The following is a 144,179-nucleotide window of genomic DNA, read 5'->3' on the forward strand; positions in this document are numbered from 1 at the left end:
AGCAACCTCTACAAGACGTGCCGGATCATCGACACGGATGCCATCATCTCACATGAGAGCACCATCTACCAGGTACATGGTACCTAATCTTGCAACTCGGCCAAAGTTGTCTGCCTGATACGCTGCAGGAAAGGATGTCCCGAGGCATGGTACATTGGGGAAACCATGCAGACGCTACGACAACGGATGAATGAACACCGCTCGACAATCACCAGGCAAGACTCTTCTCTTCCTGTGGGGGAGCACTTCAGCGGTCACGGGCATTCAGCCTCTGATCTTCGGGTAAGCGTTCTCCAAGGCGGCCTTCACGACACACGACAGTGCAGAGTCACTGAGCAAAAACTGATCGCCAAGTTCCGTACACATGAGGACAGCCTAAACCGGGATCTTGGGTTCATGTCACACTATCGGTAACCCCCACAGCTTGCCTCCTGGACTTGCAGAATCTCACTGGCTGTCCTGTCTGGAGACAATACACATCTCTTTAACCTGTGCTTAATGCTCCCTCCACTCACATTGTCTGTATCTTTAAGACCTGATTAGCTGTAAAGATTCGCATTCTAATCAGTATTCTGTAGCTTGATTTTTTGTCTCTGTATGCCCTGTTTGAGAGCAGATATCCACTCCATCTGATGAAGAAGCAGCGCTCCGAAAGCTTATGGCATTTGCTACCAAATAAACCTGTTGGACTTTAACCTGGTGTTGTTAAAACTCTTACTGTATTTACCCCAGTCCAACGCCGGCATCTCCACATCATTACAGCAGCTGTACAGGGTTTTAATGAGACCACACCTGGAGTATTCTACGCAGTTTTGGTCTCCTTACCAAAGAAAGGATGTACTTGTTACCAATAGAGCACGTGAAGGCTCACCAGCCCAATTTCTGGAATGGCAAGATTGTCAGAAGAGGAGGGATTGGGTTGACTGGATCTATATTCACTGGAGTTTAGAAGAATGAAATGTATAAAATTCTGACAGGACTGGACAGACAGGATGCAGTGATGATGTTTCGCCAGCTGGAAGGTCTGGAACAAGGGGTCCCAGTCTCAGGATACAGACTAAGATAAGGAGATTTCTTCACTCAAGAAGGTGTGAACCTGTGGGATTCTCTATCACAGAAAGCTGGAGAATATATTTTAAAATAAAATAGATCGATTTTTAAACATTAAAGACATCAAGAATATGGGGAGAAAGCAAAAGTATGGCATTGAGATAGAGGATCAGCCATGATCATGTTGAACGGTGGAGCAGGCTCAAGGAGCTGAATGACCTACTCCTGCCTCTACTTTCTGTTCCTATCAAGTAATTTTTTAAAAAAGGGCGGTATGGACAAGTTGGGCTGAAGGGCCTGTTTCCATGCTGTAAACCTCTATGACTCTAATAATTACTGAATTGTGATCAATTTTATTTTTGATATTATTAATCTGACTGTAGAAATCCTTGGACAAGTTATAACTTGGTGACTGAGGTGTAACAGGAATTTTAACTGTGTTATGTTATAATTACTCCTGCTCAACTTCTCACACCTTGAACACCTAATGTAATATTTATGGAATGATAAATGTTTGCATTCAACATTAAATGAGTCCATATATTTATAAGTTAATATAATTGTAATCGGTTTATGATACTTCAGCTTTACTCTCGATAAAGTTTTAAAACGTGAACGATTTCTTCCCAGCTGCCATCAGACTTTTGAATGGACCTATCTCGCTATGACTGTAACACTACATTCTGCACTCTCTCCTTTCCTTCTCTATGTACAGTATGCTTTGTCTGTATAGCATGCAATACTTTTCACTATACTAATACGTGCAACAATAATAAATCAAATCAAAAAAAAGTTAAAACAAGATGTTAATTCCTGATTTGCTGTGTGTGAAAATGCTGCAATGTGATTGGTTGTTTGGTCTGCCTTAGTAGATCACTGTTGCTGGAGATCAGAGCTCCCTGTAATTGGCACTACACTAAAATTAGCATTTGAAAAAGTGAAGGGCATTGGATTTTGTAGATAGCCGTCTTCGCGACCACTAGTGAACAGTATATCACTGTCCCTAACCACGAATCCGGCGAAGAAAACTGGCTGTAGGAACTGTGACATTCATTCCATGACTGCAGTCACTCTTTAACAAACAGTTCCGTATCTTACAGCGCAGTTGTTGTTTCCAAATGCAGGGCACGACCTTTAAGTTCCAATTTGCAAAGAGCAGCACTTTAAAAGCGCTTATCAGTGTGGCTCACCTTATCTTAAACATATGATCTCGGCTTCCTGAGTGTAACTTGCCGAGCCCTTCTTAAACATTTTTAAGTTTTAAAGTTTATTTATTAGTGTCACAAGTAGGCTTACATTAACACTGCAATAAAGTTATTGTGAATATATATAGTTTGTTTGCAGAGGTTGAAAACATTCACTCGTAATCTAATGCAGTTTTAATCTGGTAACTGGTGATTAAGTCGCCGTCTCATAAATTTCAACAGTGCGTGCGAAGCACGTAGCTTAAAAAAAATAGTAGCAAGCAGATCTTTCTCCAGCACTGAAATCAAACATAGCCCTGCTTCACCTAGTCCATCCTGAGGCCACACTGTTTACCAGCAGAGCGCCTGACTGGCTGACAAACATTCTGGCCAAGTCAGCAGAAGGGTTTCGCAAGCTGGCCACTTTCGCGGAACGCCCGTCCTCGACACACCGCGCTAGTTAATCATAAACCGCCCCCCCCCCCCGCCAGCTGTTAGACTTTCGACTGTAGAAATTGATCGAGAAACCTTCAATGTCTCCAAACAAACAACATCGCCTTTCTTAGCCACCGCTGCCAGCCGTGATCCAAAAACCATGAAGCTTGCTCTCCTCTTAAAGGTACACTCTCTTTTATTTTCCCCAGAATTTATGTTTTGCAGTCCTGAAATAAGGAGAAGGAAAGCCTTACAGTTGTTTATCCGGAAAATATATGATTTTTAAAAAAATTTCGTTTGCGTCAATTTAAATTTAGAAAAGAGTAGCAATCCAGTGGTTCGAATTCAGAGGCGGGATTGCAAAGGAGAGTCTGAAGAATGGGATAGAGTGATTGCTATTAAACCATTTAAATGATCTTGTAAAAGTTTTGACTGTCCTTTAATTGTCTGAATAAAATTCGACCGGCTTTCTCGCGTCTCCAATAAAATGATAAGTGAATAGCGCTTTAAAGGGGATCTGCTAACATGAGAGACAAAAAGATTCAGCAGCTTGGTCAATGTCAAAAAGGAAATGTAAAGGACTCCAGCCCTGATTGTTATTTGCTGACCTGATGACAACTCCTGATTTTATGTTGTCGTTTCGATTTGATAGATTTCTTCTCAGATGGGGAACAAAATTGTTTAAACAAATCATTATGTTCCATAAAATATGCTGCAGGCGAATGAAAGTTATTTCTAAACAAACCCGTTTCCTCTCAGATTGTCCCTGTCGCAGTTGTATATCCACCATGTAACCCTCGTGAACATAACTGTTAGCTGCAGCCTGAGTATTTTGCATTGCCCCCGCAACATAAATCGTTTTAACTTTGATTTGAACACAGCAATTACCCACCCCGCTCCAAGTGTCGGTCTGAAAGCATTTGGGGAATGGCTTACATATCAACAGTGTGTGAAAACAACAGGATAACTTTAAAGGGAACTCTCCCGTTGTTTATAGACTGGTAAATGCAAAAAGGTAACTGTTTATGGACCTTATCAGAATTAGTCACAGGAGGACTAACTAGAATAAAATAAAACAGAAAATGTTGGAAAAACTCAACAGGTCCGGCAGCATTCATGGAGAGAAAAAGCGACTGAACTGGAGACCTTCAGTGAATCCCGATGCTTGGCCTAAAAAAAAAGTGACTGTGGAACAGAATATGTACTAGAGTCATTGACAACTCACTGGAGTTTCTTTACACAGCACCTATAGTTGTGTCAGGTGCAAACATAAAATCTGAAACCTCAAGTGAAAAGAAAAATTATACTTCGATGATGGAATAAAAATGCTCTGCTTAAAACACCAATGATATTTTTAGTGCATCATGTTATGCAGTAACTGAGGAAGGAAATAAGGTTATGGGTGTTCCATTTCGGTTTCAGATTTGTCATGCACTAATTTGATTGCAGAAACATGGCAAACAATCCCGAGTTTTATATAGTTTTGAGAAGTAAAAATGATCCTTGTTCTTATTTGTAAGATGCATGTTCTCAGAGCTTGGTGCAGTCTTAAAATAGGAGCAAGGAAGTTTTTGTTTTCTATAATCTGATCCCTTCTCAAGGAGAATCACAGTTTTTATTGCTGTTGAAACGCCCATTATTTGAAATTCAAAACTTGCACAGTATTATCTGAAATGAAAATAAATCAGCAAATTCTTCTAAGTAGAACACTGGATGTCAAGGGATATCAAGGATTTGATAAAGATAAAAAGGGTGTATACGGGAGGTGTAGAACACTTAAAATGGGGGAGGCCCTTCAGGAGTATAGAGAATGTAGGGGGTGCTTAAAAAAATTAGGAGGGCAATGAAGGGCCACAAAATAGCATTAGCAGATAAGATTAAGGAAAATCCCAAGGCATTTTATAAGTATGTTAAGAGCAAGAGGATGACCATGGAAAGTGGGGTCCATTTGAGACCAAAGGGTCAGCCTCTGTGTGGAGACAGAGGATGTGGGTGAGGTTTTAAATGAATATTTTTCATCTGTATTCACTAAGGAGAAATACATTGCAGTTGGAGATTTCAGTTGGGACAGTGAAGTTCCAGAGCACATTAAGATTAATAAGGATGAGATATTTGATGTTTTATCAGGCAAAAAGGTATGTAATTCCCCAGAACCTGATAAGATGTATCCCAGGCTGCTATAAGCAAGGGGGGAGATTGCAAGGGCCCTGACAGCGTGGTTTACATGGACTTCAGTAAGGCTTTTGACAAGGTCCTACATGGAAGGCTGGTTCAAATGGTTAGAGCACATGGGATCCAAGTCAAGTTGCCAAATTGGATCCAAAAATTGGCTTCTTAATAGGAGGCAAAGGGTGATGGCCAGGGCTGCTTTTATGACCAGCAGTGTACCACAGGGATCGGTGCTGGGACACTTGCTGTTTGTTATATACATTAATGACTTGGATGTGAATGCAGAAAGTATAATTAGTAAGTTTGTAGATGATACAATTGTTGTTGTTGATAGTGAGGATAGTCTTAGGCTACAGACTGATATTGACCAGCTGGTAAATTGGGTAAAGCAATAGTGGATGAAATTTAATCCTGATAAGTGTGAGGTTATGCATTTTGGGAGTATTGAGGAACAAAGAGACCTTGGTGTACAGGATCCCTCAAGGTGGCAGCACAGGTACATTGGGTGGTGAAGAAGGCATACAGAATGCATGCCTTCATTAGCTGGGGCATAGAATATAGGAGCAGTGAGGTCTTGGTACAACTTTATAAAACAATGGTTAGGTCACAGATGGAGTATTGTGTGCAGTTCTGGCCATCACATTCTCGGAACAACGTGATTGCACTGGAGAGGGTGCAGAGAAGATTCACTGGGATGGAAAGTTTCAACTATGTGCAGAGACTGGATAGGCTGGGTTTGTTTTCCCTCGAGCAGAGGAAGCTGAGGGGGGATCTGATTAGAGATATACAAAATTGTGAAAGGAATAGATCCATAAGAATCTTTTCCCCATGGCAGAGATGTCTAAGACCAGAGGGCATAGATTTAAGGTGAGGAGTAAGTGGTTTAGAGGGGATCTGAGGAAAGGTTTTTCACCCAGAAGGTGGTGGGAATATGGAATGCACTGCCTGAGAGGATGGTGGAGGCAGGTACTCTTGCAACATTTAAGAAGCACCTGGATGAGTACTTAAATCATCAAGGCATGGTAGGCTATAGTCCAAGTGTTGATAAATGGGATTAGTATAAATTGGTATTAGATGGTTGGCACAGACATGGTGGGCTGAAGGGCCTGTTTTTGTGCTGTATCACTCTATGACTAGAATCTTTATTTCTTGTTATTGGTATTTCTGAATCTCTAATTTGCTTCTCTTTCTGAGTGTGAAATTTCAAATATGTTGTACAGACAGGATCCAAAACCTGACCATTTATAACTTTCTGCTTTGGCAATACAGTTTGTGTTCCATCTAAAGGTGTGTGAATTGAGAAAACATATGGAACAGAATCACTGGAAAAACCTCCTGCTCAGTGACATTTAAACAGCACAAAGCAGTGACCAGAATCTTATGGGGCAGGATGGCAGAGGGGGCAGGGGGAAGGGATGTGTAAAATTAGATTCTGTGGCAACTATGTTATTCCCAACGCCTATCCACCCCGTTGTTATTTTACCAGAGGGCCGGGGGGGAGGTGGCGGGGGGGGGGGGGGGGGGGGGGGGTGGATGGCCTGCTTACCTGTGAGCCAAATGAAGCCCTTAACACACCAAGTAATTGCCACTTAAGGGCCTCCTGCCAACACTGGGCTTTTGCTTATAGCAGAGGACCCAAGCACCAAGGGCCAAATTTAGTGGCCCCAGTGGTAGGCCCGTCCAATGCCTGGAGAGCTGGTGACATCACTGCATGGCCATTCCAGAAACACCTTCACCCAGAACTGATTTAATGCCGATCAGGCATTTATCTCATTGGCAATGGGGTCCCCAGGGGCTTTCAGGGTGGTTACCCTGCCATTTAACTGGCTGGCAGCTCTCTACAGCAGGGACTTCCCAATGGGGGCAGAAATCACACCTCATACCAATGGCTGATAAGTGGCTGCCAAGTGGACGCAGGCTCACTCCTGACATTTATGTAGAGTGGGGATGTGGGCGACCCTGCCCCCACGGTAAAATCTGGCCCGATATTGCATTGCTAGGTGACATTACGTTTTCTCAATGTACTTTTAAAGACTACATTGTTGATGGCGAATGGAAGAAGATACGTTTATTTATAACAAAAGGGTTGTTATGTCATGTAATGTATGCAATGTTATCGGTACCACTGATTTTAGAAGACCTCAAATCTTTTTTATTCCATTGTATTTGACATTCTCTCTCTGATGATGTGGGGATTGAAATATGTTGCATTTATTAATTTTTCTATGAACATTCTAAATCAGTGGTCTTGACTGTTCTTATTTTCATCAATGAGTGGCCGTTATTTTATAAATATATTCTTCACCCATGCATTCAAATTCTTTGCCAACTTAGAAGCTGAGGATAGTTTGCAGGATGCTCCAGGTTAGGGGCTGGTACCTTGCAGAACTAAGTAGAGGGAGGAACTCCGAGGGTTAGCAACGCTGAAGTGAATAGCACTGAGATTTGGCAGCAATAAGGTGGAGTCTCCTGGATTTTCACAGCAGTGTATGGTAGAATGTAGGTTTTGGTTCCCTGGTGAACTGTCAGTTTTGAAAGGAGGTAAAACCTATGGGTCAGATTTCAGTTATGAGTACATTATCTCTTTCCCTAGATAATCAGAGAAGAAACCAACCATTTCCAAAATCGTAAAACGTACTGTGTATTCACAGTAATCAAATTCTTTATATATAAGCGGTGATAGTTAATTTGGGTATACTTTTTCAGTATTATATTAAAATATTTTTGATCCTGAGCTACCTTTTATCATAAAAGACATTTGGATAGGTACATGGGTAGGATAGGTTTAGAGGGATATGGGCCAAATGCAGGCAAATGGGACTAGGTTAGTTTAGGAAACATGGTCGGCATGGACGAGTTGGGCCAAAGGGCCTGTTTCTATGCTGCATATCTCTATGACTCTGTTACATCGGATTTCATGCTCTCTCTAAAATCTCTTCAAAAATTCAATAAGGTTAGTCAAGCAAGATTTTCCCTCTTGAAATCTGCACTGATTATTCATCACTATATTTTTCACCTCTAGATGTTCTTCTATTGTTTTCTTTAGCAAAGATTCCATTATTTTTTCTATCACTGATGTTAAGCTGATGGTTAATATTTCCCTGGACATGTTCTGCCCCCTTCATAAATATAGTAATTACACTAGTTTTCTCTTAGTCCTCTGACACTACAGTTTTTTCTAATGAATTATTAAATATGAGTGGTAATGTGTTTGCTACCTTTTTCCCAGATTTCTTTAAAATATGTAGGTACAATCCATTAGTACCAGGGGTTTGTTTTCTTCAAGTTTATTTTAATTGTTCAATATACCATTTTTAAAAACTTTAAATGTACTTATCTCATGACTCAAGATCAAAGCTACCTGTTCTATCACCCTGGTAAATACTGAAGTGAAATAATTATTTAATATTTCTGCCATCTCTCTATTGTTACCTGTGATATTATCCATCCTATCCCTTACTGGTCATCACATTGATGGGTTGATGGCTGTAAAATATTTTACCTTTTATTTTATGTGTTGGTCACACTCTCCCTTTTCTGGACCTTTTCCCCTGGGGTGTGGCTATTTTCTGGATTCAATTGTCCAGAAACTTCTCCCCCTGTTTTGTATGTCGGAGTCACTCCAGCTTAATGACTTGGAGCTAGAGGGATTTGAGATGGAAACGTCTCCTGTAGATATGTTTGCTCGAGGCAGCGTCACTGTCCATAAACTCCCACGTTCTGCAATCCAGATACACAACCTGTTCTGCCATATCTTAGACTTAATCCCATTTATTTATTTAATTAATCTATTTATTCAACAAATACTTGTCATTATATGAAGTAATTTAACTAGTAAAACTTGCCTGGTTGAAACCACTCCGAGTTTATAGAAGAAAAAAAGAAACTCACCAACCAATCAGCCACCTACTAACCTAATGAATGCCTTTGGACTACCAGTCCAAGATCTCACTGTATTTTGCTCCCTCTCTTGGAACAGCATCTCTTCCCTCATTGCACCAAATTTCCCAAGTTACGTAAGTACTCTGTCACAGCAGTACTACGTCAAGCTGGACTTTATGCTACGCAATTTGTACATAAGTAGTACCTCCTGTAATTTTATCATCTGGAATACCTGAGTCAGGCCTTGCTGACTAGGGAACCAATCCTAATCCAGCAGGCAATTTGTTTATCACTATGACTAAGACTGAAAGAAACTATGGGTGGGATCATCCAGTCTTGCCTGCAGCTGGGATCATCCAGTCCTGTTAAAAATTAATGGATTTTTGGATAGGCGGCTAATCTTCTGCAGCAGGTCCCACCATGATAGAGCCAGAAAATCCTGGCCTACATGTTCATGTTAAAGTTAAATTAAATGCTAAATGTAAACTTGACCAGATTTTAGAAATAAATCTATTCTTATTAATTCCCTTAGACATCAAATTCCCTAACTTAAGTAAGTACTCTGCCACAGCAGTACTCTGTCAAGCTGGACTTCATGTTATAGAGTCCAGCACGCAAACCAACCTCCCATCCATTGACTCTGTCTACACTTCCTGCTGCCTCAGCAAAGCAGCCAGCATCATTAAGGACCCCACGCACCCCGGACATTCTCTCTTCCACTTTCTTCCTTCAGGAAAAAGATACAAAAGTCTGAGGTCACGTACCAACCGACTCAAGAACAGCTTCCTCTCTGCTGCTGTCAGACTTTTGAATGGATTTACCTTGCATTAAGTTGATCTTTCTCTACACCCTAGCTATGACTGTAACACTACATTCTGCAGTCTCGTTTCCTTCTCTATGAACGGTATGTTTTGTCTGTATAGCGTGCAAGAAACAATACTTTTCACTGTATGTTAATACATGTGGCAATAATAAATCAAATCAAAATACTTACACAAGATATGCTTTAAAATCTCTTGAAGACTAATATTTATTGCAGAGAACAAAAGCCAACAGGCTAACCTCTATCTTAGCAAATCATGTAGATGTGATGACGGAAGAAGGCAAATATATTTTGAACTATTTGTATTTGTTACTTGTCATGAAAGCTGAGGTAGTTTTAGATTAGACGTATTTGTATTGTTAAATATTAGAAATAAGAGATTTAAGTAAGTTTAATTTAGTGGTTTTGCATAGGAAAGGGTGAAACTCTAGCTAGATTCATGTCAGACAAAGGTGTTTGCATGTGTGGGTGGTTATTTAGTACAAACTGTGCTTCTATAGTGCTTAGAGAGGATTACAGCGTAAAAGGTAAACAAGCTTGGAGAAGTAAAACAATAGCTTTTGTTATTGTGTTTTAACTGAATTCATGGCAGTTGGTTAGAGGAAACTAGATAGGGAACATCTCTCACAGCTTTGCTAGAAGAAAAACCATTCCATGGAGTAATGGTTAAGAAAACAAGTGCAGAAATCTATAGGGTAGTTAGTTAAGGAAACTGGAGAAATAAAGAGACATTTCCAACAAAGGCGAGAACAGGATATTTTCAGCGAAGACAGACAGCTGAAAAAAAATTGGTTAGTCAGAGGCCTGAAAGATATCTGAAGTTGTTCTCAGGTTTGTGATATCTTACAACAGTTTGTGATATGTTATTTTAAATAATTGTGGAAATCGGTGGGTGGATCTCAGAGTTTGTATGAAAGATTTAAAACAAAGGAAGCCTGAAAAGAGAGTTCGAAAATCTGGAGCTGGATTCCTTATTTTTAAAAAATGAAGTGGAAGCTTGGTCGAAAGGATGATGGAAAAGCAGGAGCTGGATTCTTAATGAAAACAGCTGATGGAAGGCATTGTTTGAAAGATGATTTTACAGTGCATCTTTTTGGGAGTGTGGTTTGGAAGCACTGACAATCATCTGGGGGATAGTGAGAAGAAATCTACAGAGGATCAGTTGAGTAGCATTGGCCATCTGGTTTCAGAGTGGGATGTTATCTTTGAAAACTATACATTTGTGAAGCTAAGGGGAGAGAGAGTAAAGGAGCGTTGTAAGATAATCAAATTTTTCACGTTTAATAAATGTTTTCTCCTCTTAATAAAAAACTAATTAGCAGTCCTGTGACTCTGTTCCTCCACATTTTCTTAAAAAAAGTAAAACGTTACGTTCTTCTGAGCCAGGTTTCCATTCTGGGATCTTCCCATCCAGTAGTAACACCAACTGGGATTGTAATGTACTGCTGCGCTCATCCTTCATAATTTCCCTGTTTGTAAAATTCATTAACACCGGTATGACCTATTTGCTTTTTCATTTGACCGTGTGGAAAGATTTTGAAGTAATCTGTGAGCACGTGCCAAACGTTAACTTCTCACTTCTCTTCACGGATGCTGTTTAACCTTCTGAGTGTGTCCAGCATATTCTGTTTTCGTTTCAGATTTCCACCTGATGCAAAATTTTGCTTTTTGTTCTCAAAACAGTTACCTTGACTGATGGACCATAAGATGTAGGAGCGGAAGTAGGCCATTCGGCCCATTGTGTTTGCTGCACCATTCAATGAGATCATGGCTGATCATACACAATCCTCGACTCCACTTTCATGCCTTAATAACTCGTTTCACTCACACTTAACGTGTTAATTTCCTAGGGTTAAAATTAACGATAGAAGGAAGATATGACCTCATTTTCAGAAAAACACTTGCTGAAGTTTACACTTTGGAATGTTGCAACATAAACTTTCTTAGCAATTACCATGCCAAGTTGAACATGGGTCAAGGATGTAATTCTGCTACAAAAACTTTGACCTCTTTTCTACCACCATATGGTTTAGTGCTTTTATGTGATAGATTTTTAATAACATGATTCCTAACATTAAATCTTATGTTTGTAAAACTGAAGATTGTTGAAATAATTTGGCAACAGTTTGTGGTGAGAAGTCTCTTTGTAGGCATAACATTCAAAGACCTAAGCCCCATATGCTGTAAAAGCTAGTATAATTCAAAGAGGCATGGATGTGTTGTGAGCCAGGTTTGAAACTGAATCATAGAATTTTACAATACAGAGGGAGCCCATTGTCCAAGATCCATCAAACAACTATCCACTTAATCCTTTCCCTACCTTTTTCTCACATCTTTCTATACTTAACCTTTTCTAATATTTATCCATGCCCCTTTGAAAAGACAATATAGATTTTATAGGGTGTTTTTCAAAACCACAACTGTTCAGGAAAATGAGGGAATGTCTATAGGTGGGTTCTTGGACTCAAAGTTACAGACCTTGAGAAACAGTTGGTTACATTCACCTTTATATAGGAGGAGAGGGTTTCTATAGTACACATCGCATGAGAAGCATCCTACAGCTAAAGAAGGATAGAGACATGTGAAGAAAGTGGCCAGCTATCTGGGGCAATTGTGGAGTGGGAGAGGTATTGCAAGATTCTGGGGAGCCTCAAGTTGTCTGAAAGGTGTAAGGTATCTTAGCCATGAACAAAAATGGTGATTCGGGAGAGGGAATCCACAATCAACACCAGGATATCGTGAAGAAGGATAAAAAACTTTTTCTGCAGCTGAAATGAGCAAGAATGGTCTGGTTTTTTCTGGGTATAGGTGTCAGGGTCATAATGGATTGGTCGATGATTCTGGACAAGGACCAGCTTCAAGTCTTAATTTATATTCGAATAGGGAAGAGGAGGGTGAAGGCCTTTTAAAGGAATTTTGAGAAGTTTGATATTACATTAAAAAACAACATTTACAATTCTCAGGCTTAATCTGGTGCACATTAGATCTGTTTGGGAGGAGGAGATTATACACTGCAGCTCTTGACGTAAAGGGTAAGTTTCAGTTTTGTATGGTATCGGATGAGTTTAGGTAGAGGGGAAATTCAACAGATCCAATTGGCTTTATCTAAACCAAACTGCAAACGAGGATGTAACTAGTAGGGTAGATAAAGGGGAGTCAGTAGATGTAGTATACCTGGATTTCCAAAAGGCATTGTATAACGCGCCACACAGAAGGTTAACGAGCAAAATAAGGACTCATGGATTTGGAGGTAATATTTTAGCATGGATAGAGGATCGGTTAATGGATAGAAAGCAGAGTGGACATAAACGGGGCTTTTTCCAAGTTGACAGGCAGTGAGTAGTGGAGAGCTGCAAGTATCAGTGCTGAAACCATAGCTGTTTACAAATGATAGTAATGACGTGGATGAAGAGACATAGAGTAATGTATCAAAGTCTACTGATGATAGAAAGCTAGGTGGGAAGAAAGTAAGCTGTGGGGAGGACACAGGCTGCAGAGACATAGAAAGGTTAAGAGTGTGGGCATCAAGATGGTAGATATAGTATAATGTTAGAAAGTGTGAAGTTATTCACTTTGAATAAGAATATTCAAAGTGAAAAAATATTCGTAAGAATAGAAATGCAGAATATTTTTTAAAAGGTACGAAATTTCTCGGTGTTGATGTTCAAAGAGACTTTGATGAATTCATACAAAGAATGCAAGAAGTTAGCACACAAGTGCAGCAAGCAATTAGGGAGGCAAATGGCATGTTGGCCTTTAATGCAAGAGGATTGGTGTACACAAATAAAGATTTTGGTTTGATTATTCCGGAGTACTGTGTAATTTTGGTCTTCACCTTTAAGAAAAGGATATACTGGCATTGAAAGTGGTACAGCATTTGGTCCCTCGGATGAGGGGGTTATCCTGTGGTGAGAGACTGAGTAAATTGAGATTGCATTCTCTGGATATTTTCTCTGGCGATCTGATTGAAAATTACAAAATCTGAAGGGGTTTGATAGAGTGGACGCTGAGAGATTGTTTCCATTGGTTGAGGAATTAAAAACCCGGGGGCACAGTCTCCGGGTAAGACTGAAATCATTTAGGACTAGTCTAGTATAAAAGTTGGAGTGTTATGGTAAGGTTATATAAGGCATTGGTGAGGCCGAATTTGGAGTATTGTGTACAGTTTTGGTCACCTAGTTACAGGAAGGATGTAAATAAGATTGAAAGAGTGCAGAGAAGGTTCACAAGGATGTTGCCGGGACTTGAGAAGCTGAGTTACAGAGAGAGATTGAATAGGTTGGGACTTTATTCCCTGGAGCGTAGAAGATTGAGGGGAGATTTGATAGAGGTGTATAAGATTTTGATGGGTATAGATAGAGTGAATGCAAGCAGGCTTTTTCCGCTGAGGCTAGGGGAGAAAAAAACCAGAGGGCACGGGTTAAGAAAGGAGAAAAGTTTAAAGGGAATATTAGGGGGGGCTTCTTCACGCAGAGTGTGGTGGGAGTGTGGAATGAGCTGCCGGATAAAGTGGTAAATGCGGGGTCACTTTTAACATTTAAGAAAAACTTGGACGGGTTCATGGATGAGAGGGGTGTGGAGGGATATGGTCCAAGTGCAGGTCAGTGGGACTAGGCATAAAATGGTTCGGCACAGACAAGAAGGCCAAAAGGCCTGTTTCTGAGCTGTAATTTTCTATGGTTCTATGGACTGAGATGCAGAGAAAGTACTTCACCCATGGAGTCATGGATGCTCCATCGGTGAATACATTTAAGGCTGGGATAGACAGATTTTTGGTTTCTCAGGGAATTAAGGGATTATGGAGGACTGGTGGAAAAATGGAGTTGAAGCCCAAGATCAGCTGTGATCGCAGTGAATGGAGGAGCAGGCTCGATGGGCCTTATGGTCTATTCCTGCTTCTATTTCTTGTGTTCTTGTACGTGCATGTGAATGTGCAAAGCACTTGATATAATGTTGCGATGCACTAATTAGAGTAGACGGATATGATGATGTACCCTTGGCAAAAACATGGCTTCAGATTAGGACCCTTTGGGCCTGATTTTACCATCAAGTTGCACCTGTTTTTGTACACGAAACCTTGGTAAAGTCGGGCATGAGGCGAGTAACGTCATCCGCGCCCACCTCCATGCCTGTCCCCCCTTTACCAAGGCCTGAAAATGGCTGCGATCGGGATGGGCATGACGGCCATTTAAATGCATTTGCATGCATTTAACTTGACTTAATGGGCTGCATGCCCAACCTTGCCGGCACTTCTCCCTTTACCACCGCATTCGCCCATCCAGAATCAGCGCGAAACAGACATGGTTCACAAAAGTCCGATTTGGGCACTCGAGTTAGTGAAGAGATAAGTGCCGAGAGTCCGACGGCTCTCTGCTTGAGATCGGTGGGGGGGGGGGGGGGGGGGCGGGGTACGCTGCCACTCTGCCTGAGATCAGTGAGGGTGAAGGAGGGTCCGCTGCCACTGTGCCTGTGATCAGTGAGGGGGAAGGGGGTGTCCGCTGCCACTCTGCCTGAGATCAGTGAGGCAGAAGTGGGGGGGAGAGGAGCCGTGATCGGTCTGAGTGGTGGAGGGGGTGAGGGCATAAGAGGGTCTGTAATGTTGGGGGGGTGGGGCAATGTCTGTGGGGGCCAGGGGGAGGCATTATCTGACTTGGGAGCGATGTGGCAGGGAGCTGCATTCTATCTTTTTGCACATGTGCAGTTGGAGGCGCTGATCGGAGCTGCAGGGTTTTGGGCACGTTAAGCCCCACCCACAGGCTTCTGCAGCGTGATTCGGAATTGCTGATATTTTTGCAGGCAGAGTGTGTATGGGGGTGCCAGAGAACAGGTCTAAAAGTCAGATCTGAAACACTCCCAGTTTCAAGTCTGTCCAGCACTTAGAATCAAGATGATAAAATAGGGCCCTTTATATCTAAATAGGGTATAGACTCTCGAGCTGAATTACAATGCCTTCAAAATTGCAGCACTCTCTTAGTAAAGCACTAAAGTATTAGTTCAGATTTGTGCTTATGCAACTCAAATTCACCATCCCTTTCCCAATCAGGTACAATCAACTGAGTCAAAATTTTGAACATGTTCCAAATGGAAAAGGAGTGAGTCCATTAAAGTCAGGGAGTTTCATAGATAAACAGAAATTTGACATTATAAAGGAGCCATATATAAATGTCAGGCCAATTATACCAAAGAAAAGTATAAACATTATTAAGGTGAATAAAAAGAAGTATGAAAGGAAATTGGCAGTCAATATAAGTAGATGTGGAAACAGTATGTACAAAGACAAAGTAAAAGGATGTTTGAAGAATAGATGACCCCAATGTGAGAAGAAATGAAGCACATTATGCTTAGCGTTGATGAGAGATGTGGAGTAGGATTTTATGGCCTCGTTCAACCCAAGACTGGAAAATTCCACCCGAGGTCAACGGGCCTTCCCATTGTCTGCCCCTCGCCCGCTCTGATTCCCATGGCGGGCAGGGCGGTAGGATTCTGGCGATCGAGTGAGTATTTTGCATTGGTTTTTTGAGGTGATATTAAAATAAGACTCTAGGGATGTCTGAGGAGATTGTGGAATTTCCAATACTGGAGATGATAATTCAAAGTGGCACTAAATTAACACTGTTAGTGAAATTAAGAATAGAAAGGTTACCATGCCAGATTGTGATCATCCTGGAATTCTGAGGGAGGTTGAGGAGGAGAATTTTTAAAATTTGCTGATGTGCTGTAACCATTACTGGCAAGACCAATATTTGTATAACATCCCTAACAGCTGTCAAGAAGGCGGTGGTGAGCCACCCCTTTGAACCACAGCAGACCACATGCTATAAGGACACCCACTATGCTATGAGGAAGAGAATTCCAGGAATTTGACCCAGTGAAGGAATGGCGATAAAGTTCCAAGGCGGGTTGATGAGTGGCTTGGAGGGAAACGTTTCAGGTGGTGGTGATCAAATGCATCTGATGCCCTTTATTCTTTTAAGTGGCAGAGGTCATGGATTTGGAAGGTGCTGTTGAAGGAGGCTTGGTGAGCTGCTTCAGTGCACATTGCTGCCATTGTATTCCAGTGCTGGACGAAGTGAATGATGGATGTGGTGCCGATCAATTGTGTTTTGACCTGGAATTCAATCAGAAAGCTGTTCTCTGCTCTCCCATAAAACCATGTATATCTTTGGAAGTACCCAGTGTACTCAGTTTGTCATGTTTACTAGAAGAGGAATCCACATCTTTCATATACAGCAGGTAGTGCCATTGCAAATCAATCTGCTTCTTGTTTGGATGGGTGACTCTAAGCAATTGCCTTGGAATTTTGATTATTTATTCAATCACATTGGATGATTGCTAGAAAGTGGAAGAAATATGTGATACCAAAGAGGGAGAAAAAGATGTCTTAGGAATAGCAGCTGCTGGATATTAAATAACATAAACCAAAAGAGAAAATGCTGGAAAATCGCAACAGATCTGGCAGCATCTGTGAGGGGAGAAAAGAGCTGATGTTTCGATTGCAGATGACCCTTTGTCAAAGCTAAAAGGCATAGAAAATGGGAGATATTTATACTGTAGGGTGAGGGAATGAAAGATGAGTCGTAGCCACAGAAAAGAAGGGGAAAGGCTGCTAATGGCAGTCTATAAAGAGAATAGAAGGTGTGAATGGCCAAACGGCAGAGAAGCTGAAATTGGAGGGTAAGCTGTGACAGATCAAGATGTGTTAAACACACAATCCTGCTCCCATGCCCACATATCTGTCCATGGCCTGCTGCAATGTTCCAGTGATGCTCAATGCAAACTGGAGGAACAGCATCTCATCTTCCGACTAGGCATGCTACAGCCTTCCAGTCTCAACATCGAATTCAACAATTTCAGATGATTTGCTCTACCCCATCTTGACCCCTTTGTTTTCATTTTATTTAATTTTTAAGCAGCTCACCAAGCCTCCTTCAACAGCACCTTCCTTTTACCTTTTATTTCTTTATTGTCTTTCTTTATTTTTCTTGCCCTCCGACTCTTGCCCCCCTATTTTATCCCCCTTTCCTTACTTTTTCTCCCTCTTTGCTCCCCCCTCCCCCCTTTTCTCAATTTTTCCTCTCTCCCACCCATCTCCCCCCACACCTTCATCTGTCATAGCTTACCCTCTGATTTCAGCTTCTCTGCCATTTGACCATTCACACTCTCTATTCTCGTTATAGACAGCCATTAGCAGCCGTTGCCCTTGTTTCTGTGGCAATGACTCATCAAGAATTTGGTTTGATTATTCCGGAGTACTGTGTAATTTTGGTCTCCACATTTTAAAAAGGGATATACTGGCATTGAAAGTGGTACAGCAATTGGTCCCTCGGATAAGGGGATTGTCCTGTGATGAGAGACTGAGTAAATTGAGTTTACATTCTCTGGATATTTTCTCTGGCGATCTGATTGAAAATTACAAAATTTGAAGGGGCTTGATAGGGTGGATGCTGAGAGATTGTTTCCGTTGGTTGGGGAGTCAAAAACATGGGCACAGTCTCAGGATAAGACTCAAATCATTTAGGACTGAGATGCAGAGAAAGTATTTCACCTATGGAGTCATGGATGCTCCATCGGTGAATACATTTAAGGCTGGGATAGACAGATTTTTGGTTTCTCAGGGAATTAAGGAACTTTGGAGAACTGGTGAAAAAATGGAGTTGAAGCCCAAGATCAGCTGTGATCGTAGTGAATAGAGGAGCAGGCTCGATGGGCCTTATGGTCTATTCCTGCTTCTATTTCTTGTGTTCACGTATTTGCGTGTGAATGTGCAAAGAACTTGATATAATGTTGTGAAGCACTAATTAGAGTAGAAATTATGATGTTCCCTTGGCAAAAACATGGCTTCAGGTAAGGACCCTTTATATCTAAATTGGTTATAGACTCTCGAGCTGAATTACAATACTTTCAGAATTGTAGCACTCTCTCAGGAACACACCAAAATATTAGTTCAGATTTGTGCTTATGCAGCTCAAATTCACAATCCCTTTCCCAATCAGGAAAGACTGAGTCAAAAGTTGAATGTGTTCCAAATGGAAAAAGGGTGGATCCATTAAAGTCAGCAAGTTTCATGGATAAACAGAAATTTGACATTATAAGAGAGCCATATATAAATGTCAGGCCAATTATACCAAAGAAAAGTATAAGCATTATTAAGGTGAATAAAAAGAAGTATGAAAGGAAATTGGCAGTCAATATAAGTAGATGTGGAAACAGTATGTACAAAGAAAGTAAAAGGATGTTTGAAGAATAGATGACCCCAATGTGAGAAGAAGTGAAGCACATTATGCTTAGCGTTGATGAGATGTGGGGCAGGATTTTACGAACTCCCTCGACCCGAGACTGGAAAATCCCACCCGAGGTCAACGGACCTTCCCATTGTCTGCCCCTCGCCTGCTCCAATTCCCATGGCGGGCGGGACGGTAGAATTCCGGCGGTTGAGTGAGTATTTTGCATCAGTTTTTTGAGGCAAGGTTAAACTAAGACTCTAGGGATGCCTGAGGAAACTGTGGAATTTCCAATGCTGGAAATGATAATTCAAAATCACCAACTTAAAAAGTTTAGTGAAGTTAAGAATAGAAAGGTTACCATGTCAGATTGTAATCATCCTGGAATTCTGAGGGAGGTTGAGGAGGAGAATTTTAAAAATTTGCTGATGTGCTGTAACCATTACTGGCAAGAGCAGCATTTATATAACATCCCTAACAGCTGTCAAGAAGGCAGTGGTGAGCCACCCCCCTTGAACCACAGCAGTCCATCTACTATAAGGACACCCACTGTGCTATGAGGAAAAGAGTTCCAGGATTTCGACCCAGTGAAGGAATGGCGATAAAGTTCCAAGGGGGGTTGATGAGTGGCTTGGAGGGAAACGTTTCAGGTGGTGGTGATCCAATGCATCTGATGCCCTTTATTCTTCTAAGTGGTATAGGGCATGGGTTTGGAAGGTGCTGTTGAAGGAGGCTTGGTGAGCTGCTTCAGTGCACATTGCTGCCATTGTATTCCAGTGCTGGACGAAGTGAATGATGGATGTGGTGCCGATCAATTGTCTTTTGACCTGGAATTCAATCAGAAAGCTGTTCTATGCTCTCCCATAAAACCATGTATATCTTTGGAAGTACCCAGTGTACTCAGTTTGTCATGTTTGCTGGAAGAGGAATCCACATCTTTCATATACAGCAGGTAGTGCCATTGCAAATCAATCTGCTTCTTGTTTGGATGGGTGACTCTAAGCAATTGCCTTGGAATTTTGATTATTTATTCAATCACATTGGATGATCGCGAGGAGAAAATCTCTGGCCATGGAAGAAATCATAGAATCCCTACAGTGCAAAAGGAGGCCATTTGACCCATCAAGCCTGCACTGACAACAATCCCACCCTATCCCAGTGACCCCATATGTTTACCCTGCTAATCCCCCTGATATTAATGGACAATATATCATGGCCAATCCACCTAACCCGCACATCTTTGGACCGTGGGAGGAAACCGGAGCACCTGGAGGAAACCTATGCAGTAACGGGGAGAACATGCAGACTCCACACAGACAATGACCCAAGCCAGGAATCGAATCGAAGTCCCTGGTGCTGTGAGGCAGCGGTGCTAACCACTGTGCCACCGTGCTGATCCATAAATATGTGATACCAAAGAGGGAGAAAAAGTTGTCTTGGGAATAGCAGCTACTGGATATTAAATAGCATAAGATGTGGGCAAAGTACAGAATCAAAGATGCAGGTGGAGGTTCCTTAGTGAAAGTGGATGAGGCCAATACTTTAAATGGCCTATGAATAAAGAAAAGCTGGGAAGCTGTAAATTAGGGAATAGCAATGATTATCAATCTAGAAGAAACCAGAACAGCATTGAAAGGATGGAAAAGCAATAGGACTGGGTAAGATACAGGTGGAAGTGTGGACTTAACTAGGTGTTTCTGGTGTCCAGGTCCTGAAAAAGCTAAGCAATTGTATGATGATAAGATGATCATTTTGATGGCATGGAGTCACAGTTTTCTGGCACCAACATTCAAAGGAAAGGGAGACATTAAGATTGCAAAATCTACCCAGGAATTAAATGCCTTGCACTTATCTGGGAGCAAGCATGGACCAGAGATTCAGAAATCCATAAAGATGAGTTCAGCTTCTTCCCTGGAACAGGCACCATCTTTGTTTTGAGACAAGTGATGGTGAAATATTGGGACCTGAAGATTGCATTTATCGATTGAGGGAAGGCTTATGAGCAGGTGTGCTACAATTCATGGTGTCCCTGAGAAGGACGTAGAACTATTACAGGGTATGTCCAAGGGAGCCGCAGACAAAAGTAAGAAGCAGTGTGGGGGAGAGTGAGAGTTTCAATGTTGGATTGAACTGAAGATCAACACTGAACCCCTTTCTCTTTCTGATTGTCATGCATGTTCTAACTGAACATGTGAGACAGGAAGTACCATGGCCAGTGATGCTGGCACAGGACAATGAACTGTCCGAGTGAAGGTGTAAAGATTGAGTGAAGACATGGAGAACGTGAATGGTTTCAAGTACTTGAGATCAGTGGTGACAGAAGATGGAAGTATGGAAAATAAGCAACGGATTAATTCTGGTTGGAGTAATTGGAAGAAGTGTAATGGTGTAGTATGTGATGGAAAAGTATCATTGAAACTGAAAGGAATAGTCTACAAGACAGTTTGAGACCAACCTTGTTGTATAGTGCAGAAACTTGGGCAGCCTCAAGAAGAGAGGAACAACAGCTGGATACTAGTGTGATCCAGATGCTGAGATGGATGTATGGAGTGACAAGAAAGGGCAAGATCAGGAACCAACACATCAGGGGGCCAACGAAGATTGTGGAATATCAAAGAAAGTAGCCATGAAGAGATTGAAATGGTATGGTTATATGTTGCGGTGGAGAGAAGCAGAATGTGGCTTGGTGAGTGCTGGAGATGGGACTGCCAGAAAAATGTGAAGAGGAAGGCTTAAGACCAAATGAAATAATGCAGTTGTGAGAGACATAAACACAGCGGGACTGGGAGAAGAAAGGGTGACTGACAGGAGGAAATGAAGAAGAGTGATCATGCAGCTTTGCGGTGACCTCAAATATAGTGGGAGAAGCTGAAAGAAGATTCAATTATTTTGGATGTGTAACTGATGTCCTGCAGTGTGTGTCTGAAGAGTAGAGCTCGATTGACAGCTCCATGTTGGGCTAATAAATACCCAAGAGTCTTAACTCTTCTGACTCTGCTGATTAGAGACAAACGTCTGAAGGCTCTATAAGATTAGATTAAACATCATGCGTAAATTTTTAATGGGTGTTGGTCCATGTTGAGTAATAAATTAGGAAATTTAGTGAAGTGTTACTTTTTTGTATTAAGTGTAAATTAAATTGTCCACGATCAAAGAATAACGTCTATTTCCTGCTACTGTTTAAATTTAACAAACTATTATTATGATTTATTAAAATGTAAAAAAATATTGTACAAAAACTGGCCATTCGGCCCAACTAGCCAATGCTGATGTTGATGCTCCACATGATCCTCCTCTCACCATGTTTGATCTCACGAAATAAGCATACTCTTCTCTTTCTTTCCCCCTCACATACATATCAAACTGCCCTTTAAAGGCACGTAAGCTATTCACCTCAAGAGGAGAGATATTGACGCTCAGTCCAACATCTGGCTTGTGAATCTCACTTGCAATTCATAAATTATGTTTATAGAGTACCAGTAAGAAGTCTCACAATGCCAGGTTAAAGTCCAACTTTAGTGGCTTTAATCTGGTGTTGTGAGACTTCTTACTGTGCTACTCACCTGATGAAGGAGCAGCTCTCCGAAAGCTCGTGGTACCAAATAAACCTATTGGACTTTAACCTGGTGGTGTGAGACTTCTTACTATGCCCATCCCAGTCCAATGCCGGCATCCCCACATTATAGAGTACCAGGACAAATTGACTCCCTTCATGGTTCTCTCTGTTCTTCTTGTTTGAACTTTTTGGTTCCTGACATATTACCTCCTTACATCGAGAGAAGTTTTATGTACTTTTGGTGAGACAGAAATGTGAATGTATTTAGGTTTGATGAGATGGGGCCTACAGAATCATGGCAGGGGATAGTTTTCGGAATTTGTTCATGGTGCTGGAGACTTACTGAACTCCTATTACTGTTATCTAAATTTGTCAGATTACTCTCCTGGGGTTTTCAATAATGCCAAAGACATTCCAAATTGAACATATGCAAATATCTGAAAATCACAGGTAAAATCAACCATAGATTGTAGCTGGAATTCTCCGGTCTTGTCCTGGGCTGGGATTCTCCGGTCCCGCTGCAGTGAATAGAGATTAGGCTGAGCGCCAAATTCTGTTCTCACTGGCAGCAGGAACAGCTCAGCTTCTACAACCCTCTGCGGTAAAGAATTTCACAGATTCACTACCCTCGGAGAGAAGAAATTCCTCCTCATCTCTAAATTAAATCAGTGATCCTTTACTCTGAGATGATGCTGTCTGGTCCCAGACTCTCCCTCAAGGGGAAACAGCCTCTCAGCTTGCAGCCTGTCCAGCCCCCTGAGAATCCTATATGTCTCAGTAAGGTCACCCCTCATTCTTCTAAACTCCAATGAGTGCAGGCTCATCCTCTCCTGATAAGAAAATCCCTTCCTATCCGGTCAAACTAGTGAACCTTCTCCGGACTGCCTCCAATGCCGGTAAATCTTTCCTTAGCTAACGGGACCCAAAACTGTTCCTAGTATTCCAGATGTGATCTAACTAGTGACTTGTATAGTTTCAGCAAGACTTTGCTATTTTTACATTCCATTTCCTTTGAAATTGAAGCCAGTATTCCATTTCCCAGTCCTATTACCTGTTGAACTTGAATGCTAGCTTTTTGTGATTTATACACAAGGACCCCAAATCCCTCTGTGCTGCAGCTTTCTTTAGTCCTTCTCCATTTAAATTATATCCAGCTTCTGAATTCCTCCTACCCAAGTGCATAACCTCACATTTTCCTACATTACATTCCAGCTACCAAGACAAACTGTTTATTTTTAAAAGTGTTAAGTATCTACTCCTCCTTGTGTCCTTAGTTATCAATGCAACATTCAAGTTTCATCCTGTGAAATAAAAGAAAAACTGGTAAAAGCTATTTACCAGCTGGGTCTGAATTTTATCAGCATACCCAGCGCCGGTACCGAAAGTCGGTTTCAAACCCACACGAGTGAACTGCAGGACTGTGCTGGCAGGGGCTGCTATCCCATTAAGGACAATGACCATCTCCTTGGGAGCTACCAGCCCAAACCGAGGATTGGCAGCTCTGCCAGCCTTGGCAGTGGCATTCATAGAGGTGGGCACTGTTGAGGATGCAAGGAGCAGGAGACTTGCCTCCATAGCGAGGAGCTCCAATGGGCAGGCTGTGGCAATCAGATAGCAACACCAGAGAAAGCAGGGCTGCTCTCCCCCACCCCCCCCCCCCCCCCCAAGGCTTCTGGAGCCTCTGGGAAAGAAGACACTCCCTCTACCACCCCACTAGTAAGCTGCCTCAGTGTCACTGATGGTTCCTCACGTTGGGGGAGACGATTCCAATGCCGGTTTTAAAAAATCAGCATCTTCGCAAAATGGCCGTCAAGGGGCCAATTGGTTACCTTAATTGGCCGCCCACCTCCAGTCAACAGGCAACCGAGCTGCTGTCACTCCTGCCTCTGGGAGAATATCCCCTGGTGGTGGGAACATGTCAGAATCCCCTCCCAACATCTTATCCCACCTTCCAGCCAGCTCCAAAGTACTAGTAACAGGCCCTGAAATAAAAATACTAAAGCTTATATACATGCTGCAGTTTATCAGCACCTGTAATGAGAAAAGACAGGCTGTGAAATTTCAGATGGGAACCCTTTATCTTATATAAAGTATTAACCTGAATCAGTCCGCGCAGATCTGACAGGTAAACTGACTTAATTTTGTTAAGATACAGGCAACAGATTTTTTGATGAGTTCAAGTTGATGGACAGTTGAAGATGAAAGTCTAGTTGGAGCTTTGTGAAGCAGCCAAGTCTAGAGGTGGCAAAGACAGGAATGAGGATTTTAGCAGCAGATGAACTAAGACATGGGTGGAAATGGGTGGTGTTACAGAGGTGGAAGTGGGTGGTCTCATGTTGGAGCAGATAAGTGGTTAGCAGTTCATCTCCGGGCCCTATAGAATGTTGAGATTTCCGCAGTCAATCAGGAAGAGGGATGGAATTGGTGGCTAAGGATCAGAGTTTGTGACAACGACAGAGGGCAATGGCTTTAGTCTTCTCAACATCTAATTGGAGAAAATCTCTGTTCATCCAGAGCTGGAAGTCGGACTGACCATCTGGTAAAATTGAAGATAGTGGAGGGGTGGAGAGGGAATGTAATGAGGTACCTGTGGAACCTGATGCTGTGTTATCAGATAATGTTGCTAAGAGACAACGATGTGATAGAAATTCTCTAAAGAGGGCCACATTGACTAAGATAGTGACATTAAAGTTTGGCTCATTAAATTATAATTGATTCAGATGAATACTTAGCAGAAAATATGCTTGACTGATTTAACACTTGTTGGTTATTTGCATTGCCGCTAGCAACATGAATTAGCCATCCAAAGATTAGCTTTTATCACAAAACAAATTCGAGACATTTCAAACAAACTAATTTATGTTGGCTTGCCTTTACTTCTTTAAAACTGTGCGATCATATCAAAACAATTTATCACACCGACATTTGCATTAATACAAAAGCAATTGATTGAATAAATATCATTCCGCCTTACCACAAGCTCTTAAGGGATGTCTGCATTCTAGTTGTCTTTTTCTTGTTTAATACTTTATCTTATGTTTTTGAGAGGCCAAGCATTTACATATAAGTTACCAAGCACAGCTTGATCCTTGCCATGCAAGCGATATTTAAACATTGATGCCAACCATGATAGGTATCTTCACGAGAGCTAAAATACCAGTGACAGCTATAGTAGTTGAATGTGTTCTAGTAAAAATGTTACTGACAGAACTTGGCAGAAAAATGTTTACTTTGTAAATTTTGATGCTTCTTACCACTGAAATATTTGGAAAATCTTCTGATCTCTGAAGGAAGAGATCTGCTTTCCAGCTCATAAACTGGTGCACAATATCTAATCAGCATATCTTTGTAGATTTTGATCAACAGTCACTTGTATCTAGAGCTGTTTTAAATTGAGATGTGTTGCAACATGAAACGTTGGTAATCAGCTGAGCTTTCTACTTAATGGAACAATCAACAATTTTGCACAAGTTTCATAGGGCTTGGAAATCATATGAAAACTACAGATCAAGAAAGGTATCTTGGGTGCCAATAGCTGGAATGGATCTATAATCTTTAGCACAAATCTTGAAGTTCAATGGTGAGCTGAAATTGTCTCTCCAAAGTGCACATTTGTAGAGTAGTGGTGGAATATATGTCAAGTGCAGACTTAACAGTGGCAAAAGGGTTCATACCTAAACAGATTCAATACCTTGCTTAAAAAAAATAAAAATATAATGTACCTCAAAACACACAGATTTTTTAAAAAGCAGATTAACAAATGACATTGAGCATACGGCTCACAAATGAAGCCTTGCTTATGGGAATAAGAGAGATTATTGAATGGAAATGTTTCACAGTTTTTACAGGAAATGTTGCCTGGGCATTCCCCTTGATTTTAAGTTTCTGTTTGTAAGCTTATAAGGAATTACTGTTAGAGGCTGCCTGAGTATTCTCCTTGATTTCAGGTTTCTGTTTGTAATTTGATAAGGAATTACTATTAGAGGTTTGTGGGGAAAAAAACAACTCTTTTCTTAACGTTGAAATATTAGCTCTATTCTCTCTTTACAGATGCCATCAGACCTGCTGAGATTTTCCAGCATTTTCTGTTTGTGAAGTCTTGGCTTAAGCTCACGTGTAAACCTAGACAGTATTCAATTAATTTTGTAGTTTTCCCATATTTATTGAAATCTCACATCTCACCCAATCAGAAATGCAAAAATTAATAGACTCACCTGATGAAGCAGCAGCACCTCAAAAGCTCGTGCTAACAAATAAACCTGTTGGACTTTAACCAGGTGTTGTGAGGCTTCTTACTGTGTCTACCCCAGTCCAACGCCGGCATCTCTGCATCATGGCAAAATTAATTGTCACTGTGATTTGCAAGCCTTTATGTTGTCACCTTCTCATACAAATTGCACGAGTTATGTCTTGCGGAATAACCGAATAACATACTGCAGCGATTCACTGGTTTGCTATTACACTTTGTTTTTCTGCAGCAAATTGTGCCACCTACTGGAAACAATCTGTCAAGGGAAAAACATGACTTAACCAAAGTTCGCAACAATCGTTAACTATCTTAAATGTGAACTGATACACATACAATGCTATGTCGCGAAAGCATTCTTCCCCTGTCTCTTTCACTGCTCCCTAGCTCCTCACAGCATAATCCTCATTAGAAAACTCACTCATGTACATTCATCTCTCCAAAAGGAAAATGAGTTAACCAGCCTTGTGGATTTTAGCATGATTTTCTGGGTCATCTGAATTTGACTTGTATAATGCATGCTTATTGCCATTTTGTTTCAAAATACATTCATTTTAAATGTCCAAGTACAGATACACTCAAATGTCCAAGTACAGATACACTCAAAACTGTCAGCCTCAGGACTGAGGCCATGCCAATTTTGGATTTTGCCGAATTGTGGGTAGGGCACTTTTGAGTGGTGGGCTTTTTCAGGCCAATCTAGTTTGTGTCGGGGGTCAAGAGTGATTTGAAGCATGAGATTAGACTTGACACACAAGAGGCGAAGGGGAAAGCAAGTCCGGCACCATGCAGTGCCTAGCTGAATTGTCCAGGTAATCATGCAATCCCTACAGTGCAGAAGGAGGCCATTCAGCCCATTGAGCCTGCACCGACAACAATCCCACCCAGGCCCCATCCCCTAACCCCACGTATTTGCCCTGTTAATCCTCCTAAGGGGCAATTTAACATGGCCAATCAACCTAACCCGCACATCTTTGGACTGTGGGAGGAAACCAGAATACCTGGAGGAAACCCACGCAGACACGGGGAGAATGTGCAAACTCCACACAGACAGTCACCCGAGGCCGGAATTGAACAGGATCCTTGGCGCTGAGGCAGCCGTGTTAACCACTTGTTCATTTTAATTGAGTAAAATATAAAAAAAGATTAATGGGCAAAAATCTAGCAAATGGAATACAATATGGGAAAATATGACATTGTCTGTTTTGGCAGGAAGAATAAAAAATAAGCATATTATGTAAATAGTGAGAGATTACAGAGCTCTGAGATGCAGAGGGATCTGGGTGTCCTAATGCATGACTCTCAAAAGGCTAAGATGCAGGTACTGCAAGTAATTAGAAAAGCCAATAGAATGTTATCATTTGTTGTGAGGGTAATTGAATACTAGAATACAGATGTTATACTTCAGCTGTACAAAGCACTAGTGAGACCACATTTGGAGTACTGTGTATAGTATGCAATTAATTTATTTAAGGAAAGATGTAAATGCATTGGAAGCAGTTCAGAGAAAGTTTACCAGACTAATACCTGGAATGGGTGGGTTGTCTTATGAGGTAAAGTTGGACAGGCTAGGTTAGTATCTGCTGGAGTTTAGAAGAGTAAGAGGCGACTTGATCCAAACATAGAAGATGTTGAGGGGTTTGACAAGGTTGATGTGATGAGGATGTTTCATCTTGTGGGAGAACCCAGAAAAATGTGTCACTGTTTAAAAATAAAGGGTCGCCCATTTAAAACAGAAATTAGGTGAATTTTATTCTCCGAGGGTCAAGAGTCTTTGGAATTCTCTTCCTGAAAAGGTGGTGAAAACAGGGTCTTTGAATATTTTTAAGGCAGAGATGGAGAGATTCTTGGCAAGCGGGGAGGGGGGTGTGGGGTGGTAGGTTATCAAGGGTAGGCGGCATGTGGTTACTACCAGATTGGAGATGGTCTTATTGAATGGCAGAGCAAATTTGAGGGGTTGAATGGCCTACTTCTGCTCCTTGTTTGTATGTTCATATGGGACATTCTAAAAATGTCCAATTTTCAAACAACTCCAGTTCTTAGGTAGCCTGCTTTGAGCGAATGTACCAATACTTGTAATTATTCAATACAAAATATTCAGATACGTATATAGTTCCATGGGGAAATTACAAGAGTAAAAACTAATTTTAAATTCAGCACTATTTACCAGCATGAAACAATGCAAAGTTGTTTTTCCCTAGTGATAAACTGATTTAAAAACAAAAAGGTTATGTCAATAAATATAGGCCAGGAATGATGCTTGGAATGAATAGATTCTGAACTAAAACTGGACCATCACACATAAAAGCTATGGCTATTCATGGAGGCTGGATATTCCATGGTGACTTCCTGACCTTCTGACACCCAAAGGTCTCTCCACCACCTACAAGGCAAAAGTCAAGAAGCTAATGGAATAGCTCTCCATTTGTCTGGATAGATATAACTGCAACAACACTTAAGAAGCTTGACACCATCTAGGACAAAGCAGGCCACTTGTTCATTAGCCCACTCCATCCACCACCAGCTTATCATGACTGCAGTGTGTATTATCTGCAGGAAGCAATGCACTGATTCACCAAGGCTTCTGGAGCTGCTGGCCAATCTGATTGACTATCAGTCCTGGCAGCGCCAGCAAGCCGTCAATGGCCGCTACTGGGACTGCAGGAGAAGATGAAGACCAATGTCCATGGATCCCTAAAGCAGATAAATCCAGACTCTAGGGCTGTAGATGGGATGGGTGGATGGAGATTAAGGGAGGGTGCGGGTAGGAAAGAAGGAGGAGTTTGATTAAGGGGGAGTCACCCTGCAATTGTCAAAGGGCAACCCCCACCCTCCCCACCTTTAAGCATTTGAGTTCCACTCCTGCTGGTCAATTTCCTCCCCCACCTCCATGTTATGGGGGTAAGTTCAGGGTGGGCAGTAAGGTGTTGGGATGGGTACCCACCCTATTTGTAATCCCCCCCCAGGTACCCACCCTATTTGTAATCCCCCCCCACCTCTTGCAGGAAACATGTCGTCCAGGGGCATGTAAATTCACCCCATTGTTCCTTATGTCCTGAGTACTTGCATGCTACAAGTATTGCACTGTATTCCATTGGTAAATGGAACACTCTGTCAACCAGCACTTTTGATTAACTGATACCAGATAGTAAAGTTTCTACTATATTCAAAATGTGAGGACTACTCTCACATTGCTTTGTCCAAAAGAAGTAGTGGATTATACTTTGTGGTCCCTATACCTAATAATACAAAACGCATAGCCTGTCTTTGCGGTAAGTTTCAGTTAGCTGTTTAAATCTGCATGGATTACAATCATCTTGTGTAGAATACTGTCTAATGAAAATTTGTTTCAGAACTGAAGCATTAACAATGGAATATCTTGAATAAGTAATTAACCTGTACCAATAATGCGTCTATTTGAAATTTAATTAATTGCTTATTCTAAGAGAATCTTCAGTTGTCTCTCTTTTATCAGTCAATGATAATCAGCTCATTCTTGATATGGTGATCAGTTGTGGAAAATTGTTTCTTTATATTTTGTAATTTCCTCATCATTAGCCAATAAAAGCAATATTGTCTCCATGCTATAAGATGCTAGGTTAATTGCAAAGCCATGTGAAAGAATCCTGAGGGTAATATTGCCTGCTAATGAGCTCTTTATATGATTAAGTTTAAATAAAACTGTCAGGAGAAAGCGATCAGTAAATCATCCTTTTAAACAATTTAATTAGTTCAATTTTCATGGCTAAATTACAAATTGTTAGTGTGTTATGGAAAAGACAAGGAAGTATTATTGCTGATTTTTTTTAAATCGCAAATATGGCAAAATTGAATGAGGGTAAAGCAACTGCTGGAAATGAGTCAACACATGGAAGAGAAAGATAAGCAAACATTTGGGTGTTATTCATTTATTAGAACCTGAAGTGCTATTCTGTCTTCCTTCAGATGCTTAAGAAATCTTATGCATTGTCAACATTTTTTAAAATTATGATTTATGTCATTGAAGGACTCGAGAGATTATTCTGCTCTTTTTCATGTACACTATAATTCCAATGATCTACTTTAAAGACTTTTGCTACCATTTTCTTTTACTGTTAGACTAGTTCATAGAATCCTACAGTGCAGGAGGAGGCCATTCGGCCCATCGAGACTGCACTGACCACAATCCCACCCAGGCCCTATCTCCATGCATTTACCCTATCTAGTCCCCTTGACACTAAGGAACAATTTAGCATGGCCAATCCACCTAACCCCCACATCTTTGGACTGTGGGAGGAAACCGGAGCACCCAGAGGAAACCCACGCAGACACGGGAAGAATGTGCAAACTCCACACAGACAGTGACCCAAGCCAGGAATCGAACCCGGGTCCTTGGCATTGTGAGGCAGCAGTGCTAACCACCATGCCGCCCCTTTATTTTCCTTTATTCCTTTGTGGGATGTGGGCATTAGCACTTATTGACCATTCCCAGTTCCCCTGAACTGAGTGGCTTTTACAGGGTTGTTAAGAATCAACCACATTGCTCTGGGTCTAGAACCACATGTAGGCTAGACTGGATACAGATGGCAGATTTCCTTCCCTAAAGGACATTAGTGAACCAGATGGTTTCTTAAAAATAAAAATTGATGGTAGTTTTTATTGTCATCATTACTGAGACTAGTTTTATGTTCCAGATTTATTTGTTTAATTCAAATTCTACCAGCTGGTGTTTCTGATAGTTTTATTAATAATGGGATTATTGATCCAGTGACATAACGAGTATGTGGCCCACCCAGTCTGTACTGGCTAAAACAGAGCAATCCAGCCTAATTTCACTTTCCAGTTCTTGATCGGCTGTTTTGTAGGTTAAGTCATTAAAAAAAAACAATAGTTTCTGTCTCTACCACTCTTTCAGGCAAAGATCCACAACTCTTCCACTGTCTGAGTGAAAATATTTCTCTCAATACTCCTCCAATCCTTCTGCCAATTTACATTAAATCTGTGGCCTATGTTTATTGACTTCACTGCTAAAGAAAATTGATCTTTCCTGTCTTCTGTCTCGGGAACCCATAATTTTGTTCACCTCAATAAAATCTCTTCTCAGCCTCTTCTGTTCTAAAGAAAACAACTTCAGCCTAATCCAACTTTCCTCACAGCTAACATCAAGCATTTCAGGCAGCAGCGTTGTAAATCTAGTGCAATCACATCGTTCCTATAGTGCAAAGACCAGAAGTAGCTCGAAGTACTCTAGCTTGAGTTGCTTTTGACTCTTGTGTGGCTGGCTGGTGGAGTGAGCCAGCCAGCCACGTGTCCTGGTGGTGAAGACGCACCACGAATTTGAGGATCTGACCTCAGTTGTGTCGATCCAGTGAACTCCAGGGCACGGAAACCAGCATCCCCAGTCACCTCACTGGATTAAAGTTATCTTGCATCAGGTCATCTCAACTGGCAGTAAGGAATATATGGGGCTCATGCTCACATCGGAAAAAATAATTGCGAATTTGCATTTTCTGGGGGTAAGATAGCTCCTTTAAATTGGAAATGATGTTCTTTGTACGTCATAGCGATGAAACCTCTACAAGGTGCTTAATTACTTTCTTCATTGTTCAGGCATTCACCACATACTGTAGAAGTCACCCAACAGTAACAGTAAAAGGAAAGAGGCCTCAGCTAGGAGGCCACCTAATACTACTGCCAAAACAGATTCGTTTGAAACACTGGATGTTGTCCAAATTTTAAAAAAAATAAATAATCATGTGTGCTTAAACGTGCAGGTTAGTCCACATAGCTCCCTTACAAATACTGTCAATGGAAATCTAACTAAGAGAGCCCAAAAGCAGTCAGTGCAAATGATAAATTAGCATTTAATCAGCTTCTTTGAAACAAGTATCAGCTAAACGTTCCAATAGACAAAATACTGCATTGACTATTTTGTTCTGGTCTGCTTTGTGACGAAGCTGCCTAATCCTCTTTCACCGTAACCTAAATAACTGCTGGGACTTCATAAATTCCTGCGTTCAGCAAACATAAACAAAGTGCTTCATGCACAGTGACACTGTGAACCTATAATTAATGAGAAGTGGATTTTAAAGAAAAACTCCATCAGTTTTCTAAGCCGGATAAAACTAAGACCACCTGGGGAGAAACGCTGGGTGAAGTCCAAAATTTCATCCTTTTAATCTCCAGTTAAAACCTACAGCTGACTTATTCTTCTGTTGTTTCCAATGATGCCGTCAGCCAGTAAAAATTGCATGTGGAAAAAGTTGTGAATGGTGGGGTCCATAGGCTATTTGGCATTCATTTGAAGTATTAGTTAGGAATCCAGATAGGTCAATGTGTACGTCCGCTGTGGTTCTGTTGGTAACCCTTTGCATCGATGGTTGTGGGTTCAAGCTGTACTCCGAGACACCAGCAGGAAACCTCGGCTGACATGACAGTGCTAAAAAGCAGTGGAAGTGCCGTCTTCTAGATGAAATATTAAACCAAGGTTTTGTCTGCCCCCTCAGCTATATAGAAAAGATTCTATGGCACTATTTCAAAGAAGAACAGGGAAGTTATCCATGGTATCTTGGGCCAATATTTATCCCTTAATCAAAATCACAAAATGTACTGATTATCTGATCGTGATAATATTGATGTTTATGGGAGTTGCTGTGCACAAATTGGCTGCCGTTTCATACATTCCAATAGAGACAACACTTCAAAAAGTACTTTTTCAAAATTAATTCGTGGGACATGAGCATCGCTGGCTTGGCCAGCATTTATTGCCCATCCCTAGTTGTCATTGAGCTGGTGGTGGTGAGCTGCCTTCTTTAATCGCTGCAGTCCACGTGCTGTGGATAATGATGCAGGCTACAGGCAACCCTGCCTTGGTAATGACTCTCACCCAGATGAGAAGAAAGAGGGTCCATCGCAAATTGGCACAGGATGAGGAGGAGCAAGGGCTCGAGAAGCAAGAGGCAGCAGGGCTTCTGTAAGGTCCAGAGACGGAACATCGACCACTGCTGTAGTGAACATTGACCTGACCATGGGTCTAGAGATGAATGAAAAGCAATGCCCTCATATTGTGATGACAGTAGTGCGATTGATTTCAATATTTTTTTTATGTTCAAGGGAAATGTTTAAAAATTCAGTTTTACGCTGCAGGCAATCGGTATGGCTGGTGGGAATGCAGCTCAGATTTGGGACAGCAGGATACTTACTCATTTTAGAGCAAATGGACTTCTACAAGGTGCTTAATTACTTTCTTCATTGTTCAGGCATTCACCACATACTGTAGAAGTCACCCAACAGTAACAGTAAAAGGAAAGAGGCCTCAGCTAGGAGGCCACCTAATACTACTGCCAAAACAGATTCGTTTGAAACACTGTCCTGGATGTTGCAAATGGACTTTTGTTTACCTGTAACTAATGAGCTCAGAAGTAGAAGGTCACACATGCTCACCCGTCCTGCACCATTATGGGTCAACCCACAGCACGTGGACTGCAGCGATTAAAGAAGGCAGCTCAGCGCCACCAGCTCAATGACAACTAGGGATGGACAATAAATGCTGGCCAAGCCACACGGCGGGAATCACACTGACTATCCCACCCACCACTGGACCTAGCCTCCAGATTGGAAAACTCAACCCAGAGTCTTAAATGTTAAATATCACTCTCACATCTGGCAAACACACTACCTCTCCCACCTCACCATAGTCTCATGGGGAATTTAGATCTCCAATTATGAGTAGGATCTTAAAATATTAAAAATTGAAATCCCATATGTGACTCACCTCCAACCCACCGCTTGCAGTTTTAACGAAAGCAAAGCAAGGAGCAGGAAATCAACTCACTGAAAGGAGGTGGGCTTGCAATTTAAATATTACAAAGAGGCTGCATGCCTCGTGTTTTCCCACCATTTTAAATTTAACAATGGCTGGCCAGGATTTCCAGGCCTCAGGAAATCTGATGACTACAGGCTGTGCTGGATCCAGAAGATAAGTGCCTTTCCCCTTACTGTATCTCATATAACTGTTTCACCAACTCCTTCCCCATGAACAAACACCCAGTGACTCTTCTGATTCTTTTCCTCTACCCAGCCCTTTCAATTTTCTCTGACCCTCCTTTCCAGTCTGTATTTAATATCCCCCAACTCTGGCCTCCCAATATTTTCTCATTCCATATCCCAATCCCCAAACATCCCAGCTCCAGATTCCAATCTTTCCCCCTTCCATCCCTGATGTATCCTGGCTCTGCTCCAATTTTCATCTGTCTTCCCCAGCTCCGGACTCCGATCTACCTTCATACTGGCCTTCCTAATTGTCATGATGTGGAGATGATTGTCATGATGTGGAGACCCTCATAGGCCTTCCTGATTGTCCCAGTGCACTCTGCTGCTAAAGGCCTACCTATCCGACAGCCAGCCCGGTTATCGATCTGGCTGGCTGCAGGCAGGAAGTTGATTCAAAACCAGTGGCAATTGAGTCCTTCCAAAGGATAGCCTGACATTCCACGTTTGCCAACTTCCAACCAACATCCCACTCTCTGCTCACTCCTGCCCTCCGGATTATTATCCAGCCCATAATTTCTGCCTCTACCACTAACCCTGCAAGTGAAATCAAGATTCTCTATGTGAAGATTTTTCTCCTGTTTTCTGTTCCAAATGTTTTACAATTCATCCTATATCTGCAGTCCTTCTTTACCCCTCTACAGTCTGTTGTTGACTACTCTGTCACATCCTTTCATAATTTTAAATACTTCCATTGTACCAATCAATAATGGGCATTGTTCTAACAAAAACAGACACTATCTGAAGTCTTTTTATTTGTATGTCCTCAGTACTCTCAGGAATCTGAATTGTACATCTTTCAAGCCTCAATCTCATTCCAATCCTGCACACATCACTCTGTGATCTTGTTTAAAGTTTTAAATTGACTCTTCATTACTTTGTAGCTTTTATACTTACTATCTTAACTCAGATGGCTGGTTAATGATGCAGAGCAACACCAACAGCACAGGTTTAATTCCTGTACCGGCTGAGGTGTTTCATGATGGCCCGCCTTCACAACATGGTCCATCACTTGAGATGTGGTGATCCTCAGGTTAAATCACCACCAGTCAGCACTCCCCCTCAAAGGGCAGAGCAGCCTATAGTCATCTGGGACTATGGCAACTTTATCTTCACCGCAAAAGTCAAATATAGGGCCAGATTTTAGGCTCTCCCACAAGCGAGTTTGAAGGCAGGGTGGCATGTAAAATCCAGTGGGCAACAGTTAGTGCCACCTGTTTCGGACCCAACCACAATTTTATCAACCCTGGGGGGTGGCTTTGGATAGCCCGTCTGTGAGTTGAAACCCTGAAGAAAGTAATGAATAGCCACTGGAGACCCTCATCTTGCCGCAGCTGGGGCTTTAACTGTTGACGGAAGAAATCCACACCAAGTGACTGGCCTGGCAGGCTTCCCGGCACAGGCTGGTGGCAGGCAGAGTGTCCCCCTTCAATGGGACGCTGTGCCCCGTTGGAGGACACCCTAATCTCTATTTCCCCCCAAATGTCTTACTCCCCTTAATATTCCTCTCCCCAGTCTCTTCTCTCCTCCCCTCGCCACCCCACCCTCCACATGGCTTTCCAAATTCTGCACCTTCACCTCCTTTTGCCAAGGTCAAGTGAGAATTCCAAGCACTTAAACAGTTGCAATCCAGTGGAGCTTGCCTCATCAAGCACTGAATGCAGTACTGACAGTGGCCATTGCTCGTGGTACTGTGGTACGGGAGAGATGCTGGCTTCTGATTGTCTAGCAACTGTCTGAGATGAAACTTCCTGTCCCTGAGTGATGGAAGTCCCACTCCCAGTCCATTACTGCTTGTGGGACAGCCACTCTTCTGCTGGGTGGACTACTGCTGATTTGTTTCTTAGCCAGTAGGTCACAGACCACAGCATCCCGTGAAATCTAGCCCCTAGATTTTACATTCTTATTAATATGAGATGCTTCTAATGGTTTGTGATCCCCAAGCTGTTTTACTTTCCCATAGTAGCAAGGCAACTGGGGAGTAGTGGTAGTGTCACTGGACTAGTAATCCATAGAGAGGCCCAGATGAATTCTCTGTGGACATGGGTTCAAATTCCACCATGGCAGCTGGTGGAATTTGAATTCAAAAAGAAATCTCCGGAATGGTGACCACGAAACCACCATCGGTTGTTGTAAAAGCCCATCCAGTTCAACAATGTCCTTATGTTCCCTTTTGGGAAGGAAATCTGGAATCCTTACCTGGTCTGGCCTTTATGGGACTCATGATGTGGAGATGCCGGCGTTGGACTGGGGTAAACACAGTAAGAAGTTTAACAACACCAGGTTAAAGTCCAACAGGTTTATTTGGTAGCAAAAGCCACACAAGCTTTCGGAGCTGCAAGCCCCTTCTTCAGGTGAGTGGGAATTCTTTTGTGTCTTTATATGCTCTGTTTGTGAACAGAATTCCCACTCACCTGAAGAAGGGGCTTGCAGCTCCGAAAGCTTGTGTGGCTTTTGTTACCAAATAAACCTGTTGGACTTTAACCTGGTGTTGTTAAACTTACTTTATGGGACCCCAGACCCACAGAAATGTGGTTAACTTTTAACTGCCCTCTGAAATTTAATTTATTATTGCCACATAGAATCATAGAACCCTACATTGCAGACGGAGACCATTCGGCCCATTGAGTCTGCACCAACAACAATCCCTCTCAGGCTCTATTCCCATAACCCCATGCACTTACCCTAGGTAGTCCCCTGACATTCAGGGACAATGTAGCACAGCCAATCCACCTAATCCACACATCTTTGAACTGTGAGAAGAAACCAGAACATCCGAGGAAACCCACACAGACACGGGGAGAATGTGCAAACTCCACACAGACAGTGACCCAAGCCGGGAATCAAACTCGGGTCTCTGGCGCTGTGAGGCAGCAGTGCTAACCACTGTGCCGTGTGTTGGGATAAAGTGAAAAGTATTGTTTGTTGTGCTATACAGCCAAAACATACCATTCATAGAGTACATAGGGGAGAAGGAAAAGAGAGGTGCAGAATATAGTGTTGCAGTTGGATAGAGAAAGATCAGCTTAATATATGATAGGTCCATTCAAAAGTCTGACAGCAGCAGGGAAGAAACTGTCCTTGAGTCGGTTGGTACGTGATCTCAGACTTTTGTATCTTTTTCCCAACGGAAGAAGATGAAAGAGAGTATGTCCAGGGTGTGTGGGGTCTTTGATTATGCTAGCTGCTTTTCCGAGACAATGAGAAGTGTAGATGGAGTCAATGGACAGGAGGCTGGTTTGCACGATGGAGTGGGTTACATTCACAACACTTTGTAGCTTCTTGCGGTCTTGGTCAAACCAAGCTGTGATACACTTGGAAAGGATGCTGTCTAAGGTGCACCTGTAAAAATTGGTGAGAGTCGTAGCAGACATGCTGAATTTCCCTAGCCTCTTGAGAAAGTAAAGGCGTTGGTGGGCTTTCTTAACTATACTCTCAGCATGGAGGGACATGGACAAGTTATTGGTGATCTGGACACCAAGAAACTTTAAGCTTTTAACCATTTCCACTTCAAATGGCTGAACAAGCCACTCAGTTCAAGGACAATTAGAGATGGGCAACAAATCTGATCTTGTCAGTGGTGCCCACATACCAAAAAAGAACAAAGATGAGCCTGTTTAATATTTAAAGTGTAATTATTGTTTTTTTTATTAAAATTAATCATTTCTTATTCGCTGACATTGATTTTTATCTGTCAGTTACTTGCCCATTCCTTTGAGTTATCAATATCCCATTTGAATTTGCTTTGATCTTCTAAAGAATTAACTATACAAATAAATGTCCTGTCTCCTCTTTGGTTAAGAACCAGGCAAAAGGCGAATTTAGCATCTCTGTGCAGTCAGTGCAGTACCAGTTGTCATGCCCGCATCCATTCCCACTTGAAGTGGCCTTACTCCTTCCTTCATTTCATTCTTAGAATCTTAGAAACCCTACCGCACAGAAAGAGGCCATTCGGCCCATCGAGTCTGCACCGACCACAATCCCACCCAGGCCCTACCCCCATATCCCACATATTTACCCACTAATCCCTCTAACCTACGCATCCCAGGACACTAAGGGCAATTTTAGCATGGCCAATCAACCTAACCCGCACATCTTTGGACTGTGGGAGGAAACCGGAGCACCCGGAGGAAACCCACACAGGCACGAGGAGAATGTGCAAACTCCACACAGACTGTCTTAGTCATTCATAGACTTGTCATTCTGTCTTAGTAAGAAGTCTCCCAACACCAGGTTAAAGTCTAACAGGTTTATTTGGTATCATGAGCTTTCGGAGCGTTGCTCCTTCATCAGGTGAGTCACTTTAAACCTGGTGTTGTGAGAGTCATAGAGGTTTACAGCATGGAAACAGGCCCTTCGGACCAACTTGTCCATGCCGCCCTTTTTTTTTATAAACACCTAAGCTAGTCCCAATTGCCCGCATTTGGCCCATATTCCTCTATACCCATCTTATCCATGTAACTGTCTAAACGCTTTTTAAAAGACAAAATTGTATGCAAATCTACTACTACCTCTGGTAGCTTGTTCCAGACACTCACCACCCTCTGTGTGAAAAAATTGTCTCTCTGGACCCTTTTGAATCTCTCCCCTCTCACCTTAAACCTATGCCCTCTAGTTTTAGACTCCCCTACCTTTGGGAAAAGATATTGACTATCTAGCTGATCTGTGCCCCTCATTATTTTATAGGCCTCTATAAGATCGCCCCACAGCATCCTACGCTCCAGGGAAAAAAGTCCCAGTCTGTCCAGCCTCTCCTTATAACTCAAACCATCAAGTCCTGGTAGCATCCTAGAAAATCTTTCCTGCACTCTTTCTAGTTTAATACTATCCTTTCTATAATAGGGTGACCAGAACTGTACATAGTATTCCAAGTGTGGCCTTACCAATGTCTTGTACAACTTCAACAAGACATCCCAACTCCTGCATTCAATGTTCTGACCAATGAAACCAAGCATGCTGAATGCGTTCTTCACCAGTCTGTCCACTTGTGACTCCACTCTCAAAGAGCTATGAACCTCTACCCCATGATCTCTTTGTTCTGTAACTCTCCCCAACGCCTGACCATTAACTGAGTAAGTCCTGCCCTGGTTCAATCTACCAAAATGCATCACCTCGCATTTATCTAAATTAAACTCCATCTGCCATTCGTCAGCCCACTGGCCCAATTGATCAAGATCCCATTGCAAGCGGAGATAACCTTCTTCACTGTCCACTATGCCACCAGTCTTGGTGTCATCTGCAAACTTACTAACCATGCCTCCTATATTCTCATCCAAATCATTAATATAAATGACAAATAATAGTGGACCCAGCACCGATCCCTGAGGCACACCGCTGGTCACAGGCCTCCAGTTTGAAAAACAATCCTCTACAACCACCCTCTGGCTTCTGTCATCAAGCCAATTTTGTATCCATTTAGCTATCTCACCCTGGATCCCGTGAGATTTAACCTTATGCAATTACCTACCATGCAGTATCTTGTCAAAGGCCTTGCTAAAGTCCATGTAGACCACATCAACTGCACTGCCCTCATCTACCTTCTTGATTACGCCTTCAAAAAACTCAATCAAATTTGTGAGACATGATTTTCCACTCTCAAAGCCATGCTGACTGTCCCTAATCAGTCTTTCCGACTCTAAATGCCTGTAGATCCTGTCTCTCAAAATACCTTCCAACAACTTACCCACCACAGATATAAAGAACAAAGAACAGCACAGGAAACAGGCCCTTCGGCCCTCCAAGCCTGTGCCGAATATATATGAGGCTCACTGGCCTGTAGTTCCCAGGCTTTTCCCTGCAACCCTTTATGAACAAAGGCACAACATTTGCCACCCCCCAATCTTCAGGCACCTCACCTGTGACTATCGATGATTCAAATATCTCTGCTAGGGGACCCACAATGTCTTCCCTAGCCTCCCACAATGTACTGGGATATACTTCATCAGGTCCTGGCGATTTATCTACCTTGATGTGCTTTAAGACTTCTAGCACCACCTCCTCTGTAATATGTACACTCCTCAAGACATCACTATTTATTTCCTCAAGTTCCCTAACATCCATGCTTTTCTCAACAGTAAATACTGATGAGAAATATTCATTTAGGATCTCGCCCATCTCTTGTGGATCCGCACATAGATGACCTTGTTGATCCTTGAGAAGCTCTACTCTCTCCCTAGTTACTCTTTTGGCCTTTATGTATTTGTAGAAGCTCTTTGGATTCTCCTTTGCCTTATCTGCCAAAACAATCTTGTATCCCTTTTTTGCCCTCCTGATTTCTCTCTTAACTCTACTCCTACATCCCTTATACTCTTCAAGGGATTCACTTGATCCCAGCTGCCCATGCATGTCATGTGCCTTTTCTTAAGACTTCTTACTGTGCTCACCCCAGTCCAACGCCGGCATTTCCACATCATGGCATTCTGTCTTAATGTAACTAAGAATCTTTTATTATTATCCTTCACTTTTCTTTTCGGTTTAACATTTTTCTCTCCTATGTTGAAGCCATTTTTCACAGTGCAGACATGCGTTTTGGCATTACATCTCTCTTAATTCTGTCATGGCCTTAATAACAATTTTTTGGAAGAAGACCAGAAATGTTCTCTGACATGTGAATTTGAAATCATACCTGTAAATCAAGAATGCGAAAGAATAATGAAAGGTTTTCTGGCAGTAGAAATTGGAACTTTTGGTAAATGTGCATGGAAATTGTGCCAAATCTCTTCTCTTTTTTTTTAATAACCTATAGATCTTATATATCGATAATATAAAGCTAGGGTTAGCACAGCCAATAGACATGTATCTATTCTATCCTAATTCTCAGAAGAGAATAGCAACTGCACCATTTGAAACATTTTGATTACCCGCCTCAGGCTTTAGTTTCCCTGTGTGAGATTGCTCATTTGTGCCTTTTTGTGGGCAATTTAGTGTCATGGTCATGCACACAGAATGAGATGTATTGGAATTTAACAGACCCAGTTTACACAGATCCTTATGGTCAGCAGAGAGGCGCTTTTACCCTGTCACTTTTGGAGGAATTCAAAAGTACATCCCTGAGTTGTCAGTGTTAATCGCTGAATCACTGCCACAAAAAAATCCTAATAACTGGCTACCTCAAACATTATCTACTGTATCAACAGTTGCAAGAAACCTCTCAGATAACATCATTATTATCTTTCTGACTACTTTCCACATCATTTACCACGTTCCGAATGCATATTTATTAATACTTCCACATTGCCAACGTAAACGGCACCAGAAGAGTAGACCCTTAATTAAGAACGTGTTTTCAAATTCCAGTCTCTGCTGTTATTGATATTCACACTTCATGTCAGGGAGCTGACTTTGATTGCTTACCTGGGATATTTATGAGGGATGAATTCCAAGTGTAGCCATGAGGGTTTTCATTCCTGAATTGTTGGAGCATGTTTTTCTGACGCATCAATCATCGCAAGGAATTGATGGTATTTGTTGGTGACTGCAGGGTGAGTTATTTAAAAGTCTCAATAAAGGAAAATAGCATAAACCCTGGGCAGGCTTGGGTGGTTGATTACAGTTTCTAACTTTGAGGCTTAAAGTGTATAACAACCTAATGGTCTTCTACTCTATCCCATTGTGTAAAAAGGTAACAATAATTGACCAGGATTTCAAAGGCTCACAGATATGGGCTGGAAGGTGAGATAGGTAAAATCAAGGCTAGCCATGTCAGCATGGCTCTGTTGGTGAGCTAGGTAAAATCATAGCTAACCATGTCAGCGTGGTTCTATTGGTAGCACTCTGGGATCTAAGCCATAAGGCCAATTAAGGTAGTCTTTGCACTGCCACTAGCATTTTATCAGTGATGGGTGAATCCTCCACTGTGTGGGAAGATTAGTGTATCCTAGCCACCTTCCTGTGGCTCAGGGTTTAGGACTCTTCTAATAGGACTAATGGGCAACTTCCACCTGCACTCATCAGCACCCATTTTCCTTTAGCCTGTCTGGCCAGCCCTGGTGACCCCAGACCCCACTTACCGGTTGTGAAAGCAGCTTGCTCACATGGCATCCACTCATCTGGGTGCTAGCCCTACAGTGGCCACCGATCCTGGTGGTGCTGCTGAGCTGCTTGGCCTCTAATTGGCTGGCAGCACTTGGAGCAGGTGCCCATCCTTCAAAGAAACAGGAGTCCTGACGGCAAATAATCAGTGGCTAGTCGGCTGAAAAATGCAGCCAGGAGTCTCAGAAATGGTCGAGGGGTGTTGCCCCCAGCTTTTGGGCCTGTCATCTGTCTCAGCTGAGCTGACAGTATTCCACCCATAGTTTGGGAACCTAGAGTTCATTACAAGAGCTCTTATTCCAATGACCTGCATTAACATTAATCAAAATGTAACACATTGCCCTGTTCCTAAAACATTCTTTACAATATCTGCTCTCAGGGCCTCAGTCTTCTTTCAAAGCAAGTAAGTGCATATTGTTCAAACTGACAACCGCACATATTTGTTTCAACATTGCCATGTTTTGATTAACTTCTGTTGCCTAAAGTGTACAAATAGAATAGAAACTCCAATTTCAACTGCAAACAGTACAATTCACGGAAGCAGGAGCAGGAAGTGAGTAAGACGCATGGTTTGAAAATACAATTCAATGTTTTAATACATGTAGATTATTTGAACTTTAATTTGGAAAGCTTATGAAAATCACATTGTGTGGAATCACACTTTGTTATAAAGCCAGTGTGAAGGAGTTCTTTCATGATAAGGTAATCTTGATTCTCGTATCAATGATACTTCATTGGTCTACCACACATGAAATAATCATAATACAAAAACGTATGACAGCAATGCAGCTAATAATTCTATACGTATGGAACCATAGAAATGCATTCAGAATTTCTCTACAGGCCATCTGCTGATGGTGGGTGGGGGGGTGGGGGGTGGTGAAGGAAGTTGCTATGATCATGTCTCTCTTCATTGGGTGAATCCCTTTCCTTTACCATTGCATTCCAGGGCCACCAGCCTCTGCATGTGGCAGGAAAACTTTGGGGTGTTCTGGGCCTTGTTTCCAATGCCATGTACAAGGGACTGAAGGAGAAAAATTCCAGAATGGTGGTGAGGTAGTGGTAGGGCATTGCCTAAATTCCTCCTCAATCTTCACCAGGATCCTACTGAGTTATTTGTACTCGATTGTTAATTTGGGTTTTCCTATGAGGTGCTTCTCCAAAGGCAAACGTATGAGATGGGCAGTAGATAGTTGCTAAATTTCTACTGAGGACAGTTAAGAAGGCAATGGTGGAACACCTCATGGAGTTATGGCCCTACAGAGCACCACTGTAGATGACATTATCTCAGTGCTGACTAGGGAAGTCTTGCCTAGCTGGTTGGCAGTTGCACTGATTCAGAGGCTGTTAGGGAAACAGGCACACTGCCTTGAGATAGAATAGTATCTGTTTGTCCCATGGTACCAATATGACTGTCACGAGTCTACAACTGGGTACTCATACTTCTCTATAGGAGAACAGGAATGATATGATGCCAGGTCCTGGGCACAGTGCTCCTAACATTCATCTGCTTTGGTATCTCTGATCATTCCTGATCAGGAGGAAATGTCAGAAGAGTAGTCATACGGACTTGAAACGTTAGCTCTGTGTCTCTCCACAGATGCTGCCAGACCTGCTGAGTGTTTCCAGCATTTTCTGTTTTTATTTAAAGTTTCCAGCATCCGCAGTAATTTGCTTTTATTACTATGGGATCAAGGTGACCTGCTTGATGGGGGCACTATCCTCCATCACAGGAAGCGGAGAGTAGAGATAAATGAATGGCTTTGGAATCCCAACATGACCTCCGGATCCACGATTTTTTAAAGGTTGTCCACATCAGCAGCTTTTGTGAATCCTGACCTTGTATACAGATCAAAATCAGCACTTTGTAATACTTCAGTTTTCTAAATGGTAAGAGCTAAAACAATGGGGGAACAGAAAGATTTAGGGATCTGTTCACATAAATCGCTAAAAGCTAATGGACAGGCATAAAAATTCATTAAGTGGCTAATGGAATGTTGGCCTTCATATCAAAGGGACTAGAATGCAAAGTGGGTGGGAGTTATTGTTACTGTCACATAAGCCCTGCTTAGACTGCATCTTAAGCAATGCATTCAGTTTTGGGCACCATATCTCAAGGAGGATATATTGGTCTGAGTGGTTGTGGGGCAGATTCACCAAAAACATAGCCGGGTTTACAGAGTTAAGGTGAGGACAATTTGATAAACCAGGCTTGTAGATTCTTAAATATAGAAGATTGAAGGTGATTTAATTGAGGTATTTAAAATGATAAAAGAATTTTATAAATAAAGAACAATTAATTCCTCTAAGGACCACGTGAGGAAATGCTGTCTACCCAGAGAGTGGGTCACACTCTGGAATGCATTGCCTGAGAGTGTGGCAGAGGCAGATACAATTGTGCCTGAATTTCAAAAGGAAATTGGATAAGCAGTTGGAGGAAAGACAGTTGTAGGATTATGGGGAAAGAGCTAAACTGCTCTGGCAGAAAGCCAACATGGACCCAGTGGGACAAATGACTTCCTTCCATGATCATTCTATGTTTCTAATGTGAAGATCCAGAGTATAAAGATGGCGGGCCAGATTCTCTTCTCTGGATCGTGTTCAGTCAGAAGATTTCCAGGTTCAGTTTACAGTTGGAGGGAGGGGCAGGGGACTCAGGCTGAAATGGAAAGTTGGTGCAAGCGACCTCAAAGTGTGTAGAGGATGCCATGTGCGGAGGCAGACTGGGTGTAAGGTTTCCCTCTGTCCTCTAGCACTGTATTTAAATTGAGATTATAAAAGAAACATCCCTTCATACCTCACCACTCTCCCCCTACCACCCTCCCCCCATACACACACTCCCTATGCCCCATCCATGAAACCTTGCCAACCCATTCCCTCCCTCACACACCTCCATGGCCATTCATACATCCTATGCCAGCACATGCCCCTCTATCCACTCTCATGGTCCAACACCCACTATGCCAATTTAAAACATATGCCACCTTATTCAGTTCATCCACCACCTTTTGTCCCTATCCTCTCCATGTCAACTCTACTAGTATTCCTTGACAGTTCCTGAACATTGTGACAATTGATAGTTCTTCAACAGCTTGACAGTTCAAATGAATTTGTGTGTAAAACATGCATAATTGTGTTTTTAATTCTAACAATTCCAGAGGTTGCCTTGCCTCTCCTGAAGGCCGCCTTGCTTCGCCAAAAGATGTATTGGGACCCTATCCACGGGTACCTTACCTCTCCTAGCTATCCAAAGAATCCACAAAGTTCCGACATCCTTTTACCTGATCTTGCTCTGTGCACTCTGGGATTTGGACAGCTAGAGTTCAAAAGTCCCACTTCAGTGGAGGCAGCTGGTAATTGAAATGGCGAACTGTCCCATGAATCGCATATGCTCGAATCCTGGTCCAACTCCAGTTCCGAGCCAGGGTGGGACTGCTAAATTCTGTCCTTTTCCAAGATATTCCGAGCCATAATAAGATTTAAACAAGGCAAGCAGGACTGAAAACAAGGAGCGTTTATTCACACCGGCCAGTAGAAATCTCGAATTTACGTTGCCCAAAGATTTTTGTTAGGTAAGTCTATCAGGAGGTTATGGAGCAAATGGAAGTTTGAAGTACAGATCAGCCATGAACAAACTGAATGACAGAACAGGCCCAAGGGGCCGAATGTCCTACTTTACCCAGCCACAGTTCCAATCTGTTCTTTCTTATAGGGGCACATGTGGATCCTCAGATAATCCCCATCACCTGTATGCAGTTAAATACAATTAATAAATGATTAACAATCGGGCAGAGGGGATTATAACACACTCTCTCAGTGGAAACAAAGCATCCGTCTGTGTGACTATCTTTGCCTCTGGACCAGCCTGACTGCTAACTTTATGCTGGAGATCATTCCTTTGGATCCCGTGTGGCCCCTTGTTGATCAAAATATCACTCCCATCTTTCATCCTCTTTGTTATTCCCGTCGGATTTGAATGAGAATCCATCCTACAGAATTGAAAAGCTGCTTAGTCATTTAATGTTGACAAGTCACTAGGCCTCTCTCCTGGCTGGCTGCAAGCTAGCCGATATTCCCAGCAGCCGATATCATCCCTGGGCGTCTGAAATGATGAGGATTCCACCCTCCAGCCACCACCCCCCCCCCCCTCTCCCCTCTCCCCCACACCAGTCAATGCAGAAATAGTTCATGTTAAAATGAGCGTAACAAATTGCATACAGCCTGATAAATTAGCTGCAATATAATGAGGGCCTCCAGAGCCTTTCCAGTTTTAAAAATTTCACACGGTTATTTAAAATGTGTGTTTGTGTACCCGCACAGTATTTGTCTCTGTCTTGCACAATCATCTGATATTCTACTGTCAAGGTTTATGATGCTCACTGAACCACTTAATTCAGTTTATAGACATGAGGGCCTATTCCACAGAGATTTTTTGCAGGCTATTATTAACATTTTCCAGGAAGCACTATCTGAGTGTAAAGCTCCCTGTGGGGTGGTGGACTGGGCCCTTTTGTCCAACAACTGAAAGCAAAAAATTTTTTAAAAAACATTGAATTTGAACTCTGATGATCTGTCTCGGACTTTAATAGTATTGTGCAAATTTCATTTCAGGCACAGGAAAAGCTCCAGTGGAAGAAGGCTGGAAAATCAGTACTGGACACATTGATCAGGACGCTGATCATTCTCTGCACAGCAATAGCAGTTGTTCTGTCATCGATTTCTGTGTGCTCTGGGCACTGGCTGCTTGCAGACGGGAAGCTATTTGGACTCTGGCATTTCTGCACTTTACAGCATGACAGCAAGCCTCAATGTACAACAGATTTAAGTGTTGCTGGGGTTGAGGGGTTATACACTTCCCTCGTTTTCACGAGGATCGTCGCCACCTTTGCTGTGGTGCTGGCAATGTTTGGGCTGGAGATGCTAATCACCTCTCAGATTTGTCAGGATGCCTATTCCAGGCGTAGATGGGCATATGGCTCGGGGCTGATCCTCCTGGCTTTCTTCATGACATCTGTTGTTGTACTGGTCTTTGCCATTATGTTGTGGAACTTTATTACACTCACCGGCATCAACTTAGCATACTGGGGCGAGTTCATTTCTGCTTTTCTTTTTTTCCTCAGTGGTATTAGTGGCCTTCATATGTACAGCATGACGACCTCAGATAATTCAGTAGACAAAGCTTGATGCTTTTTCTTCCACGGGCTTTTCAATTTATGTAAGGTAATTTGATCTTGGGAGTCTGTACATGTGAAGTGAGGGGATTCTAAAGTATCTCAAACTTTTGAGTATTATTGACTACTTTTAGAATCTCAGTGAAAATGCTCTCACTCTGTATTTGCACTGCAGTTTATTTTTCAATATGATAAAAATAATCAACAATTTTGATATAGAAATCTGATAACAAATCATAGTACCTAAATATGCGTGCTATTTTATACCGGTGGTGGGGTTGGAGAATAACTTCACCTTGCATTTATAATCTCACTGACATTAATTTCTAGAAAGATTGCAATATTATTAAAAAGAGAAAAATTTAGCTGACTGTACTCAAACCTAAATGATGGTGGGGTGGGGGGAGGTGAAACATTATTATCTTAATATTCACAAATTTAAGTATTTGAAACTCTCACCATTAAAATGAAATATAAACGTTGGGTTTTTAAGGTATGTTGACTTACGAATAAGAGATGCACACTTCAATTTTGACGATTGCTATCCATTATAAATTAAATGGCATCTGCCTTACAACACTGTAGATTTGACCTGATTTGGATTTGGATTTGAATCTGACTTCTGGATGAAAGTCTCCTGTGTTTTTACTGCAAACACTCTTGAATAATATGAATGTGGATAGTCTTAAACCAATTCTGGTGGGATAGGCTCAGATCGTAAAACTGTTTAGTAGTTGGCATTAAATTGGCCCACTCACTTAAGTTTTGAATATTGACTGACTGGTGAGAGAATTTGGAGAATGAATAGCGAAGCAGTGCCAGTGTTCTTTCAAGATTGTGTTGAGGCATCTCACTAAACACTACTGGACATGCGGTGTTTGATCGTGACACTGAACAGGGTAATTTTATCAGGTTGTGCTGTTGGTGAGGAACTTCTCCTGGGGACAGGGCATAGTGGAAGTTCAAGTATGCATTGCCCCATGTGGTTGGGAAATTAAGGTGGGCAGCCAGTGTCTGCAGTTTTCATGTGTTCAGCCACAGGAACAGCAGTGGAGGCAGGTACAAATATTCTTACGATGCCCATGATAAGAGAAAATAAATGATGGTTGCAATAATTGCAGAAAGAAATAATGCTCTAATAATTTTTGGGTGGAATTCTCCAACCATTTCCTGGTGGTAGGATCTTCCAGGTCCCACCAAAGCCGATGGCGATTTATATTCCTTGCCCATACCGTTGTCAGAACTCATGATGGGGGTTGACTTCGGTGGAACTGGAAGATCCTACTGTCGGAAAGGACTGGAAAATTCCATCCAATTGTATTCAATAAATTGGAGTTGATTAGTGTAGCTTATGATCCAGAGGATGCAAATGCAGCAGGGAACTCTTACAACTATAAACTGAACTATTATTATACAGTTTGTTATTTGATTTCTCCCCACCATCCGCTGGAAATTTTTGGTTGACACGTTGAAGAGATTACTGAATGCAGAATGGAAAAACATTCAGCTTTCACAAACAGCACACTGAGCAACAGTAGTCTAAAAGAAACATCTGTAGGTTACATTTATTTGTTCATGTCATAACTGAGAACTAAAATGCACATGGAAAGGCCATCATGGCAGTAAAATTTCAGTAAGTGTTTACAAAAGCAAGTGATCGTATTCAAGAATATTGGGAGTTGGTATGTTCAGTTGGCTAGATAGCTGTTTTGTAATGTAGAGCGATGCCAACAGTGTGGGTTCAATTCCCATACTGGCTGAGGTAATTCATTAAGACCCACCTTCTCAACCTTGCCCCTTACCTGACGTATGGTGATCCTCGGGTTAAATTACCACCAGTTTGAGGGGGAGAGCAACCTATGGTCATCTGGGATTATGGCGCCTTTAAAATTTAACCTCTTTCAGGCAGTTAGCAGATGAATGTGATTTTTAAGAGAGACAGTGCCTGTCCCCCACCTAAACCGAGAGAGAGACAGTGCCTGTCCCCACCGAAACCGAGAGAGAGCGAGACAGTGCCTGTCCCCCACCTAAATCGAGAGAGACAGTGCCTGTCCCCACCTAAACTGTAGTGTAGAGTAGGTATAATATCCTCATGCAATATTATTGGAAATTATAAGCTTTAATAAAGTTTAGGGGTGGGATTTTCCAGCCTCACTCAGCCCAAAACCAGAAAATCCCACCCAAGGTCAATGGATCTTTCCATGGTCTGCCCCTTGCCTGCTTCCAATGGTAGGCAGAACGGGAAAATTCACCCCTATGTACTAGATAAACTGTTTGTTTTACAATGCTGTTACTTTCGCATAACAATGAAAGTGCCATTCAAGAAAAACTATACTTTATCCAGGCAACTGGTTTAGCTTGATATCAGTATTATCCATTTTAAAATGCCTAATCCCTGCACTATCCAATCTAAACAGATCTCACCCATCAAATGCACTGATGAAGGCCTTAAACCATTTTCAATAACATTGAGATCTTTGTCGTCAATGATTCATTGCAAAATTAATATTTCAGCAGTCTCACAAAATTGTGGCTGAACTTGGCCTGATCAAACTTACTGCATTCCATTGTAGCCTGGATTTATGATTGTCTATACTAAATTAACACAGATATATTGAATTATTTCTTTTGTACTTGTATCCTTTTGTGAATGGTTTTAAACTATTATATTGATTTGTATTGGTAGAAATGTATTTCCATTGTTGTGTAACCAGCCTCTATTGCTTTCATTTTCTTCTCTTCGGAATTGTAAGTTTTAATGTATAAAACATGGAATTTAATTTAGACACACTTTGCACTTTTCAGATACTGTTAACTCAGTTTCTGCCTGATCAAACTTGCATAACAAAATTTGGTTTCCACTGTTGTTTATAAGTGCTATTTGATGCTGCATTTTCAAACAAACATACACCATAGTACTGAAAACGTGTGGCCAAATTCTTCATATTGTTTTGTTCTGTTTTTAATTGCAAATTAAAATGTCTTTCATATGATATGCCAGTGGTTGTGTAATTACTTTTCAGTCAAATGGATGTCCGATTGGTCTCGACTTGGTTAAGGGAAGGACAGGATTGGCAGCTTAACATCCCAGGATACAGATGTTTCAGGCGGGATAGAGGAGAATGTAAAAGGGGTGGGGGAGTTGCATGACTGGTTAAGGAGAATATTAAGAGGTCTCACAACACCAAGTTAAAGTCCAACAGGTTTATTTGGTAGCAAATACCATAAGCTTTCGGAGCGTGCTGCTCCTTCGTCAGATGGAGTGGTTATCTGTTCTCCAACAGTGCACAGTGGTGTCTGTGCACTGTTGGAGAACAGATAACCACTCCATCTGACGAAGGAGCAGCACGCTCCGAAAGCTTATGGTATTTGCTACCAAATAAACCTGTTGTACTTTAACTTGGTGTTGTGAGACTTCTTACTGTGCTTACCCCAGTCCAACGCCGGCATCTCCCCATCATAAGGAGAATATCACAGCTGTACTGCGGGAAGGCATCTCGGAGGGCTCACACGGTGAGGCAATATGGGTAGAGCTCAGGAATAGGAAGGGCGAAGTCACAATGTTGGGGGTTTACTATAGGCTGTCCAACTGCCAGCAGGAGATGGAGGAACAGGTATGCAGGCAGAATTTGGCAAGCTGTAAAAGTAACAGGGTTGTTGTGGTGGGAGATTTTAACTTCCCCTATTTGACTGGGACTCACTTAGTGCTAGGGGCGTGGATGGGACAGAGTTTGTAAGGAGCATCCAGGAGGGCTTCTTGAAATAGCATGTAGATAGTCCAACTAGGGAGGGGCCATACTGGACCTGGTATTGGGGAATGAGCCTGGCCAGGTAATCGATGTTTCAGTAGGGGAGCAGTTCGGAAACAGTGACCACAATTCAGTAACTTACAAGGTACTGATGGATAAAGAAAAGTGTAGTCCTCAAGTTAAGGTGCTAAATTGGGGGAATATTAGGCAGGAACTGAAGAATTTAGATTGGGAGCAGATGTTTGAGGGCAAATCAACATCTGGCATGTGAGAGGCTTTCAAGTGCAAGTTGATAGAAATTCAGAAATTCAGGACCGGCACATTCCTGTAAGGGTGAAGGATAAGTATGGCAAGTTTGGGAACCTTCGATAATGAGAGATATTGTGAGCCGAGACAAAGAGAAAAAAGAAACATTTGTCAAGGCTAGGAGGCTGAGAACACACAAAACAAGTGTGGAATACAAGGGAAGTAGAAAGAAACTTGAGCAAGGAGTAAGAAGGACTAAAAGGGGTCATGAAAAATCATTGGCCAGCAGGATTAAGGAAATTCCCAAGGCTTTTATACATATACAAAGAGCAAGAGGGTAGCCAGGTAGAGGGTTGGTTTAAGGATAGGGGAGGGAATCTATGCGTGGAGCCAGAGGATAGTGACCATTTAAGGGGCATCTGGACAAATACATGAATAAATGGGAATAGAGGATATGGTCCCCGGAAGGGGAGAGGGCTTTAGTTTCAGTCGGGCAGTATGGTCAGTGCAGGCTTGGAGGACTGAAGGGCCTGTTCCTGTGCTGTAATTTTTTTTGTTCTTTGATTATAGATACAATTCTAATTATTTTAGGACCTAATAGCAGATTCCATTTCATTGGGCAGAAAGTTCCTTGTTTGCAAATCATAGAATCCCTGTAGCACAGAAGGAGGCCATTTGTCCTATCGAGTCTGTACCAACTCTCTGACAGAGCATCTTATCCAAGCCCAGCACACCGGGGTGCATGGGGTCCTTGATTAAGCTGATTGTTTTTCCGAGGCAGCGGGAAGTGTAGACAAAGTCAATGGATGGGAGGCTGATTTGCGTGATGGACTGGGCTTCCTTCATGAAACTTTGTCGTTTCTTACAGTCTTGGGCAGAGCAGGAGCCCATACCAAGCTGTGATACAACCCGAAAGAATGCTTTCTATGGTGCATCTGTAAAAGTTGGTGAGAGTCTTCAGCAGTGTGAGACAAGGGAGGAGATTGCTAGGGCTCTGATGCTAATTTTCAAATTCTTTCTGGCCACAGGAGAGGTGCCAGAGGACTTGGTGGCAGCGAATGTGCTACCATTATTCAAGAAGTGAAGTAGGGATAAATAGGCTAATTACAGGCCAGTGAGTCTAACATCAGTGGTAGGAAATTTATTGGAAAAATTCTGAGGGACAGGATTAATCTCTGATTGGAGGCAAGCATTAATGAAGGATAGTTCCTATGGCTTTGTCACCGAGAGATCATTTCTAACAAGTTTGATTGAATTTTTCGAAGAGGTGATCAGGTGTGTAGATGAGAGCAGTGCAGTTGATGTAGTCTACGTGGAATTCAGTGAGGCTTTTGACATGGTCCTGCATGAGAGACTGGTCAAGAAAAAAGTCCATGGGATTCAGGGTAATTTGGAAAATTCCACCAGCCATTTATCTAATTTATTATAATTTTTTAAATAAATAATGTGCGTTATACTGTAGCAACAATGATTGCTGGATTTGTATTCTTTTAAGTTGGAGTATATCAAAAATAAATAGAAAGAAATTCCTTTGAGATCTAAAATGAAGAAACCTAGATTACAGTGAGCAGTGCCCCGACTATTGGTATAGGTGGCAGCCTTCTTATCTAGAAATGAGTAAAAGGCAATCCCAGAAGCACCCTCGGGTGTCCCGGGATGTAGTTGCTCACAATTTAAGCTGTGACCACAAGGACTCTGGAGGAGTAATGTGGAGCTCCTGTCTCGCTTTCAATGGATGTTGTCCAGATGCCTTTTAAATATGGCCAGGACCTATGGCCCCCATAAGGTAATGATGTGGCTGGCAACTTCCTGCCTGCCTTGCCATGAGATTTTCTGAGCTCCTTGCGGATGCATAATGAATGAGAAGAATCATAGAATCCCTACAGTGCAGAAGGAGGCCATTCGGCCCATCGAGTCTGCACCCACCACAATCCCACCCAGGCCCTAGCTCATAACCCCACACATTTATCCTAGCTAGTCCCCCTGACACTAGGGTCAATTTAGCATTGCCAATCAATCTAATCCGCACATCTTTGGACTGTAAGAGGAAACCGCAGCACCCGGAGGAAACCCATGTGCACACGGGGAGAATGTGCAAACTCCACACACTGACCCAAGCCGGGAATCGAACCCGGGTCCCTGGCGCTATGAGGCAGCAAGTCTTGCCACCGTGACCCCCTGGAGATAAAAAGCAGAAGATCGCATGAGTTTAGCCATCCTGCCACCCAGCAGGTGGTTTGTGGCGGGAGAGAACAGAGAATATGGTGCAACTCAAAAAGAAAAATTGCATTCTGATGATATAAATTGGTGGCAAGCTCCTGACCATCAAGGCAACTTAATGGACTCGGGTGCGCAAATAAGTGTGGGCATGGAGACAGTAACTGAGGTGGATGGGAGGTATGGCATGTGAACAGTGATGGTGCTGGGCTGCAGCAATTGGGGGGGTCGGCGTGGGGTGGTTCAAGGATGATGGGGTGGGAGGGTGTGGGCTACAGGTGGAGGGTAGGGTAGAAAATATTACAGCATGTTTGAAACAACACGCACAACAATCCTGCTACTGAGGCACTGCCCAGTCCCTCAATATCCAACTCAAGAAGTGCTGTTTTGGAGAAGGGTTAATGGGTGGGAAGAGCTGCAGCTCACCTCAACTCTAATTTATTGTCCTGACAAGGGAAAGATCTTTCTATAGACTAGGTGTGCAGGAACAGTGTTTGTACATGGCTTCTAGCAGTTGGTTCACAAGGGCCCTGACTAAGATAAATGCCTCCTTGTGCAAGTCTAATTCAGCGGGACATGGATACAGCCTGGGTTAGCCCCTTGAAATGGTGGAGTTGGTTAGTGGGTGGAGAGTGGGAGTGCACAGGCTTTAAAATGAATGGAAGAAATAAAAACCCAGCAGACCACCATTAAGTATAACTATACATGTATTTACAAGTGTGCAAGGAATACTTACAATGATTGTACAGAGTGTACTTGGAACTTCTTAATGTTCCTTACCCAACCACTATCTCTGGGTACTTCCCCAATGTCCGCAGCAGAGGAGGAAGCTGCCTGCTGACTACGATACCATCTTGTCTCTGCTGATTTTAGCAAGTATCCACTGGATGCCCGAGGCCTGGAGGGTTCGACTTTTTTGGGATTTTATGTCCTGGGGAAGGTGCACCCTCAGCAGCCCCAGAGGCTGGAGCTGATAGGATTACCAACACGGTGGACTTGGAAAACTGGTACACCCTTGGAGAGTCCAGAGGAAAGGCCCCAGGGGTGTCTGCCTCATGCTCCTCCTCCTCTTGGGTGCCCAAGGACTCCTCCATGACAACTTTAGGTAAAGGGGCACTGGAGGGAGGTCAAGCTGCCCCAACTCCCTCTCACGTAGCCACTACAAAAGCTTACCCATGCTGCAGTGATGGAGTGCAGGTCTGTGGCAAAAACTGAGCATTCTGCTGGACTAGGTTCTCCATGGTGTCCACCATTCACCTCATGGAGACCACGATACATGCACATGTTTGTACCACCACATCAGGGAGCAGATGGACAGGCTCCTCCATCGCATGTGCCAATCCTTTGCAAGACTCTGTGATGGTAGTCCATCTGACTTCCCATTCCTTCCACAGGACCTGGTCCCAAAGTGGAAAATTCTAGCATTGGGCTAAAAGTTTCCAGCCCTTCCCACTGGTGGAATTTTCCAGTCCTGCTGATGGCGATTCCCTCATGTGGCTGGTTCCCTGGCAGCGGAGGGTGCGAGCTGCAGAAAAAGCTGTTGACATCGGCGAAACCTGAAGATCCCACTGCCGGCCAATAGCGGGCTGCTTCTACGACCACAAAACATTCCGTGGGAAAATCCTGCCCCTTAATTTCCAGAATGGAAAGTTCCACCCAGTGTAGTCCAATAATGACGTTTACATTCACACTATTATCATTTACATTTAAGAATTCAATTTTCTTACTTATTTTAGACATTTCAAGAATTATTTAGGAAATCGATTTGCAAGCACTAAAAGTAGTTACTCTAAAAAAATGTTCCCTCAAAGTTGATTGGTGTACCAAGTTGAATTGAGCTTTCTTAAATATCAAATGGATTTGTAACATAATCACATATAAACTGCACAATATCACACACATACATAAATTTCTCCCCAGCTTGATCAATGAAATGTTCCATGGTAAGGCCACATTGCAAACACCAGCTTGGCAGGCAGTCAAATTTGGAAAAAACAATGTACTTCTACATGGAATTGATGGAACAGTAACACCTAGCCTATCAATAGCAGCAGTTAAATTGTTCATGATTAAATAGATCTAATTTCATATTCTTTTGGAAAAGCATTTGAAGCACAATATTTCATGTGATCTTTTGCAGAGCATCTGATTCTTTGTAAGCAAATTCCCATGGTTCCTTGGGACTGGGCCTGGTCAATAGATATACCTGTGTTCCACCATCCACCCATTACTGATTATGGCATTGTGACGCTTGCCTTTCCTTCGTCTCCATTTTCTCTTGATTTCAGCTCGAACCTTAGTGGGGAACAATCATATTTTATTGATAGAAAAATAAAATGATGTCTATGACTATGAAAGAAAAGCTTGTTTGACTTCTGTGGCATATAAATTGGAATTAATCAGTAAAAATACTTACTTCACCGTTAAGGAAACAATAAAGTATTGCAACGACAAATCCCTGTAGGTTAAAAAGCACCTCATTAATGGTGTAAAGAACACACTTACATTGATATAGCATTACCCTCTACAGGATCTTATCATGTCTCAACTAAAATAACCTTAATTTTCAAGATACAACTCTACTGAGCATGTGTGGGGTAAGTTTTCTAGTGGCATCAACAGGAGATAACCTCACTTACTACTAATGCCTAATGGAAAACCATCAGCACACTCAGAAAATTATTCAGAGGAAATTCATATAGAACATTCCTCACAATGTTACTTTTGCTCACTGATTCAATAATTTTAATCAATAATTCTAATGTTTATTCAAATGAGTACCTGAAACGACCCAAGAGCAATTTCAAAGACTATCCGTAAGTCCATAGCAAGGCTGCTTCCTTTATCCGGTATAATTGCGAAGACAATATAGTGGATTCCAAACAAAGGGATTAACAACAGAGTGGATTTTGCAAGCCTCCTAGAAATATCAAATAAAATATACAGAACTATTTAAAATATATTTAACCCTTTAATTCTTGGGTAGATTTTCACTGTTGGCTGGGAAGGTGCGTTGAGTTGACAGCCTGATTTCCCTCCCAAACCCCCACCCAGCAACCCCTTAGATCTTGTCTGATTCTAACAAGGGGGTTTCCTAACAATCTACCAACCGATGGCAAGCCTGAAACAGATGAAAAGAGAGAACTGGCTGGTTGTGGGCAGGTCAAAATCATGAGCACTGGAGGCCATTTGTAGTAAGTCCTGGGAAGCGGGGCACGACTGTGGGAAGTGAGAAGCCTAGCAAAAAGTCCAAAATGTCCTTGTGGAGTTCAAGTTACATGCCATGATTTTCCTGGTCTCACTTATGTAAGTTCCTGACCCTTCTCTTCTTTGCTGCAAAGTTGGCCCAAGAAGAGTGTCCATGGTGAGCGATGGTCACTATTAGGATGGTCACTAAAATCTCATGGGGGTACTAGGCACATCATAGGACCCCAATTAACATATAATAATGACTCTTCCCAAAGTCAGGTGGGAACTTTGACATCTTTAAAAAGGGCCCACTTAAGATGGTGGCAAGTGGAAATTGAATGTGAATGAGGTGATAAATCTTAATACAGCTGTCTTAATTACTGGGTGGTGGGGTTAAAATTCCACTCTCTGTACTTTCTATTGATCTTTAGTTGCATTTCATTCTGAGAATTCACTTCACAGAAGAAAAAAAACAGTTCGGACCAATATCTTACTTTCCCATTTTACCGTTATTTTCCTTTTGGGTTCGACATGAATGTCTGATTGTAATTTTCAGGAGTGCCTTTGGTTGAGATGACATTCCCATTCCTACTTTTCTTTATAAACTAGATTATTGTTTATCAATAGACATGCATTTAAAGTAAGGCTACTTGGGAATATTGCAGAAAGATAGGTCACTTTTACTGAATATACTTTGGGAACTACGAATCCCACAATAAGTTTAACTTTGGATCTATTTCACAGTAACAACAGTTGTCTGAGTGGAAATTTAAATGTAAAATTTTATTTTGCCAAGGGTGAAGTTTCATTTTATGCCACTGGATCCTTCTATACGGTGCTTATTAGTAGGGTAAGAAGTCTCACAACAACAGCTTTATTTGGTAGCACAAGCTTTCAGAGCACTGCCCCTTCATCAGGTGAGTGTATGATATGATTCAATGATTCTGGTGATGATCAGGTTAAATATGGACCCAAATTAACAACTTACTATCATAATTGACTCACCTGATGAAGGGGCAGTGCTCCGAAAGCTTGTGCTATCAAATAAACATGTTGGACTTTAACCTGGTGTTGTGAGACTTCTTACTGTGCTTACCCCAGTCCAACGCTGGCATCTCCACATCATGGCTTATTAGTAGTCCAGTGGTTGAAACATAATTATGATAGTAAGTTGTTAATTTGGGCCCATATTTAACCTGATCATCACCAGAATCATTGAATCATATCATAGACTCATGAGATGAAGGGGCAGTGCTCCGAAAGCTTGTGCTATCAAATAAACCTGTTGGACTTTAACCAGGTGTTGTGAGACTTCTTACTGTGCCCACTCCACGCCAACGCCGGCATCTCCACATCATATCATTTTAGGGTAAAGAAGGAGGCCAGTCAGCCCATCAATGCTTACTAGATTGTTAAAAGAGATATGAATTTCGTCCCAAGCCCCTTTTCACTTTACTATGCTCTTTTTCAACTATTTATCCATTTTCCTTTTAAAAGTTAGATTGATTTTGGTCTGACAATGCTTTTTCTTAGCAATCCTCCATAAAGAAAAATTCTCCTAACCCCTCTCTTTATTCCTGTGATGTAATCTTAAATGTACCCCCTTTTAGGATTAATTACCAACCAATGGAAATAATGTATGATATCCTGTTCTTATTTTTGATTTGATTTGATTTATTATTATCACATGTATTAACATACAGTGAAAAGTATTGTTTCTTGCACACTATACAGACAAAGCATACTGTTCGTAGAGAAGGAAATGAGAGAGTGCAGAATGTAGTGTTACAGTCTTATCTGGGGTGTAGGTAAAGATCAACTTAATGCAAGGTGAGTCCATTCAAAAGTCTGATGGCAACAGGGAAGAAGCTGTTCTTGAGTCAGTTGGTATGTAACCTCAGACTTTTGTATCTTTTTCCCAACGGAAGAAGGTGGAAGAGAGAATGTCCGGGGTGCGTGGGGTCCTTAATTATGCTGGCTGCTTTGTCGAGGCAGGGGGAAGTGTAGACAGAGTCAATAGATGGGAGGCTGGATTGCGTGATGAATTGGGCTACATTCGCGACCTTTTGTAGTTCCTTGCTGTCTTGGGCAGAGTAGGAGCCATACCAAGCTGTGATACAACCAGAACGAATGCTTTCTATGGTGCATCTGTAAAAGTTGGTGAGAGTCGTAGCTGACATGCCAAATTTCCTTAGTCTTCTGAGAAAGTAGAGGCATTTGTAGGCTTTCTTAACTATAGTGTCGGCATGGAGGGACCAGGACAGATTGTTCGTGATCTGGACACCTAAAAACCTGAAGCTCTCAACCTACACGTGTAGCATTAGAATTTGCTTTAATCTTGTATGATTAAGGTTATTTTTTCTATTCACTTATAAATTGTTTCTGGATTTGCATTGTAGCTAGAAATAATCAAATGGTAAAACTTGTTCATTCCTAAAAATGCTTTCAGATTTAATGTGTCCAGGTACAACTTCTCTGACCATGCTGTTTAGCTTCTGCTGAAAGTGCAGGATGTATGATTCATGTCAACTTATTTTTGCCACATTTTGAAATGCAATAGCCAAGTTAAACTTGAAATAAAGAAATAGTGCAATGACTCAGAATGATAGTTACGTACTAGATGGTAAACAAGTTGGCATTGGGTGTTTTGTAGGAATTATATAATTTCTGAGAGTCTTATTCACAATAAGAGTTAAAATCAGAATTAAATGTATCTTATAGGACTGTGCATGATTTTGGGCTTATAAAGATACCGAGCTTTCTGTCACAATTTGTAGAGTCAGAATCAAAAGGATCAATTAGGATTACATCTCAACCAAGAGGAAAAACAGAGTCACTGGCTGGGATTCTCCAACCTCACCTGCGGCAAGGATTTTCTGGTCCCGCTGCTGTGAATGGAGATTTGGTTGAGCGCCAAAGTCTCCATTCTTGCTGGCAGTGGTGGTGGGGCATAAGGTATCAGAGAATTCCGGCAACTGTGTTAATTTCCTCGTATCTCTACTGCTTAGAGACATTGCATATCTCAAAGACATGGCTGAATGCAATAAAGAGATTACATTGCAAACATATATTGTGCCAAGATATGAATTCTCTGAAATAGTTTTTCCTGATTCACTTTATTAAAATTCCTCAGAAGTTTGCACAGCCCAATGGTATTCTCTCAATTTTCATCTTCTAGTGAAAAGTGTCCCAATTTTTCTATTCTCCCATTAGAAGTCAAGATTGTCATTCACAGTCTAAGACCATGATTTTACCAGCACGGCTGCCCCGATTTCGGGGCGGGCGAGGTTCACAGAACGACCTTTCCCATTGGCCTCGGGTGCGATCTTATGATCCTCAGGCAGCCGTGCCGGTAAAATCAGGACCAAAATTGACAAATTTATTCTGTGTGCTTACAAGAGCTTTCATATCCTTCCTAAAATAGGGCACTGAAAACAGCGGCCCCACCCACTGGCTGAAATGTCAAGGATGAGCCCACCTCTGCTCCAGGAAGCCACCCCCCCACCCCCACCCCCACCCCCCCCCCCCCCCCCCCCCATATTTTACACTCCATCAGACAGAGGTTGTGTTCACCATCCCAATCTGAGATGAAGTCGCGTCCTGAGGAACTGCTGAACGTACAGATGACCTGCAGCTTTCCAGGCCCAACACTGCCACTGGGAGCAGTGACCACTACGGGGATGACAGTCAGTGCCCGACAAGGTCAGGAATTTACACCCCTTCAGCAGTGGCCTGGCGGGATAGAGAGGAATAATGCAAATTCAGGTGCGATAGTGAGGAGTGTATGCTCATCACCTCCCCACTTCTGCTGATATTTTAACACCGAGAGGTGTTTGGGTGGCCTGTCTGCCTTTGCCCATCCCTAATTGCTTTTGAGAGGTGAGGGTGAGCTACCCTCCTGAACTGCTGCAGCCCATGTGGTCTAGGTACACCCATGGTGAGTTCCAGGATTTTGATTGACCACACAATGATGAAGTAATGGTGATATATTTTCAAGTCAGGCTGGTGTGTGATTTGGAGGTAAACTTGCAGATGATGGTGTTCCCATGCCTCTGCTGCCCCTGTCCTTCTAGGTTAAAGATTGTAGGTTTAGAAGATGCTGTCAAAAGACCCTTGCCGAGTTGCTATGGTGCAGCTTGTTTATGATGCACAGGTGGTGGAGGGAGTGAATGTTTAAGTTGGTGGCTGAAGTGCCAACTGAGCTCACTGACTTTTCGACACCCAGTTTACATGGCTTTAACTTAAAGAAGCTGGTAAGTGTTGTGACTCACTTGTACTGGTTTAAATCATTCCTCACAGCATCAGGTGTCTTTAGATTTTTTATCAATATCCTCATGATCCGCACAAAGAGAATAAAGTTGATCTGTGAAATAGAATAAAAACAGATGTTTACATTTTTGAAGGTGGCAGGGTACATTGTTAAAGCCAATAAAAAAGCATGTGGGATCTTGGGCTTTACAAATAGACACATATGACTCAAAGGTTGGAAGCTTAGTACCCGCTCCTTGGGTGATGCATGTGATCTTAGAATATCACTGCATTGCAGTGAGCACAAACACTTCTCGATTGGAGTCGCACTGGATGCCATATTGGTGAGGGCATTAGTGTGCAGAGCAAACATCCACAAGAGGTGTGCAGAATAGCGGGTAATGATGTTAACCAGCTTGTAACACTGATTTGACATCAACACTGTCATTTTGTACTTCAATGCTCCAGCTACACCATCTCTTAGTCGTACATAGCTCTATATGTTCTCGACAGAAGGAAAGAGCAGCCATCAGTGCTATTTAAAGGATCATCGATTTGTGTCCCACTATGGATGGATGGATTAGACATGGTAAATGTGTGGGGCTTCGAGGATAGGGTGGGGGAAAGGGCCTCAGTAAGATACTCTGTCAGAGAGATTTGGTGCAGTTTCAATGGGCCAAATGGCCTCCTTTTGCACTGTAGGTGTTCCATAATCCTATGACACTTTAGTTTATTTGCTGATTCATTTCAACTGGCTTTCCTATGATTACAGAAGCATTTGAGTTCAAATTGCGACCATCCACGGGGTTTGGTGTGGTAGTTGATCTTGACTTCAAGGTGACAAACTAGTTGCTACTCGATATCAGTGCTCTAATCGACTTTCCTTTTGGAATACAAAATGTCTGGGAGAATGAGCAGAGAACCATACAGAGCAGAGGACACATTACTGAAAGAGGAAGGAGGAGGAGTGCAAGAGGGCATATCTGTCTCGTGTATTTGGGGAGCAGGTTTCCTACCTGAACCTTAAGGAGGAAATGTATATGTGATATCTGAACTTCATTAAGAATGTCTTCCCTGAAATCTACCACTGAATGCAGCCTCAAGTGCAATCTCTGAGAAGCGTATGGACCTCATTGCCGATAGCTCTGAAGGTAACAGTGGCTATTAACTTTATACAAGTCTCTTCCAGTGTGGAGAGGGAGATATTTACAAAAGCTCTCACTGTCCGTCTCTAAGGGAGTTCACCTCATTTCCTCAGGCAAAAAAATCACATGGTTTCATGAGGATTGCAGGTTTTCTTATGGTGCAGGGTGCCACGTGTTGCACACACATCACTTATTGGGTGCCGCATGTCAATGCTGAGATGTACCATGACATAAAAGAGATTGCATTCCCTTAATGACCAACTGGGATGCACCCATACATAGTGAATCATGCAGGTCACCACCTGGTATCCTGGCACCAGTCATGATGCCAAATGGCCTCATTCTGTACAATGAGATTCTCTGGACTGGGGAGGAATTATTTAGTGATCATCACTTTCACGTTCTCAAATACAGCATCATCAAAAATAAATATTTTAAAATAATTTTAAATATATGAAAAATGGAGACCATCATGTAAGTAAATAAGTGTACCCGTGAATTGCAATAACTCTTAAATTAACATAAGTTTCCAACATCAATATGATACTATATACAGGGCATTGAACAATTATTTCAAGTATGAATTTTTTGAATAATGTGTCCCAAATCCCTCCCCACCATTTGTCCACGGGATCTTGTTGGCAACAAACATGTAAGTCTGAGCTATTACCTGATTGGCACCACCAACTCTGACAGAAAATAACCAGAATCCCAGAGAGATGCATGAATGGGTTTCCACTGATATTCCAGTGAAGTTATGGTGACCAATCTGGAGAACCCACAAGGAAATTCTCAATCCATCATGGTATAAGAGAATGCAAATATATTAAATTGAAGTGGGAAGTTTGACTGTTTTTGAAATTGTACATATTCAAACAAAGATAATGGGCCAAAAGTTCTTCAGAGTAGCAATCAGCGACCCCCCCATCTCGCCTGACCTTCCAACTCAGGCTGAATGATCCGAGTTAGTGCAGTATATCCCTGGGGCCTAGCATAGAAGGGTAGCTCAGCCAAAGGAAAGGAGGCCATATCCCACCCCCTTTTTTTTAAAGTGCTTGCTGCTGTAAACCAGGTAAGTTAAGGGTCCATGGAAGTTTAAAGGTCCTTGTCAGGCCATGGAGAAGATAAATGAGTCAGGCAAGTGGGTGGAATTTGGAAGGCAATTGAGGTGGATTGGTGAAGGGGTGTGTCAGGTCTTGGTGGGGGAAGGGGGAGCCTCAGGAGAAGATGTTGGGCCTCTGGGCTAGGTATGATAGTTGGGCCTGGTGAGATGGGGAGGGAGAGGAATCCCCGTGGAGTTGGGGGAAGCCCGTGGGTTGGGGAGTTCCAGTCGGAGGGTATAGACCCTTATCGGCAATGATGTCCATATGCTTCTCAGAGATTGCACTTGAGGCTGCATTCAGTGGTAGATTTCAGGGAAGACATTCTTAATGAAGTTCAGATATCACATATACATTTCCTCCTTAAGGTTCAGGTAGGAAACCTGCTCCCTAAATACACGAGACAGATATGCCCCTCCAGCACTCCTCCTCCTTCCTCTTCCAGTAATGTGTCCTCTGCTCTGTACGGTTCTCTGATCATTCTCCCAGACATTTTGTATTCCACAAGGAAAGCCGATTAGAGCACTGATATCGAGTAGCAACTAGTTTGTCACCTTGAAGTCAAGATGGCATCTCCCCCACCTTAGGGGTGGGGGAGATGCCATGAGTGGAGTAATAGAGGTGGGGGGTGATGGGCGGGGGGTGGGATATTGGGTTACAGGGGAGTCCTGTGTCTGTGTACAATAATTATCCAGTAGTTAGAAGAGGTTTTAAATCTTCGATCTTTTTCTGGGTTACTATTGATGCCCAGTCAGAACCTCTGAAGTTTGTGATTTAAATCACTTTTTCAGATGGTTCCTAGTGCAGGACATTTGCCCAGGGGAAGGCTGCAGTTCCAGAAAATTGCTGTGCATAGCCTTACCTTTGAAGCTCTGAAGGGAATTCTCCAGCGCAAGTTAGGGGCGCCCCATCCCTCAATACTATGCCTTGGAGTTTGAATGTCACAGCCCTTTATGTCAACTTAACAAGCATATTGGTAGTTTATTTTATTTATTTTGCCAAAAATTGTATGAACAACTATTACAAAGCATTTGAGACAAAATAGCTTATTATTCTGCTATTAATAATACACTGTTTCTGTTTAAAATGTCTAATTTGAGAATTTTATCCCACGAGCTATATGTGTGACCTTTTCAGTGAAAATGCCAGTGTGTGTGTGATTGTAGAAGTGACTTTATGCTTTGGATTCTCACTTACTGGGAACTGAGCTTGGGCAGTTGGTAGAACCAACTAACTTTCAATATATTAGTTAACCTCCTGCGAGTTCTGCCCAACATTAAGTCAACGTGGCTTGGTTACCATGGGGAAATGAGGGCTCAGGTCAAGTGCTATTGAAATCCACATGCCAGGTTTAACAGCTGAAAACAAAGGACAGAGCAGGTGGTTTTGCCACAGGTAGTCTTAAAGACTTTCAGAAGTCTGATTAAAAAATCCAGGACAGAGAGAGAGAGTCCCAGAGAGAGAGCAATAGGGATAGCAGCCTGCTGCAGCCAGCAGAGGGGAAAAAAGTTGTTTTCCTCTGTTAGCTCAGACTGAATGTCAGTGAGAGGACATTCTCTGTTGAAGAGTAGGAATCTATGAAATTTGAAGAACATTGGAAGATTAATCCTGATGTGGTTGGGAGGGAACTGTTCTGCTCGAAGTCGGTTTGCAATTTTTCAGAAGCCTGAAGAAAAGAATCTTCAATGGCTCCATAGCTAAAATCTCAGCAAGGTGGGGGGAGAAACAATCCCATTGGAAGCTGGAAGTAATTTTGGGCTAGTTCCTGTAAAAGCTGAAATTCTGTAGAGAATGTGTTGTAATGCATAAATGCGTCATAGGGTTTTTGAGTGTGTTAAAAAACAAATAAGAGATGTCATTTACATAGTTTAGAGTATTAGTTGCCTACGACTTAATATTTAGTTGATGTTGATATCAGTTTGTTACAGTAATAGTCTTAAAATATGAAGTTTTGTGGTGTGATCCTTTGGGAATCAATTTGGGAATTCAAATCTCTTTTTAAACATTATTGGTCTCCATGGGAATGTATTAAATTGGATTTGGGTTTTATCTTATGATCATTGAATAAAATTCAGAATGTTACTAAGGTACTTAATGTTATTTAAGCACAATACTGATTTTTTAACTCAAATTGCCAAAAGCTATGCCCATTTGAGAAAATAAATGCATGCATCCCACACTGGTTTGCAAATTGCTGAATATTTGACATTTCTAGGGTATATTATTTAATTATAAATTGAAATTATTTCAAATATGGCACTTATGCTAATAATTTAACGTAGCTCAAAATCACTTTTAATTAAAACATACTTACAAAAATAGATCCAATTAGAGGTCCTTTAATGATCCACCATATTTGTTCATCAGAATTAACATCCCAGCAGCTGTGGATAGGTCACAAAGAGATGATGAAGCTTTTAAATGGTGCTGTATCTCGGGCTACTGAAATCTCCATTCACATTGGTGGGACCAGAAGATCCTGCCAGCATGAAGGGTTTGAAAATTCTGGCCTCTGATTCTAAATGACCAAACACTGCCTGTGATTTGAACAAACTATTTGATTAGGTAAAGCGGAACTGAATTTACACTTAGTACCAAATCACTTTAATTTATCGTCACACTTCGTGATCAATAGATGGTTGAAGTAAAGCTGGAACATGATTCGTATGATTCAAAATTAGAAAAATAATTAAATTTGCAAAAGGTATTTGTAATAACTCGAAGCGACTCGGTATTGCTGGTGTAAAACAAGAAGATTCATTCAACAAGAAGATACTATTTACAACCAAAGAATTTGCAACACGAGTCTGCTCCCAACAACTTGTCCTGCCGGCTTCCAGCCCGAGGGATGTGCGCCATTGCTCCCACTTGGCCGAGGTTTGTGTGCAAGCACTCCATTGGTTCTGGCCCAATCACGTGACTCATGAAGGATCACCTCCCAAAGAGGCCAAGCTACCACAGTATTAAAGAACAATTGTCGAAATGAGAGGGAGACAACATTGATTTTCATAGAGGGCATGGTAATCCTTTTCAGTTATCTTAATGGAATGCCAGAGGATAATTTCTCACCCATTCAAAGCATTGGCAGCTTTAAATCACTGTAGTTTTCTGTCATTACCATACATTTTTATATTCGTATATGAGAATGCTGTAGTACCTTCGGAACTTTTACTCCTGTTCATATATGATATTTTTGCTGCTAATATCTAACATTAAAAATAATATCATCTGCCTTTGAAAGTCTTAATAAAGGTATGACCTGAAAAGTTCCTTTACAGCAACAATTGTTCTTCAATCTAGGTTTTATTTATCACGGAATCATTACTTACCCAATATTCTCATACATCTGTCTTGCAATTGACCAGAATATAACAAAAACTGCCGGTGCACCTGAAAGTGGAAAATTTGAAAAAAAAAACTCAACAAAATAAAGGAAAATCAGATTATTTGCCGCAGGAAGAAAGAATGACATTTACCAAAAGGAATAGTTTAGAATTGTACAAACATATATGTGATTTATGTCTCTTGAAGTGGAACTTACCCCATCCTAGAATAATGTATCTCCAGAAGTATTTTTGCTCCAAAAAGACTGTTATCACCAGAGCTGTGTGCAGATATGATGCTTCAACAAGCAGCCAACTGTAATTCGCCATGTTACAGTATTGGAAAAAAACAATAACAATTTTGCATTCAACCTGGATAACAAGGTAAACAGAAACACAATAGATCACAAGTCAAGCCTTTACTTTCCTCAGCACAGAAACAGATAACTTACTGTTTTTATAGTCATGCTGTTATACTATGACTTATATTGTGCACTTACACTATTACTTTTGGTTTAGCCTGTGCTTAGATGTAAAAATAGCATTATATCTTAGAGGAAATTGACAGTACATATTCAGAGGAATAAGGTGCATATTGGGAGCCAATCAGCAATCTGGTTTGCAGGAGCACTGTCTCCAAGTTATAAGAGATCACCAGCGGAATATAATTTGAGGCAACTTGTGGTTTTCACCAGCAGTAGCATAACTCCAGCCGATATGAAGGTATGTCTTTTGTTATGATTCCAGCCAGAAACTCCAAGGTGTTTGATGAAGATAGCCTAGATCCTAAGTTTTTACCTTTGAATTTGGCACAGGTGAGCATAAGGTGTTTCACTCCAGGTATGATTCAAGTGACCCACTAGAAAGCTTTTACCAAACAAAGTTTATTTAAGAACACAGTTACACTATAATAAGAAAAATTAGCTTAACTTTTACCAATTACAAGAGAACAATCATAATATTACATAAACCCTAACCGCCAAGTATACTGTTCCAAATCAAATAACCCCCACAAACATTCACACTGTTCTAGGCTTGGCACAGAAAGCAAGTATGCTCATGTGATGCTGGATTTTGCAGCTTTTTAACACTGAAAAAGCTGTGAATTAGTCCTTTGGATGTTGAACTAAAATGCTGGGACTTTCCAGTCCTGGAAATTTCACACACCTTGAGAGAAAGATAAGAGACACTGCTTGCCTCTAGCTTCTAGCTAGCAACTCACAGACAGCAGAATTTTCACTCCAGAGAGAGAGAGAGAGAGAGAAGGAATATTGTTTTCAGTCTGCAGTCCAAACAATCCTGAGCTAAAATGAAACTAAAACCTTGGATTTTTCCTGTGGGGAAAAAACTGTCTAAAGGCATCACCTGACCCAAAAGGGTCATAAAATTCCAGGACACTGCATTAATCCAGATTAAAAATAAAAAAGATATCCATCATATTGTTTCAGTAACAATTAGAGGACACCAACTCAGACATCACAGCAACAATAAAACACCAGGACCTTTTCGAAAAAAGCTTCAGTGAAACATGATTCAAATACATTTCTTAAAGGCACAGTATCATCACACTTTAGATGCAAAATGATTGTTTTTTTTCAGATCAAGATCCAGACTTGGAACCCCATGTGTCCTCACATTTCCACCATTCCACGGATCTAGATGTTGATATTTGTTGATATCCATGACCTGAATTTTTAGGTTGGTGGGGTCTCTCTTCCTGCCTGCAGGCAGGACTTCCATGCCTCATTTGAGAGGAAGTCCCACCTTAAAGTGCTGCTGGCCAGTCACATGGCCAAAAAGAGGGTGATCGGTATCACAGGGAAGGCCAGGTGTGGGAGGGATCTCCAGCAGCCACTGGACCTTAAAGGTCTTTTTCGGGCTTCCCCTGTGCCGAGTAAATAATCCCACCAGTTTAAAAATTGAGGCTGGGCAGGAAATGACCCTTTAAGGGCTTCAGCTGGAGCAAGGGTAGGCTTCCCATATGAGGCCTTGTTTGCACCAGCGTAAAACCACTGTGTGGCCAGGCAGACAGGAACCCAAAGGGAATCCCGTTCCTTCAATTTCATGCTCTCCCCCACTCCTAACCCCCCCCCCCCCCCCAGCTAAAAACACTGCAGTGGGGGAGTGGAAAGTTCTGGCTCATGTTACTCAGGTCTAAAGGAGGTGCAGATATTAGGTAAGTGGCATGTTGCACAGTCCTCCAACCCGTATTATTTTTTAGACTTTCAACTGGGCAGACAGAACTTCCTCAGTGCAATACTTGGGGCAAGCCAGATTCTGAGCATCATCTCATTATCTACTTCTGGCTAGCCTCTCCTGGTTGTTTTGCATCAGCATTCTGCCCCAAAAGAAAGTCCAGACCAGGCTAATATTAAAATAAAACTGAAAATGCTGGAAAAACTCAGAAGGTCTGGCAGCATCCGTGAAGAGAGAAACAGAGTTAACGTTTCGAGTCCATATGACTCTTCTTCAGAGTTGAAGAGAAATAGAAATATGATGCTTTTGAAGAGAGAGGGTGGATAAGGTGGAGCAAAATAGAAGATCAGGGATAGTTCAGAGCTCAGGAGATATTAAATGACAAAGATATCATGGACACAAGACAGAGTGGTAATGATGTTGTTAAAAAGAGTGGAATTTTCCAGTCCCGCCAGTGGCAGGAATTGTCATGGGCAGGATGGGAAAATTTGGAAAATGGTTCAAATTTTCCCATTCTGCCCACAATGATTCCTGCAAAGTATTTATTTTGCATGTGACTCTCTTGTTATAGAAGGCTACATGGGTTTATCATTAACAAATACCCACATTTAGAGCTAACCTAGTTAAATTAATTGTTTTTCTCCACTTCACCAACTCTTTCTTTTGAAAAGTAGGAACAGTCCTCTGTACAAATGTCTGTCAGCATTTTCTTCTGACCCCATCAATATTTACAGACATCTACTATGCTGATACTGTGCTATTTTGCTATATTTTGTATTTAAGGTGGGGTTGTTTTAAGAGGCAGTGTTTTGTTACAAGAGTTGATTTGTCTGGTAAGTATGCAATAGATTCTAAGAACTAATTTTAGCTAGGAATGTGTTACTTTGTAGAGTTAATGAGCACCTTGTTTATTTAGGTTCTCCTGGGATTTTAGGATTAGGTCAGCAGATTCTTGTGAGTTTTGCTTCGGCTGATTGACAGGAACGGAGTCTTGTGATTAATGGGAAGAGCTATGTTTGCAGGAAAGAAAGAGTCTCAATTTCATTTTAAAATACAAGGAGTTGCTGCCTGGACTGCCAGAAGAAAGTAATGTCGCTCTGTCTCTTTCTGTCCAGAGGTGTTCTGAAAACCCCAGAACTGTTAACCTAAGACAAGCAGGTATGTCTGCCTTTTGCTAACTAATTTTAAAGAGAAATATTGCTTGATTAGAACTCATACTGATAGGTTAGCAGTTAAGAATTGTGTTTCGCCTTTAAGTATTGTTCAATTGTTAAAGATTAAGCTAATTCATTTGTTATAATTAAACTGTGTTGTTAAATAAAGTTTGTTTTTGATCATAGCTCCCCAGTGTGTCAGTAGAATCATGCCTGGAGTGAAACAACTAATAGAAAATTGTTGTGGACCAGTCTGGCTTCATAATATATCTTCCTGTTTCTGATGTGGTACCCTTACACTACCATTCGATTAAAACTAGCAAACACAAAATTGTCATCAATACATTTGACCACATAAGACATATTGTCCAATGTCCTATGCTCAATTACTTAACCAATGATTAAGCATTGTGATGGAAAATTTCAGTTCCAGGTATATGGTTCCTGCCAATTTTCCATATCATGTCTTCTACTGACGTATTTATAAACACATGGATATTTTAAGACAATAAAAAAATTTAGAATGATCCCTACAAATAATTATCACTTTCGTTATGCAATGAAATAATTACCGAGTATGAATTACAGTGCTGGAGATCTTCACTGGAAAACAGGACACTGTCTTTTATGAAGATGGAAATTGCGCGAAGAATATACGACACAAACAAATGCATATGAATATAATTCCTGGTACAGTGAAGCTTCCTAGAAAATACGCAACATGTTTTGGTTATATTAGTTCCATATTTAGACAACTTAAATTGATCTATCATTCTGTATATATTTTAAAATAACATCAGATCACACAAAGCATTGTGAATGTCCCAGTATTGAGGACTAGGCAGCAGGAAGGAGGAGAGTGCAGTTTGATTTATAAGTATGTGCCTTCTAGAATGGAAGACAAGTACATTGATTCTATAGGGAAGCCAAGGGCACAAAGGACTGAATGGAAAGGGATGGGTAGGGGGGTCACTGGTTCCAAAGAGTGAAGGAAAGAACCAGAATAAAGGTAGAGTTGGATAGCATTAGGCTGATGTTGCTGAGCTTGCCGGAGTACATATGGAATTAGTAAGTAAACTGTTTAAATTGTTTTATTACATCTATCTTATTTTTTATTTTCTTGGTCTTGGCTATAGAGACAAATGGAGAAAATGAAAATCTATTGTCAGGGCAACTTTCTGTTTTTGGTTTTGGAATATAATTGATTCATGCTGATCATGTGAGTCAACTTTCACTGGCCAGTATACATATTGGGATTCTTACAGTTCCAGATGTTCTAAGATTGGTCTTGTTTGAAGTCTTGTCAATAGGACCCGAGCCATTTTTTCACCATGTGAGCTTGAGTTTGGAAGAGGGTGCATTAAAAGCATCCTGTGACATGGTGGAAACCCTGATTATTATTTATTTATGTGTTTATTTATTAGTCACAAGTTGGCTTACATGAACACTGCAATGAAGTTACTGTGAAAATACCCTACCTGCCACACTCTGGTGCTTGTTCAGGTACACTGAGGGAGAATTTAGCATGGCCAATGCACCTAATTAGCACGTCTTTCGGATTATGGGAAGAAACCAGAGCACCCGGAGGAAACCCACGCAGACACGGGGAGAACGTGCAAACTCCACACAGTGACCCAAGCCAGGAATCAAACCCAAATCCCTGGCGCTGTGAGGCAGCAGTGCTAACCACTGTGCCACCATGCCACCCTGATTGGACCATTTTGTGCTGTACATTGTGCAAATTCATGGAGGTTGTCACCTTCTGATCTGATAAGTGCCTGGTCTACCTCAGACCACCTAGGAAAGGCAAGGTGTTTCAATCATTTGGACAACAGATGAAACTATCTGTTTCATGCTGCTACATTTCAGGAGCAACATGAGTGGTATTCACCACTAACAGGATGCTGCTGTCAAACCAAAAAGACATTCTGCCTATCACACAAATGAGTAACATGGTGTATGAATTTCAGTGCCAGTGTAATGCTTGGTATGGATGCCGCATGCCCCAAAGACTGGCGGATCATATCAAACAACATGTTTCTTCTGCTGTTCACAATGGGCAAGGTACAGACCACAGTAAACCAGCCCATGCTTGTAAAACTTAAATCACAATGTCTAACATTGGATGTGATTCCACAAGTGGACAACATTTGCTAAATAATCCTCAATGTGCTAAGAATTATGCTGACAAACAATTTAATAGTATCAGTTGGGCTTGCATTTGTGTGTACTGGAAGCTACAAATATTAATACACAGGACCCTATTTTTTGCAGACAGAAAGAACATGCATACACATTCCCTCTCTTTCAGCTAGACAATAAGTGGAAGTTATTCGCTGACTTATTCCTCAGGGCAATGCCTTGACTAATCATGATCAAACTGCCTGGTTTAAATTTCAAGCAGTGCTTTTAAATTTAGTTAGTTAGCTGTCAGTGACTCGGAGCATTCTCCATAGCAATGCTTGTACCAATGAGAGTCTACTTGTCAAAACCAATGTTTCCCTCTATATCGGTTTTCTTGTGTAGTGTCCTGATGAATGCAAGATGAAAAACTTCAACATGCCTCTTTTCTGAACTAGACAAATCTTTTATTAATACAATACTGCTGAAGTTGCACTCACCGAAATAAGCCCAGGATTGCTACAGCTATGGACAGGGATATGAAGGATGTGCTGTATCCCACTGTGTACACAATTTTCACATTCATGTAGAATGATCTCTTTATAGAAATACAAATAAATTCCATTAAAAAAAACATTCAACTATATATACCATGTTTTAAATAATTTATTTGCCTAATAAATTTTATTTATTAGGCAAATAAATTTTCAAGGGAAGGGGGGTGTTCACTCTGTTACATTTGTGTCACTGCATACATACCTTGACAATTTTTGTGGTATCATTCCTATCATATCCACAAGCTGTTTCATATCCAGGGAATATATCAGACCAGCCCTCACTTGTGCAGTTTCGATAAACAAAACCTGGCAAAAATTACAAATAGATCTTGATCAGTTTACCGAATGTTTAAGGTAAGGCATTGGAAATACAAACCACCATAGGCAACCCAATCAACCTTCAACTGTGCTCATTCCTTTGGAGAATAACATGTAAGCAAAGAGGAAAACTCTTTTTGAAAGAGAAATCATGTTTCACAAATCTACTGGAATTGTTTGAGGATATAACTAGTAGAGTTGATGAGGGGAAGCCAGTCGATGTGGTTTATTTGGACTTTCAGAAGGCTTTCAACAAAGCCCACAAGGAGATTAGAATTTAAGATGAAAGTGTATGTGATTGAGGGTAATGTATTGAGATGGATATAAAACTGGTTGGCAGACATGAAACAAAGAGGAGTAGTAAATGGGTCTTTTTCCAAATAGCAGGCAGTTACTAGTGGGGTACCACAGGGATTGATATATATATTAATGATTTAGATGTGAGAACTAAATGTAATATCTCCAAATTTGCAGATGGCACAAAGCTGGGTGGGAGGGTGAATTGTGAGGTGGATGCAGCGATCCTTCAGTGTGATTTGGACAAGTTGAGTGAGTGGACAAATTAATGGCAGATGCAGTATAGTTTGGAAAAATGTCAGGTTATCCACTTTGGTAGCAAGTATGGGAAGGCAGATTACTTTCTGAATGGCCATAAATTAGAAGAAGGGAATGTGCAACAAAACCTGGGTGTCCTCATACACCAGACGCTGAAGGTAAGCATGCAGGTGCAACAGGCAGTAAAAAAAGGCAAATGGTATGTTCACTTTCATGTCAAGAGGATTCAAATGCAGGAGCAAGGATGTCTTACTGCAATTATGCAGGGCCTTGGTGAGGCTACATCTGGAATATTGTGTGCAGTTTTGGTCTCATACCTGGGCAAGGATGATCTTTCTCTCGTGGGAGTACAGAGAAGGTTTACCAGACTGATTCCTGGGATGAGAAGACTGACATATGAAGAGAACTTGAGTCAGTTAGTTTGTATTCGCTGGAGTTTAGTAGAATGAGGGGGGGGATCTCATGTAGACCTTTATAATTATGACAGGAACAGAAAATGCTGGAAAATCTCAGCAGGTCTGACAGCATCTGTGGAGAGAGAATGGAGCCAACATTTTGAATCTGGATGACCCTTCATCAGCTCTGATGAAGGGTCATCCAGACTCAAAACGTTGGCTCTATTCTCTCTCCACAGATGCTGTCAGACCTGCTGAGATTTTCCAACATTTTCTGTTTTTAAAACAGTCTCCAGCATCTGTAGTATTTTGCTTTTATAATTCTAACAGGACTAGGCAGGGTAGATGCATGAAGGATATTCCCAATAGTGTGGGTGCCCAGAACCAGGAGTCAGTCAGGACAGAGATGAGGAGAGATCTCTTCACCCAGAGAGTGGTCAGCTTGTGGAAATTGCTACCACAGAAAGTAGCTGAGGTCAAAATATTGTATGTTTTCAAGAAGCAGTTAGATATAGCAGTTGGGATGAAGTGGATCAAAGGATATTGGGGGAAGGCAGGATCAGGCTATTGAGTTAGATGATGAGTTGGATGATCAGCCATGATCATAACGAATGGTGGAGCAGGCTCGAAGGGCTGAATGGCCTCCTCTTGCTCCTATTTTTTATGTTCCTAAGTCTCTTGAATGTTAGCCTCCAAATGTGGCTGCTTACTATTGGACAACTCCATCTGTTTCAAGTTGAGCTGCTGTCTCCTGAAGTTGCAAACTTGCAAGATTTCACACCCCTGCTCAAGCTGTGAGCCTCTCAGGAAATGCAAAATAATTGGTTAAGTGCACTGACCCTCAGCAATGTCATTTGGGACAAAGGTACATTCACTGTACTAGAGTTATATTCGTATGTTGGTTCCCTAAGTCACTCTCCACGGAAAATCTACCAAATATTGCTAAAGTTCTTAGCTGTCAATCTTGACTCATTGAAAGCACTCTTACTTTTGAATCAGCAGTTTGTGGTTTCAGACCCTGCTCTAGAAACTTGAGCAGATAGTTTAATAGGCTGGTACTTAAGCGGACATAATGTGGAAATGCCGGCGTTGGACTGGGGTAAACACAGTAAGGAGTCTAACAACACCAAGTTAAAGTCCAACAGGTTTATTTGGCAGCAAACGCCACTAGCTTTCGGAGCGCTGCTCCTTTGTCAGATGGAGTGGAAATCTGTGAGTGGAAATCTGCAGATTTCCACTCCATCTGACGAAGGAGCAGCGCTCCGAAAGCTAGTGGCGTTTGCTACCAAATAAACCTGTTGGACTTTAACCTGGTGTTGTTAGACTCCTTACTTAAGTGGACTCCAGATGTTGCCTCTCTGAAGAGACATTAAACTGAGGACCCATCTTCCCTCTCAGATAGGTGTAATGATTCCAAAACACTTTCAGAAGAAGAGCAGAACAATTGTCCTGGTGATCTGGCCAACATTTATCTTTCAAACGGCACCTAAAATGCACAATCTCATTTATTCCATTATTATTTGTGCAACCTTGTGCAAGAATTGGCTCTCACATCTCCTTTAGTACAGCAGTGACTACACATCAAAAACAAAGATTGATGGTTAATCGATGGGTTAATTGACGGGTCATGATGAGGCCATCAAAGGAACTGTATAAATGCCAGCTCTTTCTTCTTAAAAAAATTAAAGACTACTTGACCATTGATCAGGAAACTGTGGCAGGGGACCCAGCATTCCCCCCCCCCGCCCCCGCCGCCGCCCCCCCTCCCCCCCGCCCCCGCCCCCTCCCCCCGCCGCCCCCCCCGGCCTCCAAAATTGAAATCAATAGAAGTGAAAATCAGCAATAAAGGGCAGTTGATCTGAAACAGCAGTTTCACACATGGGTTGTACATTGAAAATCTGCCCCCTTGTCTTTGTCTGGTGTGTCAGAAAGTGCCATTGAATAGGAGCTGGGGAAAAGAGGAGGAAAACATTCTTCAGCAATTCACTCTGGAATAGTGTTGAATAACCTACAAAAGTAAATACCTTGGCTGTAATTCTCCAGCCCGCAGCTGAAATTCTCCGGTCCCGCTGCAATGAACTGAGATTTGGCTGAGTGACAAATTCTCCGTTCTCGCTGGCTTTGGTAGTAGGGCATGTGAGACCAAGGAATTTTGACCCTCATCTTTATTGACTAGGCAATGACAACTTGAGGGCAAGCATTTTAAAATGTGTGATTTTCATTTATAATAGTGTTAAATCCATTCTCATGTTCATTTTTATTACTGTTTACCCACGGCATCATTCAAACTACAAGTAGACATTTCAAAATCGAATTTTTTTATTTGGAAGTTATACAGTTGATGAGAGTCCTCAGCTGTCCATGAAATAAGGACAATCCTGAATGTTTTTAGTACATTCTAAAGTAAATGAATGAACATAGATAACCCTCTAACATTACCAGCACCTGATAAGAGTTATCACAAAAATGTGTGTCCTTTGGATATATTCAGACTTCCACAAAATAAATTTTCCTGAATAGTTCGCAATTCATTATTATCTTTCTTAATTGCTAATTGTCTCTAGGGCGGTAGATTAACAGCAATATTGCTGCCAGAATCTCTAGCTCTGAGTTCAATTGGAACTTCTGCCAAATGGAACCCTTAGAAATGGTTCTGCTGAAATGAGAGTGGTGCCAAGCTCTATTATGTTGCAGAGATGGTGTTCTTAAAACTGTAGCTTTGTACAATTACTCTGCAGATTTGGCTATATTTTATTTCACACATTCCCTATTCCCCATTCACAGGGATTTACGAGTTTGCCTCTCTACTGATCCTGCTCTGTTAAAGAATTTGTCTTCTTACTTTGTACCAAGTGTAAGAATCCCTGATCTGGCAAAAAGTACCATTGGATCACAAAATCGGTTGCCCATAGCACATGGCACAGCGCAGGAGAGAAGCAGCAACAATCAAGCAGTAAGAATATGTGTAATCAGCCTTGAAAAGCTTGGCAGCGAGAGGAGCAGCAATCACTCCCAGACTGAGGTGAGGATTTACAGTAATTCATGAACTAGGGGGAATTAACTTTAAAAGGTAGACATCAAATCAGTTGGAATGTTATCTGGGATTGCTGAGAAACTGCTGTGTACATAAGAGGCAGAATGGGGATGTAAATCATTGGATGGGATTTTGAACCTACGTTAACGTAAACAGTGACATGGGGCCAAAAACTCGTGAGAGTCAGAAAATGAAAATCTCACCGGTGAGATCTCATTTTCCGATTTTCCACATCCTTCACCGGTGACATAACGAGGTTTCCACCCAGGAAAGTCGGGAATCTCATTTTAATAATTTAACATATCATGAGCAAGCCATCCCACTGTGACATCCAGCCTCATTGAATATTCAAATCCTGCCAGAGTGACGTCATGCTGGCGTGGTTTACAACAGCTCTATAAAAATGTGAACTTGGCAACCTCACTTCCGAGGGGGATATTAGAGATGAGCGCACAGGTTGCCATTACCCACCAGGGAGTCCAATGGAGAGGAGCACCAGAGTGGCCATGGAGGACCCAGGTAAATCCGAGTCAGGTCTGGGGGTGAGACGTTGAGTCTCGGGTGTTGGGAGGGGTGGTGGTGGATGGGGGAGGTCGACTTTGATCTAATCTAGCCCTCCGGTCTTGAGAGCGGGGTTGGGCTCTAGCCTGGTGCAGTCTTCAGGGGGCCATGAGCACAGTGCTCGGTGAGGAGGGCGGCATTTATGTGCCCTCTTGCAGTTTTGGTCACCTTTCTGCGAGGGAATGCCTATCCAGGGTGGTATTGGAAGGGAGTGGGAGTGGAAGCAGCCACCAGGTCAGGACAGAGGTCAGTGGCAATATTCCAAGGTGAGGTTGGTAACTACTCCAGGTCAACCGGTCACTGAGGGGTACAATTGTAGAGGGTTATGATTCACTCCATGAAGGGAGAGAACCCTGAGACTGAGAGGACAACAACGCTATTAACATATCTCCCCCACCCTCAGGATGTAATCATAGCTGTACGACCTGAGTAGTGTAGAGGAGCCTTGCTTCTGGTCTGGGAAGCCTGGCCAACAGGGCTGGTAGCATGGGTGGCTGGATGTTCAAAATGGAAGACTCAAATGAGCCAATACTGAGGAGAGCAGAGGGATGTAGGTAAAAGCTGATGATCATGTTGAGTTTAATCTGGAGGCTAGAAAATAACCAGCTTACCCATGCTTGCCAGAGGAGGATTTTATAAAATCAAATTTGACTGCCTACCATGGTGGGATTCAAGCTTGCAACCCCAGAGCATTGCTCTAGGCTTATGGATTACTAATCCAATGACCAAACCACTAGGCCACGGAAGGTTTATTTTAGATCATTCAAATTTTACCATCTACCATGGTGGGATTTTAGCCCGGAACTTCAGAACATTGCTCTAGGTTTGTGAATTACCAATTCAGTGACCGAGACCAGTAGGTCACAGGAGGAACCCAAATTTATCAGCTCACCTATGCCAGCCACAGGATGATTTACCATCAACCATGGTGGGATTCAAGCCTGGAACCTGGAGATGTGCCCCCCTGCCTTCCTCCCAAGCATTTTACTTCATGGCTTGCACCCAGCTTTATCTGAGAGATAACAGGTTGTGCACCCAATGCAAGGAGCAAAGGTTACAGAGCTCAGGACGGAGCCCTGATCCAACAAGTATTGTTGCAGCAGCATCCCCATTGCCCTCCACCCCCAGGATGTCTGCTCACAGGGTCAGTCAGTCGACGCATGTGCTCTCAGTCCTCACTCTTGGAGGGTCCTAAGGGCCACTAAGTCTATCTGAGGTAGACGCCTAACCGTCACACGGAGTTGGGAGTGGCTGGTATGGGCTCATGGCCATTGTGGGTGAGAGTAAGGGAGTGGAGTTCAGTGGAAAGAAGCTCACAGAAGGGAAAGGCTGCCATTGATTTGTCTTGATTAGGCAATGGGTCAGAGCTTTGACAGGACTCCTCATTGCTCTCTTCCCATTTCCTCCATCTCAGTTTTTGGATTGATGCTATCATGGAGCCAGTTGAGTTGGTAGTGATACTTATAGCTATGGGCCAGAAGAGAGGACGCCCACGTCAATGTGAGACTACACGTAGACTGGAGCAGCACTCTGAGAAGGAAGGGTTGGCAGGGCCTGCTGAGCTGCCGGAGGCTGCAACACACAAGGAGGTTGCTCAGTGGTGTCAGTACCAAGCACCGGTCTACGAGCGGAGAATGAGCTACCTGCAGATGATCGGGAACCAGTGTACGCTGGGACTGTGGATCTCCCGAGGAAGGATGGACCACCTGTGCCAGGTTATGCAGGAGATGGTGCCATCTGGGCTGGGAGGTCACCTGCTCGCTGCCTGTAGTCCTGAAGGTGATAGCACCCTGAACTAGAGGCTCCTTTCAGGGCTGCAGGGGTGACCTCTGTGGCATCTCTCAGTCTGCCGCACATTAGTGCATCAGAAAGGTGACTGCTGTGCTCTTTGCAAGGATGCACAACTTTGGCCAGGACCAGGCAAGCCAAGACATCAGAGCCATGGGGTTCACATGCATTGCTGGATTGCCCTAAGTCCAGCAAATAATATTCTGCATGCACGTGGCTCTGCATTCTTCATGCCATCATGGTGTCCTTTTAACCACACTGCTGCAATAAAAGACAACCAAAACGACCAAAATAACATTCCAAATCAACTTTAGCTACCAAACTATTCAGTATTTCATTCATTATTTCTCATCGCCCTTGTGCAACCCTTTAGTGCTGCCTTGACAATAGCTTTGTCTGGCCTGGAGCTCCTACACTGTACTATCCCAGTGAAGGCCACGCGGCTGGAGGAAGGCTGCTGACTGTTAGTGGACAAGACTGCAGATGGCCTCACAGGACACCCTTGGATATCTCTGGGCCTAGAAGCCTTGATGTCAGATTGCACCACATCAGCATGGGTGGCAGCATTCTGGGCTGGTTGGCTGATAGGTAAAGGCTAGAGGACTGGTGCACAAATAGTGCTGGGGTAAGAAATGCTGTCACCTTGAGAGAGGATAGAAGGCTTGTGCTTCACAAAGCCATTCCCAATCTCCTGACACTGTGGCTCAACAATCAGTTCAGTAAAGGTTATTTGATAACTAGAGTAGTTGGTTTCTGAGGAACTGATTTAATTTGATTTATTATTGTCACATGTATTGGGATACAGTGAAAAGTATTGTTTTTCACGCACAATACAGACAAAGCATACCGTTCATAGAGAAGGAAACGAGAGAGTGCGGAATGTAGTGTTATACTCATAGGTAGGGTGTAGAGAAAGATCTACTTATTTCAAGGTAGGTCCATTCAAAAGTCTGATGGTAACAGGGAAGAAGCTGTTCTTGAGTCAGTTGGTGTGTGACCTCAGACTTTTGTATCTTTTTCCTGATGGAAGAAGGTGGAAGAGAGAGTGTCCGGGGTGCATGGGGCCCTTAATTATACTGGCTGCTTTGCCGAGGCAGCGGGAAGTATAGACAGAGTCAATGGATGGGAGGCTGGTTTGCATGATGGATTGGGCTACATTCACGTCTTTTGTAGTTTCTTGCGGTCTTGGGCAGAGCAGGAGCCATACCAAGCTGTGATACAACCAGAAAGAATGCTTTCTATGGTGCATCTGTAAACGTTGGTGAGAGTTGTAGCTGAAATGCCAAATTTCCTTAGTCTTCTGAGAAAGTAGAGGCGCTTGTGGGCTTCCCTAACTATAGTGTCAGCATGGGGGGACCAGGACAGGTTGTTGGTAATCTGGACACCTAAAAACTTGAAGTTCTCGACCATTTCTACTTCAACCCCATTGATGTAGACAGGGGCATGTTCTCCTTTACGCTTCCTGAAGTCGATGACAATCTCCTTTATTTTGTTGACATTGAGGGAGAGATTATTGTCGCGCACCAGTTCACCAGATTCTCTATCTCATTCCTGTACTCTGTCTTGTCATTGTTTGAGATCCGACCCACTATGGTGGTATCATCAGCAAACTTGAAAATCGAATTGGAGGGGGATTTGGCCGCACAGTCATAGGTGTATAAGGAGTATAGTAGGGGGCTGAGAACACAGCCTTGTGGTGCACCGTTGTTGATGTTGATCGTGGAGGAGGTGTTGTTGCCTTACTGATTGCTGTTTCATGTTGTTTTTTTTGAAAACAGTTGTTTTCTGATGACAGCATGCTCTACATGTCTATAACTGAGCCAACAAAGATAAAAGCTTTTGGAGGCAATCAGTCAAGTGTGAAAAATGAGGTTCACTTTTGAAATTTGATGTGAATATACTCTATTCAAAGTTTAAATTGTAAAGAACAAGCATTTTCAGAGGACTATTGAAAAATTAACTGGACTATTAATACAGTGGTTTGTGAGTAAAATTTTTCTTGGTGACAATTTTAGCAAAAAATCTGCAGAATACAAAATTAATCTACTTCCTTTATTATCATTGTTTTCCTTACCTTCCTTGTGAGTCAGGACATAGATCACCTTGGGGCATGATCTGGCAACAGTCTTTCCCAGTGAGGAGGAGGGCCAACATGTTAAGTTATCCCATTTTCCAACACAACCTATTGCAATTCAAATAGAATCAGGTACAAAACAGTTTAGAAAATATGTTAGAAACGTTTTTTTCCCAACTTATCCTGCTTGACATGATTTTGAACAATCTTTGTCGGAAGAATAATAACCTCTGACATTTAATAATCACAGTAAGAAGTTTAACAACACCAGGTTAAAGTCCAACAGGTTTATTTGGTAGCAAAAGCCACACAAGCTTTCGAGGCTCTAAGCCCCTTCTTCAGGTGAGTGGGAATTCTGTTCACAAACAGAACTTATAAAGACACAGACTCAATTTACATGAATAATGGTTGGAATGCGAATACTTACAACTAATCCAGTCTTTAAGAAACAAAACAATGGGAGTGGAGAGAGCATCAAGACAGGCTAAAAAGATGTGTATTGTCTCCAGACAAGACAGCCAGTGAAACTCTGCAGGTCCACGCAACTGTGGGAGTTACAAATAGTGTGACATGAACCCAATATCCCGGTTGAGGCCGTCCTTGTGTGTGCGGAACTTGGCTATCAGTTTCTGCTCAGCGACTCTGCGCTGTCGTGTGTCGCGAAGGCCGCCTTGGAGAACGCTTACCCGAATATCAGAGGCCGAATGCCCGTGACCGCTGAAGTGCTCCCCAACAGGAAGAGAACAGTCTTGCCTGGTGATTGTCGAGCGGTGTTCATTCATCCGTTGTCGCAGCGTCTGCATAGTTTCCCCAATGTACCATGCCTCGGGACATCCTTTCTTGCAGCGTATCAGGTAGACAACGTTGGCCGAGTTGCAAGAGTATGTACCGTGTACCTGGTGGATGGTGTTCTCACGTGAGATGATGGCATCTGTGTCGATGATCCGGCACGTCTTGCAGAGGTTGCTGTGGCAGGGTTGTGTGGTGTCTTGGTCACTGTTCTCCTGAAGGCTGGGTAGTTTGCTGCGGACAATGGTCTGTTTGAGGTTGTGCGGTTGTTTGAAGGCAAGAAGTGGGGGTGTGGGGATGGCCTTGGCGAGATGTTCGTCTTCATCAATGACATGTTGAAGGCTCCGGAGGAGATGCCGTAGCTTCTCCGCTCCGGGGAAGTACTGGACAACGAAGGGTACTCTGTCCACTGTGTCCCGTGTTTGTCTTCTGAGGAGGTCGGTGCGGTTTTTCGCTGTGGCGCGTTGGAACTGTTGATCAATGAGTCTAGCGCCATATCCTGTTCTTATGAGGGCATCTTTCAGCGTCTGGAGGTGTCTGTTGCGATCCTCCTCATCCGAGCAGATCCTGTGTATACGGAGGGCTTGTCCATAGGGGATGGCTTCTTTAACGTGTTTAGGGTGGAAGCTGGAGAAGTGGAGCATCGTGAGGTTATCCGTGGGCTTGCGGTACATCGTGCCGGATCATCGACACAGATGCCATCATCTCATGTGAGAACACCATCCACCAGGTACACGGTACGTACTCTTGCAACTCGGCCAACGTTGTCTACCTGATACGCTGCAAGAAAGGATGTCCCGAGGCATGGTACATTGGGGAAACTATGCAGACGCTGCGACAACGGATGAATGAACACCGCTCGACAATCACCAGGCAAGACTGTTCTCTTCCTGTTGGGGAGCACTTCAGCGGTCACGGGCATTCGGCCTCTGATATTCGGGTAAGCGTTCTCCAAGGCGGCCTTCGCGACACACGACAGCGCAGAGTCGCTGAGCAGAAACTGATAGCCAAGTTCCGCACACACAAGGACGGCCTCAACCGGGATATTGGGTTTATGTCACACTATTTGTAACTCCCATAGTTGCGTGGACCTGCAGAGTTTCACTGGCTGTCTTGTCTGGAGACAATACACATCTTTTTAGCCTGTCTTGATGCTCTCTCCACTCCCATTGTTTTGTTTCTTAAAGACTGGATTAGTTGTAAGTATTCGCATTCCAACCATTATTCATGTAAATTGAGTCTGTGTCTTTATAAGTTCTGTTTGTGAACAGAATTCCCACTCACCTGAAGAAGGGGCTTAGAGCCTCGAAAGCTTGTGTGGCTTTTGCTACCAAATAAACCTGTTGGACTTTAACCTGGTGTTGTTAAACTTCTTACTGTGTTTACCCCAGTCCAACGCCGGCATCTCCACATCATTTAATAATCACACAGTTTCAGCTGATTAAAAATGTATTCTTAATTGTATTATTATAAAGATCTTGGCACATTACAAATAGACATTCAATTTGATAATAAATGATACCATAAATATGTGAATTTAGCCCAGATTTATGGTATATGGTATTTGAGTCAAAACTGAAACACTCAGAAAATGGTCAAGTACCTCATACATGATTTAAAAAAATAAAATCTGACATTTTTTTCATGCACTTCAACTTCTGCAGATATTTTTCATTGTTGTTTTGGCACTTAAAATCAGTGAGAAACATCATAATTTCAAAATATGCAGCAAAATATTTTATCTGCTTGGGTGTATAATTTTTTACTATCTGTAGATGTTCAATTTTGGGGCATTTTTCTATAAATTTGTATTAAATCAATAATTTGTGCACTGCTTTTAATTTCTCTGAATTTTTTAAAATCTGTGATTTTTTTTAACTTTCCATGGTATTTTAGTGTCTTTAAAGTTGTTAGCTTGGCTGAGTTGTTGGCAGTCTTTGAATCACTGGTTTGTCCATTCAAGCCTAACCCTGGAAAACCAATTCTCCCATTGTCCTGGTCAACACAGCTCAAGTCCAACTAAAACCAGATTAACTGGCTCTTCATCTCATTCTTTTTGTTGGATTTTGTTGTGTGTAAAATGACTGCTGCATATACTTACCCAACATAGTCACTGCACTTCAAAGTAAGTATGTGCAGTGGTTTAAGATGAGTCTGAGTTTTCTTTACCCTACTCGATGCAGTTTGACAAGTCCTTGCTTGATAAAGGGAACTATTTCACTACTTCCTTAATGGATGAGTGTTAGCCTTTATGTTTAAAAGATTTTGAAGAAGTATAGGTTTGATCCCTGTGAAAGTTGAAGGTGAATGTTTGATCACCGAAGATATAAACAAATTGACAGACCCCATCAATTGGAGTTTAGGAGGAGAACATGTTGCCCTTTGCCAGTGAGCCATTGAGGTTCTCCATAGGAGGAAATTTAATCTGAAAGGTAACAAAATCTTGTCTTTTTTTAAAATCTTGCATGTGTATTCCTGTAATCCCTGGAGGCGATAATTCCCAGCCCGTCACAATGTTTAGTTTGATTACCTGGTTTCTTTGAACCTTCTTCTCTGCCAAACCACACTTGGACATATGTGAAACTCCTGTTAACTGGAAAACAACTAAACAGATGCTTGGAAGAAAAATTGCCATGAATTGTATTCAAACTGTTAAAGCTGAAAACATTATTAGAAGGTGTTCCTTGTTGGTAGTGTTTAACTAATATTTTATTGGTGAATGTATTTTCTTTCATCTTGTACAATGTATTCAATCATCTCCAGGATTCACAAAGTAAGGTCAATATTAACTGAACTGAATTTATTTTACCTATCTTTATTGAATACATATACAGTGAATTGAATGAATTGAGGATACACAATTCAACTACAGTATTAGGCAATACTATAGATGAATGGATAGATATTATACCAACACCACAGCTCATTAGTTACTTTTGACTGAAAATCCTCCATTCTTTAGTCTGTATAGTTCAGTGGCTCACGGATCAATTGAAACTAATGTTGCCAGTTGTTAAAAACATCAATCAATCACTACCTGTGTGCACTCATTTGACTCCCTTTATTATGTTTTCACAACTGTTATCTCGAGTTAAGCAAGTGTAAGTAATGTTGAAAAAAATTTGTTAATTAAGTACATAGTCAAATTCAGGTGTGGTGTAAGCAAAGCCTCCTGAATGGGGGTGAGTGCTGCTGGTAGCAAAGGTACTTCTGAGGGCTGGACTTTACATCCAGCATATAGGGCCCATTGGCAGGTTGAGGGGGCCTGGAGGTTGAGGGATATCAAGGGTTAAAATGGAGTGGACGGGGAACGGGTGAAATGTTGGGGTGTTTGCAGCTTCTGAGATGTCCCCTATTGAAACCGAGGGCCTGTAAAGGTGGCGATGCCCCAAGCCGCCCAAAGCCCAAGCTGTGTTGACCTCCAATGTTTCCAATTTGAGCAGGCCTCAGCCCTCTATGTATGAAATAGAAGTGGAGGCAGGAATTGGCTCTTAAGTTACCATTAATTGGCCACTTGAGCGCCTCAATTGTCCCTCTGGTGGGTTGGTGAGCTGCCCAATGGCTCCCCTGTCACTCATGGAATAGTGGCAGGAGCAGAGGTGAATGGATAGGCAGTGGGAAAGGCACTCATTGCATTTTACAGGCCCCCCCCTCCCAACCTTCACCTGCAAATCTGCTGCCTAGGAGCATACAACTCTGTCAAAAGTGTCTAAGACATCCAGTGATCATAACTACTGATTCACTCTAGAGCGGCACGGTGGCACAGTGGTTAGCACTGCTGCCTCACAGCGTCAGACAGCCTCGGGTCACTGTCTGTGCAGAGTTTGCACGTTCTCCCGGTGTCTGTATGGGTTTCCTCCCGGTGCTCCAGTTTCCCCCCACACTCCTAAGCGGGTTAGGTTGATTAGCTGTGCTAAATTGCCCCTCAGTGTCAGGGAGACTAGCAGAGTAAATGAGGGTTATGGGAATAGGGCCTGGGGTGGGATAGTGGTCGGTACAGACTCGATGGCTAAATCGCTTCCTTCTGTACTGTAATGATTCTATGTATGTATTGCAATTACATCTTCTTTTCTGCTATCGGTACTTGTTCAGGATTTTTTTGGATACCTGAGGCAATATCTGGAAACCACTAGATGGCAACAGCAACTTTACATGTTGCCTGTACACAGAATTACACGTTTGTTTCAAATGAACATTTTACAAACGTGACTTCTGTGTGCATTTAAGTATTTACCTACAACAGCGTTTGTACATTCTCATATGTACACAGATAATGACACACTTACTCATGAGCATGGAGAAGTCGCCAGATAAAGACTGCCTGCATGTTTTTTTTTTGCTTTCCTCTGCATTTTGAACCTACTCATTACCAGCTTGTGATATTGTACTTTGGATCCCAAGTTCATTACGCAGCTGTATAATTTAAAAATCTTACCACATTATATATACAAGGGGGAACATGTAATTCAGATGTTAAACTTCTTAATTATAGAGTATCTTCACACAATCTGTGGCCCACTTAAAACTAAATTCTTGCTAAATTTAACATTCTTTTTCTGCAGTTTGTCTTAATTAAATCCATTTTACGATCAACTTTTCTTTCAAATTACAAAATGTATAATGATTCCTTTTGCATCTATTGGAAGTTTGGAAAGAGTTTGGTGTTACAGATTTCAAAAAGAAATAGTGGGATTGAAAGATGGTAAGAGTGAAAATTATAACGTGTATTTTTATTTCAAAAGAGCATTATTGAGAGAATCTGCTGTTTGGAAGTCCAAAGTACATTTATGAAATATTTATACATTTGGAAATTGATTTTCATTGTGATTAGTAATTTTGTTGGTTTTTACTGGTTTTTATTTAATTTTTAATACATTTTACAAGGAACTATTAAAAACATTTATTTGGCAATGCTATTAAATTATAAGCGATAATGTTAGAAATGTTAAAATTTGCATTTAAAAAACCTTGTTATATCAGGTCATAGAAAGTCACAGTTCATTTCATTAATGAGCTACTTTTGAAGTCCAGTAAGTGGTATGTTGCCAAAAAGCAATAATATCCACACAATGTGCCAACCATGTCCCACAAACTGTAACAACTGACCCACTGTTTTTTCATCTTTATTGTAGTGATTGTCAGATGTATGGACATAAGGAATTATTCATTCCTGTCCTTCCTTAATCATGGCATATGATCACAACATTGCAAGATGTCTAGAGGGGCATTTTTTTTCCACACAGAGGGTGGTGAATGTCTGGAACAAGCTGCCAGAAGTAGTAGTAGAGGCGGGTACAATTTTGTCTTTTAAAAATCATTTAGACAGTTACATGGGTAAGATGGGTATAAAGGGAAATGGGCCGAACACGGGCAATTGGGATTAGCTTAGTGGTTTAAAAAAAGGGTGGAATGAACAAGTTGGGCAGAAATGCCTGTAAACCTCTATGCTTATGAAAGTGGAAAGCAATTTGGTACAATTTAATTTATGAATATAAAACAACCCCAAGCCCCCTCCCTTTGCTGAATGTAGTAATTCCTCAAATGATTCCAGGGATTTTCCTCCACTTCTATGTTGGGAAATCTAATCCAAGCATTGAGCAGTCTCGGTGTCAGAGGAATTTCCAGACATCTGTCCTAAAGCTGTTTTTTTTCACTAGATTGAACTGTGTCTCTCTTGCCTGACTCCTACAGTTTAGTTTCAAACAGTATTTTAAATTAATCATTTTCTGATACCATTTGCTACCTTGTTGTGTACCTCTGTAAGATCCACTCTAAAATATCTCCTTTCTAGAATGAATACACAGCGCAGAAGAGGCCCTTCAGCCCATCGAGTCTGCACCAACACATGAGAAACACCAGACCTACATCCTGATCCCATTTACCAGCACTTGGCCCATAGCCTTGAAGTTATGATGTGCCAGGTTCTCATCCAGGTACTTTTTAAAGGACGTGAGGCAACCTGCTTCCACCACCCTACCAGACAGTGCATTCCAAACTGTCACCACCTTCTGGGTAAAAAGGCTTTCCTCATATCCTCCCCCTATGCCTCCTGCCCCTCACTTTGAGCTTATGTTCCCTCATGACTGACCCTTCAACTAAGGGGAACAGCTGCTCCCAATCCCCCCTGACCATGCCCCTCATAATTTTGCACACCTTGATCAGGTCGCCCCTCAGCCTTCTCTGCTCCAACGAAAATAACCCAAGCCTACGCAACATCTCTTCATAACTTAAATGTTCCATCCCAGGCAACATCCTGGTGAATCTCTTCTGCACTCTCTCCAGTGGAATCATATCCATCCTATAATGTGGCGACCAGAACAGCACACAGTACTCCAGCTGTGGCCTCACCAAAGTTCTATACAACTCCAACATGACTTCCCTGCTTTTGAAATCTATGCCTCGATTGATAAAGGCAAGCAAGTGTCCCATATGCCTTTTTCACCACCCCACTAAATGCTTTTCCGCCTTCAGGGATTTATGGACAAACACACCAGGGTCCCCTTGTTCCTCAGAACTTCCTAGTGTCATGTCATTCATTGAATGCTTCCTTGTCAAATTACTCCTTCCAAAGTGTTTCACTACACATTTTTCAGGGTTAAATTCCATCTGCCACTTATCTGCTTATTTGGCCATCCCATCTATATCTTCCTGTAGCCCAGGACACTCAACCTTACTGTTAAGCACTCAGCCAGTCTTTGAGTCATCCGCAAACTTACTAATCCTACCCCCAACATAGTCATCAATGTCATTTATATAAACGATGAATAAAAGGAGACTCAGCACAGATCCCTGTGGTACACCACTGGGCACTAGCTTCCAGTCACTAAAGCAACCTTCTATCATCACCCTGTCTCTTGCAACTTAGACAATTTTGAATCCACCTTATCAAATTACCCTGTATCCTATGTGCATTTGCCTTCTTTATAAGTCTCCCATGTGGCACCTTGTCAAATGTTTTGCTGAAATCCATAAAAATTACATTAACTGCCCTCATCTACACACCTAGTCACTTCCTCAAAAAATTCAACCAAATTTGTTAGGCATGACCTCCTTCTGGCAAAGTCATGCTGTCTATCCCTAATCAAACCTTGCCTCTCCAAGTTGAGTTTTCTCCAGTATTTCCCCTACCTCTCATGTGAGACTCACTGGTCTGTAGTTCAACGGCTTATCTCTATAGCCCTTCTTAAATAGTGGAACCACATTAGCTGTTCTCCAGTCCCCTGATACCTCCCCTGTAGTCAGAGAGGAATTAAAAATTTGGATCAGAGCCCCTGCAGTCTCTTCCTTTGCCTTCCACAGCAGCCTGGGACAAAATTCATCTGGACCTGGAGATTTGTCCACTCTTAAGACGGCCAACACCTCCAATAACTTGTCACTCCCTATGTCAATTTGCTCAAGAACCTCACAGTTTTTCTCCCTGAGTTCGATACTTTCATCTTCATTCTCCAGGGTGAAGACAGATGTGAAGTATGTGTTCAATACTCGACTGATATCCTCTGGCTCCACACACGGATTGCCCCCTTGGTTCCTAATGGGCCCTACTCCTTCCCTAGTAATCCTCTTCCCACTAATATACTTATACAATATCTTGGGATTGTCCCTACTTTCATCAACCAGATAATTTGCTCTCTTCTTAAGCTCCACCGCCCCCCCCCCCCTCCCAAATCACTCTAGTCTTTCCTGATAACTCAGATCCCAGGTATGAAGAATATGTCTTGTGGCTCCCTGCTATCAACCGTCTTGAGTCTCATTGTTTCTTGGCAATCAGAACTGATAGTACCCAAGGTGCAGTCTGACCAGCACACAATGAAGTTTGATCACAACTTCCTCTAACTTGGTATCCCATGTCCTATATTTCAGCAACATGCCTCTTTGACCATGACTGGCTTGTCAGATTTTTTTCCTATGTAGCCTGTTATTAATTTTTTCTGATAATCCTGTGAAGTGTCTTTGGATATTTTAGTATGATCAAAGCACACTTAAAGCAATTTATTGTTGTGTACCCCTTTGTTTTAGCTGATCATGTTCAAAATGAGTGAATCAGAATTATTTCAATGCATACTTAGCCATTTCAAGGTCAGTCATAAAGTACATCTATTGCCCAATTTACCTTAATATCTGCAATACTTTACACTTGCCTGAACAATGTTTCACTGACATTGTTTGGCTCTCACATACTTTATTTGGCTCATTCTGCAGTTTCTGACTTGCCTTACAATTCCACAGTTCATCCTAGTTTAGTATCATTTGGAAATTTAACTAATTTTTTATAAATTTCAGAATAAAGTTGTAATGTAAATTAGTAATGCTCCCAACACTGAACTCTGTTGTTCAGCGAATTAGCTTTCAGTTTAATGTCTGATCAAAAGGAGAATTGCCTCCAACAGTATGATACTGTCTTACTGCTATACCCAAGTATCAGCCTATAATGTGTAATCAAAACTCAACCCTCTGACCGAGAGACAAGATTGTCACCAACTAAGTTAGGCCGGAGTATACAAAAACTGAAATAATACCAACCGACTCAAGAGCGGCTTCTTCCTGCTGCCTTCAGACTTTTGAATGGACCTACCTCATATTAAGTTGATCTTTCTGTACACCCTGTAACACTATACTCTGCACCTTCTCTTTTCCTTCTCCCCATGTACTCTATGAACACTATGCTTTGTCTGTATAGCACGCAAGAAACAATACTTTTCACTGTATACTGATAGATGTGACAATAATAAATCAAATCAAATTAATGCTGACAAATAATTGTTGCAGAATCATTTCTTGTATCAAAGCATCATATATTTGTAAGTGTTTATGCTAAATAACCTTGGTGAGACCACACTTGGAATATTGTGTGCAGTTCTGGTCACCTCACTATAAGAAGGATGTGGAAGCGCTGGAAAGAGTGCAGAGGAGATTTACCAGGATGCTGCCTGGTTTGGAGGGTAGGTCTTATGAGGAAAGGTTGAGGGAGCTAGGGCTGTTCTCTCTGGAGCGGAGGAGGCTGAGGGGAGACTTAATAGAGGTTTATAAAATGATGAAGGGGATAGATAGAGTGAACGTTCAAAGACTATTTCCTCGGGTGGATGGAGCTATTACAAGGGGGCATAACTATAGGGTTCGTGGTGGGAGATATAGGAAGGATATCAGAGATAGGTTCTTTACGCAGAGAGTGGTTGGGGTGTGGAATGGACTGCCTGCAGTGATAGTGGAGTCAGACACTTTAGGAACATTTAAGCAGTTATTGGATAGGCACATGGAGCACACCAGGATGATAGGGAGTGGGATAGCTTGATCTTGGTGTCAGATAAAGCTCGGCACAACATCGTGGGACGAAGGGCCTGTTCTGTGCTGTACTGTTCTATGTTCTATAACTCTAATAAAGCAAATCATTTTGTTACTGAAAGCTAAAGATAACTGACAAAATTTCTAACAAGTCTGCTGTGATTAAATAATTTGGAATTTTCTGTTTTTCCTTGAAATTTTCATATGCAGCACAACACATTGCCACTCAGTCATGTGTTAACACAGTCAAACATGCCAAACAATAACTTGCATGTTACTTTTATTAATTATGCAGAGGATATATTGTAAAACAGTGTGTGATTGGAGTCATACTAAGATTGGCAGCATATATACTTCTCATTAAATTTATACTTTCGAACAATATATTTGCATCTGGCAATTACAGTTCCTTTGAAATTTGAAGAAGATGTTTGCCGCACAACATGCATGTCACTTCCTTCGCTCTGTGTCTCTATTCAGAACCACAAGTGGCTTTTGAATGAAATATGAACCATATGCTGGGGTGTTTTTCAATGCACTCTGTATTTGTATTTGGCAGTAATCTAATTTAAAAAATGTCAGGCTGAAGTTATATCATGAGATACCGACATATGATCCTTAACATATTCATTTGGAATTTTGATAGAAGTTAATAGGTTCGGATAAATGGGTTAATGCCTGAGCCAAATAATAAGCCAACACGTAGGCTTACATTAACACTGCAATGAAGTTACTGTGAAAATCCCCTGGTCGCCACACTCTGGCGCCTGTTAGGGTACACTGAACGAGAATTTACCATGGCCAATGCACCTAACCAGCACGTCTTTCGGACTGTGGTAGGGAACCAGAGCAGGCGGAGGAAATCCATGCAGACATGGGGGGAACGTGCAGACTCCGCACAGACAGTGACCCAAGCCAGGACTCGAACCCAGGTCCCTGGCGCTGTGAGACAGCAGTGCTACCCTGCTGCCCCAATTACAAATGCGTATCTTTTGTAATGTTGACATCCCAAAAGTCTAAGTTCATTAAATTTTACCAAGAAAAAAATTTCACTGTTGCGCTGTATTTCCTATTTGGTTCCAGTGCCGTTAAAAGTAGCAACCACTGGTTATGGAATAGTGTGTTCTGGAAATTGTAATTCGTAATCGTGATCAAGTACTTGATCCAATGACCGCAATGATGCGGCTCCATTACCTGCTTGCAAGGCTTGTATCTCGGAATCGGTGTTATCTTTTGCCAACATCTCGAGGCAAAGCTCTTCCTCCCTTCTCAAGATATTCGGTAGATCGCATTCCACTGGATTGCAGTCGACCTGAAGAAAAGTATAAATGACATCAGTTATCATCCAGAAATTCTTTGTTTAATGATCCTTGGCGCGTATACAGGACATTTCCTCCTCTGGGTTTTGTTTTGAATATTGTCATTGGAAGATTCACATTTCTCCACACACTATTATATTTATCCATTTGAGGTCCACATCTGCAGTCGCTGTTTCTCTTGGCTATTTGATAGAAACTTTGAAATCTCTGCCAAATAAATAATGTGTATTTAAATGTTGGCACTCCTTTGGCAGCATGTGAACTGCGTGTGGCTCGGTAAGTAATTATAAATGGCTTGATCAGAGCAACAGTTGGAATGAATCAGTTTAAAATAGTGAGGTGTAACATAATGGCAAGACAGCCAAGGCTTAAATATCTCCTAGTTTTAACGGAATGGACCTGGGGCACGATATTCTTTTGGTAACACGGGTTTTATCACACTTAAATGAACGTTTTCCCAGATTACTATGCACAGTGAATAAAAATTTAGCAGACAGGCTAATAATTGACATAAGTTATAAAATCAGAAAATGCTGCAAAGACTCAGTAGGTCTGGCAGCATTTGTGGAGAGAGAAACTGTGTTAACGTTTCGAGTCCGCATGACTTCTTCAGAGCACAAGTTGGTCCTTACTTGAAAAGGTTCAGTAATAAATTTATCAGGAACCCAAACTTCATGCTCAGTGGATGCAATCCAAGATCAACATGTTAAAATAAATTTAATAAAATTAATAAATAAAATTAATAAAATAAATTAAAACACAATTGATATTTCATTTAAAACATTAAATGAAGTGACAAGTGAAAAATGTGATTAACACCTCTGTGGAAATGGTCTGGGCATTAAAATGAAATCGATCTAATAATATTCTGATCCTTTTCTCTCGCGTTAACTTCTAGTCATAAAAATGTTAATGTCCACCTAAAATAAGGATTAAATGATTTACTTACTAATATGATGGTGTCCAGGTAAATTATGATCAGAAGGATCCTCATAATGTGAGCACGTCGCAGAAGCTGTGCTCCTGCCGCCCTGTGTACCAGTGGGGCAAAGCACAAGGTCAGAAATCTTGCCAACTGAAATGGTAGTTTTTTTTAGGGGGGGGGGGGGGGTGGTTGATTGATCTGTAACTAATAAACTCTGATCTTACCATTCCATGAAAAAAAACAACCACCTTCTGGGCGCTGGATATGAAAAGCCAAACCCCTTCCTCACTCGAGCGAGCACTCAGTAACCTTGCTTATAACCATTTGCTGCCGCCTCCAATCGCAGTTCGATCACCTAATAAGTGAGTGGCCTGAGATGTGGCATTTAAAGATCTTAACGGAGATACGGGCAAGTCACTAAGCCGCACGGTTAAAAGAAAGTCGAAATAGTTAATAATCGCAAAAGCTGAAAATGCCTGTATAATTTTCCAATTTAACAAGAATTAGCTGGAACTTTCCTCCCCGCAGCCTACTCTTAGCCCGAGAGCACTTTGGAAGCAGATTTAGCGCCCGGGATGTCAGTGTTCTCGGGAAAACTGCCGAAAGGGTAAAGACGGCGCTTCTGGCCAGGCTCTGTCTGACTTGCAAGATGATCCTTTGTTTCGGTTGTTGCTGCTGTGTGGAGACTCCGCCACAACAGCTCACTGATTTGTCACTTTCTCATTTCCTTTCACTCAGAATGATGAATAATACCAGGAGGAAGACCCCCCTGCAGAACAAATGCAATTATTTCTGTTTATCGGTAGTTTAGACACTAGTGAGGAATTGATGTACCGAGCAGTTGCACTTTAATCTCGTAATCTGCAGTGGAAATATAATTTGTTTATATTTTTAATTATATTAAAGGAGTAAAATCGAGTTTATTTTATGATTCACAATATCTATTAGTTACTATGACAATCGGAGCTATAATATTTCAATACATTTCATACTGTACCGTTTTACTTGTAATGTTTTCAAGGACAAAGAAGGTGAAATCGCGGAAAAGCAGCCAGCATAATTAAGGGCCCCACGCACTCCGGACATTCTCCCTTCCACCTTCTTCGGTCGGAAAAAGATACAAAAGTCTGAGGTCACGTACCAACCGACTCAAGAACAGCTTGTTCCTTGCTGCCATCAGACTTTTGAATGGACCTACCTCACATTAAGTTGACCTTTCTCTACACCCTAACTATGTACATTCTGCATTCTCTCCTTTCCTTCTCTATGTATGGTATGCTTTGTCCGTATATCGCACAAGGAACAATACGTTTCACTGTATACTAATACATGTGACAATAATAAATCAAATCTTTGTGTTATACCTGTTAGATATTACTCATGCACAGTTGTCACTTATGTTGTTGCACAGTTCAAATGTACACAAGCATTATATATTCAAATCATAGAAAATTGTTTTAAAATATTGTAGGCGATATTAGCAAAAACATTTGACCATGATCATGTAATTATTTTAATACAGATATTAAGATTTATTTTAAGAACATTTGCTAAAATGCTAAATTGAGCACCACTGAGGTGCTCTCTCTGAGATTTCACTGGTGTCCTCCATTCTTGCTTTTTGTGCATCCCTGATTATAATCGCTCCACTCCTGCTTTGTCTTAAACCCTAACCTCTAGAATTTCATTCCTGAACCTCTCTGCCTCTCCGGCTCTCTCCTCCATTAAGACAGTCCTTAAAACCTACCTCTTTGACAAAGCTTTTGGTCACATCATATGGCTTGATGTCAAATGTTATTTGATAACAATCCTGTGAAATACCTTTGGACTTTTACAAAGATGAAAATGCTGGATAAATGTTTGTTGTTCCTATTATTGTAAGTAATTTTGTAAAGTAACTTTCAGAACAAATTACCTCGGGATATCGTTCCAGTACATCAGTTCCATGTGTCTGGACATGGCAGGGGATGTGCGTACACTGAAGTTTAAGCTCAGTAGCAAGACCATGAATGAGGGTTGCCATGAAAACCCAGAGGCAACAGGCCCGGATGGGGTACCCAGACGTGCACTCAGATCCTGCGCGGATCAACTGGCGGAGGTATTCACAGACATCTTCAATTTCTCTTTACAACAATCTGATGGTCATCTGCTTCAAGAAGATGACCATCATCCCGATATCTAAGAAAAACCAAGCAACGTGCCTTAATGACTATCGGCCGGTGGCTTTGACATCCATCATTATGAAGTGCTTTGAAAGATTAGTCATGGCATGAATCAATTCCAGCCTCCTGGTCTACCTGGATCCACTACAGTTTGCCTACTGCCACCATAGGTCCACAGCATTCGTCATTTCCCTGGCCCTGCACTCAACCCTGGAACACCTAGATAACAAGGACAACTATGTCAGACTCCTATTTATTGACTGCAGCTCAGCATTAAACACTATTATTTCCATGAAACTCATCTCCAAACTCCGTGGCCTGGGCCTTGGCACCTCCCTCTGCGAATGGATCCTGAACTTCCTAACTCAGACCATAATCAGTAAGGATAGGTATCAACACCTCCTCCATGATAATCCTCAACACCGGTGCCCCACAAGGCTGTGTTCTCAGCCCCCTACTATACTCCTTGTACACCTATGACTATGCGGCCAAATTCCCCTCCAATTCAATTTTCAAGTTTGCTTGAACCGTAGTGGGTCAGATCTCAAACAATGACAAGACAGAGTACAGGAGTGAGATAGAAAATCTGGCAAACTGGTGTGGCAACAATAATCTCTCCTTCAATGTCAACAAAACGAAGGAGATTGTCATCGACTTCAGGAAGCATAAAGGAGAACATGCCCCTGTCTACATCAATGGGGACGAAGTAGAAAGGGTCGAGAGCTTCAAGTTTTTAGGTGTCCAGATCACCAACAATCTGTCCTGGTCCCCCCATGCCGACACTATAGTTAAGAAAGCCCACCAATGCCTTGACTTTCTCAGAAGACTAAGGAAATTTGGCATGTCAGCCATGACTCTCACCAACTTTTACAGATGCACCATAGAAAGCATTCTTTCTGGTTGTATCACAGCTTGGTATGGTTCCTGCTCTGCCCAACACCACAAGAAACTACAAAAGGTCGTGAATGTAGCCCAATCCATCATGCAAACCAGCCTCCCATCCATTGACTCTGTCTACACTTTCTGCTGCCTCGGCAAAGCAGCCAGCATAACAACAACCCAGACATTCTCTCTTCCACCTCCTTCCTTCGGGAAAAAGATACAAAAGTCTGAGGTCATGTACCAACCGACTCAAGAACAGCTTCTTCCCTACTACTGTCAGACTTTTGAATGGACTTGCCTTGCATTAAATTGATCTTTCTCTGCACTCTAGCTATGACTGTAACACTACATTCTGCAGTCTCTCATTTCCTTCTCTATGAACGGTATGTTTTGTCTGTATTGCACACAAGAAAAAATACCTTTCACTATATGTTAATACATGTGACAATAATAAATCAAATCAAATCAAAATCAAAAGGCACAGTTAGATGTCCAGATTGTGATTCAAGGGGCAAAGAAGGCATTCATTTCTTGTAGGTTTTAGGTTGAAGGGGCCTTCTCAGCACCCATAGGAAAATTGCAGATGTCAGTCACTTATCTGTTCTGTCATTCGATTAGATCATTGCTAGTCAGTGGCCTAACTTAATATACCCAACATTACCCCACATCCCTTAATTTGATTTGATTTGATTTGATTTGTTAGTGTCACATGTATTAGTATACAGTGAAAAGTATTGTTTCTTGTGCGCTATACAGACAAGCATACTGTACACAGAGAAGGGAAGGAGGGTGTGCAGAATGTAGTGTTACAGTCATAGCTAGGGTGTAGAGAAAGATCAACTTAATACGGGGTCGGTCCTCTCAAGAGTCCGATGGCAGCTGGGAAGAAGCTGTTTTTGAGTCGGTTGGTCCATGTCCTCAGACTTTTGTACCTTTAGCTAACAAAACTCCATCATCTCAGTTGTAGAAATAGTAATCGGTTTAGCATCAATTTGCAGAGGACAGTTCCAAATTTTTATCACCCTTTGCAGGAAAAAGGGTTTCCTAATTACACTCCTGAAAGATCTAGCTCCAAATCTTTGTCCATGCCCTCTTAACCTAGATTCTCCAAATAGCAGAAATATTTTTCTCCAATCTACCTTATCTGTTCCTATAGTATCTTGAAAACTTTGATCAGATCACTGCTTTGAAATTACCTCTTGGCTAAATTTTGTAACCACAAACTCCACAATGTCTCCATTATCAAGAAACTCAGTTAGAATATACCAGGGATTGACTGACTTTCTCTTTCTCATTCTAAGAACTGTTATGATTGAATAAATGTGCATATGTAATAAAAAGAAGTTCTCTATTCACAGGGCAAAATTGACTTCAATTCAGTTGGAGAATTATGAACCAGTTAGCCTAACATCTGGCTAAATTCCAAGGAAAACAGCGTTAGTTTATTTAATATCTTCTCACAGCTAACACTGGGATCCTTGTATCGATCAAATAAGTCATTACTGAATACAGTGGATAGATTGAGCCCCATTACAGATCTTTGTGGGACATTACGAGTCATCATCTGCTAAGTAAAGTACTTCCCATTAACTCCATTCACCCAATTTCCTAACAAGGTCAATAATTTGCCTTCAATTCTATGAGCACCAACTTTAACTAGTAATCTCTTATGAGCAATATCATCAAATGCCTTCTGGAAGTCAATTTAAATAAAATCCATAGCTGTTTCCCTGCCCACTATTTTAATCACCTCTTCAAATATTTTGCCAGATTCATCAGGCATGACATATCTTTTACTAATCTATGCCAGCACTCTCTGACAACTGAGCATTTTTAATGTGTTCAGTCACCCTTTCCTTATCTATAGAGTCTAGCAATTTCCCAATACCAGATGTTAGGTTAACTGGTTCATAATTCTCCAACTGAATTGAAGTCAATTTTTGCTCTGTGAATAGAGAACTTTTTAAAAATTGCATATGCACATTTATTCAATCATAACAGTTCTTAGAATGAGAAAGAGAAAGTCAGTCAATCCCTGGTACATTCTAACTGAGTTTCTTGATAATGGAGACATTGTGGAGTTTGTGGTTACAAAATTTAGCCAAGGGGTAATGTGAATAACTTTTAAATTGTTCGATAACACTAATTTAAAAAATAATAATAAAGTAAATGTGTACCTATTAAATTGATGTGATGGGTAAAAAGATCATGCAAGATGTGGGTGGGGGAACTTTACTATATCACACTTGTAAAATGGATGAGCAGAAAAATGGTGGGTACCTAGATTTTTAAAAATTCTTTCACAGGGTGTGATGTTACTGATTGGACAAATATTTATTGTCCATTCCTAATTGCCCTTGAAAAGGTAATGGTGAACTTCCTTGTTGAAAAAACTGCATCCATGTGATGTAGATACCCAGACTAGGGTTTTGATTTGCAATCCTGGTAGGTAAGCCTCCCTATCAACACTGCACAAGTTTAAAAATTATTCTTATGACATTTTTTTCAAAGGACCAAAACCAATCATTGGCTCTTTGATTGTTATCAAAGCCCAGCAGGGATAACACTCAGTGCTGCAAGTTTACTCAAAAGGCCAATCCTTGCTTGCATTGCAAGGAGCTGTCAATCAACTCATCTTGAAATAATTTACTATTTTTAATGTATAATAGATATCCTTGTTTCTTTAATGAGTCCCTGTAAACATCTATCTGCAGAATCATATGAATGGACATGATTTGAATAATGGATAATGTTAGCTAGGTGAAGCATCTTCCACGGGTGACTTCTTTAGCAATAGCCAACAATGCATGGATTCTACTGAATCTCATAAGTGAAACCTTGGGCAGTTTTTGAACGTTAATTAGCTTTTAGCAAAAAAGAACAGATCTCCTTAAGGATTATGAACCAGTTTCAAATTTTACAAATGACAAACAATTAACGGATTGGATCCAAAGAATTAGATTCTTCAATGGTTGTACACGCAAGCAAGTGTGTCAGTTGTGTGTCAGGTGTGACAGGTGTGCCACTGTTCCACCTTTTCTTTGTAATGGCAGTTAGTTACTACATAGCTCCCCAAAGTTTGTTACAGTTTTGTACAAGAAGAAATATGGGCTAAAGGGATAAAAGAAGATTTTTAAAGGATTTGTGGTCAGACGGTACTTAAGATCTCTTTCAAAGAAATAAGTATATCATCTAAACAACCTGGAATTCTTAGCCTCTGCAATATTGCATAACTATAGATAAATAAATACTTAAGTTAGAATTCATTTTAAAATATGGATTCGAGAACTATCAAAATGGCACTTACTGTTAATTAAATATCGCTACTGTTCAGTGCGAGAAATTATGAACAAATTCAGCAAGATTTGAGAGTGCTAATGAAGGGAAAGACCAGGACAATATGTGGTCACCAGTTCATTGGCCCTGAATATTATCAATTAGTTTCGAGAACCATTCAGTTTTTGGAACTGGATTTTTCCTACAGCTTCTGCACAAGGCATGATAACTATTCGGGACATACTAAACAGGCCAGCTGGTCTTTTTCTATCAAACATTTTTGTACGTTCATAGGTTCACTCCAGGAGTTGTAAAGATAGGGGCACCAAATTGTTTTTACTGAGAAGAAACACTTTAAGATGAAAAAAATGTCAGAACAAGAGAAATGACAAATAGCTCTGAAAAAATGATTTTAGACATTTTCATTTATATTTAGCGAAACAGATGCTATAAATTCCAGAAGATTTAATTAATTAATTAACCTTGGCATGTTATTGTGTTGCATCTGTATGTGCTGAAAATGACCCCACCATTCACCTACTCCAAATAAGGCAACATTATCACTGTTTTGTCAATTTCCTGTATGAAACTTTATGTACTCATTACCAAATTAAGCAAAATTCCAAGAAATCTGGGATCTTTCCCGCATTTGCTGCAATCAGCTAAAGGTTAAGCTGACTAGACACAACAATAAAAGTCTTATGAGATCTTTTGCCTGTTTCTTGTATACATCAATACATATTTAGGGGGTTTTATTCCAAATTAACTAACTTAAGAAATATGAGCATGCTTGACCTCTAGGCTCAGGTTTTTGGGACATAGGCATTTCATGCACTATTTGATTCCTCATGGCATTGTTCATGAGCAGTCTGAGGACTGGAGCATCTTCTAATGTTTACCTTATTTCACCTCCTGTCCATTTAGGGCTCCTCTTGCGAGGAGGAGATTTGAAAATGTGTCTCACGGATATGAGAGTGTTGGAGTGTGCAAATGTCTAGGAGAACATGGATGAGACTGTTTTGGTGTAAGAGTACTGGGAAAAAGAACCAATGTGGTTGAGAGGATTGGTTAATAAATTAGAAGTGGCGTGCTGGGGGATACATGTGATCATCCAAAAAAAAAAGAAAAATTGGCCCATCAAGCCTGCCGCATTCAAATATAAACAATTGCTTTACCCTCAACCACACAATCTGTTGGCAAAGTAAAAACTTGCGGTCAATTCTGAAAAAGAAATTAGAAAATCCCTCTACAGATCTCTGGAGGCAATTAAACAAGACTCCAAGAGACTGCTGCATCCTGTAACCCCAGCCAAATACAAGTAGCTCCATATTCATAGATTAAAAATATATGCCCTCACTACCTGGATTTTTCTACAATAAATAGCCCCACTCTGGAATTTTACCGCCTCACCAGTCCCGGAATCAGGGCGGGCGAGGCTCGCAGAACGGAATTCTCCTTTGACCTTGGGCGGGATTTTATGAGCCTTGCCTGAGCGAGGCTGTAAAATCCCTGTCTATCCTAATAGTGAAAGGCCCCAAGATTAAATTGCTCTCCTCTGCATCTTCTCTCGAGCCTCAATAACCATATCAATGCAGGAACACAATAATCCAAGTACAGATGCATCAAAACATTACATAACATATATGTACAGGGTCCTTTATTTTATCATTGGCAGCCCAAGCAACAGAATGTGAAATCCAGTTGTAATCCTTCATACTGCACGTGGACCTATAATAATTAATGAGCTCTAATACCTGTGGTGATGATCTCTTACCTTTAATAGAAACTCCAGGACAACATAAAGTTGGAGTTTCCAAACCTCAGACACAATACACTGCACTTTTCCACATTGAAGAACATATGGACCCAGTTTGCAAACTCTCAAAAATAGGCTGTAATCTATTGATCTTGTCTAAATTATTTTCATGACATTGGTGAATCTACAAATGTTTCTATTAATCCCCTCTTGGTGATAGTCCAAGGAGAAAAGCTTGCACAACTTAATTCACATGAGGCCCATACAGAATAATCCTGTATTGTTATTCTTTTGCCAACAACATTTCAACAATTACACATCCAGTATAATACCAGGTCCCATAACATTCATTATCTCTAATAGCTTTCTGTGTGGCAACTTATAGAAAACATTTTAGACATCACAGGAAATAGCATTAACAGGACCGCCACCTTACAATGTTCTTGTTGCTTCCGCAATAACTTAAATAAGATTAGTGAGATTTAAACTAAGTTTCTTAATGCTGCTTGGGCATCCTTAACAATCATTAAACTTTCTAACTGATTACAAATCACATACATTACAATATTCTCTCTCGCAGCCTTCGTGCAATATTCATCAAACGGACTGGTCCACAAGCCTTGGGTTTGATTTCTTTCCCTTCATAAACAATTGAGCACATATGCTTGTCTCCAGTCCACAGAAATCAGCCCAGTCCAGAAAGATTTATTGAATATATAGTCAATGGCTCATACCTGATGGCCTTTCTTTTCTTAATTCTTTGGTAGATAAATAAAGTCAACCAAGTGAAAGAGCTTTAAGTGCTTTAATCTTATCTAGGACCATTTCTGATTTACTTCTATCTTGTGATATTGGGATCACTGCAAGATTTTCAGAAATGAAAGTCAATAGGTGATCTCTATTTAATGCATGGCAGCATTGGGAGGAATCCTGGAGTGTGGGAGAGTGGAAGACAAAGTGGGAGCATGTGGAAGGGATGCTGTTGTAGTAGTGGTGAACTGTGGATTTGCAATGTGTTGGAATGACACTGGTAGAGAATGGGAGCACCAAGTATTGTGAGGCAGAGGAACAGTAGATTTGCTGCTGTAGGGCACCACTGACACCACTGATAGGTGTTTTCCTGGAAGGAGTGGCTGTGGAGGAATAGGATGGGACCAGCAAGAGATAACAGGGAGGGGCAGGGAGAGGGAACATTATGGTTACACCTATCTATGCCTTTCATAATTTTATACACCTCTATTAAGTCTCCCCTCATCCTCCGTCTTTCCAAGGAGAACAACCCCAGTTTCCCCAATCTCTCCTCATAACCAAGCCCCTCCATACCAGGCAACATCCTGGTAAACCTCCTCTGTACTCTCTCCAAAGCCTCCACGTCCTTCTGGTAGTGTGGCGACCAGAACTGGACGCAGTATTCCAAATGCGGCCGAACCAACGTTCTATACATCTGCAACATCAGACCCCAACTCTTATACTCTATGCCCCGTCCTATAAAGGCAAGCATGCCATATGCCTTCTTCACCACCTTCTCCACCTGTGACGTCACCTTCAAAGATCTGTGGACTTGCACACCCAGGTCCCTCTGCGTCTCTACACCCTTTATGGTTCTTCCATTTATCGTGTAGCTCCTCCCTACATTATTCCCACCAAAATGCATCACTTCGCATTTATCAGGATTGAACTCCATCTGCCATTTCCTTGCCCAAATTTCCAGCCTATCTATATCCTTCTGTAGCCTCTGACAATGTTCCTCACTATCTGCAAGTCCTGCCAGTTTTGTGTCGTCCGCAAACTTACTGATCACCCCAGTTACTCCTTCTTCCAGATCATTTATATAAATCACAAACAGCAGAGGTCCCAATACAGAGCCCTGCGGTACACCACTAGTCACAGGCCTCCAGCCGGAAAAAGACCCTTCCACTACCACCCTCTGTCTTCTATGACCAAGCCAGTTCTCCACCCATCTAGCCACCTCCCCCTTTATCCCATGAGATCCAACCTTTTTCACTAGCCTACCATGAGGGACTTTGTCAAACGCTTTACTAAAGTCCATATAGACAACATCCACGGCCCTTCCTTCGTCAACCATTTTGGTCACTTCTTCAAAAAACACCACCAGGTTAGTGAGGAATGACCTCCCTCTCACAAAACCATGCTGACTATCGTTAATGAGTTTATTCCTTTCTAAATACGCATACATCCTATCTCTAAGAATCTTCTCCAACAACTTCCCCACCACGGACGTCAAGCTCACCGGCCTATAATTACCCGGGTTATCCTTCCTACCCTTCTTAAATAACGGGACCACATTGGCTATCCTCCAATCCTCTGGGACCTCACCTGCGTCCAGTGACGAGAAAAAGATTTGCGTCAGAGGCCCAACGATTTCACCTCTCGTCTCCCTGAGCAGCCTTGGATAGATTCCATCGGGCCCTGGGGATTTGTCAGTCTTTATATTCTCTAACAAACCTAACACTTCCTCCTTTGTAATGGAGATTTTCTCCAACGGTTCAACACTCCCCTCAGAGACACTCCCAGTCAACACATCCCTCTCCTTTGTGAATACCGACGCAAAGTATTCATTTAGGATCTCCCCTACTTCTTTGGGCTCCAAGCATAAGTCCCCACTTTTGTCCCTGAGTGCTAGTGACCTGGTTTTACGGCAATATAAAGACTGATTTTTGGACTTCTCACAATATTTTCTGCTTCTGCCTGCTGCGAACAGTGGCAGGAAATTCTGGCCAATATCTTAGGTCTGAAGAAGGGTCATATGCAACTTGAAATGTTAACGTTGTTTCTCTTTCTACGGATGCTGCCAGACCTGCTGAATATTCCCAGCACTTTGCGTTTTTTACTTCTATCATTTCATACTTCCTTCCAGTCTAGACAACCAAGCATAAACTTTTTAATGTTGAGCATTTTTATTTTGAGACCCTGGCAAACCAATTTTGCAGAAGTACCCAGTTTCAGCCATTATGTAGGCCTGCAACCTGAGCATGTGTTCTATAAACAAGAAAGATGTTGAAATCAAATGGAGGGAGTTGCCTTTCAAAATTTAGCAATACTAGCACTTTTATTGCCACCATGGATGGTGCCCTTATATCATGGTTGAGTGAAGTCCTGATTTGAAGGTTCTTGTTAAATCACAGTTTATATTCAACAATGTTATAAATGTTATTCTATTTTCACACTACAAGGGCACTAGATTTCCCATGTTATTACTCATGGTTATCCAAAAATATTTTACAATGGGGGCCAGAGAAGCCTTGACAGAAACTATCTCTCTTATTCCTAGAAAAAAGTGTGCTTCCTCCATGCATTTGTTTTAGAGTCATACAGTCATAGATGTTTACAGCATGGAAACAGGCCCTTCGACCCAACTTGTCCATGCCGCCCTTTTTTTAAAACCCCCACGCTAGTCCCAATTGCCCGCATTTGGCCCATATCCCCCCACACCCATCTTACCCATGTAACTATTTAAATGCTTTTTAAAAGACAAAATTGTACCCGCCTCCACTACTATCTCTGGCAGCTTGTTCCAGACACTCACCACCCTCTGTGTGAAATAATTGCCCCTCTGGACCCTTTTGTATCTCTCCCCTCTCACCTTAAACCTATGCCCTCTAGTTTTAGACTCCCCTGCCTTTCGGAAAAGATATTGACTACTTAGCTAATCTATGCCCCTCATTATTTTATAGACCTCTATAAGATCACCCCTCAGCCTCTTTTCTATCCTTCTTTTCTTCTACCCCAACTATTTAATAAGTATTTTTGTCTCTCCCTCTCTGCCTCATTCAGTATTCCCCTTCAACTGAGTATTTCTGCCTTTCTCTGATTTACATTCAACAGGATCCCTCTCTGTTCCTTTTTCTCTCTTCACCTGCCACTAAATAAGGTGTTGTTTTTATGTTGGTCACCCTTACTCCAACAGAGTGTCACTTTTTCATTTTCTTGTCTATTTTCTTTATCCACTCCATTATTCCCACCTGAACAATTTTCCTCTTCTTTCTGTACCCAACCACAATTGCACCAAAGAACAAGGCCCTTCAGCCTTCCAAACCTGCACTGACCACACTGCCCATCTGAACTAAAAAACCCCACACTTCCAGGGACCATATCCCTCTATCCCCATCCTATTCATGTATATGTCAAGATGCCCCTTAAAAGTCACTATCGTATCTGCTTCTACTACCTCCCCCGGCAGCGAGTTCCAGGCACCCACCACCCTCTGTGTAAAAAAACCTGCCTCGTACATCTCTTTTAAACCTTGCCCCTCACACCTTAAACCTATGCTCCTTAGTAATTGACTCTTCCACCCTGGGAAAAAGCTTCTGAATATCCACTCTGTCCATGTCCCTCATAATCTTATAGACTTCTATCAGGTCGCCCCTCAATCTCTGTCGTTCCAGTGAGAACAAACCAAGTTTCTCCAACCTCTCCTCATAGCTAATGCACTCCATACCAGGCAACATCCTCGTAAATCTTTTCTGTACCCTCTCCAAAGCCTCCACATCCTTCTGGTAGTATGGCGACCAGAATTGAACACAATATTCCAAGTGCGGCCTAACTAAGGTTATATAAAGCTGCAACATGACTTGCCAATTTTTAAACATAATGCCCTGGCCAATTAAGGCAAGCATGCCGTATGCCTTCTTGACTATCTTCTCCACCTGCATTGCCACTTTCAGTGACCTATGTACCTGTATACCCAGATCCCCCTGCCTATCAATACTCTTAAGGGTTCTGCCATTTACTATATATTTCCCATCTGTATTGGACCAGTCTTTATGACTCCCTACTGAAAGAATTCAACAGTTTGTTCATCAGATGGATACCATTTTTATTGCCATTTATTTATTTGTTTTTTCTTCATAACACCTCTCACTTATTTTCACTTTTCCCCTTTCAGATTTTTCTCTTGCATGTCTTTCTTTTTGTTTTCCCCCAATCATAAGCCGCGATTCTCCTATCACAACCCACAACTATTCTGGCAGATCACGGTGGGAGATGCGCATCTCTGGCCTTGTTCCAGGATTTGCGCATGCACCAGGAGCCGGTGAAAAGTCGCTGGTCAGACCAAGTCGCTGGAAACTGGCGGGAAGGCAGGTAAGTCATTTGAATCTTTTTTTTAATGTTTTAAATGTCAGTCAAATCCAATTATCGGGAACTTTCCGGTCCCAATTGAATCTCCCACCCCGCCAGGAGTACTTCATTCCGGTGGGGTTTAGAGTAGCTCCCCACATTTGGGGAACCAGCAGGAGACCCCGCCAGAATGAAGGGGGGCAATTGGGGCTGCCCGGGGGGTCGGGCGGCGGGGGGGGGGGGTGATGCCCCCTGGGCATGGGCACCCTGGCAGTGCCAGCCTGTGTCCCCTGACACTGCCCAAGGGGCAATGTGTTCATGCCCAGGGGTACCCTGGCACTGCCCATGGGGCATCGGGCAGTGCCAAAGGGGTGGGGCCCATTATAGGTGGGGCCTAGGGTTGAGGGAAGTTGTTGCTCTGGGATATTCTGGGAGTGGGGCTGTGGGGAGCTGTTACTCTGGGATATCCCAGGAGCAGGGATGAGTGGAGTTGTTACTCTGAGATACCCAGGGAGCAGGGCTGGGGGGAGTTGTTACTCTGAGATATTTTGGGAGCAGTGATGGGGGGAGTTGTTACTCTGCAATATCCAGGGATGGTGGAGAGTTGTTACTCTGAGATATTTTAGGAGCAAGGCTGGGGGAATTGTTACTCTGGGATATTCTGGGAGCAGGATTGGGGGAGTTGGTACTCTGGGATATTCTGGGAGTGGGGCTGGGGGAGTTGTTACTCTGGGATATTCTGGGAGCAGGGCTGGGGGTGTTGTTACTCTGGGATATTCTGGGAGCAGGGCTGGGGGAGTTGTTACTCTGGGATATTCTGGGAGTGGCGCAGGGGGAATTGTTACTCTGGGATATTCTGGGAGTGAGGCTGGGGGAGTTGGTACTCTGGGATATTCTGGGAGCGGGGCTGGGGGAGTCGGTACTCTGTGATATTCTGGGAGCGGGGCTGGGGGGTTTGTTACTCTGGGATATTCTGGGAGCAGGGCTGGGGGGAGTTGTTACTCAGGGAAAAATTAGGAACGGGGCTGGGAGAGTTGTTACTCTGGGATATTCGGGGAGTGGGGCTGGGGGGAGTTGTTACTCAGGGAAAACCTAGGAACGGGGCTGGGGGAGTTGTTACTCTGGGAAAACCTGGGAGTGGGGCTGGGAGAGTTGTTACTCTGGGATATTCTGGGAGCGGGGCTGGGAGAGTTTTTTGGGATATTCTGGGAGTGGGGCTGGTGGAGTTGTTACTCTGGGATATTCTGGGAGCGGGGCTGGTGGAGTTGTTACTCTGGGATATTCTGGGAGGGGGGCTGGGAGAGTTGTTCCTCTGGGATATTCTGGGAGCGGGGCTGGGAGAGATTTTTGGGTATTCTGGGATCTAGGTGATGGGGAGTTGTTATATTTGGGATTTTCCTGGTGGGAGTTGTTACATTTGGACAGCGCATTGTCGGGGAAAGCCGAGCCGCGGCGAAGCTCCGTCACTCGAGCGGAAGTCGCTGTTTGTTTGGGCGATTCTGTTGCCATGGTAACTGGGCAGTGTCGGAGGGGCCGGAGCGGCCGGAGGCAGTGCTGACCCTGCCGCATGTGGGTGAGTGTCCGCGGGGCTAAAATGTTACAAAGAGTCACCGAGGTTCCCTCCTGCTTTGCTTCATGGCTGCTGTGTGAGCAGAGAGTGAATGCAGCCTTTCCTCTCCTCCTGCATTGCCAGGTAGCCGAACCCAGCCCCCAGTGTGGCCTGCTGCTGATTGAGGTGGGATGTGTTGAGGACGGGTGTCTCTCTCCCTCTCCCCTCTTGTGCCTTTGGGGGTTTTCCCCCTCTTTAACCGGGAAAACGACCTTTTCTTCTCCCAAGCGCAGCTCCTCTGGTGGCACAAATGACAAGAAAGTGGAGAGCAGTTCCTGGGATCTGCACATCCAAACTCCTGTAACTGCATTGTGAACTCAACAACTGGTCAAACTTCATGTCATTAATACAGCTTGACCTGAGCTCAGAATGGACTGTGTGTTAGTGTTGTAAAAAAGCAAAATACTGCGGATGCTGAAATCTGAAATAAAAACAGAAAGTGTTGGAAAACCTCAGCAGGTCCGACAGCGTCTGTGGAGAGAGAATGGAGCCAATCGGCGGAATTTTACTAGCACGTCCGCCCGAGGTTCGAACGATCCCACCTGAGGCCAACAGAGAATGCTGTTCTCCGAGCCTTGCCCACCCCCGGAATCGGAGCGGGCAAGCCGGTAAAATTCCATCAAACGTTCCGAGTCAGGATGACCCTTCGTCGGAGCACTAGAAATGTTGGCTCTATTCTCTCTCTCCCCAGTCGCTGTGAGACCTGCTGAGATTTTCCAGCATTTTCTGTTTCTGTTTGTGTTATTGTGGCCACGAAGGATACACGGTGCCATTAATCGGTCTCCTCGTGGACTCTGTGCAACACGAATTTCCCTATTGAGTGTGCGGGAACTTGCCCGATGAGTGGCGGAAGTTTAAAACCCGCACTCAGCCTGGACCAGGGTTATGTTGGTCCGGAGCACAGGCCTTGTTTATTGTAAGCCGCAGACGTGACCTTTTCTTTGTTTTAATAAAGCAGTGTTATACCCGAGGACTGGCATTGTTGAGGTTATTATTTACATTTGTATCAAAGGTGAACAAGATTTTCTTTTCCCTTTTTCTGCTGCTGCTCCATCTTGTGTCACCTCTGGCTGTCTTTAAACTGTAAGAAGTCTCTCAACACCAGGTTAAAGTCCAACAGGTTTATTTGGAATCTCCAAATCGCTGCTCCTTCATCAGGTGAGTGTCGTCTGCTCAGTAGTATCTTGCAGCTGGTCTGCTGCGTCCTGAGCGCAAGTTGAGAATATGAACTCTATCTTAGTTTCCAGGTTGTGGCGTGTGCTGTAGAGCTGGTGTACAAGGTGTTTGAGGAGTTTGAGAGAGGTGCAACGGCAGAGTCTCTCAGCATAGTCTGTGTTGTCGGTCAACTTGAGTGGGTTCATGATCTGTTGTCCTTTGGGGACCTTGTCTGCTTTCTTGCATCTTTGTAGAAACTTGATGTCTGTGTCAATATGCACGATCTTCTTGGAGATCCTCTCCACTTTGAGCCACACTCACCTGATGAAGGAGCAGCGCTCCGAAAGTCATGATTCCAAATAAACCTGTTGGACTTCAACCTGGTGTTGTGAAACTTCTTACTGTGCTCACCCAGTCCAACGCCGGCATCTCCACATCATGTTTTTAAACTGGTTGCCAAGCGATGAATCATAGAATCCTACAGTGCAGAAGGAGGCCATTCAGCCCATCGAGACTGCACCGACCACAATCTCACCCAGGCCCTATCCCCAGAAACCCATGCATTTACCCTAGCTAGTCCCCTGACACTAAGGTCAATTTATCATGGCCAATCCACCTAACCCACGCATCTTTGAAGTGTGGGAGGAAAGCAGAGCACCCAGAGGAAACCCAAGCAGACATGGGGAGAATATGCAAACTCCACACAGACAGTGACCCAAGCCGGGAATCGAGCCCAGGGTCCCTGGCGCTGTGAGGTAACAGTGCTAACCACTGTGCTACCCCAAAAAAAGAACTAATTTCCAGCAGGGATAATGGGGGAGCTGTGGACCTGGGCAGGGGGGTGGGTGGGGGAAGGATGTCAGGGTGGCCATGTCAGGGTGTCATTAATAGATCTCCCCATGGGCTTTGTCGAATACAGGTTTCCCTATTGAACGAGTGGAAGCTTGTCCAATGAGAGATGAATGAAGAGTTTAAAGCCTGGACCGGGGATTATGTAGTTCCAGAGCACAGGCCTTGATCTGTTGTAAGCCACAGACGCGGCCTTTCCATTGTTCCAATAAAGCAGAGGACTGGTCTTGGCAAGGTTATTACAGTTACTTAAGAGGGGCAGCATATCCAGCCCTGCAGAAAGAAATACATATTGGTAAATCTATTTGCAGTTACAGCGCCCATTGGTTATAAATGTGATTGGGTCAGCGAAGTTCCATGTGTTCTCTTTCAGGATACAAAACATGTTAAATTAGAGCTGTGATAAATTGTAATTGTAGATACATTATATTCCATTGTTGGACTTTAAACAAAGTTTATCAGTTTCAAAGATTTGGCAAGCTTTCTTAATGTGCCAAGAAACCTTGATTAAACCAATCTTTAAGCAATTGTGGGGGCAGAAAGCCGGGTAATCACCTCAGCTCGGCTTCTACATTTTCCAAATAGTTATCCTGGGTCGGAGGATTTGGCAGCAAAAAGGAACAGGCAAACACTCGATAGAAGATTAATGGAAATTTATCTACAGTTTTAATAGGCTGAGTGAGTGGCAATAAATCTGAGGAACTATGACTGAAGCAGGTGCACGTACATCCAATCTCATACGAGTCAACACCAATAGCAGAAGGAAATATAATGACTAAGTCAAGAACAGGTACCACATGTTTTGGATAGGATAAGAACAAGAATTACACCTTGGATCCCTTCAAACTCTGGGAGAAAATCAAATGGCAATGAATAAATCACCTGAATTTCTTGCCAAGGTGATGCTGCAGTAACATTGCAATTGTGTATACCTATTTACACTTCTTAAAGAGCATTTCAGTTGGTCCCTCTTGGTTGTCATATATTGTATAAGCCCAGCAAGCTCTTGATCCCCCAATTTAGACTCATTCCCTAGCAAGAAATATAGTTTGCCATATTTAACACTCTGTACAAAATGCACAGAAAGATTGCCTGGATCCATTACAGTTTGCCTATCGATGCAACAGGTCCACAGAAGATGCCATCTCCCTGGCCCTGTACTCAACTCTGGAACACCTAGATAACAAGGACATCTATGTCAGACACCTATTTATTGACTACAGCTCAGCCTTCAACACCAATATTCCTACAAAATCCAACTCCAAACTCCGTGGCCTGGGGCTGGGCTCCTCCCTCTGTGACTGGATCCTAGACTTCCTAACCCACAGAACGCAATCAGTAAGGATAGGCAACAACATGTCCTCCAGGATCATTCTCAACACCAGTGCCCCATAAGGCTGTGTCCTCAGCTCCTTACTATACTCATTATACGCCTATGACTGGTCTTGGCAAGGTTATTGTCACATGTATTAGTACACAGTGAAAAGTATTGTTTCTTGTGTGCTATACAGACAAAACATACCATTCGTAGAGAAGAAAAGGAGAGGGCTCAAAATGTAATGTTACAGTCATAGCTAGGGTGTAGAGAGATCAACTTAAAACGAGGTAGGTCCATTCAAAAGTCTGATGGCAGCAGGGAAGAAGCTGTTCTTGAGTCAGTTGGTACGTGACCTCAGACTTTTGGATCTTTTTCCCGACGGGAGAAGGTGGAAGAGAGTATGTCCAGGGTGCGTGGAGATACAAATCACCCTTGATTTACTGGATGCTTTTCTGAGGCAGAGCCAATGGATGGGAGGCTGATTTGTGTGATGGACTGAGCTTCATTCACAACCCTTTGTAGTTTCTTGCGGTCTCAGATAGAGCAGGAGCCATACCAAGGCTGTGATACATCCAGAAAGAATGCTTTCTATGGTTCATCTGTAAAAGTTGATGAGAGTCATAGCAGACATGCCAAATTTCCTTAGCCTCCTGAAAAAGTAGAGGCATAGGTGGGCTTTCTTAACTATAGTGCCGGCGTGGAGGGATCAGGACAGACTGTTGGTGATCTGGACACTCAACCATTTTCACTTTATCCCCATTGATGTAGACAGGGGCACGTCCTCCACGATGCTTCCTGAAGCTGATTACTATCTCCTTCGTTTTGTTGACGTTGAGGGAGAGATTATTGTCATCGCACCAGTTCACCAGATTCTCTCTTTCCTGTACTCCATCTCATCATTGTTTGAGATCCAATCCACTACAGTGGTGTCATCAACAAACTTGAAAATTGAGTTGGAGGGAAATTAAGTTGATCTCTCTACACCCTAGCTATGACTGTAACATTACATTTTGAGCCCTCTCCTTTTCTTCTCTACGAATGGTATGTTTTGTCTGTATAGCACACAAGAAACAATACTTTTCACTGTGTACTAATACATGTGACGTGCCCCTGTCTACATCAATGGGGATAAAGTGAAAATGGTTGAGTGTCCAGATCACCAACAGTCTGTCCTGATCCCTCCACGCCGGCACTATAGTTAAGAAAGCCCACCTATGCCTCTACTTTTTCAGGAGGCTAAGGAAATTTGGCATGTCTGCTATGACTCTCATCAACTTTTACAGATGAACCATAGAAAGCATTCTTTCTGGATGTATCACAGCCTTGGTATGGCTCCTGCTCTATCTGAGACCGCAAGAAACTACAAAGGGTTGTGAATGAAGCTCAGTCCATCACACAAATCAGCCTCCCATCCATTGGCTCTGCCTCAGAAAAGCATCCAGTAAATCAAGGGTGATTTGTATCTCCACGCACCCTGGACATACTCTCTTCCACCTTCTCCCGTCGGGAAAAAGATCCAAAAGTCTGAGGTCACGTACCAACTGACTCAAGAACAGTTTCTTCCCTGCTGCCATCAGACTTTTGAATGGACCTACCTCGTATTAAGTTGATCTCTCTACATCCTAGCTATGACTGTAACATTACATTTTGAGCCCTCTCCTTTTCTTCTCTACGAATGGTATGTTTTGTCTGTATAGCACACAAGAAACAATACTTTTCACTGTGTACTAATACATGTGACAATAATAAATCAAATCAAAGAAATTTGTAAACTCCTCCATGGGTACATTGGCAAATGACTTTCAATTTATCATGATCCAGGAATATGTTTCTGATCTCAACTTTTAAAAAAAATGGAAAAAAAGACATCTTTATGGTGGGTGGGATGAATAAGATCACTCAATGAACAAACTGTGTTCCAATTGATCATCATAAGTAGAATTCCAGAATGTCAGAAGGGATGTGAGAAAATAACACTTTCATATCCGATGCTGCAAATGTGTTCATCGATGCTGCCCCTTGAGGTACCATGCCCTCAGAGGACATTGGTGACCATAGACTTCCACTAGATTAGTCCATGGTTATTCTTTGCAAAGCAATTCAGCGGTTTGCCGTTGCTTTCTGCAATATGGTTGACCAGGAAACCTTCCCGCTCTTACCACCTTACCATCTTACGCACTTACCATCAGGCATATTGGAAGGATCTACAGGCTGATAATCAACCTGTTTGGTCATGTTCTGTTGGGAGGGTATTGATTACAGAACAGTCTTAAATAAGTCTTCGTAGTCTTCAGAAGATTAACTATAAAGCATTATAAACAAATAGAATTATTTACACATGTACAGGTCTTTTCATATGCCACATTGACCCCTAAGTCTGAGTCATGTGCCTTCTTACATCACTGTGTGAGCAGTACTGTACTGTAGCAGTGGGATCTCATTGAAATTTACAGAATACTGAAAGGGCTGGATAGAGTGAATATGGGGAAGATAGTAGGAGAGACCAGGGTCCAACGGCACAGCCTCAGAGTAGAGGAATGACCCTTTAGAACCGAGGTGAGGAAGAATTTCTTCAGCCAGAGGGTAGTGAATCTGTGGAATTCATTGCCACAGAAGGCTGTGGAGGCCAGGTCATTGAATATATTTAAGATAGGTTCTTGATTGGTAAGGGGATCAAAGGTTAGGGGGAGAAGTCAAGAAAATGGGGTTGAGAAACTTATCAGCCATGATTGAATGGCAGGGAAGACTTGATGGGCCGAATGGCCTAATTCTGCTCCTAATCTTATGGTCTTATTTAGTCCCACATTAACCCAGTATGCACCAGACCCTTATACTACACCTCCCCTCAAGGTTTTACTCAATATATGAGTTACACTAGTTTACTTCATGTGTTACATTGTTATCGGTCTCATGCATTTACATTGTTGTTGCCACATTATTGCTATTATTTTATTAGTATTATTACAATATTCTTACTATCCCATCTCCCCCCTTCAAGGTGCCCCCTGTGAATTTACAGGTTCAGGTGGTCTTATAACCCTCCCATTCTTGTTTGCTGTTCTGTGGGAGAAGTGGTAGGCTCTGTTGTTTCTGGTTCTTCCTGCTCGGTTGGAGGTTGGACTGACATTTGATTATGCTGTCATTCTTTTCTTCCGTTCCTTCATATTGAACCCCTCTTAGCCAGTTCGGCTGTTGCGTTGGTCAGTGATTGCTGCTGTGAGTTATTTCTTGCTCGATGCAGGAACATTGTGTACGTATCTATATCGCTTCCTTCTTACTACATGCAGGTTGTCTCAATGCCCTATGTGGCTGAGGAAGAGTGTTCCTGTGGCGAGAAAAAGATTTAGTGGCATGCTCACCTCTGCACTTTGTTGACGATGGTGGGACACTGCTACCAGGTTCCAGCGTCCTCTGTAGTCCTGGCCTGCTGGTTGGACACAGTAAGAAGTTTAACAACACCAGGTTAAAGTCCAACAGGTTTATTTGGTAGCAAAAGCCACACAAGCTTTCGAAGCTCTAAGCCCCTTCTTCAGGTGAGTGGGAATTCTGTTCACAAACAGAGCTTATAAAGACACAGACTCAATTTACATGAATAATGGTTGGAATGCGAATACTTACAACTAATCAAGTCTTTAAGAAACAAAACAATGGGAGTGGAGAGAGCATCAAGACAGGCTAAAAAGATGTGTATTGTCTCCAGACAAGACAGCCAGTGAAACTCTGCAGGTCCACGCAACTGTGGGAGTTACAAATAGTGTGACATGAACCCAATATCCCGGTTGAGGCCGTCTTCGTGTGTGCGGAACTTGGCTATCAGTTTCTGCTCAGCGACTCTGCGCTGTCGTGTGTCGCGAAGGCCGCCTTGGAGAACGCTTACCCGAATATCAGAGGCCGAATGCCCGTGACCGCTGAAGTGCTCCCCAACAGGAAGAGAACAGTCTTGCCTGGTGATTGTCGAGCGGTGTTCATTCATCCGTTGTTGCAGCGTCTGCATAGTTTCCCCAATGTACCATGCCTCGGGACATCCTTTCTTGCAGCGTATCAGGTAGACAACGTTGGCCGAGTTGCAAGAGTATGTACCGTGTACCTGGTGGATGGTGTTCTCACGTGAGATGATGGCATCTGTGTCGATGATCCGGCACGTCTTGCAGAGGTTGCTGTGGCAGGGTTGTGTGGTGTCTTGGTCACTGTTCTCCTGAAGGCTGGGTAGTTTGCTGCGGACAATGGTCTGTTTGAGGTTGTGCGGTTGTTTGAAGGCAAGAAGTGGGGGTGTGGGGATGGCCTTGGTGAGATGTTCGTCTTCATCAATGACATGTTGAAGGCTCCGGAGGAGATGCCGTAGCTTCTCCGCTCCGGGGAAGTACTGGACAACGAAGGGTACTCTGTCCACTGTGTCCCGTGTTTGTCTTCTGAGGAGGTCGGTGCGGTTTTTCGCTGTGGCGCGTTGGAACTGCTGATCAATGAGTCTAGCGCCATATCCTGTTCTTATGAGGGCATCTTTCAGCGTCTGGAGGTGTCTGTTGCGATCCTCCTCATCCGAGCAGATCCTGTGTATACGGAGGGCTTGTCCGTAGGGGATGGCTTCTTTAACGTGTTTAGGGTGGAAGCTGGAGAAGTGGAGCATCGTGAGGTTATCCGTGGGCTTGCGGTACAGTGAGGTGCTGAGGTGACCGTCCTTAATGGAGATGCGCGTGTCCAAGAATGCAACCGATTCCGGAGAGTAGTCTATGGTGAGCCTGATGGTGGGATGGAACTTGTTGATGTCATCATAGAGTTGTTTCAGTGATTGTTCACCATGAGTCCAAAGGAAGAAAATGTCATGGATGTATCTAGTGTATAGCATCGGTTGAAGGTCCCGTGCGGTGAAGAAGTCTTGTTCGAACCTGTGCATGAAGATGTTGGCATATTGAGGTGCAAATTTGGTCCCCATGGCTGTTCCGTGTGTCTGGATGAAGAACTGGTTGTTGAAGGTGAAGATATTGTGGTCCAGGATGAAGCGGATGAGATGTAAAATTGCATCTGGAAACTGGCAGTTGTTGGCGCTGAGCACTGAGGCCGTTGCAGCAATGCCATCGTCATGGGGGATGCTGGTGTAGAGTGCCGAGACATCCATTGTGTCTACTGCCTCCCGAAGATACACAAGGCAAACACACCCGGCCGTCCCATCGTATCGGGCAATGGGACCCTGTGCGAGAACCTCTCCGGCTATGTCGAGGGCATCCTGAAACCCATTGTACAAAGAACCCCCAGCTTTTGTTGCGACACGACGGACTTCCTACAGAAACTCGGTACACATGGAGCAGTTGAACCAGGAGCGCTCCTCGTCACAATGGATGTCTCGGCACTCTACACCATGTCACACTATTTGTAACTCCCACAGTTGCGTGGACCTGCAGAGTTTCACTGGCTGTCTTGTCTGGAGACAATACACATCTTTTTAGCCTGTCTTGATGCTCTCTCCACTCCCATTGTTTTGTTTCTTAAAGACTTGATTAGTCGTAAGTATTCGCATTCCAACCATTATTCATGTAAATTGAGTCTGTGTCTTTATAAGCTCTGTTTGTGAACAGAATTCCCACTCACCTGAAGAAGGGGCTTAGAGCTTCGAAAGCTTGTGTGGCTTTTGCTACCAAATAAACCTGTTGGACTTTAACCTGGTGTTGTTAAACTTCTTACTGTGTTTACCCCAGTCCAACGCCGGCATCTCCACATCATGACTGCTGGTTGGAAGCAGGTGTGCATGGTGGTTGCTGTGTTGACCAGCTGTGCTATCGTCATAGTTGGAGGCAGAGGCTTCTTGGACTGCTGATCACTCGCTTGTACCATTTCAGTGGGAGGTGTCATGATATTCTCGTGGACAGTAGGCCGATCTGACCACTGGGGGTTTTCTGAGATCTGCAATGAGAATGGATAAATCTGTTCCCCAAGAGCTGAAATCTGAGTCTGAATACTCGTTAGCGTTTGAGTATTTGGGACTGTGCAGTTCTGGTTGGCTAACAAAAGTGGTTGTCTTGATGTCCTCTGCCATCTGGAGGCTATGTAGTCATCCCTGCTCAAGAGAGAAAGGCTGGTTACAGATGACGTACATCAGCTCAAAGACATGTTTGCCACCATACCTCTGTGGTTCCAGATCATATCGACGACCAGGGGCCCGATTCTTCCAAAAAAATTTCCAAGTGCTGAATTGGTGGGAAAAATGGTGTAATTCACGATTGTTTCTTCAATGGGAGTTCAGACTCGAATCTCTCACTCTGTGCAATGCAGAGGTCACAATGGTGAATCCATTAAAAGCTCAGGTGGCGGGGCCTATTCACGCCGGAGTCTGACAGTTCCAGGCCTCTGTTCATGTGCAGTGGGCCCCGATCTGTCAGCCTCCCGTTTGCTGGCCAGCCCGATCGCTGGCCAACCCAGGACCCTCGCAATGCTGGCCATCCAACCCTCCCACAGCCCGATTGAGGCCCCCCCGACCATTCACAGGCTAGCCCCGACCTCTCCCACCCCCCATCCGGGAGCGCCCTGATCTCCAGCCCGCCCCCCCAGCAGTGACGATCCACCCCACTGTCCCCCATCCCAGCAGCACCTCCTCCCCGCCCACTGGGGCAGACCCTCCTTCCCAGGAGGTAGACTCCCCTATGCCAACCACCTCCCCCGCATCCCCCCCCCCCCCCCCCCCCCCCCCCCCCCCACCCCACCTCGCCCCGATCGCTGGCCTCCCTCCAGCCCTGACTGGATCCAAATATAGAGTGCGAGTGGGACCTCCGCCCCATCAATTACTCCTAAGACCCGCCCACTATAGGCCCTGCCCCCTTGGCACTGCCCAATGCCCTGTGGGCAGTGCCAAGGTGCCCCCTGTGTATAGACACTTTGCCCCTTGGGCAGTGCCAGGGTGCCCATGCCCAGGGGGCACCACCCCCCGCCGCCCAACACCTGGGGGGCCCCAGTTGCCCCCCCCCCTTCACTGAAATACTCCTGGCGGGGTGGGAGATGCTATCGGGCCCAGAGAATTCAGTCCCGGGCCCGATAATGACATTTAAATTACATTAAAAACAGATTAAAATCACTTACCCTGTCTTCCTGCCAGTTTCCAGCGTGGTCTCGACTGCGTCTGCTCTCCGGCGGTGGGAGACACGCATGCGTCGGGAACACATGCGCGAATCCCGCGAAATGGTCGACATGCGCATCTCCCAACCCGACGCGCCAAAAAAACTAGAGCGTCGCAATGGGAGAATCAGGCCCCAGGAGTCAGATTCCCCATGCCCTGTGAAGTGGAATGTGTATTATTCAAAGCCAGATGTCTTTGAGGCATGATTTCTTGTATGACTATTGTGCTGGTGTCTGAATCTAATTAAAAATTTGTTAGATGGCTATTGACAAAGATGTCAATCGAATGAGAATGAGAAACCACAACCCTTGAATGAGAAACCACAACCCTTGACCTCACCCAAGAAGCATGACTGTGTGTCTTCTGTGCTTTCGGTCTCAACTTTGTGGAATACTTTGGGCCTTTTGTGTGTTTCCGGGGCTTTTGACTTGCACAACTCGACATAGTGTCCCACTATGTTACAGTGGAAGCATAGGGCTGTACCCATAAGACACTGATCTCTCCTCATTGCAGTGTTGGTAAGTTCACTCTGCTGGCTGGTTCAGGAATTGCTTTCTCTGATTTAGATTGTCCTTGTACCTCTATGGCCTGATAAGCTGGACTGAGGGCTGGCTTCTGCTCCATGTTTTATTCTCTTCCTTTAAGATTGTCCTGTGCTGTCCACTGAGTTTGGACAGTCCACAACTATCTGGATTGCCTTGTCCAGGGTTAGACCTTTAACTGGTAGGTATGCAGACTATGTTTAAGTTTGAAGCAATACTGTCTGTCAAGAAGCTTTTCAAACAAAGTCCACAATTCTGTGACTGGTCTGGGCCTTAGTTTAGTCCAAATTGCATTGAAAACATTGAGTTTCCTGTTTTAAAAAAAATTAAATTGTACTTGCAGCAAGCAAAAAATTAAATTGTACTTGCAGCAAGCAAAAAATTAAATTGTACTTGCAGCAAGCTGTCAAGATGGTTTCGCTGTTGACTCTGAGACAAAGGAATTTCCCACGCTTTACAGTTTTGGCTGTCTTGTTGCCATTTTGCGAAATGGCAGCAAGGGGCTTTCTAAAGACGACTTATCGATGGCTCATTGAGGAGGACTTAGCAATGGCTCGTTGAAGAAGACTGAGCAATGGCTTGTTGGATTGGCTGCATGCTGATTTCCTTAGTTCCGTGGATTGCTATGCCAAGTAATGAGGTGCCAAATTTAAAGTTATGGTTATCATTTTCCGAGCTGCACAGTTACTATGTTCCCGAGAGATTTAAATACTTAATTGTTTAGTCTTATCTTACGCATTCAGAGACCACATGTTGGGGCTCCGACTGGGAATTGGGTTTTAGTGATGGGCTTGCCTTCAATGGTGCCTTTGGCGTTGAATTAGGGAACGTGTTCTCAGGACTAGCTACAGCCTGGAACTTTAAAAGATCTAGCTCATTCTTGCAGGTTCTGTGGACTCTATAGCTCTGAAGCTGGACTTCTAAGTGAGATTCAATGGGGTCTCCTGTTGCAGTAAAAATCTCTGCCTTCAGTTTCCAAGCCTTTTCTCTGGAGCTTTTCTGGTAAATTTTCTCAGCATCTTTAGTTTCTGTTGGGAGCTTCTGTCAGGTCAGAATTTGTGTTGAATTGTTTTCTTAGTCTTCCAGCATCTTGGCTTGTTTCAGCATATTAGTGAGGTTGAGGATTTTTGATCCACAGCTGCCACCATGTTGGGAGGCTGTTGATTACAGAACAGTGTCTCATAAAGAAGTCTTTGCAGTTTTATGAACAAGTAGAACTAATTACACATGCATAGTAGAGGGTACAGGCTAGGAGCTGTCTCCGTGTTTAAATCTTTTCATGTCTCCGCTAAACATTTCATTGACCCCTGGGTCTGGGTCATGTGCCTTCTCACTTCATTGTGTGGGCAGTGCTGTACTCGATCCCACGTTAACCCCGTATGTGACAGACCCTGACCACGTTATGAATGTATCTTCCATGGCCATCAAGGCCTGAAGTGGGTCATGTGCCTGGAGCTGCTGGCTCAGAGGTAGGGCTGCTACCCAGCGCCCAAAAAGACTTTCCCATATTCATTGGTATGTAAACCAGGCAATGATCATCTCCAACAAGAGAGATTCTAACCATTGTCCCTTGACATTCAATGGCATTACCATGGTTGAATCCCCACTATCAACATGCTGGGGACTACCATTGACGAGAAACTGACCTGTGCCTGTAGGATATTCTCATCCTAGGTATATCGACTATTTGCAAAAATTTGAATGGAATTAGTCTTTTACTGCAGATTCTGTAGTATTAGGTACGTGGCATGGCAAGGATTAATGTGGGATTGGTTAAGTACCACCCCAGGATGATATAAAAAGACACATGACCTGAGCCTAGCGAGTGTTGTGGACTGGATGGAGACTTGTGTAAAAGCAAACGTGGAGTTAGCTTTTAGCTTGGACTATAACCTGTTTTTATGTTATGTGCACGTAGTTATGTGTTTTCAATAAACACTTTAATGTTTAACCATATAAGACTCAGAATCTCTTTGTGAGACACCCACTGAATATGGAACCTACAACATTGTGGCAGCACAGCTCAATGGAAGAAGCCAGAACCTCAGAGAAGCTGGAGCAGAAATTTAAAAGCTGTAAAATTAGAAGAGCTCACCTGACTGAAAGACTGTGAAGCGAAGACACTGAAGACAATACCAAAGCAAACCAACTTATGGCGGCAGACGGGCAGAGACCAGCTGGAAGCCTTAAAAATAAACCTTTTTGCAAATGATGAGACAATTCCCAAAATGCAACGGGGTTCAGCTCGCCAGATGCATGAAGTGGGAGACCTGTCGTGGTTTATGATCATCATGGGCAATCTATCGGGGGAGGGGGGTAAAGGCCTGATAGTTATATTTAAGTTTATTCAAATGGGGATCCCAACATTCAAGGTTGAGGTTCCTGCTATGTCACTGACGGGAGATGGAGACTATTAGAATGGGAAATTCCGTCATCATAAACCATGTATTGGGACCCCCACAGAATTTCCCAGTCTTCTGGTGTCTAAAAAATACAAGAGGAGAGTTTTGAATGGATGAGCTGAAGCTAATTCAGAGTTCGTGGCACTGTGTGAATTCCAGGATTAGGTGAAGTGATAGGGCTGAGATCCCTATTGCGAGTGGCCGAGTTCTGCCCCTGACACCACCATCACTGATCATCGGGCTTGCTTGCCTTGCACTGGTATAACAAAACAATTGCCTATCTTCCTTTCAATATGGAGACACCCTCTTTTCTTTCCTTGCAGCCTGAGCAGTAGCTGCACCTGTCGGTGATAATGCCAAGGCTGCAAATATGCCAATCCTCTGACTGGAACAGCAGCATGGAGAATCAACTCACTGTCCTTGATTGACTGCTATCAGAAAGATTGCTGCTGCAATCCCACTGTCCTCCCCCTTGAGTTCTGGACCCACAATGGGTGCCCCGACCTTGGGACTTACCTCCCGTCGGTAAAATCCCAGCCTGTATTGTATGCTTTAACAATTCAATTGTGTTCCTTTTTGTAAAGAAAAACCTGTGCAATCTGGTATTTCTTTTGATACCAATCAAGTAAACGAACTCAAATTAACTTAGGGACAAATTAAAAGGGGCAGCTCCCCAAAAGGAAGGGGGAACAGCCCGAACCAAAAACAAAGTCGAAAGGAAACTTAAAACGTCAAACCAAAAGGTGATTATCGGGGTCGATAATACACCCCAGCCCCTGCGGCGCCCAGCGGTCGCGGAAGGCGTCAACCGCGCCCGTGGACACCGCATGCTCCCTCTCCAGAGACACCTGGCCGCGAGTGTAGCCGCGGTAGAGTGGCAGACAGTCGGGATGGACGGCCCCGTCGATCGCCCGCTGCCTGGACCTATTGATGGCGCGTCTCGCCAGGCCCAGGAGCAGGTTCACGAGGAGGTCGGCATCCCGACCCGCCCCTCTCCGCACCAGGTGCCCATAGATCAGGAGCGTGAGACTGAAGTGCAAACAAAACATCAATAAGAGGTGTTTGAGGAAACCAAAAAGGGTGTGCAGCCTAAAACACAGAATGTAGACATGGTCCACGGACTCCACAAGGCCACAGAAAGGGCAGTCTCGGGAGCCCGTGTACAGGAAAAACCTACGGTTGTACGGCACCCTCCACCCCAGGTCCCCGAGATAATTGGGGGAGATCCCTCCATAGAAGGACCTCCACTGGGGACCTCTGTCGCCCGGCGGCAACAAGGCCCGCCAAGGTGTATCCGGGCGACAGGCGAGGACCTGTGCAATCTGGTAAACTCAATAAATATGTCAAGCATATGCTTATCCTGTCAATTGATTAGGTCTGGGCAATTAGTCAACTTGTATCACAGAGGAAGTTTAGAACCAGATTATCCGGAATGTAATACTATATCAGTTTGATGGTTAATCGATAGATGGTGAAAATTATTTCCTAAGTCAGAACTCATTGACATCAATAAGAGTATTTCTCACACAAATTCATTGCAAAAGAGGACAAGACAAGACAATTACATCATGTTTCCAGAAAGAGAAATGTTTCCAGTGGCCTGGATCTGGATACATGTTAATTATCTGCCTTCTGAGCTAGATTATGATATTTAGAATATAGATATATATTTAATCTTGATTACTGTAAAATGCATTCTAATGATTTCTAAATATATGGATTTAAGTAGGTAGAATTTCGGAAACAAATTGAACAACTTCTTAAAATCATTTTCCATGATGTCTTGCTATACGTTGCCTTAATTTCAGTCTATAATATTAGAACACAAAATTTGTAGAATTTTTTTTTACATGCAGATTTGTGGAAACTTGACATAAAAAAACAGCTTTGGGTTTATAACTGTAATAAATATTTAACAGATGGTTGCAGGAAGCAAACTATTTATTAACGAAACTACACTTAAGTGCTTCGAAAATTGAGTCAATATATTTGGAGAATTGTTTTTGATCTGAGAACGTTGTACTGTTTAACAGTCAATTTCAGGAATGGTAGTAGAACAATACAATACTTCATTGACTTTAAAATTCAAATATGTGTCTTGCTATCTCAAAAGTTTTTCTTTCAATATTTCATTTTCAATTAATTGATGGGATGAATTAAAATTATTTAATAAATCAAGTAAATTAAAGTAGGTGAAGAGAGCTCTGGGAAAGGTCTTTTGCAAAGCCCGCAAGAATTAAAATGAGAGATAGTAGACGGAATTTTCTGGCTCTTCCCGCCAGCAGGATCTTCTGGTCCCATTGTCGGTGAATTGGCGCTGCAAGCTTCCGGGCAGTGGGTGTGGATTCAATGGGAAATCCCATTGGTGGTGGTGGGATCAGAAGGTCCTGCTGCCAGTCAATGGTAGGCCGCCTCCCCACATCCGAGAAACAAGCTGCGGAGGGGGGTTTGGAAACCGGGGGGTGGGGAGGTTTGGAAAATCCCCCCCCCCAAATAGCTGCATGTTAGCTTTCATTATTAATTTATAATTTCTTCATTCCTGCCAGTAACCCAGACTACTTAACTGACAAGGGTGGTTAAACAACTGACTAAATATTTGGGCCCCATCCGGAACAGAGACAGGCTGGTGACAAAAATACCCATATTAGCCATTGTGCAGACTTCCCCAGGCTGTTCCCTACACTAGCCATTTTCACCAGGCCAGAGGGAGGGCAGCCCTGTAATCCCACCCATTCCATAATTAAGCTGGTGAAGAGCTCATTAAGAGCTTGTTAATGGGGAATGTTGTGATTGAGCCCAATTGAAAGGGTGAATAGCACAGCTCAGCTGTTGTGGTGGATTTTGTCACAGCTGTCAAAATGTGATCAGAGTTTTCAGAGCAGGTTATTAAATGTGGGTTGGCTTTAATTATCTTCAGCCAGAGAGAAGCTTCTGAATAAAAAAAATTTTTTTCCCTTGGTAGCTACAGATCACCAACCACACAGGGAAATGCCTCAAGGAAGAGTTGCATAACGTTGAATTAACACAGCATGGTGGAGGTATGCGCTCTGCCATGGATCCTCCACTTGTTACCCTATAAAACTGACAGCAACCTTTAGTTTCTGCGTATATTAAACTCAGAAATTCAGAAGCTCCTGTCAGTGATTCCCACATTCCCATAGGGTCAGCAGTTGAAGCTCTTGTGCCTAAAATCAATTAGCAACCGTTAAATTGATACAAATTTTCATTTATTACACTATTATTTTCATTGTAAAAACTCTTGAAAAAGCTATACTTGATGAATGAGGTATAATTGGGATTTTGATGATTACTCATTTATAATTATTGCTGAACAACCTCTGTGGTCCTGAAAAAAGTATTTTTTTATCTGGGGAAATACTGAACTTCCCTAGTCCATGATTTTAAAAATCCATAGATATTAAAAATAATATATATATATTTAAAGTTTGTTTGTGATATCAGCTACTACTTTAGCCCATTGTGTTTGCTTTAATTGTTATTTTGTTTACAGTAACATTATAAAGAAAAGAATGATAAAATATGTTTAGAATTAAAACACACAATGCCAGAAAAACCCAGCAGGTCTGGCAGCATCTGTGAAGAGAGAAACAGAGTCAACATTTCAATTCTGTGTGACTTCTCTTCATAACTCTGAAGAAGAGTCATATGGATTTGAAACATGAACAGATGCTGCCAGTTCTGCTGTGTTTTGCCAGCATTTTATTTTATTTTGGATTTTGAGCATTTCGCTTTTATTTTAATAAAACTTGTTTGTTCCTTCCTGGCTTTTCTGTCTGTGATTGATTGCTTAGCTTGCTTCATGACATCATGGTGGCCAGAGTCCCCCTGTAGTTGGTACCAGGATAAAATTGACATCGGAAAAGACGAACTCTATGCCACAGAGCTCACTGAATCTTTGTGGGAAGCTTCCTTTAAGAGCAGTGGTGAGTGCCATCATTTCACTGCTGATCACAAAATCAGGGCCAGTCGCCTTCACTTTCAGATACAGACAGCCTGCAGTACATGTGGCAATCAATCTTCCTTGACTCATGCAGAAAATTACATTGCACATAACTTCCCATTTGTTTCAGATTGTTTTTAAAGTTATCGTACATCACGTCAGCTAAAATGTATTTTTATAATTTTTATTGTGTTGCCTCAAGTTCTCAGAAGGAACTATTTTCTTTTGCATGTTTCCATTCTGTGGATCGATGCAGGTAATTTGAATAAAGTATTATTATGGAGGTGGAGAAACATGCTTCTTCGCAGTTCAGCGACCCCGGCCTTACCTTTAACATGCGGACAATTCTTCCTCAAGACAGACTGGTGGAAGAACCCAAACGTGGAAATGTGCCAAATCATTTACTGGAAACAAGTAAGATTACTGTGGCAAATAATAGAAGCAGCTAATAGAATTAAAGTGAAAGTTTATTCATTAGTCACAAGTAAGGCTCACATTAATGCTGCAATGAAGTTACTGTGAAATTAAAGGTTAAGTACGGTCCCAACCTTGATAAAATAGCAGATGCAACTTCTCGTCACCTCACTATAAGAAGGATGTGGAAGCACTGGAAAGAGTGCAAAGGAGATTTACCAGGTTGCTGCCTGGTTTGGAGGGTAGATCTTATGAGGAAAGGTTGAGGGAGCTAGGGCTTTTCTCTTTAGAGCAGAGGAGGTTGAGAGGCGACTTAATAGAGGTTTATAAGATGATGCGGGGGGATAGATAGAGTGGACGTTCAGAGACTATTTCCTCGGGTGGATGTAGCTGTTACTAGGGGCATAACTATAAGGTTCGTGGTGGAAGATATAGAACATAGAACAGTACAGCACAGAACAGGCCCTTCGGCCCACGATGTTGTGCCGAGCTTTATCTGAAACCAAGATCAAGCTATCCCACTCCCTATCATCCTGGTGTGCTCCATGTGCCTATCCAATAACCGCTTAAATGTTCCTAAAGTGTCTGACTCCACTATCACTGCAGGCAGTCCATTCCACACCCCAACCACTCTCTGCGTAAAGAACCTACCTCTGATATCCGTCCTGTATCTCCCACCACGAACCCTATAGTTATGCCCCCTTGTAACAGCTCCATCCACCCGAGGAAATAGTCTTTGAACGTTCACTCTATCTATCCCCTTCATCATTTTATACACCTCTATTAAGTCTCCCCTCAGCCTCCTCCGCTCCAGAGAGAACAGCCCTAGCTCCCACAACCTTTCCTCATATGACCTACCCTCCAAACCAGGCAGCATCCTGGTAAATCTCCTCTGCACTCTTTCCAGCGCTTCCACATCCTTCTTATAGTGAGGTGACCAGAACTGCACACAATATTCCAAATGTGGTCTCACCAAGGTCCTGTACAGTTGCAGCATAACCCCACGGCTCTTAAACTCCAACCCCCTGTTAATAAAAGCTAACACACTATAGGCCTTCTTCACAGCTCTATCCACTTGAGTGGCAACCTTTAGAGATCTGTGGATATGGACCCCAAGATCTCTCTGTTCCTCCACAGTCTTCAGAACCCTACCTTTGACCCTGTAATCCACATTTAAATTTGTCCTACCAAAATGAATCACCTCACATTTAACAGGGTTAAACTCCATTTGCCATTTTTCAGCCCAGCTTTGCATCCTATCTATGTCTCTTTGCAGCCTACAACAGCCCTCCACCTCATCCACTACTCCACCAATCTTGGTGTCATCAGCAAATTTACTGATCCACCCTTCAGCCCCCTCCTCTAAGTCATTAATAAAAATCACAAAGAGCAGAGGACCAAGCACTGATCCCTGCGGCACACCGCTAGCAACCTGCCTCCAATCCGAAAATTTTCCATCGACCACCACCCTCTGTCTTCGGTCAGACAGCCAGTTACCTATCCAATCGGCCAACTTTCCCTCTATCCCACACCTCCTCACTTTCATCATAAGCCGACCATGGGGGACCTTATCAAACACCTTACTAAAATCCATGTATATGACATCAACTGCCCTACCTTCATCAACACACTTAGTTACCTCCTCAAAAAATTCTATCAAATTTGTGAGGCACGACTTGCCCTTCACGAATCCGTGCTGACTATCTCGGATTAATCCGCATCTTTCTAAATGGTCGTAAATCCCATCCCTAAGGACCCTTTCCATCAATTTACCAACCACCGAAGTAAGACTAACCGGTCTATAATTACCAGGGTCATTTCTATTCCCTTTCTTAAACAGAGGAACAACATTCGTCATTCTCCAGTCCTCTGGCACCATCCCCGTGGACAGCGAGGACCCAAAGATCAACGCCAAAGGCTCTGCAATCTCATCCCTTGCCTCCCACAGAATCCTAGGATACATTTCATCAGGCCCAGGGGACTTATCGACCTTCAGTTTATTCAAAACTGCCAAGACATCCTCCCTCCGAACATCTATTTCCTCCAGCCTATTAGCCTGTAACACCTTCTCTTCCTCAAAAACATGGCCCCTCTCCTTGGTGAACACTGAAGAAAAGTATTCATTCATCACCTCGCCTATCTCTACTGCCTCCATACACAAGTTCCCACTACTGTCCTTGACCGGCCCTAACCTCACCCTGGTCATTCTTTTATTCCTCACATAAGAGTAAAAAGCCTTGGGGTTTTCCTTGATCCGACCCGCCAAGGACTTCTCATGTCCCCTCCTAGCTCTCCTAAGCCCCTTTTTCAGCTCATTCCTTGCTAACTTGTAACCCTCAATCGAGCCATCTGAACCTTGTTTCCTCATCCCTACATAAGCTTCCCTCTTCCTTTTCACAAGACATTCCACCTCTTTCGTGAACCATGGTTCCCTCACTCGGCCATTTCCTCCCTGCCTGACAGGAACATACCTATCAAGGACATCCAGTATTTGTTCCTTGAAAAAGTTCCACTTTTCATTAGTTCCTTTCTCTGACAGTTTCTGTTCCCAACTTATGCCCCCTAATTCTTGCCTAATCGCATCATAATTACCCCTCCCCCAATTGTAAACCTTGCCCTGCCGTACGGCCCTATCCCTCTCCATTGCAATAACAAAAGACACCGAATTGTGGTCACTATCTCCAAATTGCTCTCCCACAACCAAATCTAACACTTGGCCCGGTTCATTTCCCAGTACCAAATCCAATGTGGCCTCACCTCTTGTCGGCCCATCCACATATTGTGTCAGGAAACCCTCCCGCACACACTGCACAAAAACTGCCCCATCCAAACTATTTGACCTACAAAGGTTCCAATCAATATTTGGAAAGTTAAAGTCCCCCATGACAACTACCCTGTGACCCCCACACATATCCATAATCTGCTTAGCAATTTCTTCCTCCACATCTCTATTACTATTTGGGGGCCTATAGTAAACTCCTAGCAACGTGACCGCTCCTTTCCTATTTCTAACTTCAGCCCATATTACCTCAGTGTGCAGATCCCCCACGAAGTGCCTTTCCGCAGCCGTTAAACTATCCTTGATGAACAATGCCACTCCTCCACCTCTTTTACCAGCTTCCCTACACTTAGTGAAACATCTATACCCCGGAACGTCCACCAACCATTCCTGTCCTTGTTCTACCCACGTCTCCGTAATGGCCACAACATCGTAGTCCCAAGTACCAATCCACGCCCCAAGTTCATCTACCTTGTTCCGGATGCTCCTTGCATTGAAGTAGACACACTTCAACCCACCTTCCTGTCTACCAGTACCCACCCTTGACCCTGATACCTTCCCCAATACCTCACCACCCTCACTGACTTCTGGACTACAACTCCCTTTCCCACTCCCCTGACAAATTAGTTTAAACCCCCCTGAAGAGCTGTAACAAATTTCCCTCCGAGGATATTGGTGCCCCTCTGGTTCAGGTGCACCCCGTCCTGTTTGTACAGGTCCCACCTTCCCCAGAACGTGTTCCAATTATCCACGTATCTGAAACCCTCCTCCTACACCATCCCTGCAACCACATATTTAACTGCACTCTCTCCCTGTTCCTCAACTCGCTATCACGTGGTACCGGCAACGTACCAGAGATGACCACATGTTTCGTCTTGGCTCTCAGCTTCCAGCCCAGCTCCAGAAATTCCTGCTTTAAATCCCCGTCCCTTCTCTTACCTATAGGAGGGATGTACGAGGTAGGTTCTTTACTCAGAGAGTGGTTGGGGTGTGGAATGGACTGCCTGCTGTGATAGTGGAGTCGGACACTTTAAGAACTTTCAAGCAGTTATTGGATAGGCACATGGAGCACACTAGAATGATAGGGAGTGGGATAGCTTGATCTTGGTTTTGGAAAAGGTTCGGCACAACATTGTGGGCCGAAGGGCCTGTACTGTGCTGTACTGTTCTATGTTCTATATATGTAACATTCTAATGCAACTCACAAATATAATTTCTCTGTTTTAATTGTGACTAACAATTTGGGTGAAGTGCATAATCTGTCAGAATGCCTTTTTGTATATATACTCAGTTCTTAGTTATTCTGATGTTTTTTATACTAAAAACATTTCGTACTATTGAATAAATTGAATCAGTTTGTAGTTAGTGAACACCTTCCAGGGTGGAGGAGAATTACTTTTAAAACTTTGAATTATCAGTTCATTTGGATTAAGTGGTTTTGAATGATACCAAGTACATTGCAGATATTAACCAATAGCTTATTTTATGACACAGCAGAATCAATGTTCAGATTAGCTGGAATCTTCTGTTCTGGAGTCTAAGTTTGGTGGCAGGCACAGAGGTGAGAGGGATTTCCAGTGGGACCGAGGTGGGGGTTTAGCTGTCCAGGAGGAGCAAGGTCCACGCACGATTTGTGCTGTTCAGCTCATTACATATGCATCCGTAAGGAACTTGTCGATTCTCATATTGGGGATGGCAGGATCACCGACCCCACCATTATCTTTTGGAGTTGAATTTGCAGGCATCATATTTAAAGGACACTCATTGAAAGCCAGGAGTTCCAGACTTTCCACATCACAGACAGTATGGCACCATGGTTCAGTGAAGTCTCCCTGGCAATTTCTCTCCAGGCCATCCAAAATTGAGAACTATTGTTTCCCTGGAATGACAACAGGCAGCTTTCCCATCTGACCATGCTAGTCTGGGCAGTGGCTATAGCCAAGGTTAGTGCTCAGCAATGTAGGAAAAGAATGAACAATCTGCTGTGCTCAACCAAGGTAAGTGGCACTATCTACTCACTGCAAAATGTCCCTCCCTAGTCCATCAAGCAATGTAAGTGTGCAAGTGCACAGAGATGTCAGACAGGAGATGGAACCTGTGCACTGAATGTGAGCCAGCCACGTCATGCTCTCAGTGTTCTATCAGTTGCTTAGTAATCACTTACTGGGGAGGGCTCAGGAACTGGCAACGGCATGCCTGCTCCTAAACTTTCTATAAACCCATTGGGATATAAGTCAACTATCTTGTCTTTCTTCAGGACATGAACATGCACAACAGGAGGGAGCAGGCTAAGACCGAAAATAGCCTGCCTGCTTCCCATATCCCCTCGTACCTCCTGCCCATCCACTATGCCCCTTCATTCCTCCATTACATATACCTGCCTTGTCATCTCGTATCCTATGCCACTTCCATGCCACCACATAACATCACTCACTCAGTATCCATTATGGGTAGACCTAAGGAGCCATGTGAAGATGAAGTAAAATCCTCTGACAATCTAAGAGAGAACTCAGTCAAAGACACTTGAAGCATACACAAATCTAATTTATGAAATCCTTTCAAACATTTTAAATTCCTTCAAATGGTCAATCTGTTATAAGAAGAACAAATGAACTTCTATTCGAACATCAAATACACTAATCTGTTAATAGCCTCTTACAACTATAAATCAGAATGTGAACTCAGCCCCTTGCCGAGTTCAGTGTTTTAGAACTTTTGAAACTCAGCTAAGCATTCATAATGGGTTCAGCTATTATAATAACATTCAGAAAATATTAACAATTAAGTCTGTTGAAAACAGTAGGAACAGATGCTAATGGTTCCTTTTCCCGAACCAGACCAGATAGCCTGTCAATCAATGCATTCCAGTAGTGCATGTTTGTTTGGTTAGCCGTAATTGACAGCTTGTTTTTCATGTTTAAGAGTCTGGAAAATTAAGTAACTTCAGACCGTGGCCTTTGTTGCCCCTCAAGATTGTTTACATGTCTTCCATCAATATGTGGCAAAATGGGATCTCTTTGAATTCAGTATTATTGCCAAACGACCTTTCCGAGTTCATGTTTCCTGCCTGTGTGATTCACTTGCCATCAAAAATGGGATCTGCTGGAAATAGGGATTGGATTTCCACATCTGGGTGCCGTCCGCTATTTTTAAAGGTCTGAGTCAGCTGGATTCTACAAAAATCCAGTGCTATTTGCTGAAAGATAGATTGCATAGGTGGCATTTATGTATCCTGAGTATCATTTACAAGGGTTGTAGCTTGCAAATATTTTTGGCGTGATCTTGCCTATTTCTAGAAGTAAAGGATTTATTCTTCTGACAACTCTTACTTTATATTTTTTCACACTTCATTGCAGAGATTTTTGCCACATTGCAGAGAAACAATGTGATTCAGGCTCTCCCAGCAATGTTGCATTTTGGAGGTTATAAGATTGGAAAACATCACCAACAGATTCTGGTAAGCTGAAAATAAAAGCAAGACACTTTCTAATGACATGCCAAATGAACTCTATGCTTTTCACTCCTTTATCAATATGTAGAAGATAATGTGCAACTGTACAATATATCTTTCCAGCACTACTTCATGTGTGAGCTGACTATGCTTCATGTGTGAGCTGACTATGCTTCATGTGTGAACTGACTATGCTTCATGCGTGAACTGACTATGCTTCATGCGTGAACTGACTATGCTTCATGCGTGAACTGACTATGCTTCATGCGTGAACTGACTATGCTTCATGCGTGAACTGACTATGCTTCATGCATGAACTGACTATGCTTCATGCGTGAACTGACTATGCTTCATGTGTGAACTGACTATGCTTCATGTGTGAACTGACTATGCTATCTCAGTTGTACCTGTGAAATTTTTTGTCTGTTATCTGCTTCAATCATCTTCATTTTTTCTTCTTTTTTTATTGTTTACAAGTTTTTTTTATCGTTTAGTTTGTTGTACTTCTTTTGTTAATCAGTCAATTTCTGCAAAAACATTTCTCCTCAATTTAAATTTCCTCTCCAGCCACATTCTTTCCCTAAAAAAACTTTCCCAATCATTATCCGGTGACACATTCCCTGAATAAGTGACAATATATCATTGAAAATAAAATCGATCGCACAACAAAGATACCAAAATATTCACAAAATCAAAACCTGTGGAGTGGGAAAGGAATCATGAACTAAAATAATAAAATAAGGGATATGCCTACGTTTATGCAAGATGGGGGAGAGAGAGAGTATTGGGGCAGGGAACAAATCTCTGGATGGAGAAGAAAGATTTAAAAGCAGAGAAACTGGAAAAGGGCAAGAACTCCACTTCTGTTCAGGCCTATCAATATCCTTTTGTTCAAGCTCTTGATCATGTTTTTTAAACTAATAATACAGGTGAAAGAAAGAAAACAAAGTCCAGGTTCTGCCTATGACTTGATATTGTAACCCCCACTTATTTGAAACTGACATCTTATACATCGACTATTAACTATTCAATCATAATGTTCTCCACAAACCTCATAAGACTCTCATAAATCTATTCCCCTACTTCTTGCAGGAGGAGGTCACACACAACTTAAGACAGCAGGCTTATACTGGAGATGGAAGAGCCTGCCGCCTCTTCCGCCACCCTCTCAAATAAAGGGTTTTTGGCATTTGGGGCAGGAGCAGAGTCAAGGCTGTGGTGACTGGCAGCACTGGAGGAGAGATCATGTGTGTTTTCATATACCTAATCCTCTTCCCTTCTGACATATTTCATTCCAAAAATACTTTAAGCTCCAGATGTTTTCACTGCCTTTTAAATAGCGTTGATGAGGTGGCTCTCTTACTGATTAATACGGCATCACATTGTACCAAGTTTAACATATGGCAAATGAATGACTAGGTCATTGGAAAATTTGAAAAAAATATTAAACCTTTTAAGTATTCCCAAGTTCCACTTCTAATGTCAACATACTGTTAAGACCAATCATAATATATGGTGGAGGAAGAATATAGCAGCTGGTTTTTTACTTTCAGCAAGTTTATTCTTCATAAGGCTCAGTAGAGTTACAAACTCCTTATAGTTCCCCCAATCCCAACAGTCTCACTGTGCATACTTACCTTCTTTGGGAAGTTAAGCCAATGATCATCACCTATCTTTGACAATGCAATTAGCTTAACAATGTAATTGCCAAAGCATGCAATTGCTTTTACATTGACACTTATCCATCTTATTTAGTATGGTGGCAGGTGGCGCACTTCTGGTAAGAAATGTGTACGAGCTTGCAGCCTGTCATATTTGAATCTTAAGAAGCTGAATGGCATTAAACAACAGACACTGCACTTCGCATTTCTGGTTCATCACATCCTGGCTCAGGTTTTTGAGATGGGCTGAGGTCTTTTAGGAAAATATTAGAAATTACAACGTGGGAACAGGCCATTCAGCCCAATCAATCCATGTTATTATTCGCTCTCCATGCAAAAGATTCTAAACACAGATACCTACCCAATTTCCAAATCTCTTCAGTCCCTTTTCCTTCTATAACAACGACAAATTTAATTCAGAACATGTAGTATAAGTGTCTGGAACATAGAGGGTTAATGAAAGAACACATAGCCCTACCTTGGGGGCATTCTAGTATTGCATAGAGCCATGCATACAAGCAAGCATGGAAACAGCTCTCAGCTTGTTCCCTTTATTGTATATCTACATAATCCTTCTAGTTAATACATACACAGATAACCTACTTAAGACTACGAAGACTTCATTAAGACATACAAAATGATAACAAGCTCCCTACAACAGAATGCACCTTTAAAAGAGAAAAATTAAATGAAAGAAGAGGTAGAAGAGGATGTAGAAAGAATCAAAGAGGGGAGAGAGTAAAGACAGAAGTGAGGTGACTTGCAAGGTGCACAATAAAAGGAGATCAACTTTTATATTTAAGCAATGCTTCTGAGAATTAAATGAACTACTGAAGCAACCGTCCATGAAGACTATATGGTTACTGAATATTATTGCAGAATAATAAATTACTCACTGAAATTCATAATAGCTCTAAAATGGAGTTATAAGTTAAAGCTCTGGTATTATTTTGAACAATGAAGTATGTAAGTTCAAAAACTAATCTCATTAAAACTCATTAACACACCCTTTTCAATATCTGCTGTCTACTACTGTTTAGATGTACTGTATTGATCATATCCTCACTAAAGATATAGGGGGTGATTCTCCCAGCCGGCTGTGCTGCTTTGGTAGCGCTAGGTGCCACAGCCTTCGTGAGACTCCGAGCACCAGATTTCCAGCGCCGTCAGTTCTGCACCAGAAATCGGCACGGAGCTGCATAATTTATTTAAATCAACATTTAAATCTTTTTAACATATCATTAGCAGGCCCAGGACTGAAGTCTCCGGTCTCGCTAGCGTCCCCCCACCCCACCAGAAGTGGTTCACACCAGCGGGGTTTACTGTGGCTCCCCAATTGCGGGGAGTTAGCAGCCGACCCCACTGAAGTGAAGGGGAGGCCATTGAGGACCCCAGAGGTCAGGGGTTGGGGGTTACCCCCAGGCATTGCCATCTTGGCAGTGCCAGCCTGGGCCCCCTGGCACTGCCTAAGGGGCAAAGTGTCAATGTCCAGGGGGCACCTTGACACTGCCCACCGGGCATCAGGCAAGGGGGCAAGGCCTAATGGGGCAGGGCCTTTGAGGGGAGATCGGTGGGAATGGAGGATCCTGCTGCCATTCTACAATTGGGCTGGATGACAGAGGGAGGGAGGCCAGCAATCGGGGCTGGCCATCGGGATGGGGGCGGTAATTGGCCTGCTGGGGGGAGGTTGGGGATGGGGGGTGTTGGGGCTGCCATTGTGGGGGTGGGGGAGGATCAGGAGATCAGGGTTGCTGGGGTGGGGGGAGATCGAGGCAGGGTGGGGGAATGGGAGGATCAATGCTGGCCGATGTTCGCTGGGCCAGCGATTGGGCCATGGGGGGCACGGAAGGGCAGTGTTACAGGGCTGGCCAGTGATTGAGCTGCCAGCAATCGGGAGGCCGGCAATGCAGGGCTACTGGACATGCGCAATCCCAGCGCTGACAGATCGGCGCATGCGCAGTGACCCATTCAGTGCTATGCTTCTGGCCTCTCCAGCGGGAAAAGGCCCCACCCACAATTTTTGGAGTGATTTACACGCGTGCACTCTGCAGTACATAGAGGGTGGGAGATTCATTGTGAAACGTCCGCTGAAAAAGCCAGCTTTTTACTCCAGTTTGTAGGTGAATTCGACACTTAGAATTTTTTTGGTAGAATCACTCCCATACTAATTACAATATTTTGCTATTCCCAACACTATATATAATTGGAAACTGAATAAACAAACATGTTAAGAAAATATGATTCCACAGCCTTTATTGAGCTAATTAGTCTTGTTTTGAAAAAATGCAAAGCAAATTGTTTAAGGTAAATTGTAACAAAACATTCGCTGCAATGTAAATACTAATTATGAACAATTGAGCTGTGGTAAAAATTGGTTTCCACTGTTTGCAAACTCCACTGTCAGTATTAAATAAGTGATTTTAAATGTATGTATCTGAGAATCTGGTGAACTGGTGCGATGACAATAATCTCTCTCCCAATGTCAACAAAACAAAGGAGATAGTCATCGACTTCAGGAAGCCTAGTGGAGGGCATGCCCCTGTCTACATCAATGGGGACAAAGTAGAAATAGTCAAGAGCTTCAAGTTTTTAGGTGTCCAGATCACCAACAACCTGTCCTGGTCCCACCAAAGCCCACCAACGCCTCCACTTTCTCAGGAGACTAAGGAAATTTGGCATGTCCGCTTCAACTCTCACCAACCTCTACAGATGCGCCGCAGAAAGCATTCTTTCCGGTTGTATCACAGCTTGGTATGGCTCCTGCTCTGTCCAAGACCTCAATAGAGTACAAAGGATCATGAATGAAGCCCAGTCCATCACTCAAACGAGCCTCCAATCCATGGCTCTGTCTACACTGCCCGCTTCCTCAGAAAAGCAGCCAGCATAATCAAGGACCCCACACACCCTGGACATACTCTCTTCTACCTTCTTCCATCAGGAAAAAGATACAAAAGTCTGAGGACACGTACCAACCGACTCAAAAACAGCTTAATCCATTCTGCCGTCAGACTTTTGAACGGACCTACCTTGTATTAAGTTGGTCTTTCTCTACACCCTAGCTATGACTGTAACACTTCATTCTACACTCTCTCCTTTCCTTCCCTATGTATGGTATGCTTTGCCTATAACGTGCAAGAAGCAATACTTTTCACTGTATTCTAATACATGTGACAAATCAAATCAAATGTTTTTACTGAAATAGAAATCAATTACTGTATGCATATTTAATAAGTAATAACATGGATATTGTACTGTGCATTGAAAATTATTATAAAAATTTTAAATGCAAACATTCTTAAATAAATGTTTCTTTACAGAAACTAATCAACATTTCTCCAACAATGACAAATGTTCACATTCTGCCACCACAAACAAAGTATTTCCAAATCAAATATACCAAAAAGGTAAGTATTCTTTTTCATTTTTAGTTTTATTAGATTGTATGTTTGCAGTGTACCTCTTCTGTGATTATGCAGGGACGTTTTGGAGAAAAGATTAATTTTCTTCCTTCCACTGAACTCCTGTATAGTCTCTTTGAGGTACATAGTGCAACTTTATCTTTATTATCTTAATAAATTTGTATAATCTATTTTTGTTATTATCTATCCTGTAATGAAAAAACCTATCTATCCTTGAAAAGAAACAATTGTCATCCTTGAAATAATCAAGTCAATAGAATAGATTGTCCACTTATTTGCCAGTTCTACTGCAGCCTGCAGCTAATGGAATCAAGGCGCCAGAAAGGGCTGCTGGGGGTGGTGGGGATTCACAACTATCTGGAATTGGATAAAGGCAAGGGCATTATATATGAGAAAGATAGAAAGTTGATATGGATATCAACAGAAGTGTTAACATTATCCAGAGTGGAGGGCAACTTTTTCTGGGGCAGGTAGTAGGAACATGGTATCATGTGGGAATTTGAGACAGGGATAGACAGCAATGTGGAGATTAGGAGTAGGGATACATTCCACAGAAAGATGGTGATGCAGGGAAATAAATTTAGAGTGAACTTTAAAAAAAAAGAAGACAAGGAAATTGACTAATGGAGCAGTGTAGATTCAGCTGCAGAATCACTGAAAATATGGCAGAGATTGAAAAGGAACACAAGTGAAAAGAATTTGACATTAGAATCATTAGATGAGGAAACAGATCTGAGATGAATAGTTGTATAAGTCCTTGAAGAAAACTGGGAGGCACGGAGATGGGTTGAATTTTGAATGTGGTGGAGGAGTTTGAGGAATGGATGAAAAGACTGAGGTTGGATTTGGTGATGGGTGCGATGTTGCAACGTGGTGGCTAAGGTGGGATGTGCTTTAGGAAAAGAAGCCAAATAGGAGTCATGGTGAGGGAATCTGAAACGTTATCCTGAAAAGTAGATGCACAGATATTAGAGAGGAGACTTTATTTGGTCTGCCCTGATTTCAAATCTGATCATAATAATGAAAGAACTGTATATTGTGAAATATAGTACCGTCTGATTTTCAATGTTTAAGTTGAGCATTAACTAAGAATTGCATTGAACAATAAAGCTCTTTTATATTACCAACTTATTTTAGATTTTTGCGTGTCTTGTAATTTATCTCACAGAATCATCTGGTCCCTGGAATGTCATTTAAAGTTACTGTTGATTTCTGTCCAGATGAATGGCGATATTACTATGACAGCATTCGCATTCATTGTAAGGTGAGTCGGTAAATTATTTTTCACTGTTGTCTATTGTACAAGATAAGTTTTGTTTTGGTCCACATCCCTGACGGTAATGTTGGTCTAACCTTGCTTTCACTTTTACCGGAGTTATGCTTGAGAACCGTACGAGGACTCAGTACAATAATGCCCATGTATTTATTTGTCTATCTTTGTCTATGGACAATAAATTGAGAATAGACATGCCTTGATCATTTACATGATGCTTGCTAGAATAAGGCAGTTGCCAAAGTTTATATGATGCAATATAAAACAGATTGTAAACCGGAAGGAGAATTTGAAGAAACGAAAACCTTTCTGTGGCTATGTGGTCTTTTTATTCTTACCTGCCTCCTCTATCTTTAGCCTGACATCTCGCTGACCTCTTGCAACTGAACCCATTTTTCAGTCTGTGCTGCTCACCAAAAGCCATCCATTATAGGTCAGTGACACTGCCTGTTTGTTTTAGCATAGAATGGTATTAGGAGCACATGGATGCAAAGACCATGATATGATCAAGAATCAAGTCATTAATCTGACTAGATCATGACAAAAGATGTGTGAGCACTAAGGTAGTCTTATGCACTTGGGTTTCACAGCATGTGCAGTAGAAAGTCAAGTTGAAGAGATAGTTGCACCCATTGGACTGCTTAGTAATTAATTGAACTTAATTGTTAATGTTAACAGAGTGACAAAGCTATGCATGTGTGATAACATAGATGGTCAGAGTTCCATTGTCTTTGCACATAATATTATTTGAGGAACTGGCGGAAATCCTTGGGCCCAGGAGTGGATATGAGGACCATTCTGAGAGCCCGTAATAAAAATGTAGTTATCTCAAAGTAACTCTATTCCTGATTCATTTTTCTTCTTTCTCTGTGGCAAATTGAAGCAAAAAAACAAAGGATACATATATGATTAATGCAATGATAATCATATTGACTACTACAATTTGAGACTTGCTGTAGGTTTTTTCAGCTGCAAAGCAAGTGAATGAATGTTAGCATGCCTCTAGCTTAAACGATAACAGGCACTCTCATTGTAGCTACTTGTTTTCACATGTTATAACTCTATGTTAAGGTTCGTTAGGTTGCAAATTTTTGGGGGACTGCAACATCTTTTGAGTTTCCTCATTTTAACACTGTAATTACTGTAATATTTTGCAGGAAGATGAAACTCTACTTGTTCCTGTGCATGCTTATCCGGTTGCAAATATAGTGGAGTTTCCCACTTTCTTAACTATAAATGATGTTCCTCTTGGGCAAAGGTAAGTTTATAATATTACTTTTAGTTACTGAAAATCTTCACAGTTGAACTAAACTTTCTGCTTTTTGAGTTGGATATTACTTGAATATGATCCAATGACTGGCTGCTCCCTCAGTAAATTAGAAGTGGCATCTCTTCTTGGTGAATAGTTATGTGTCATTGCGTATACAGTGGCTGGCTTACACCGTATCCCTTCATTATCAAATTTTCCTGTTATTATTGGCTGAATGATGGTGTATGTCGTCTTGATTGCTTTGTTTCAACTGGTGTTCTGATATCAACAGGCTATACAAAGTTGTGTTTTTGTAGCTGATATCTCACATTCGCATATCTCATGTTCATATTCAAATGTTGCAAGCAGATCTGACAAAGGATGAAAGAATCACATAATGATCTCATTTACTGTACATTCCTATGCAAAATGTTTGATTTCCATTGTGGCCCACTTATATATTGAATGGAAGTCATCACAATGATGGACATCATCAAATTTGTTCTGTTTTCATCTCCTATGATGTATTCTCCACATGTTCAAAATTATGAATGATTTTGATGAGGTAAATAGGGAAAAGTATCTCCATCATCCTGTGAATTGGCAACTTGTGGGCAACATTTTGAGATAATTACCAAAAGAACGATGATACAGAGGATAAGATTGTTTACATTGTGTGTTGCTAACAAGTGAACATAAGAAATAGGAGCAGGGATAGACCGTATAGCTCCTGGAGCCTGCTAATGGAAAGTACTGCAAGAAATATTGGTGAAAGGAGAATTTCCTGTCTGGATAATTGCCCTTTGTAAGTGTAACTTCCTTGCTTTTGTTCCCCATTCTCCTGTTTATAAGGCTGAGGTATGCCTTTATAAAAGTCTTCTCAACTTGCCCTGTCACTTTCAAAGACTTCTGTGCATTAGTTCCTGGTATTTCTATTAACATTAGCTATTCTCCAGTCCTCTCGTACCACTCCATATTTAACGAGGATCACACGATTGTGGCCAGAGCCTCAGCAATTTTCACCTTCACTTTTACCAGCAACCTTGAGTGCATCAATCCTGACGGAATGACCTTCCTAAGTGCTGCCACCCCTCAAGAACACTTTGCCTAGTTGTATCCCATCCAATTTCACTGCTGCTTCCTCTTTACCATGGCATTGGCAGCCTCAGGAAGACATGGAAAATACTCATTTAATTCTGCAACCAGAACCTTTGCTCCACAGGAAGATTGTTATTGTCGAGGTCCTTCCTTTTACTGTGTATATGTTTATGAAAGACTTCTGGCTTTCCTTTTATGTAATCCACTAACCTATTCTCCTACACTCTCTTTGTTCGTCTTATTTCCTGCTTCAGTTTTTTTTCTGTCCAGCTTCGTTCTCTATTGAATTAAAAGCCTGACATTTGTTGTAGTGTTCGATTTCCTGTTTCATTTTAACCCCTGTATCATCAGTCATTCAGCAATCTCTAGCTTTGGCTGCCCTTCCTTTCCCCTCGTGTGAATCTTCTAATTTGTATGAGAATCTTCTAATCTTTGATTGTCTCTCATTGATCAATTACTGTTGCGCCTGCCAGTCTTTCTCTCCAATCTTTTTTGGACTTATTCCCCATTTAATTCACTAAAATTAGCCCTCCGCTAGTTTAATATTTTCAGATTTGATTTTTCCCCTTGCCTTTTTCCATAGCTATTCTAAATCTAATGATGTTGTGATCCCTGGTTCCCAAATGCTCTATCAAAGATATGTGCTCCACTTGCCTCAGTTCATTGCTGAAATCTAGATTCAACACTGCTTCCTTCCTCATTAGGCTGGAAACATGCTGATTAAGATAGTTCTCTTGTACACATTTTGATTCTGATGAAAGTTTATCAAACTGAAACATTAACTCTCCTTCTCTCCACAGATGCTGTCTGACCTGCTGAGTTTCTCCAGCTTTTTCTGTTCTTATTTCAGGAATCTTTCGCCTCTTTGTCCTTCACAATGTTATTTTCCAAGTCAATATTAGGATAATTGAAGTCCTCTATTGCTATTCCTCTGAATACCTTAGCCCCCTCATGCAATTTGCCCCCAAATTTGCTCATTTATCTGTCCACCTATTTACTCTCCTATAGTGTACACCTAGTAGCGAGGCACCATTATTGTTCCTTAATTCTAACCAAAGAGACATGTCTTTGAATTGTCAAGTACATCAAATAGTAACTTTTTTAGCTTAAGGCAAACATGGAAATCAATTTCCACACAGCAGAAACAGTAGCTATAATGACATGGAAGCTGAGATTGTAATGATGGCCAAGACACAAAGAGAGCTCGCTGTTCTTCTTTGAATTGTATCAGGAGATCTCCTGTGGTCATCTGTACCACTGCAACATACAAACAGTTCCTTCAACAAAGGGCACTTAAACTGAACAGGCTACAGAGTTTTGGATTAATATCTCATCTGAAACACAACCCTTCTGTTCGTGAAGCACTTCCTCCGTGATGAACTGGAGTCTCAATTTAGTCTTTCCTGGAGTAGGCTTGAACCCAGACCCTTTATCTTCAAGAAGAGAGTGCTACCAACTGAGTCAGAAGATTTAGTAGCAATGACTGAAAGCTTGCTCAAAAATATATGGGGAAGACTTTGTGGCTTACAGCGTAAAAGAAGAAAAAGGCTAATGTAAAGGAGGACAAAATCAGAGGACAAAACCTATGGAACTTTGGAGGAATTTGTAGGCTGAGGATGAAATGTTTGGATCCCGCCCGCCCCAGGACCAGAAATTCCCACCCAAGTCAACAGACCTTTGGCTTGTCCATCAATTTGTCCATCCCGCCAGCGACAATTCCCACGGTAGAACAAGAAGATTTAGGCATTAGAGTGAGCAACAGTTACCCAGGTTTATTAATGAGGTGAATGAAGGAATAGGAAGTTGCACATCCAGGTTTGCAGATTAGGTGGGAGAAGCAATAGGAGTGCAGATAGGATGAAAAGTTGCAAAGGAACATAGACAGAATGGCCTAATTCTTCCAGTATTCCAATCACTGGAGATTGGGTGTAAGCTGGGAAATGTGTGTCAGGGCCCAGTGGCAGTCCTGACATACACACATTCTGAAATTGCCTGGGAAGTTCAAACTTTGATGGGTTGATTTGTGTTGCCTGGCACCCTCCACAAATGTCTCCAGCACTGTACTCAGTGTCAGAAACATGGGTCAGACTTACCTGCATTATTACCCTGAAAATGTTATGCTGGTCAATACCTGGTCTAACTCAGTGGTTGGCCAGTGTAACTGAACTGAGCACAACAATTGACTCCCATCCCATCATTTCCCCCCCTCACTGTCTCAACTTGCCTACCTGTGCCCCCTGAGAAGGGAACTACACTGGCCATATAATCTAATCACTTTACACAAGGGACTTGGGATGAGGGTTTCCCAACTTGCTGTGACTATATTGGTAACTAGCCAGGTTGGGAATGGAGTACACGTGTTGAGCAAAGTTTTCCTTTGAGCTTAAAGAAAGCTTTTCCACGGATAGGGGACAGACCAGAGAGACAATGGGTGGAATTTTTCCAATGCCATCTGCTGCCAGGATTGTCTGCTCCTACAGGAAGTCAATGGACTTTCAGCTGGGCTGCCAAATCTCCTGCAGTGGGTGCCGCCACAACAGGGCTGGAAAATCCCAGCCCATGAATTGTGACAGTGAGAAGAGAGCTCATAGTTCCTCTTGCCCTCTCCAGCCATTCTGCAAGGTTGTGCCCTGCTGTTTCTGACGAGCCAAACACCACAGGCAA

The 144,179-nt window shown here is 42.4% G+C and overlaps 3 protein-coding genes across 3 annotated transcripts in view; 2 read left to right on the top strand and 1 right to left on the bottom strand.

Annotated features, from left to right (window-relative positions):
* The first annotated feature begins 2,724 nt into the window (after positions 1–2,724).
* tmem37 (transmembrane protein 37) lies at positions 2,725–50,789 on the top strand. Its single transcript, XM_078228177.1, has 2 exons — positions 2,725–2,853; positions 47,237–50,789. Exons 1-2 carry the CDS (start codon positions 2,830–2,832, stop codon positions 47,807–47,809), a joined length of 597 nt encoding a protein of 198 aa, XP_078084303.1. The 5' UTR covers positions 2,725–2,829; the 3' UTR covers positions 47,810–50,789.
* Positions 50,790–55,989: 5,200 nt separating this feature from the next.
* sctr (secretin receptor) lies at positions 55,990–94,413 on the bottom strand. The gene is given in 15 exon segments (XM_078229168.1): positions 55,990–56,231; positions 56,234–56,303; positions 56,425–56,466; positions 56,790–56,928; positions 61,469–61,560; positions 66,005–66,074; positions 67,020–67,080; positions 67,232–67,385; positions 70,936–71,068; positions 72,985–73,082; positions 73,244–73,347; positions 81,767–81,874; positions 93,029–93,146; positions 94,103–94,184; positions 94,303–94,413. Coding segments are annotated over 15 exon segments (1,380 nt in total). The 5' UTR covers positions 94,311–94,413; the 3' UTR covers positions 55,990–56,130.
* Positions 94,414–126,449: 32,036 nt separating this feature from the next.
* Positions 126,450–144,179, top strand: part of cfap221 (cilia and flagella associated protein 221) — a 109,078-nt gene continuing 91,348 nt past the window's right edge. Inside the window, exons 1-5 of the mRNA XM_078229169.1 lie at positions 126,450–126,585; positions 132,721–132,821; positions 137,794–137,880; positions 139,064–139,159; positions 140,326–140,426. Of these exons, the coding sequence (XP_078085295.1) occupies positions 126,450–126,585; positions 132,721–132,821; positions 137,794–137,880; positions 139,064–139,159; positions 140,326–140,426 (521 nt within the window). The remainder of the gene's footprint in view (positions 126,586–132,720; positions 132,822–137,793; positions 137,881–139,063; positions 139,160–140,325; positions 140,427–144,179) is intronic.

The sequence above is a fragment of the Mustelus asterias genome, chromosome 14, assembly GCF_964213995.1.
Source record: "Mustelus asterias chromosome 14, sMusAst1.hap1.1, whole genome shotgun sequence".
Classification (NCBI taxonomy): domain Eukaryota; kingdom Metazoa; phylum Chordata; class Chondrichthyes; order Carcharhiniformes; family Triakidae; genus Mustelus; species Mustelus asterias.

What these genes read in the sequence shown, in the direction of transcription:
- tmem37 (XM_078228177.1), top strand. Translation starts at nt 2,830, where the DNA reads ATGAAGCTTGCTCTCCTCTTAAAG. An exon ending in AGCTTGCTCTCCTCTTAAAG is followed by an intron (nt 2,854 to 47,236) that starts GTACACTCTCTT and finishes ATTTCATTTCAG; the next exon opens with GCACAGGAAAAGCTCCAGTG.